The sequence below is a fragment of the Bubalus bubalis genome, chromosome 10 (assembly GCF_019923935.1).
Source record: "Bubalus bubalis isolate 160015118507 breed Murrah chromosome 10, NDDB_SH_1, whole genome shotgun sequence".
NCBI classification, from domain to species: Eukaryota; Metazoa; Chordata; class Mammalia; order Artiodactyla; family Bovidae; genus Bubalus; species Bubalus bubalis.
Window position 1 is genome coordinate 53,897,251 of NC_059166.1, and position 144,179 is coordinate 54,041,429.

The following is a 144,179-nucleotide window of genomic DNA, read 5'->3' on the forward strand; positions in this document are numbered from 1 at the left end:
CTTTAGGGAAAAGCGGCAGCAAAGTCCAGTTTCCGTCCCGCTGCTCCTTTATTTCAACCACAAGATGGCCTCCCGAAAGGACTTATGTAATGCGATTCTTCGAATGGAATACTTTTGATTCCATGATGTTTTTAATAGGAATTACGTTCAGGTATCAAAAGTACCCATTTCTAGACTAGAAACTACAAAGAAAACAAAAATGTTCTGAAGATAAGAAACAGTATTTCTCAACTAAATGTTGGAAAGTGTCTTTCTAGAGAGTAACATTAAACTTTTGTATGACTGAACAGAGTGCACCAAGTATCTAAATTGTTTCATTGGGAATTGTGCAAAAGAAATAGCAACTAACAGTAAAATAAAATGTTAAGAATATACCTAGAAGGATTAAAAAAAAAGATAAAGATCAGACAGGTGAATAGATATCGTTTGCATGAAATTCAGCCTTCTTGTGAAAATACTTGACACCCAGATGTTCCTGAATCAGTTAGAAAAAAGTCCTCAATAAGTAAAGATCTGCTTGGTCCTCAAATCAAAACCACCCACAAAATGCAACTTCATCCTGGGAGAAACATTCACTAAGTACACCTACCAACACCATGAAGTGAGTACATAATATTACTGGAGGCAAAAGGAAAATGTGGTTCCTTTGATCCTTGCCCTAATTTCACACACACACAAAGACTATACAACAGTTTAGTGTAATTATGTTGTTTTGGTTGTGTCCTGTGGGATCTTAGTTCCCTCACCAGGGCTTGAACTCCAGCCCTGGGCCGGGAAAGCACAGAATCCTAATCACTGAAGTGCCCTGAAGCTTCCCTGGTGTGATTTTTTAAGAGAATTTTTAAAAATATTTTATTTTAAAAAATATTTTATTCTAAAAAATATTATTTTTGGCTGTGCTGGGTCTTCCTTGTGGTGAACAGCTATTGCAGTGGCTTCTCTCCTTGAGAGGAGCGCAGGCTTTAGGTCGTGGGCTTCAGTAGTTGCCGCACTGAAGGTTCACTAATCGCAGTGCACAGACTTTGTTGTTCCACAGGCATGTGGAATCTTCTTGGACCAAGGATCCAACCCACGTCCCCTGTGTTGGTAGGCAAATTCTTATCCACTGTACCACAGGGAGGTCCCCTTAGTGTGATTTTTAAAACCACTTTATGAAATAAAAACTAGAAGCACATTTACCACATATTATCAGTGGTTGTCTCTGATTTTGCTCTCTGATCATTTTCCAAGTTTTTTGCTTAGGCCTTGATTTTCAGGTTTATTTCTCTGAGAAACATTCTAATCAGAGAAACATCCTATCTTCCATGTGAAACCTGATTGCCCTAGAGAAACTTTCTTAAGTTCCTACTTTCTGTAATTATATTTGTTTGCTTGTTTTCCGTAACGCTGAAACAATTTTCTGGTAGGTTTTTGTTGTTTCCTTTGAATTCTGTTCTCCAATTGGCCAACATACTGCTTAGCATATAGAAAGTTCTCCATTTGTCCAATGAGAGAATTGTTAAATACCTCATGTTTGTGCCTTCTGCCAGTTTAATGAGGCACCCTCTGCAAACAGTTTGCCAGACCAGGAAATGAGTTTTACATTTCCCTCACCACTTTCATCGAGGATTTCCCTGTCATTTTATGATCTGAAGAAGACATCAGGCATATTGAAAATCTGGGGCATCAGCTTACAGGTTATTTGGTATACATAGGAAACTAATATTGGAGACTAGGAACATGGGATTTTTATGCAATGGTAAAACATTTAATGAAACTATCACACACAATAACCTGGGAGGCAGAAAATATACTTACTGAAATTTGAGCAGGGTGAACTGAACTGAACAGAAGAAGTTGAAAAATAAATGTGTGTTGGGTACTACTGGATGCATTTGGCAAGCTATTATTAAAACGAGTGGAGCTCAGAGAGCAATGCTTAATTTGTAAAGCTGAAATGAGGGAAGAGAGGCAACCAGAATTTGAGCCTTATATGTTTATGATTTTCAACTCCAAGCAGGAGATAAACTTTAGAAAGCCTGTTAAATGACAGAGGATCATTAAAACTCAGCCTTGCAGCAAAGATCATACCTAAGGGTGTAAACATCATAGTTACTTTGGAAATTTTCAATGGGTTAATTAGGGTAATCTAATTTTTTTTTCTCACTTGGGAAAAAAAATACCTAAGGATGAAAATGTGGTTAAGAGGATGGCTCTCCCATCAAAGCTTATAGACAGAAGGTACCTGCCATAATGTCAGGAGAGATGTATGGAGGTAGCAAATCAAAGAAATACACCCAATCCAAGAACTATTTGTCTCAAAAAAAAAAAAAAGTGGTATTGGCATATAAATCTGACCAGGAACAAAGGTTTACTAAGCTTTTAAGAGTTGTAGTGAAAAAAGAAACCAAAAACCTTAGCTAACAGAACTTGTGACTATTCCAAACTTTAAAACTTCAGCTCCCAATTATCTAGGAAAAGACTGGAAAAAAAGCCGTGCAACTTCCAAGGATGTCATACTCCTCAACAGCCATTCAAATGTAGCCAAACAGTGACGTCTGAGTCACAGAGAGAACAATGGAGAAGGGAATTCTTAAGAGAATAGAGGAAAGGGCTGATAATGAACATTTCCCATACCCAGGGTAATGACAACGTCTCCATTCTTCTTCCCCTTTCTGAACGAGGATGTTTATTGTGGTACTAGTTCCACTGGTTTCACCACTGTACAGTAAGTGTGTGGAAAACAGAACATACTCGTTTCCTGGGTCTCCAGCCTGACCAGTGGGAGCAGCGTTCAGACCTGACATAGCACTTCCAAAGAGCCAGGTTTTGGAAAGGTAGATGGTACTCTGGGGCTTATCTCTTGAAAAGACAGTCACTGTGCTCCACATGCAGAAAGAGCTGAGTATTTGGTGACCAGAGGGCAGATTCTGAGAGACTTTAAGTGCACTCACAATCCCATTCTCCTTTTCTTCAGAGCCCTGGAGACTTAACTCTTCTCTTCCCATTCTTCCTTGCGATCAGACAGGGCTATGTGACTACTTCTTTCTGGTCACCGGGGTGTGCGAAACACATCTAAAGTGAAGAATTTAATTGTTGGTGCAAGAGCTTTGGTGTTCTCTTCCCCTGCCACAGTGAAGAGGCCTGGTGTTCAAATGACAGAGCCAGAACGCAGTGAGTGAGGATGATAGTTACCAGTTGGCAAACAGTTGCTTCTGCAGATTGTCCAGACTCTCAGTGGACTTTGGATGAGGAAGAAATAAACTATTTTCCCCCCCTCAGTGCACCTGGATTTATTAAGTTAGAAATAAACTTTTATTGTGATGTCATTGTTACTACAGCATAACCCAGCCTATTCTAATACATACGGGGATGCAGAAGTTTTAGATATTTCTGCTTGAGTACAACTTTAAAAATGTATGAAAATGGCTTCAGGGAATTCCCTGGTGGTGCCATGGTGAGGACTCCACACTTTCACTGCTGAGGATGTGGGTTCAATCCCTGGGGACTAAGATCCCACAAGCCGTGTGGCACAGCCAGTGTTTAATTAATTAAACATCTCATATAAAAAATGGTTTTAAAATGGCTTCACGGGGTCCACGAACCTCAGAAATTACATTCAAAAATCTGGGGCATATATTTTTCTAATAAAATATAAATGTCAAAATTTCCCTTCCTACCCTCTCTATTGCCATCAGCAGGAGTGCAGAAACGGCCCCAGAATTAAAACCTTCCACTTCCTCCAACACTCATAGCTTCTCTTTGGGACTATCAGGACTAATATCATCCATCTTTTATCCCTAGAACATCCTTCATCCCATGGAACTTAATTCCCATATGGCTCTGTGGGTAACGCTGCTTGATTTTTCTCTGTATCATTTAACATTTGAAATATCTTTTCCTTAATTTTCACTCCTTAGAATGTCTATTTCCTCACTTTTTGAAGAGACTTCTATCTCCTGTGGTCAGTACTGTATCCCCAATGCCTACCACACAGCACATATTCAATACTTATGAAGGATGGTCTATAACATTCAATATAATCTCAAAGAGCTTCGTGTCCTAAAAACAGTTAAATGAAAAAAGGTCAACAAAATATTTCCTAATGAATTATTCTGCCTAAATAACTCAAACAGTTTGAGAAACACTTGAAAGGATGAAGACTTACCCTTGTTACATACTGCAGTCAAAATGAAAGAGGCCCCTGAGATATTTTATTTTGAAATAATAAACTTCTGAAATATGAAGGATATTTTAAATATAGCTAAGTAAGCTGATACAGTGTTGATACACAAAATATTCTGTCAATAATGTGCATTGAAAAGACTCCAGAACCAGTCTTGAAACATAAATATGAATTTAATATTTATTTTGCATGTTTATATAGTAACATCAAAATAATGTTCCATAAGTTACATAGCTATTTTCCAAAAACACTGCGGAAAAAGATAAAATAGTAGGAATGATATATAATCATTATTACTCAAAATTAAAAATATAGTTATCTATCTTTTAAATAGATTTGAATTGATGCATTTCTACATGAACCAAAGTATTTTAAATATCTAAAAATAGTCTTTCTTAATGCAATAGATAATAAAGAATCACATTTATTGTACACATCTGGCTTAGCCTTATTTCTTCAGGTAACATGCAGACAAATTATGAGGATGAATTTAATAAAAGTAGGCAAGATACTATTTTATACCTCAAAAATAAGATGAAGTTGATACATTTCACAGCTTAATCCTCAGGAAATTTTATTCAGATGCCATATAAAATCATTGACTAAAGTCACACATGCAAACTAAAAGCTCTTAAATATATCATAGTAAAATAGCTTTGTTGGCATATTTACAGTAAGAAAACAGGTATCACCTACTCTTAGAACTGACGCCCCTCTCCATGGCCATTCAAAACGGTGGCCTTTACATCAGTTTTAAAAACATTACATGACAAAATCTTAAATATAAACATACTTTGGTTATGTCAAAAATATTCACATAATTTATATATAGTCAAAAATTTATCATTTTAAATATGGAATAACAATGGAAAACCGAGGTTATATATACACTGTAAGCCAGTTTCTAAATAAAGCTAAACTCTCGTCTTCTTAAATTCATCTGGCCAAACACTATGGTAGTTGTTTTGAGGATCTGTAAACATTCTCACTGATTTGTACTATTTCCTGAGGTCATCTGGAAGCTACTGTTACTAAATTAGCTTCACAATTTAATACCCCTGCAAATGTGCTTTGAAAATATTCAAAATAAAAGCAAAAATTTAAATGTAGATCCATGTGTAACTTAACATACTTTCTCTATTACAAAAGCTATTTTTAGTCAATTCTTAGATCTCAAAATTAAATTTATTCCATTACTAGCAGACCTGGAAAAACAAAGCATTCATAAACTTCAGGCCATTAAAAAAAAAAAATTTCAGAATTAACTCATTTAACACTGTGGAAATGAAAATAAAAGTATCTCATTACCTCTAGAATAATGTCTAAAATTTACACAGGCCTCATTTTAAAGCATGTTAAAATAGTGCCAGTCCAGTGCCTGACTCCTGGATGATGTTAAATAAAATATATACTTAATGAATAAACATGAGGTTAAGCATAAAAACTACTGTAGTACTTGAATACTGAGTTAATATTCTGAAGCTACAATGTATCACTCAATGAAAAGTCACTCTTAACTGGTATTCAGAATAAAGTTTAACAGATTTCCTAATTAACAAATATAGCCCTAGTTCATGTCCTAGCATGCTATCAATGAAAAAAGGAACTAGGCACTTTCCTTGATGCTTGTCCTCAGGGATTATTCACCATCTCTACTTAACTGTGTAATGGGTAAGCCAAGAGGAAACAGAAAAGAATGCTCATGTCTTCCCCTTCTTTCTTCTTTTCTTTCCTTTCCCTGTTTCTTTCCTTCTCTTTTTCATCTATCCATCTACCTATCAATGAAATAAGAAGCAGGTGACATCCAATGAAATCTGCATGCCTCTTAATGGTATCTTTTCTAGGAGAAAAATGAGGCAACTTAATATTTACATTTGGGCGAGTGACAATTACATCTTGGTAACTGTCATTACCTAGATGGCTGACTTGAATAAAGAGATTTAACTAATAGTTTTCCAAAAAATTTCACTGCTCTGGTGCTGAACTCTTCAATGTTAATGGATTAAAGTTAAGGAGAAAACCTTTAAACACTGTTTACCTTTTACAGGATACAACTGGAGTTTACAGGTTAACTTATATAAAGATATATTTTTCCATCATTTCACTGTTAAAAATCAAGGAAATCACTACTACTGAAATTTTGACAGCTTAAAAATAAGAGTTTATGAAAAAAAAAAATAGAGTTTATGCAATAACTTTTTAAAGCCCTGAATTCCATATATTACTGTCTTTAACACCAATCACAATTCCATTCATCCATATAGCAAAAGGCAGCACTAATAACCTTGATAATATTATATACACTTAAATATTAAGAAGGGTCAGAATCTTGGTTAAATATTTCCACACATTATCTATAGCCTCTTCCTTAACAAGAAGATAATGAACTAGGACCAGGCACTTATCCAGCACCTGCCTGTACTATCATTTGTGAGCACTAATGATGAGGATGCTTGAACCATGCAGTTATGTGTTTTGATTTAATAATGTAACACCAAAGTAGTCATTTTTTAAACATTTAAGCCTAAGGAATAGTAACATTTTCATGGCAAGTTTTGACAGCTTAATAATTTGTTTTCTAGGAGTGGGGGGAAAATACCATCATTTTGATATTAATTATTTTAAAAGAAAATCAGAAATGCCAACTTAACGGCCCATTAAAATAAAAACAAAACCTAGTTGAACTTACTAATGATGCTTACTAAAGACAAAAAGTGATCTCAAAACCCCAAAATCATAATATTTATTGCTCTACAGAACTAGAAAATGCATTATATTTTCCTATTAAGTATAAGAATATAATTCTCTATCATTTACAAATATGATTTGGTAATTTACATTTCAAAAGTATCCTATGGTTCCATATGAATTAACAACTTCTATTTACCAATTCTGCATGTAACAATTATCTATAAATACATTTTGATCTTGGTTAATCACCTGTAAATTATTCTCAACTCCATCATGAATAGGCTGAAAATAGTATGTTGATAAAATATTTTAGTATTTTTCTAGTTCTCAAAACCTCAAAGCAATAAGCTAATCAATGTTATTTGTAAATCCATATTACTGAAGTTACAGTGGTACTTTTTTATATAGTTGAGTCATATAAAAAATGATAAAGTCACTATGCCAATTGTGTAAGTATATGTTACAAAAAGGGCTTCTTTCCCTGATAGCTCAGCTGGTAAAGAATCCCTTGCAATGCAGGAGAACCTGGTTCAATTCCTGGGTCAGGGAGATCCCCTGGAGAAGAGTTAGGCTACCCACTCTGGTATTCTTGGGCTTCCCTGGTGGCTCAGACAGTGAAGAAATCCGCCTACAATGCGAGAGACCTGGGTTCGACCCCTGGGTTGGGAAGATCTCTGAAGAAGGGCATGGCAACCCACTCTAGTATTCTTGCCTGGAGAATACCTATGGACTGAGGGGCCTGGCGGGCTACAGTTCATGGGGTTCACAAAGAGTTGGACTCAACTGAGTGACTAAGCACAGCACAGCACATGTTATAGCAATGTTTCCCACACAGCCAGGTAATATACCACTGGATAACCCTGAGATGATTTTAAGTGGAGTGCTACATGAGTGAACAGTCTTTCTTTAATAGTTATACATTTATTTTAATACTTATTAGAAAAAATATAACTAGCACATAAAATGTGGAATATGATCAAAATAACACTGTGGTTTAAAAAGGCTAAAAAATAAGGTTAAGAATAATAAACAATAGCATGGGAGAAATATACACACACACATGAAAACAGTAAAGTGGTATGTGACTCACATTTGGGAAACACTGTCTAAGGAATGATTTGACTTAGCCAGCATCATTTCTGAATGCCTGCAATAAGTCACATTATAAAGGAGTTAACTATTGTGAATTCTCTTATTTTTTTCCAGGACAAATAAGTTTTTAAAAACATGTGTTTATGTTTATTTTAAGGATATAAGTTTGAAAGCATTTAGTTTTGTTTTACTTTGTTTCGTTTTTGGCTGTATCCCACAAGGTATGCAGAATTTTAAGTTCCTTTACCCAGGGACCCAACCCTGCAGTGGAAGCTGAGTCTTATAACCACTGAACCACTGGGGAAGTCCCTGAAAGCATTTAGTAAATTTACTTTAAAAGGATTCGCAAAAATGGTAACAATGTTCAGGAACATTTGAGGGACATGCTATTCCTACAGAAAACACTACAAAGGCACGTTGCATATTGTGGTTAACACTGCAGCATGTAAATAAAAGTGACCTCTATAATCATTATCACTACTAATTAACAAATAATTATAATATTCTTTCATAAAAAAGAAGGTACGCTTGTGCACTAAGTGCTCTTGATTCTGGAACCACCTGCACATAAGTGTCACTAACATGGACCCACTGGCTTGCTGATTCACTATCAGGTTCTTTCAAACCTAACAAAACAAAAAGAAGTATAATTTTACAATAAGTATGTTCTGACTTTACACTAAAGTTATCATTAACTATATGTATCTAATGTTAGACTTTATTGCATAAGGCTGTTTGGGGTTAAACATCTTCCAAAATGAACTCTTTCAAAGCATTAATATTAAGAGCATTTAAATATCTAGTAGAATACTAGATAGCCTTATTTAAGGAAAAGTGCATTTACACTAAAAGAGAAGGAAAGAAATACATAGACGACTGAAGCAAATTTTTAACTCCAGCTCTATTCTGAGGACCTGGTATATCTTCAAAAACTACTAATACTGCTAAATAAAATGCTATTCCACTGCAATACACGATGACTTAATACCTTGAAAAACTGGGTGCCACTTCACATGATGTGAAGGGTACAGTTTTAAGATATTTAAGATTATCTAGGTAGTCCTTCGGAGAAGGCAATGGCACCCCACTCCAGTACTCTTGCCTGGAAAATTCCATGGACGGAGGAGGCTGGTAAGCTGCAGTCCATGGGGTCGCTAGAGTCTGACACGACTGAACGACTTCACTTTCACTTTTCACTTTCATGCACTGGAGAAGGAAATGGCAACCCACTCCAGTGTTCTTGCCTGGAGAATCCCAGGGACAGGAAGCCTGGTGGGCTGCCATCTATGGGGTCGCACAGATTCAGACACGACTAAAGTGATGCAGCAGCAGCAGCAGGTACTCTTTAAGGTATTTCTCACTTAACAAAGTGAATCCACACGAAGTACCCATTAAAAAACTTACTTCTTCCAGAAAAAGAATAAATTCATTTGTTTCTAAGAATAAAATAAACTTAGGGTGGCATACCAGGTACATTTTTCTTTCCAGTGATGTATTCCAGTAATTTCCTGGAGGGTGTTCTCACTTTCACGTAAGCGGTGTAGTGACCTCCTTTCATTGAGCCGCTATGTTCCACTACGCCATAGAGACCATAGAGAACTTTACCTCCCACACTTACATTCTTTTAGACAAAGAAAAAAAAACTCAAATTAATTAGTAATATTTAGTGAAATCTTATTATATGGAAAATTAAATTAAGTGCACATGCTACTTAAAATAAGAGCAATTAACACTACACTGGGGTACTTGCCCACCTGTACTAGGCTAGCAAAATGCAAAAACTTGACCTTTTCTGTTGCCTGGGCTGTCGGGAAAAAGAGTGCTCACATATGGGAATGCAAAAGGGTAGCTCTATTCAGAAAAATTTCATGTTATTTACCTAAGCTACACGTGCATTACTCTTGGGTTTATCAATCCCTTTTCTAGGACTCTATCTCATAGGTACCATGAGCAATATGTAAAAACACATGCACCAGACAAGTGATTGAAGGATTATTTGTAATACCAAAAAACCGTAGACTCAAAAGTGCACATAAACTGGGGATGGCTTGAATAAGCTATAATGCATCCATAGAATAGAGTATTATGCTGCTTGAAAAATGGAGTGCAGATTATCTCTAAACACTGCTATGAAATACTCTCCAGGATACAATGTTAATACAGTAGAAAAAAAGGATACATCTTATAAGCTATAATTATTAAAGAGGTGAGATATTATATATATATATAAAATAGATATGTACTTATTTGTTTATATTTTTAAAAATTACACGTGTACCCCAATGTTCATCGCAGCACTGTTTGTAATAGCCAGGACATGGAAGCAACCTAGATGTCCATCAGCAGATGAATGGATAAGAAAGCTGTGGTACATATACACCATGGAGTATTACTCAGCCATTAAAAAGAATACATTTGAATCAGTTCTAATGAGGTGGATGAAACTGGAGCCTATTATACAGAGTGAAGTAAGCCAGAAAGAAAAACACCAATACAGTATACTAACGCATATATATAGAATTTAGAAAGATGGTAACAATAACCCTGTATGCGAGATAGCAAAAGAGACACAGATGTATAGAACAGTCTATACTGTTCTATACATCTGAGAGGGAGAGGGTGGGATGATTAGGGAGAATGGCATTGAAATATGTATAATATCATATATGAAATGAATTGCCAGTCCAGGTTCAATGCATGATACTGGATGCTTGGGGCTGGTACACTGGGATGACCCAGAGGGATGGTACGGGGAGGGACGAGGGAGGGGGGGTTCAGGATGGGGAACACGTATATACCTGTGGTGGATTCATGTTGATGTATGGCAAAATCAATACAATATTGTAAAGTAATTAGCCTCCAATTAAAATAAATAAATCTATATTAAAAAAAAGAAAATAAAAACAAAGGGAAAATTATAGATGAATAAATAATAATTTGAAAAAATGGTTATCTCTAAAGGAAGGAAACAGGTAGAACAGACATGGAGAAAACCTACACTTGTTTGAATTTACCTTGATTTATACATTTGACTTTAGAACTACATAAATACTTTATGTAATTATTAAAAAACAACAAAAAAATTTAAATAACAATCCCTAAAAATGAAAATTTAAAATAAGCAAATGAACATCCAGTTGGTGGCATAATCATTCTGTGAGCAACCACAGGGGTCATGTCGAAAGAACCGAGGAGCCAACCGGAAGAGGCTCTCAGTGGCCAACAATGGACCCACTAGACGTATTAGACTATGAATTAAAAGAAGAGTGCAGTAAATTCAAACACATTTAGTGTGTTAAAATCCATGAATTCATAATGATATTTTTACTGATCACAGTTTGAGAATGACAGTAAATTCATTATTCTAAAAACTGGCTTAAAAGGGGGATGGGGAAAGAACTGAGCATTTATCCTGCCTTTTCTAAAAGAACTCTAATGTAAAATAACTAAAGAGATGAAAGGAATTTCTCTTTATATAGAAGTATTCCAGTAGATAAATGAAGAAAGAGTAACAGGATACCACCATTCTGTAACTGTTAATGAACTCATTGAGCAACACTGGTTGCTAACATCACGGAAAAGAAACTGGCATTATGTGCCACCTGATGAAACAACAGAACACTCCCTATGAAACAGCCTTATCAGGGGTTGGGATGGCAGTGGGGGGGTGGGGTGAGGATCTATTCAAGCTTCTCTTGATCCAACTACCTATTTGTAGGAAATCAAGAGGATAAAGGAATAATCATCAAAATCTAAACTCTATAAAACTACCAGAAAGATGATTCAGTTTCTTCAACAAATAACTTGCAAGAAGCAGAGATGGGAGAGGAAAACTATGTATTAAGAGAGATATTTTTCAATCATGACATGTAGTCCTTACTTGGATATTAATTCATTTAAAAAATTTATTAGACAATTGGAAATATGTATGCTAGAGGATAGAAAGTGGAAGTGAAGTCCCTCATTCATGTCTGACTCTTTGCGACCCCATGGACTGTAGCCTGCCAGGCTCCTCTGTCCATGGAATTTTCCAGGCAAGAATACTGGAATGGATTGCCATTTCGTTTTCCAGGGGATCTTCCCAACCCAGGGATTGAACCCAGGTATCCCATACTGCAGGCAGACTCTACCATCTGAGCCACTAGGGAAGCCCAGAAGATATAAAAAGTAATGCTAATTCTTTTAGCATGAAAGTGGTATTGTGGTTATGTTTAAAAGGCGGGGGCGGGGGGGGGGGGTAATTCTTATCTTTTAGAGACACATAGAGGAAAAGATTTATGAATGAAAGGATACCTGATACTTGCTTCAAAATAATGTAAGAAAAAAAATTAATATAGAAGGAAGAGGTAGATGAGTATGTGGATGGGGTGGGACTGGCCCTATATGTAGGGTCTGGGGGCAAGAGGTTCATCTGTACTGTTCTCTTTGGTGTTTGTTGGAAATTCTCCATAATTGGTACTTTAAAAAAATATGTTTCTGTAAGTTTAATACACAGCTTGCTAGACATTTTGTTTGCCACATTATCAAATTCTATGAACATATCAAATTCTATGAAGACTGAATGTAAACATCTGGCAGAAAGTGCTGGTATTCCACAGTAGATGAACTGGATTCACTGAAAAACTGCATTTAAGATATTTTTGTCTTTACTGATCAATGTATTGAAATTATTAAGTTCAGGAAGTTTATGTACCACAAAACCTAGACTGCTAACCAGAAATGGCGAGCAGGACAATATGTGAGTTACCCCAGAACTGTGTGGTGTCCACACGGAAAGCAAAGTCATCAATTTCACCTACAGTTAGTTCTCACATATAAGCACAAACAATTATAGACCAGCTTGCTTTCTATGTCTGATTATTAAAGTATTAGTAATTTTAAGTTTGTACTCAGCTGGCAAGTACGTAGTCTCAGTTACGTACGTGAAATGGCATGAAAGACAATGCACTAGTACACTGGTTTACAAAAGAGGAGATCAGATCAGATCAGTCACTCACAAAAGAGGAGAAAACTCTCCAAATGCTAAAACTACTGCCAATTAAGCACATCATACACAAGGAACAGGAGAGGGCACAAAATCTGCTTATTTCTCTCAGCAACTATCCGACTCTAGCAGCATTTACAAGCAGCTTTGATCATGAACATCATGCCTCACTTATGCTTTATGCATCTTTTCAACTTATTCTGTCTCCCAAAGGACAAAAGTCATTTTCTGTGTTGTTGTTTTTTTTTTCATTTTCTGTGTTAAATGCTGGATGGAAGAAGAAAGGGAGGAAGGGGACATGAGAGACAGAGGGTAGGAGGTAGGGAGAAAGACATGGTCTAATAAACAATACATAGGATATTCTAAAGCATATTATTTGCAAGACAAGTAAATATCTTAATAATATACTATACCTTACAAGTAGCAGAACAGAATGGTGCTAAGTCAAGCATAAGTGGAAAATCTACATGTCTGTTTACTTTGCGAAGACTCAAACCAGCCTCAAAAAAAAAAAAAAAAAATGTAACAAACTTAATTTATAGATCAATGGGTTTGTTAATTTTAATTAAAACCAAAAGAGAAACCAAAAAGTTCGTTTCTTCATAGCTATTAAAACATCAACAATCCAAAACTGATATATGACTAAGTTCTCAATTAGGTTTCATAAACTTATTGCAAAGATCATTCATTTACATGGGTATTTTTACCACAGACAATATGAAAATAATTACTTTCACTGTGCATTACAACACTGAAAAATAAACTCAATGTGATTGAAGCTAAGCTACTGACACATATGCTACCTAAAAATGTACTCAACTGAAGAGTCAGGAGTCTGGTGTTACAGGCCTGACTCAATGACTGGTTAACAGTTAACTTGACTCTAGACAACCTTATCTAGATCAAGGCAGAAAATGGGTATAAATGGGTTAGATTAGGTCATTTTCAGTTCTAAAATTCAGTGATATTCAATCATCAAAAATAAAAAAGCCTGAACACCCAAATCATTTTATCAATAAAAGTAAACATTACATATTATATAAATCAAAATGAATCTTCATGTTAAGAAACTCTACTTCCTTCTCTATTTTTAGTATCCAAAGGCAGGCCTTGAAAAACATATATTTACATTAAGTAATAATAAAAATTTATTGACAGACCATCAAATATATTGGATAGGAAACTCGAAAATAAAAATGGACTCTTTTTAGAATAAGAAGATACTTGAATCTGAGATATTTGGGTAGACAAAATTAATACAGATGCAACCTTTCATGAAAAGCTTTCATGACTTACTTCAATGACTAGTCTTTTTATTTGCATACTAATCACATAACACTTACTACAGATCGTTGCCTACTTCTTATCTTTCTTTAAAGAAAAAAAAAAACAACTTATTTTTTGACCAAAATATTGCCAGTGATTTGCATTTTCAAGTAATCTTTAGGAGTCTTAACCTGATATCAGACATGAAATTATGAAGTCATATCAGGAAAAATTAATCTGTATTCAATTTGTTTGCCTCCTTTTTTTCTTATCAGGTGACATCTACAAAGCAGCTGATACCAGCAATGTCTGAGATCATGTCAGGCTTATGTGTCCTCCCCAAACAGTACTTTGCTGTTGAAAAATTACCCCTTAAGAGAAGAGACTTCTATCAGCACTGTTAAAATCTTTGCCATTTTGGACAGTCTAAAAGAAGAATCTCACTGTCGTTGTATTTTGTATTTGTTTTGCTAGAAAGAATGGAACTTCCTTTCACATTTTCTTTGAATTTTTTACTTCTATGAACTGTCGATTCATGTTCTTTACCATTTTACTATTAGAGTCTTGATCTTTTTATTATTGATCTTTCAGTTCAGTTCAGTTCAGTCGCTCAGTTGTGTCTGACTCCTTGTGACCCCATGAATCACAGCACGCCAGGCCTCCCTGTCCATCAACAACTCCCGGAGTTCACTCAAACTCATGTCCATCAAGTCTTTAAGGGCTCTTTATTTATTTTCAATATTAATCACTTGCTATATTTATGACAAAGAGCTCTATTTTGTTGAGATCGCTCAGGTACTGTGGATGTTTCTAATAGAACTCTAAAATTAGTATGGGGAAATAGGTTTTCAGGGACACAAGAAAGCCAGAAGCAGACACACTGCTTAGCGATTCTGATCCCTTTATTTCACAGTTCCAGGGAATGAGAATGTGGCTTTGCAGACATTACATCTAACCTGAGATCAAGGAGGGGCCTAGACATCTATAAAAATTTCCCTGTAAGGGCATGAACTCCTTCTGTAGGTTATTCCTAAAAGGGATGCAAGTACCAAATATAAAATAACCGTGGTATATCATTCTCAAATCCGGCATGACCCTAGCAAGTTCACACCAAGTCCCTGCAGATATACACCTTCCATTTAGCATTCTGATGTACTGTAATGAGACACAACACATCTGCTTCTGCTTTCCATGGCCATTTCCACAGAGTTTCTGTAATGTTGCTATAGAAAATTAAGAACTTCATCTAATTTCTATGGGTAGGGATGGAAATACAGAGAAAAATCTCTTCCAGTCCATCTGTGGCCCACCTGAAATATTGCAGATATATCATCAAAGCTTTCCATCTCTTGAGATTTCTTTCAAAGGTTTTATATTTAGAAAATTGTTCACACAAGGATCAGGTTAGTAATTTTCCTGAAGTTTTCTTCTAGTCTTTCAATAATGTTTCATAGAATTAAAAAAATCTGTCTGAAAACAGTACTGATATCAACATATTTGGTTTAGAAGGAAGCTCTAAATTTTTATTTCAAACATCTTTCTTAAGTCCTTTAGAGAATAACCTAGCCTCCTTCCCAAATGATTTGAGATTCATCCTATATCATAACAACAGACTTTAAACTGTACTAAATTCACTGACAATTCTGACCATAGTATTTAATTACTAAAGTTTCTTCTGGAGAAACTTTAAAATCATTTTATCAAATGCAAAAAAAAAAAAAAAGAGAGAGAGAGAGATAGGACATTAAAGTATAACCAACTGGAGAAAAACTTTTAAAAATAGGTTCTCTCCCATTAGAGTCCTAGAAAAGTGAGGCCTGCCTTGTAGCCCTTTTCGCAATTAGTCCCAGCCAACCACACTCAGCCCAAGCACTCTTCTCCATTGGGATAAAACCTCAGAAAGCTATGTGTACCTTGTTATTTCCCTGCTTCTAAGGGTTCCTTAAAAATTCTATTTTCCACTGACACGAACCTACACACACACTCTCTCTCTCTCTCACAGACACACACCACTGAGGTTCCTATCATACCAACTAAATGTTCAAATATTGTGAATTAGACAATCTTATTTAGAAAAGTCTTATAAGCTATCATGGCTGAAAGAGCAGTAAATCTCACTAGAAAATTTTTAAATTCAATAAATTACTGTCTAATCCTTGACAGTACAAGACTTGTGTGTGTATGTTTAGTTGCTTAGTTGTGTCCAGCTCTTTGCAACCCATGAACTGTAACCTGCCAGACTCCTCTGTCTATGGAATTTTCTAGGCAAGAATACTGGAGGGGGCTTCCTTTTCCTCCTCCGGGGATCTTCTTGACCCAGGGATCAAACCCGTGTCTCTTGCATCTCCTGCATTAGCAGGTGGATACCTTACCACTGCACCACCTGGGAAGTCTTACAAGACTAAGGGCTCTGCAAAATATATGATGTAAATATGTATAGTGCTACTAAAGAGAATTTTACCTGATGAAATCTTTTAAGATGGAGAATCAGGATAGCTGGAACAGCAGAAATGAGCAATTGCTTCCTGGCATTAGTATAAACCCCCTCTGCTTTCTTTTCTGCATAAGATACAATAAATTTATTTATAAATTACATCTTATACATTATTGCCCATATAGTATAGTAAACATTTAAACAGAAGCATTATACCACATTTTTGAAAATGTTAGAAAAGAAATTAGACTTCTGATTACTGGGAGCCTCAACTCAACCCTAAAACTCCAACAATATGAAAGGGATTTTTTTTTAAGGCACACACTTACAAGGACAAAGAATAGGGGAGGTGACACTTGCAACGCAACTCTGGACGCTGGAAGCTGATAGACCAGAAGTGACTTATGTCAATGCCTTCCAGTCAAACACCACCAGAAACATACCTATAGTTGGAAAAACTGGGTCATTACTCACTGCAGTGAAAGAAGATCACCTATCATGGGAACGATGGGATATTTCCATAAAAGGTTGTTACATATGTAAAATAGATAGCCAGTGGGAATTTGCTCCTTGATGCAGGGAACTCAACCTGGGGTTTTGTGACAATATAGAGGGGTGGGGCAGGGTAGAAGGTGGGAGGGAGGTTTAAGAGGGAAGGGACATATGTATATCTATGTCTGACTCATGTTAATGCATGGCAGAAACCAACACAACATTATAAAGCAATTATCTTCCGATTAAAAATAAATTAATAAAAAAATAAGAGGTTGTTAGAAATGACTTGTGATAGGATTTGAATATGGCCAATTGCATATTTAACTTGGATTAGTATAAGCTGGCATTTCTTCATGTCCCATCTAGACATTAATTTTAATGTATTAATCATATTTTCATTCTGATGCTTTGACATCTGGGGCCTTGCTGACACTGGAAAGGGCCTTTTCCAGAGCCTAACTCCTAGATAGTAAATAAATTAAGTGTGCCTTTCATATGTATTTCCAAAGCCCTTACCCAACCACCTCCTTTACTGGGCTCAGATACTCTAGGTCACTATTCACCTGCCCTACTCACACCAGAGCCAGGAACCAGACCACTAGAGCCAGCCCCTATACCTCAGATTATTCACTTCTAAACCTTTCTGCCCTCCTTCATTCATTCCTTCCCTCGGCAACCACAATAAAGGCACTTGACTGCCCTTTCCCCCCTTGCTCCCTCTGTCTCCTGACCAACCCTGGTGCTTCCCCTTGTGGCCCTGGGCGGCATGTCTTAGTGTGTCCCCTCCTCTTGGGAGCTACACTTAAATAATAAACTACCTTTTCAGTGGCAATCATCTCATCTGTTAGGCTCATTATACCTGAATAATAAAACGTACATTTTAAAACAGTCATTAAGAATCAGAATTTTTTCTTCATTTAATCAAGGCTAGAGGTACACCAAAAATTTCCTACTTGACAAATCAACCTTTTCTACTTTTCTCTTGTCAACAAAACATAGTTAGTATATAGCTAGCTTTATAATATACAATTACTTAAAATCTTCAAATTTATATCTCATGATATGACTTTTGTGAAGGACATTAATCTCTCTGGTGCTGCAATTAAGTTTTACAGAAATTATTTCTGGAAAGACTTCAGATAGCTAGTTCCCTGAAATAAGATTATGTGAATTTGCATTTTCAAGGCAAAGATGGATACTTCCTGTTCTTCAATTTATTTGGACAAAATTCTATTGAAAATTTCCCCTGCCCAGTCAGTGGTTTCAGTGCTAAGGTACAGATATGAATAAGACAACCCCTGACTCCAAGCAGCTAATGTGGTGACAGGTTCTTAGGTTCTTCCATGTGGGATCTATAACCCACTAGTCACTGATTATCAGATAATCCATGAATACTTAAAAAACAAAGTTAAGCTAAATATTTACCTGCAGAAGTGGTTTCCTTTTGGTACTTCTGTTTCTTCTCAGTACAGTTCTCACACAGAAGTTTGTTATTCCCCATTAGCAATTCCATAGATGTAAACTGATAGAGACAAGACTGAACTGAACATTCTTTAGAAGTGGTTATATAGCTCTGAGAAAGGGTCTGAAAAGCATTTTGGGGGCTCTGAGACACCATATGCTTGTCCTCTGAAAAACACAAATTATTTGAAACACTTAGTGGCTGATTTTCTCTGTCAAAATCCCTAGCTCGAATTATAGTGCTGCTCAAATGAAGTTCAGAAATAGCTTCAGCCACTCCCTCATCACCATGGTCGCCCTCCCTAGTGAGTGGTTCACTCTTGGACTGGTAGTGAGGGTGTCCATTTGTGTGCGTGTAGTATCCGCTTCTGGATCTCAACAACAAAGTCTGTTTCGGAGCACTCTCAGGCTCCGAAGCCTCGCTGTCAGCATCAACGCTACTTTCAGAAAGGCTGTCTTCTTTCTCACTGCCATCGGTGGGGCTTTCAGTCAGAGTCAACTCAGTGTTCATGATGCTTGCAAACAATGAAGAGTCTCTATTCACCTCAAGGCTTTCATTTTCCTGGTATACGACAGCAGCTTTATCTTCTCCAGATGATGATTTTCTTGTACATTTTCTGCCATGAATTAGCTGATTCTGTAAGTTGATAGTGTTTTCAGAGAAAAGAATCTTGTGACCTTACTGAAAATAAATGCTAGTAAGTCTTATTTAAACATTTCACAATTATTAAAATAATATTTCTAGTACCTCTGAAATCCATTTACTAAATCTACCCAAACTACAATGAACAGTATGCTAACAAAAAGCTCTAATTTAAAAATAAACGTTTACACAAGGAACCAACTTAATGGTTACCTATTTATGGGTGGGGAACAGGACTTTTGTGGAACAGTGCTATGCTGGAGGCTTTTCAAGTGTAAACCTCTGCACAATTTCTGTAGTTTTGCCCCTTAAAGGACTTTTGAACACAGTAAGTTAAATCTGGTAATACATCAATTTGCCAAGTTAGTATAAATCATATCATGTAAAAAAGTTGTTGTTTTTTTTTTTAACAAGGTGCAAATTCAAATGGATGTCTTTAAATTAATCTGGCTTTATTCATCAATCACCATGGTCACCCTCCCTAGTGAGTCCCTGGTGAAACAGTGGATCAGATAATGGTCATCAATTACTGATAACATCACAGGAAAAGAAATATCAAACATAATATGCACCTCCTGATAGAAATACATACCATCACTTGAAAAAGTTTTCTTGCAAAAAATTAAATAATCAAACTTAAACCTATTTAGGCCTTTAGTTCTAACTGCCTTAGAGAGGAAACAAAGGGAACAGAGGCATCTCTTATGAACATGTAGATGAATTACTGCATGCAAAACGAACTACCACAATATGCAAAATGAATTACTATTGATACAGGAAGGTGAGACTGCTGAAAAAAAAGATTTCATGTCTTCAACAAATAAATTGCAAAGAAAACAAAAGGTGGAATCTGTGGATTAAAAGACATTTAAGACACATGGGAATCTATAGATCTTTTTAAGATCCTAAATTCAAATATGCTTGAAAAAGCAAAAACAAATATTTTATGAGACAATTACAGAAATTAAAATTATGACTAGATGTTTGTCCTATTAAGTTTTAAATATTTTTAGGTACAATAATGATATAATGGTTATGTCTTTAAAAAGCATCTCTTAGAGAAATACATTTAGATATATGTTGGGATTTATTTCAGAATAATCTAGGATGAGGAAGTGGAAAATGTGAGACAGATAAAACATGGCTAGTTGTGAGATGACAACTATGACACTGAGGTACCTGGGGGTTATTATACCTTTTTCTCTATTTTTGTATACTTTAAAAAATTTTTCTTACTAAAATGTTTCAAAAAGCAGGATGTTTCACAAATGCATATAATCTTACCATATCTTTAGATGCAGAATGCTTCCTGATTGCTCTGGGTTGATGAGTATTTTCTACAGTAACAGTGCCACTGTATTGACCATTATCTGTCTCTTGTAAACGTCCATATTTACTTATTCTTCCCAAAAGTACAGGTTTTGAAACCTATATAGATAACATGTACATAATACAAAATTTCTTTAGGAAATAAATTCTAGATATCATCTACTTTTTAATATTTGTAACACTTGAAATATAATTTCCTAAATGTCAATTCTCAAAATATAAAGCATAAGCATTTAAATTCCTTGAGATTAGGAACTATATCGTCCTTCACTCATCCATATATGAACTCCAATATCTAATACACTGCACAAACTCAATTACTGTATATAAAGAGTAATGACTCTCAGATACTTGATAATATACTCAAAAATGCCTACGTTATGAATTTATAAATGTCCTTCACAAAAAGACTTAAGGTTTTTCTCCTTACCCTTTCTTCTATTATAGGAAGTGAAATATCAATAAAAGGATCTTTCACCGTGGAGATCTTAAAAAGAAAACACATTGAAAACTTCAGTTAGAATTCTAATGTAGACAATGTAGTTTTGTAAACTCTTAAAGAAATCAAACTTCCCAGGAAACTTAAAATCTTAAGTTAAAAAGCATTCTTGGAAGAAAGAGTAATTTAATTGAGTATAGCAACACATTTGTTCAGTCGCTGAGTCGTATCCAACTCTTTGTGACCCCATGGCAACACATATGCGGTTAATCAAAATTAGATAATCCAAAGCTTAAGTAAATACAACACAGTTGAATTTTATAATACTGTTAATATGACTAATGTGGAATATTTAAAGTAACTTTTAAAATAAACTGTGTTTAATAAAACTGATTAACTATATAAGCATATTTTTGGTGAAACTGGGGCCATAACATATGACATATGTTATGACATAACATAAATAAAATATGAAAAGTTAAGAAAAAGCCATGAGAAAAGCTGGAGAACTGGAGTGTGTTTTGAAGATTCTTCAGGATAATTCTATTTTAAAAGATACTCTATAGTTTGTGAAAAAAGAAATCAATTTCTATGTTGAATATATTAGAAACCTAAGTGGAGCTGACTATTGAACCATGTCGGGGTTAAGAATGCTTACCCCCATCCCACTGAATAGTCAAAAATTAGAGCATAACTTCACAGTTGGCGCTTTGTATTTGGGATTCTGCGTCTGCAGATTCAACCAAATACAGATTGTGTAGGACTTTAGCAGTATTTACTGAAAAAATTTGTGTATAAGTGAGCCCTTGAAGTTCAAACCCATGCAATTCAAACCCATGCTGTTCAAGGGTCAACCATAATATCATGATGACACATTCTGTGCTTCACAATGATAGGCTTGAAGGAGATACAATATATAATCCTGATTTTATAAGATTAGAGAGGAAAGATACTCTACAATCTGGGATAGGAAGACAGATATAAAGACTCTCTCTTTTATGATTAAAATCTGACAGAAATTTAAACCTATTATATGCCATACAGTCCCAGAAATATTCCTTACCAAGCAACTGAAAAACCTGTAAAAATTTATACAGTCCTTAAGAAACTATTGTGCTTCCCTGGTGGCTCAGAGGTTAAAGCGTCTGCCCGCAATGCAGGAGACCTGGGTTCAATCCCTGGGCTGGAAAGATCCCCTGGAGAAGGAAATGGCAACCCACTCCAGTATTCTTGCCTGGAGAATCCCAGGGATGGAGGAGCCTGGTAGGCTACAGTCCACGAGGTCGCAAAGAGTCGGACACGACTGAGCGACTTCACTTAAGAAGCTGTTACAGTACAGATGGCATTCAAAATGAAATTATCACTAAATTCAAAGATGAGTCAAGTCTGCTTTTTTAAAAAAAATTGAACAAGTCATATAAATATAAATTTTTAAAGAAGATAAGCCTAAATTATGTTACTACATTGAATTATTTCTTTTGGGATTACAATTTAGGGCAATGCATAATGATATTAATGTAGTTACTCTCTTCACAGAAGTTTCTCTTTCATTTTCAATCCAAATGAGTAGCTAGCACATAGGATCATACTAAAATAGGCTAAATGAACTTCACAGGTGTGTCAAGAGGAAAATTTAGATAACATTTACTTAAAAAAATTATACATTATGTTTATTTTCTAGCAGTGAAGGATATATTTTTTAAAGACTTTCAAAAGCTACTACATAGTCATCTGTCACAAATAAAAATGACTGCTAATGATTACATGTGAAAGAAAACAATAAAAACAATATGACTATAATCTAGTCCATGTTGAAGAGAATTACAAAGTACCTACATTTGAACATTCTTCACACATGACCGTGCTAGTTAATTCACCAATAAAGATACGATCTATGAAGTTCATTTTCACACCTTCTCTTCCATATGCTGTAAAAATAATACTTTTAATGAAAAAAACATATCAACCATCAACCTAACAATGTAACAGGCTTTTTTCCTGTTGAATCAAAAGAAATCTGAATAATCTGGGACCATATTTAATAATATATTTTACTCTATGATCTTATAATTTTCTTTACAATTCTATAGAGAAAATGTGACTATCAACTACTGTAGTCTCAAATAAATAACAAACTGATTGCTCTTAAACTTTAAGAAGTAAAATAAGTAGAGTAATCACCACTATTCATACCACACTCAACTGCTCCCATAAAGCCTCTGTGCCTAACCTAGAGGTAGACAGAGCGATGGAAAAAGAGATTATGATTTAGGGCTACAAATGCCAGGACCATAACTATGGAAACAACAGAGCAGTAAAAGACAAGTAAACACTGCAAAGCATAACGAACTAACATGGAAATTAATAACTTAGCTATATATTTAACTCCTGTTACATAAAAATGTTAAAATTATTCTATTTCTATTTCTATATTATATATTACATATTTATATATTTATAAATAAAAGAAAATGATGTCTATGGTTTGATTCAAAATAATATGGAGTTGGGGGAGAACAGATGAAACATGAATCAAGTGTAATTTAAGCATGATTATGGGCACACAGGCACATGGGCTTCACACTATTCTAATGGAAGTTTGAAATTTCTCACAGTAAACCACAGGGGAAAATATATTAAAAAAATTTTTTTTAAACCTATTCACTCCTCTTTCAAATTTCTCTTCCATCCTTTTTGGATCTCTATCCTCAAATTTTATGCAAACAATTGAAATCATTTTAAAACATTATTTGAAGCACTGAATGACAGAGCAGATTTTTATCTGGACATATCAAGAAATACCTATTAATTATGATGGTAACTATTTAGAAGTTATGTTTAACTAAGATGTTTCATTAAGGAAAATTGTACAAGGGATTGAAAATAAGTAAGATTACAAAACTGAAAAGGAGTGAAAGAAAAAACGAACAGTTATTCTAAACATGCACTAGATGGCACTATCTCAAAACAAAACAGAGCATACTTGAGACATTATTTTTTAAAATCTTGAACCTTCAACTGCACATAAAGTTTTGTTATATACAAGCTTAATGTATTTATATTTGTTTATATAGACACGCTTTATATATAATGCTATAAAAAACAGAATTAAAAAAGAGAATAAATAAAATAAGAAATAATATTTTTAAACATTTTCTAAAAACAAGTTACTACCTCAAGGAAGAATATATTTATAGGACACAGTAAATTGTTAATAACATGGGATATAAACCTACATTTAAATATTGATCATTATAAATGATCAGCTTTGATCAGTTAGTTAATCACTGTTTCTGCCTCATATTTTGGCTGATGAAGAGTCAACACTAGGAGTAGACATGTATGCTTGACATAACAGTACCCTCTTAAATAATGATTTCCTTGTAGGAATCTCTGGAACACTGAAGCATTTTGTCTAGCTAAGACTAGACAATATCCATAAATCCACTATCTAATAAGCACACTTCAAATGAAAAATGACACAGTATGATAAAAGTGAACTTCCAAGTGAGGTTGCTACTTTCAACAACCTTTCAAATCTCCCACAGGATACTTCTCTTAAGTGCATCAGTCAAACTGTATATTTGATATTAGTTTTTTTTTTAATTCACATAGATTCTAATATTTTCTTTCTATGACCCATTAGACTGTCTTGCCACCACAGGAATAAGTAAACTCTCATTACTTCAGAGAATTAGTTTACATAATGTTCAGTTCCTCTCCCACTTCCCCGCTAAAAAGAAACTTACAATATTTTCTTCTAGGAAAAACTTTTAACAGTGAAACTGTCAACATACCTTTGACTTTTTTTCTAGTTTCATCATCAGCAGTTTTAGTAGTTGGGTTGTTGAATGCTTTTAGAATGCCAGCTTGTATTCGCTATAAAACAAAACAATAAGAATTTCTTAAGAATGTATACTAGAATGTATCCTTTCAAAGCATTATTCTGTGTTCCTGTGACTAGAATCTGGTTTCAGTGAAAACTGACTCAAACTTCATCCTCTTAAAAGAGGATTTTTCAAACAGCAACATACAATGGATCTCAGTTCCCCAGTCTGTAAATTAAAATGACTGAATTTTTAGAAAGTTAAATGTGTCCTTTACTCCAGTTCTAAAACTCCATGCATGAATAATTTTGTGTTACCAGATTCTCCCCCAAATAAGTCAAGGTTCCTACATACAGGTTCTCTCGTGTTTAAAGTATTTTTCACAGTCAACAAAAAGCAAGCAGCCTAGTCCCATTTTTTTTTTTTACAGGTTTAGAATAAGTTCTCCTTTTTTCTTCTATCCCCCATCTTTCCCCATCTCTTGCTTTCTCCCTCCCTCTCGCCAACTCTGTCCCTAAGATGATTTACTCCTTAACCAGGACAAAAAGTAACAAGTAGATCATATGAAATTTCTAATCTACGAAGAAAGTAGTAATACATAAGAAGCTATTAAACTGGTCACTATGACCTCCATATAGATATATATATACACACACATGTATCAGATCAGATCAGATCAGATCAGTCGCTCAGTCGTGTCCGACTCTTTGCGACCCCATGAATCGCAGCACGCCAGGCCTCCCTGTCCATCACCAATTCCCGGAGTTCACCCAGACTCACGTCTATCGAGTCAGTGATGCCATCCAGCCATCTCATCCTCTGTCGTCCCCTTCTCCTCCTGCCCCCAATCCCTCCCAGCATCAGAGTCTTTTACAATGAGTCAACTCTTCGCATGACATGGCCAAAGTACTAGAGTTTCAGCTTTAGCATCATTCCTTCCAAAGAAACCCCAGGGCTGATCTCCTTCAGAATGGACTGGTTGGATCTCCTTGCAGTCCAAGGGACTCTTAAGAGTCTTCTCCAACACCACAGTTCAAAAGCATCCATTCTTCGGCGCTCAGCCTTCTTCACAGTCCAACTCTCACATCCATACATGACCACAGGAAAAACCATAGCCTTGACTAGACGAACCTTTGTTGGCAAAGTAATGTCTCTGCTTTTGAATATGCTATCTAGGTTGGTCATAACTTTCCTTCCAAGGAGTAAGTGTCTTTTAATTTCATGGCTGCAGTCACCATCTGCAGAGATTTTGGAGCCCAGAAAAAGTCTGACACTGTTTCCACTGTTTCCCCATCTATTTCCCATAAACATATATACATATATATATTTATATATATATACACACACACACACATACACATGACTAAAGTCCAGAATATTGCCCACAACAAGAAGACAACTCCAGAACTTAATTGTTATTTTATTTGAATTTAGTTGTCAAAGAAAATCATGTGTTCATCAGCAGCTCTTAGTAAATGATAAGTTTTATGGTTCTACACCTCTTACATATGGCTTAGAAAAGATCTAACCTCATGAAAAACTCTCAGAATAAAACTACATATATTCCAAAAATAAAGATTTATTTAAGCTAATAAATTACATCTTTTACACTAATTGCAGCCCTCTTAGTGGATAAATTTAATCTTCTCTAATTCACATTTTAACAGTGGGGTAAGGGGAAAGGTAGTAAGCAAAGTCTTAATTACAGGTTTTCATATATGTGAAACCACTGTTTGACTTAGATTTCTTGATATGAAAATGATACATAAATCTTTTGTTAAAAAATTATCATGTCAAAGAGAAATTAAACAGAATTGCAATCTTCTCAGAGAGTAAGAAAACTCTATATGTCAGAATCCAAGATACTTTTCACTCTTCAGAACACTTTTATATATGTAAATCGCTTGAAAAGAATTAAAAATGAATTAAGCAGCTAACTTATACATTTAGAAAAGGACATCAAACTGAACACAAGTATAAGGAAAGAGTTAAGAGGATAAAAGTAGAAATTGAAGAGAATAAATAAACGAATCAAAAGCTGATTTTCTGGGCAGCAGGGATAAATAAACCCACCAACTAATCTAAATCAAGACAAGCGTGAAAAAAAAAAGATAAGCATGAAAAGCATAATATCACATATAACAAAGATGGAGAATCACTACCTAAATGAAAGATATTGCAAATAATCATGAGAGACCACTTTGCTCAACTCTTAGGTAATTATATTTGAAATTTCAGGAAAAAGAAAACCAGATAATTTTCCAAAAAATTAGAAAATTTTCCAGCTTTCAAGGAAGAAAAAAATATCATTAAAGTCACTGAATTACATATTCCCTACACAAACCTCCAGTACCTAATAATTTCACAGAAACAATAAACCTATGTCCCAGGGCACAGAAAAAGGGAAGCTATCAAATTATCTTCATGAAGCATAATATTGGTACCAAAAGCTGACAAGAGTGTACACACAGATATAATATTACCTAAAAAAATTCTAAATAAAATATCAGTGACAGAATAGAGCTAGCTGCACAATTAAAAAAAAAAAAAAAAACACAAAGATTATAGTATGACCAAGAGGCCTTTATTCTAGTAGTACAGGGATAGAGAAATCTAATAACATTAATTAATATAGGCCATCATATACACTGAGAAAAAATAAGATCAAATCCCTCGATACCCCCATTCACTACTACTATTTAACACTGTATTAAAGTTTTACTGATGTATTTGACAAAAAATAAATCTCAGAGATATAAAAGTATAAAAGAGAGAAAATTATTTGCAGATGACATAACTTTTTACTTTGAAAAGCCAGAGGAACTAAATGAGATAAAAAACTACTATAATAATGAGAATTTAATAGGGAGTATATAAAGATAATGAGTCAATCACCTTCACACAAACAGAACTGTTAGAAGATATAGAAGAAAATAAACAATAATCGCAACTGAAAATATAAAATAACTAGGAATAAACTAAACAAATGTGTAACATCTAAATAAGGAACACTATTGAAAGTTACAAAAGAAAATTTGATCAAATGGAAATACACAGCACGTTCTTGGATAAGTCCTATCGTTATGAACATTTCAATTCACCTTCCACCCAATTTATTTATTTAACATAATTCTAGTGAAAATGGCAATAGTATATAGATTTTAGAGTTTTCTTTTTCTCTTTTTAATGTGAGAGGTTGAAGGGAGAGATAGGTTCTACCCAGATATGGAAAAAATAAATAAGAATAGCAATGAAAACCTGGGGGCAGAGAGGAAAGTGTAGTAAGAGATGATTGACTAAATGCATTAAAATCTTCATAACTGAAAGGTTAAATCTAGTACTTAAACATATAAGCAAACACAACCAAGGGCAAGTTGAGAAAAAACCCAAATAATATGAAAAGTTAGTATAATTAGAGTGCTACCAATTTAGTGGGGAAAACATACTATATAGTTTGGGTAACTATAGGATAGTCAAATGGGAAAAATGAAAATATCATGGAACAGGGTAAATTTCAATAGATCAAGCTTTAGATAAAAGTCAATCATAAAAGTACCAGAAGAAAACATGGGGAAATTATTTTATAACCTTGAAGTAAATTAAAAAATTTGCCTTTTCAACTAAGACTCAATATCCAGAAGCCATATAAAAATTAAAAAAATTTTTAAGATTTTTAAATTCAAAAACAAAAAAATGTTTAACATTACATTTTTTTAAATTTTATTTTATTTTTAAACTTTACATAATTGTATTAGTTTTGCCAAATATCAAAATGAATCCGCCACAGGTATACATGTGTTCCCCATCCTGAACCCTCCTCCCTCCTCCCTCCCCATACCATCCCTCTGGGTCGTCCCAGTGCACCAGCCCCAAGCATCCAGTATCGTGCATCGAACCTGGACTGGCAACTCGTTTCATACATGATATTTTACATAACATTACATTTTTGAAAAAAGCTATTGCCACATTATAGGCAAAATCACATCACAAATGATAAACTTGGTAACATATTTCCTCTCTAGTACACAAAAATCTTTTAGAAATCAGCAAAGGATCAAAACCCAGTAGAAAAATGGGCAAAAAAATAAGAACAAATGAAAAGATATTGGGCTTTATTCAAAAAGAGAAAAACATACACTAAAATTACCCTGAGATACCATTTGCTACCTATCAGATTGGCAAAAATTTTTAAGTTTGGTATAACAGTCATTTGGTGAGGTTATGGAAAAACACTCTCCATATATGTTATGTTGCTGACAGAGTGAAAACTGTATGCCTATGGAGGACAATTTGGTAAGTTATCAAAATTCCACATGTGTGTATCATTTGACCCAGAAAGCTCACTTCTGTATTTATATAGATATTCTTACAGACATGTGACATAACACACATACATTATTCATCAGAGCATTGTTCATAAAGGCAAAAACACTGGAAACATATAAGGGACAATCAATAAGCAAATGGTTAGAATTGGTTATAAAGGAACAGGTTTGTTTTTTTTTAAAAAGGAAACTTTTTATCTTCTGATATGGAAAGTTGCTACAATATGTTACCTTAAAAAGACAGGGTCATGTATCAGTATATACCACTTTTTGAAAAATCAAAAGGAAAAACATACATATGTATACACACACACCACCAAACGAGAACATAAAGAAAGATAACAAAGTGGTTTACAGGCAACAGCATGGGCATCATGTAAGAGAGTCAAAGGGAATTCCCAGGAGTTAGGAAGAATTTCACAATGATGCTTACACATCTAATGTGGGAGGCAACCAATCTACACTGGGGCAGTGAGACTTACAAGATGGATATATTGTTGACACCAAGATCCCGTCTGCCATTCTACCATGTTTTTCTCTGAGAACAGAATGTACAGGGAATGAGCTGCTAATGTTATATCTCCCCTCTCTGCTCTGCTACCTTGATCAGGAGAGGAAACAAATTACCACCCCAGAATTGTTCTGCTTGGGCCTATTTCCGAGAGTCATGAAGTGGGCCATGATGAACTCAGAAGCAGAAAACACGGAGCAGTCTCCAACCTTATGGGATGAGAACTAGTACCTGGTCTCTTCTAATCTCTGTCAATTGACCTTGATTTTGACAGGTGTGACTCACAACACATTCATGACCTTGCCTACTGACTTTCCCAGAAAGAGGTCTTTTAAATTGGGGTGCCAAAGCCAGACTATGTTCCAGAGATTCTCTCAACTCATCTTTTGGGAACCATCCAATAAAGGCAGTTAAGTTTGTGCTTGCTACCCAGTTTTATAAAACTAAACAATATATCATTTAAGCATATAGAAGTAGCTCTCAAAACTATGGAATGATTTCTGTAAAAGTCAAAATAGTGGTTACCTGTGCTGAGGAAGAAGTATTTGAAAAAAAGAAACAGGTAGCTTTTATGGTACTAATAATCTATTTTTTAACTCTGGGAGTGGTGGTAGGGAGGAGTGGTAATAGTATTTATAGTATGCTTTAAACTATATCTGTACATGTTCTTTTATATGTATGATATGTTTTATAATTAGTTTTTAATATTACTCCCCAATAATTATGAAATTAAGTTCTATTTATTAACTAGCCTATGATCAGCACATTATATTTCCTAGAACTGCTCACTATTCTCTTTAAGTTTATTTTGAAAGTTAATGCAAGATTCAAAAATTTAAATATATACAAAGTAGGATATAAAAGTAAACATACAACAATTCATACCATGTTACTCACTCCTAAAATATACTTACATGTGAAAGAAATTGAAATATGTGTCCCAGAAGCTATTAAATATTGAAATAATCTCTAATTCAGACTCAATAAACTTGAAAATTGATAAAATTTTGATACTGTCTGAGGTAAAAACTTGACTTTTTTACCTTGATAAGAGAACACTGAACTAAAAGAAGCAAATTAGAACGGTGCAAATTCCATGCAAGAGAAATGACTTAAATGAAAGATGCCAATAAATACCCATGTTCACCTATAAATATCATCTATAGATATAACTGTAAAAAGTCTATCCAGCAACTAAAGACCTCTAATTCAACTTACAAGTCTATAAATTTATTCTACAATTTGAACATTTTACCATTTCAGACATGACTTTTAATGAGCCTTTACCGTACTCGGATATGTAAGCTGCAATATCACTCTTTTTTAAGAATAAAAACAATGAAGCTGTTTAAATTCTTAACTTTTATTAAACTATTAGATATTTGCTTTTTTCATTGTATCCTAGCCACAAATTTACATTCTCTGCTCTAAACTGTTAAACTTAGTTAAAAGGTAGTTCATCAAGTTGAATAAAATAAATGGGTTTAGGTCCATCTACAACCTTCATTGTTAAGAGTTGTGCTTTGAACCATTTAGATTTTTAAAAAAGACTGGTCAGAGAGCTACGAACAACTGCAGCACATTAATCAATGCGCAGTATCAAGGACCAACCAGTTCAAACCTCCTTGTTCAACTCTTTTTAAAAATAAAAATGCAAAACACATAATTTAAGTTAGCAGAGCTATTCTACCTATAAAATCATGTTACCTAATGATGGATTAAAGTGATAAATCTTTGATAATAAAAATGTAATAATACCATTAATTTAGTGATAGCTCAAACTAAAAGGAAAAAAAGTCAAGAAGCATATATTTCTAAGCTGAAAAGACTACCTATAAAAGAAGCCCTTATTGTGAATTTGACTTTATTTCACATATAGAAAAATTTACAATTTTTCCACAAATGATCCCTTTTATGTCTCTACTCAGCAAGAGGGAGTTATATTCATCAACTTCATAGTCATAAGAAAAAGACCTTAGTGAAACAAGATGAAAGGAGGTCAGCCATTTTTTAACCATCACGAGAAGAGTCTGGTGGCAGACATGCCGCTGTAGCCTTCCTTCAATCAAAGAACACATGGTGCTGACAAACCACAGCAGCAGCCCGACTAACAGCTGTGGAGTTCCCAGGCCAGACAATGCCGCTCCTGCCCGGGTACTCACTGTACCCAACCAGCATGACTGTCCTTGCTTACGAGACAGAACATATCCAAGACTTGACATTTTAATTCTGCCACTCCATCTAAAAGCCTCACGTAGAGGAAGAAAGATAAGAGCTTTCAAAAACTAATGTTTCCTGCTGTACTGCCTGAGTTTTCAAGATACTGTGAATCCCAACGCATTACGACAAAAGAATAATTACAACAAAGAATGCCATCAATGAAAGTAAAATCGAAAAAAAAATTACAATGATAGATTTTATTGCTTTATTTGTAATATCAACAGAGAAAAACATTGTAAAAAGGTGACTTTTAATTCCATTTACAATGATACATGACCACCATGTAGTAAACATATTCCTGTAAATCTCAGGGGAAAAGAAAAAAAATCTTTCTAGCAACTGATGGCTTCAATTAATCCTAAAGTAACTACTGTGTCATCTGTAGGCTCAGAAGGTCAAAATGCATTTACTATTCCTAACACAGAGCATCTCTTTCTACTTTGCTACCTTGGATCAATCCCTTCAATAAGAATATCAATTAGTAAATCAGATTCAATAGTTTTTCAAATAGTGAAATAATTATGGTTACATTTTAAATAGCAAGCTTAAAAATGTATATTCATACTAGTCACTGATGATCAAGCATTAACATTAAACTTTTTTTTTTTGGCCACACTGTGCAGCATGTGGGATCTTAGTCCCCCAACTAGGGATCAAACTCGTATCCCTTGCAATGGAACTGCAGGGGAAGTCCCTAAAATTAAAGTTTAATCAGCAGTATTGTATAGAATTAGATCATTAGTTTGGTAGTCTGAAACACTTAAGTTTGTATCTCCATTCTTGGTATCAGTTTCTAGATCTAAGAAAATGTAATGAATTATTAACTCAGGGGGACTGTACTAATGTTCCCAAAACTTACTCTTAACTGATTTCTTCAAAACAAATTACAGATAAAACATAATGCAGAACTACCCTTCAATTTAACAGTTTATTCAAATTATAACATATTCAAAATAAGTGCAAATGCCCCCCAAAACTAGCTAGTTTATTCATTTAAGAAACTGTTTTCTTCCCAATTCAATACGTAAATGAAATTGTCCATTTAAAGCATAAACACAGACAACATATTGAACAAACATTAAATGAGCACCCACTAAGTGCAAGGCACATAGAATACCATTCCTTGAGGAGATCACAATCTGTTCACAGACAACAGACCTGATTTTAAACAGTAGGTGAGTAAAAAGTAAAGTCGCTCAGTTGTGTCTGACTCTTTGCGATCCCATGGACTGTAGCCTACCAGGCTCCTCTGTTCATGGGATTTTCCAGGCAAGGTACTGGAGTGGGTTGCCATTGCCTTCTCCAGGGGATTTTCCGGACCCAGGGATCAAACCCAGGTCTCCAGCATTGCAGACAGATGCTTTACCATCTGAACCACCAGGGAAGCCCCATTAAAATGAAGTGGAAATTCAACTCATTTAATATGATACCCTATAAACAGCCAATTAAGGATAGAAGTATAATAAACACTGTTTGGTAACTGACTCATTCTTTAAGATAATTTATGAGAAATTATTAGAACCATTACTGTCTCTTCACTGAAAACTGGCCATACAGAATAAAGAAACACTACAATCTCATGTACAATTCAAAAAAGCCGAATTAAAAAAGAAAAGATACCACCCTTCATAGTAAAAAAAGAAACACCTACCACAAGCACATCAGCACTTCACTTGCACCTGGCTGTTCTACTGCATATTAACATATAGATTAAGAAATATATTCACCTTGAACAGGAAACAGTGTTTTCACCTGTTATGACAATTAGGCTTGGCAGAGACTGTCCAGAGTGCTATGTCGAGAACGATTCTGAGACTGAATCCTGACTCAGTGGAACGGCGATGAAATGATTAGCAGGGTCTGCTCCAAGTGAGAAAGGAGGAAGTGGGGGATATGTGCTGTATACTGGACATCTTTAATGTCTGGCATTTTTTCCGAAACACTGTATCCTGTTTGCATAGGACCCCACCAAAAAAGGTGTAAATAACTAATTTAATATTAGAGTCAACCAACAGCCACTAAATTAAGGGACAGGGTTATAGTAAATACTGTTTGGGAAATCTATCTAGATCTTCTTTACTCAACAGACCCTGACTCAGGAGGCTGGGACCCCAGTCCTCTAGTCCCTGAATGAATTGTAATCCAACATGGGACAATGAGGTTTCTCTCTTTTGGGAATTTAAAATTAGGATTCAGTTCATCTTTATACATGTGGAACTGCAACATGCAAGCCGTGGAACTGCAACATGCAAGCCATGGCAGTTAGGAGCTACCATTCAGACAGGGAAGCAAAGAAGCTACTCAGTCTGCAGAGACATGCATAAAGAAAATCTACAGAGCCAGAGAGACCAGGGGGAAAAGGAGACTACTTTCTGGATTTCTGAAAAACTTCCTGTCCTGTATCCCCATTTATCTGGAATATTAGATTCCTTTTTCTTTATTTAAGCTAGTTTTAATTAATTTGTTATTTATAGTCAAAGTACATAAACTAATAAAGGATAATAGAACTGTAAAGTGATAAAAAAAATAATCTTGTGGTAGGCAGGGCAAAAAAGAGGAGGATAAACAGAATAGTTTAAAAAAAAGTCAAATTACTTTCAACTGTACGTTAAAATTTTGGTAAAATTCCTTCAATTTTGTACCTTCTTCTTAAAGAGTATATGTGATAAACATTGAGAAATCTGACCTTTGTTTCTTCTGTCCTCACTGCATCCAGCAAATAATGAAGAAGTTCCTGACTGTCCTGTTGTTGAAAACTTTTAAATGCAGGGGCCCTATGATTTAAAAACAAAACAGGAAAGAAAAATAAAGAAATAAAGTAATTATATCAATAATATATTACTATTATTTAAAATCACCTTGAAATAACATATATTCAATATTCATATATTCAAAGGTTCAATTTACTCTTTTTTCTATAAACAGAAGCACAAAATATGGTTACTGTTCCCATGAGGATGAGATCTTCAGGACACTGAAAACAATATAGCTAACATTTATTAAGCAATGACTACACATCAAGTACCGTAAATGTGTCAAGCTTCACAGTACAGTATACTGAACTTTTGAGAATTTTGGGACACCCTTAAGGTACATGACACACCACAGAATATCACAAAACTAGGAACATATATATATATATATACACACACACACACACACATTTTTTTTTCAAATTTCTATGACAGAATAAATGAATGCTTTAAAGTTAAGCCAGGTCCTTTATGAACGTGTTTATTTCCAGGCACATAAGGGTTTTGTTTTTAACCATACTGGCAATATCTTGGGAAATTTACTTAAACTCTGCATGCCTCAAAACTCATCTTAAAAAAATAAGAAAACTAAGCTAGATGATCTATAACAGCACTTTTAGATTTTACAATTCTATAATTTTCTTACTTTATGGTATTACATAATGGGCTTCTGAGTCAGGACAGACATCTATTTAAACCCTGCCTTGTTCTCATGAAACACAGGAAGCTACTCAACTTCTGGCAGTCTCAGTTTTCTTATACATAAAACTGGGAAAACAATCACGTCTTCAGAGCATTATGAGACATAATTTACATAGAGCACACAGCTGCAACTAAACAAACGTTAGTTCCTTCTCTGCATGTGTGCTAAGTAGCTTTCAGTCGTGTCCAACTCTTCGCTGACCCTATGGACTACAGCCCACCAGGCTCTTCTTGTCCATGGGATTCTCCAGGCAAGAATACTGGTGTGGGTTGCCATTCCCTTCTCCAGGGGATCTTCCCAACCTGGGGATCAAACCTGCATCTCTTATGTCTTCTGCATTGGCAGGTGGGATCTTTACCACTACTGCCACCTGGAAAGTCCCTTTCTCTTGGTAGTCCAAGACATAACGGCAATGTCACAGTAAGTGTCAAACTACTCATAGTAAGCTCTAGGAGATCTTCCCTACCCAGGAATCCAACCAGGTCTCCTGCATCACAGGCAGACTCTTAACTGTCAGAGCCACCAGGGAAGCCCAGATAAGCATATTAGTGCTTCGTAACTCATGATCATTCATATTAAGACAGTAGATGTACCCACTTCTGACAAAGCTGATTAAAAAGAACTTTGGGAGAAAGTGGTCCTCTTTCAGTCTCCTTCATGCTGTGAAGAAACAGGAACAAGGCTGAGGTCAATGGTCCAGGGCTTGAAAGTTCCACCACTAATGGGTCCTTTAAAAACAGGATCAATTCTTTGTCAGAAATAAACAATTTTAAAATAAAATGTCATTAAAAAATCTAAGAGAGAGTTATATTGTTTAAATGATGACTAAACCATCTCAAGTGTATTAAAAAGCTTTATTCCCTCATATACAAGATAACTATATAAAAAATGAAATTAAATGCCTTACCTTGAAAAATATAGGTATTCTCATATCTTCTGCCCTTTACTTTATATAACTATTAGCTCAAGAGTGAAAAACCAATCTTTCATTGCTTTTAACTGCCCCTTCATGTACTCTCCTAAAATTATTCATTGACTTGTTATTTGTACATATTCACAAATAATCATAAACATTTATTAGCAAAACCCCATACTCTTCTTTTTTCCAAATATTTTACTAATAAAATAAGGAATGGGAATTATGTCACAAAATACATTACCTTGTACTTATTTTATACCTACTCTTATTAATAATGAAGTACTGAGTGTTTTCTCCCTAATTCGGAGACTAAGACATTTATCACTTCTGTTCAACATATTACTGGTGGTTTGAGCCACAATAAGGTACGGAAAAGAAAGGAAAGGCATACAGATTACAAAGGCCCAAAGGAAACAGTTGGTGAAAGAGCACTGATCTATACTGATAGTCCGACAACTCAGGTCAACTATTATGTCCTAAAAAACTAAGACCTAAGACTGAAAATTTTCCTCTTAGAATGACACAAACCTACAGTGATCAGCTATAATATCTGATTGCCATATACTAATTTCACAGCTTCAAGTGTGAAATACTTAAATCTAACATCAGATCACAGTTAGTCAGAAATCTTCTCAAACACCATCATTATTTTGTAAAGCAGTCTTCACTAGCTCCCAAGGTGGCAACTGGGCTCCACCATTAAAATCTCAAGAGAATGAAAGGGCAGTGAGTTTACAGACTGACTTTTTAACAAAAAATACAACCATAGTGTCTTTCAAAATTGCTTCCTTGGAAGAAAAATCTAAGGTTACTATATTGGGCTAAGAAGTTTTAGAATTCCTCTTTTTTAAGAATTTCAACAGTCAGATTATGAGCTATACCTTCACTCTTTGTTCCTCTAAAACACACATAGACAAGTCAATTTCTGCTGCTGCTGCTAAGTCACTTCAGTTGTGTCCGACTCTGTGCGACCCCATAGACAGCAGCCCACCAGGCTCGCCCATCCCTGGGATTCTCCAGGCAAGAACACTGGAGTGGGGTGCCATTTCCTTCTCCAATGCATGAAAGTGAAAAGTGAAAGGGAAGTCGTTCAGTCGTGTCCGACTCTTCGCGACCCCATGGACTGCAGCCTACCAGGCTCCTCCGTCCATGGGATTTTCCCGGCAAGAGTACTGGAGTGGGGTGCCATCACCTTCTCCAAATCAATTTCTAACTGGAATCTTAATTATTAGTGTAATACCCTCCAAGACCACCAGGAACACACTTGGAGCAGAACAAGATGGGTTCATTACTTGTTGGTTTGAGGGGGAACACACACAACAGGGAACCATGGAGTGTCTCAATCAGAGGTATTCAAAAGAACCAATGGAGGATTTGGGTTTCAGTTGGGTGGTTTAGGGAAGAAATTAAGGAAAATAATTTTAGAAAAGGTCTGCTCTCAGTTGGATGCTGTAATAAAGTGGGGGTATTTCTACGATGAAATATCTCAATAAAAGGAGACTAGAATGAAGATAAAGCTGTAACAAGTGAAAAAAAAAGTCACAGTGACTCCTTTTGGCCAAGAGAAGGTGACTGGGATTTTCTCACTGGAAGAGTAATCTTGGTTTGGACAAAAGTATTAAGCGGACTTGTTTTGTCTCATTTTAACAGTCTTGGAGTAACCCTGCTTGAGGCTGGTATTCTGTGAGGTTCACGTGAACATCATGGCCTAACTGTGGGTATCAGGATAGCTTCCAAATGCCAGAGGCTGCCTTTTTCCCTTTCTCACTAGTTTAAAAACCCAGTATCAAACTAGATTCCAAAAAACCTTTAGATGATCACTATTAAAATTAAATCTACCTTTAAAGGATAAAAATGCTGTATTTAAGTAAATGTTACCAATAACTATAAATTTTATAATACAGATTTTATAATATAGAACAAGAATCCTAGATGTTTCATTCAACAAAAATCAAAACACTTTAGTCTTTTCTAGTATGTCTACTCAAAAGCTGTCTCAGTATTTTTTCTGTTGTTTGACTTATGAGATGTTTGAAGCATAACATATCTTAAAGCTCTGATTTTAGAAGTTTTAAGTCTTATTATTTATTTTCACAAAATGCTTTTGAATTATTTTTTCAACTTCCCTGACTACCATCTCAATGGATAGCTCTGAGAAGTAAGAAAAATAGATTTTGGCAACATTACCAGCTTATCTAAAAAGAGCTATTATCCAGATAATTATACTTCTTACCAGTTCAGAGTCAGAGGAAGGAACAATCTTGAGTTTTGTACCATGTTCTTTGATTTCATTCATCAATTCAGTAAGAATGTAAGACTGTGCCAAGTTCTGAAAGAAAATAAAAGTATTATCTTCTGATTCAGTTATAATATGCCTCAAATTTCACAGAATAAATACTCTTTCCAAGTTTCAAATAGCATCTGATATAGCAAAAATGTCTTTAGGTTTTAAGAAAATTTAACTAAACACATTTTACATTTAATAAATATCACTATTACTGACAGAGCCATGATAAAATACAGAGGTCTTTCAGAATCACTGTGGAAAAAGACGGCATATGTACTATACGACAATGGCTAAAGTGAAAATGAAAGTCGCTCAGTCATATCTGACTTTTTGCAACCCCATGGCCTATACAGTCCATGGAATTCTCCAGGGAGAATACAGGAGTGGGTAGCCTTTCCCTGGGGATCTTCGCAACCCAGGGATCAAACACAGGTCTCCCACATGGCAGGTGGATTCTTTACCAGCTGAGCCACAAGGGAAGCCCAATGGCTAAAGACAGCCTAAAACAATCAAAAACAAAACAGACAAACTTCTAGATGAACATTTAGCAGTCCAAGGTGTACTTGCTATTTGACGTCCAAGGTGTGCCAAAAAACACAATTAAAACAAACTTTTACATGTTACAAAGCTTTCTCATGGCTCTTACCTGCATGACCGCATTAAAGAAGCAAGTATTTCCTAAATTTGTAATTCCCTTTACAGATGTTACACTGCCACCTTTTCTTCCCTTATTTTTTTCACCTGTTTCACATTTTTCTTCACAAAGTTTTATGATTCTAGAAAATGCACCTAAGTTAGAGAAAACACAATGGATATGAGATTTTAAATACATATCATTTGATACAATTTAAATATATTATTTAAAATTAAACAAGATTTTTCCTCTGAATCAGTGTTTCTGAGGGGCAAGAATACAAATGGAAATAAGTAGTTCTTGTTTTGTATCTTACAGCTAAAGTAATTCATTTTAATTCATCTTAATACATACACACCCATTCTTCAAACCTCCCTGTAGAATTCCAGATGAATTTAAAAATAAAGTAGCTTAAAATGAATTTTAAACAAGCAAGTAGAAAAGATCTTGGTTTCTAAATACCATTGTCCATTAAAACAAATGAAGACTCTTTGAAGAAAAGGCTGATTCTAAACCTGGGGCAGCAAAAGAGGCAAAATGAGCTTATACCATTTTTGTTATTCCAGAAAATAAGTACTCCAAAGAAGAAAAAAAGATGAGTATGTCAAAATACACAGGCATCATTTTGAACAGGTTTCCAGTGGTCCAATTTGGAACAATTTGAATATCAAAATAAAGAAGAGTGCTGATAAGAGTACTACTCACTGAACAAAATGAGAATGGGTCTGAATTGATAATAGACTTTTTAAATGAGGATAAAATAAAAAATGTTTCCTGACCAAAGAATGCCAATTAATAAACAGAAGAAATGTGATGGAATTTTAAAAACACCATACAGTAGTAATTTGGAGATGGTATAGTTCTTGCTTTCTATAAATTAGAAACTGTCAAAATAAAATCCATGGATGCTCAAGTCTCATATTAAATGACACAGTATTTGCATGTAACATACACACATCCACCCATATACTTTAAATCATCTCTAGATCATTTATAATACCTAATACAATAAAAATGCTATGTAAATAAATAGTTGCCAGTGAACAGCAAATTCAGGTTTTGCTTTTAGGAAGTATCTGGAATTTTGGAGGGAATATTTCTGATCTGTGGTTGGCTGAATCCCAGGATGCAGAACCTGGGGCTGGGGGGTGGGGAACCCCACAGCATAATATAAAAAGTAAAATATCTAATACTTAAGGGTATGGTAAAGTGCATGTTTTGGGGTTACTGACTTGCATAATTAACACTGATTTGCAAATTATATCAATTCATCATGTTTAATAACTATGAAAATGAAGAAAAATTTCTAACATTTATGAACTGATATTATTGATTATTATCTATTTAACAGATTTCTAAATCATTATAATTTGAAGTTTGACAGGAAACTGCCAAGTTCTCAAATCTTCTGATTTTAAAGGGATGTTCTTTTATATTCCTCTCAACTCTCAGATTTTACAGTATTTACAATTATATTTTTATTTACTTAATACTGACATTGGAGAGGGAAATGGCAACCAACCCCTTCTAGTATCTTGCCTGGAGAAATCCATGGACAGAGGAGCCTGGCACGCTGTGGTCCATTGGGAGTTTCAAAGAGTTGGATACAGCTGAAGTGACTTAGCATGCACGCATGCAATACTGACATGCTGTCCTGCATTGCTAATTAACTTTTAAGTGGCTGTCTGCTTCTCCAACCAGATTCATGGAGATAAGAGAATGTCTCTTATGACTGCTCTATCCTCCACAGGGGTGTGATGTTGAAGAGAACATATATATTTTAAAAGCTCAATATAAATTAAAACCAACGACATTAAACAGCAAATACAGTCAAATTTTAGCTTTATATGCTTCCAATGACTTCTTAAGAGGAAATAAATTAAGACATCTCCTCCACAGCCTTCTGTACAAAAGCATTATGGGAGATATAAAGGCGCTGAGGCGGCCCTTTTCTCAGGGCAGGAGTGGGAAACAAACACCATCAAGAGAAACCTCAGTCTCAGGTACTGGCAGACTGATATCATGCACACCTTGTTGGTCAAAGGAACAACCTGTGACTTTTGCCAAAGCAAAGGCTTCTAGCTATAGGGCTCCACTATCAATCAAGTGGGATGATTAACATATTTTCTTATATAGTTTTTATAAGGATTAAATGAGCTAAACTTACTTTGCAAAGTATCTGGCATGCTAAGCACTATGTAAGTGTGTGAAAAACAGCCCAGAGAGCCCCCCGAAATTGCTATTCACGCCAACACCCACATCTTCATGAGCTATTTGTCATGTCCATTGTTTGTCTGCTCTCGCTTTCTTCTCTTTAATCATTTCCTGTATTTTCTGGGGATTTTCCCCTCAAGTTTATCTCACTTCTAACTGGATTTCCTAAATTGCTAATGTGAGTTTTGCCTTTCACATTGACTTCATGGTTTTTGTGATCCTGCTTTTTTTCCTAATGTGGAAACATCTTAGTGAGAAAAATAGATCTGTGGGTTCTCAGATGTTTCTTTCACTAACCAAATCTATTACAAAGAAAAGATTTTTCCTTCAACTCAACTTTTACCCTGTGACACAACATTTTATCATAAACTCTATTACCTGTTTTCCCCCCTTTATTCCTGTTTCCCCCTTTATTCCTATGTTAAACACTATTGGTTGTTACTGGATATTTGTTATCCAGATAACGAAGAGTTGTTTTTAAATCCCAACCCTAGAATTCTGAATTAACACAGAAAAGAACTAGAAAAATAGATCTCTCCTCCTGTCCTCCAGATATTAAACATAAATGATAAGAATTATAGCCCATACTAGAGTCTGGGGACAAAGCTTGGTACAATCAATGGAGAGGGTCACTGAAGTACAGAGGCCAGGCATAGAGAAAAGGAAAAGGGGGAAAAGGCCAGACAGTATTCAAACTTGCAAGGAAATGCAAAAGCAAATGAAAAAAGCCAGCCAGTGCTGAAGAAGCACTGCACAAACAAGAGGAAGCCCCATGCTGATCCTGGTTTGCAAACGGGAGCAGTCCACCTCTTAATTACATCTGATATTCCAACTGAAGTCCAGAATTGGCAGATTTCAGGCTATCATTGTAGCTATTGCCACTGGATGGCTTCACAGTGATTTTTAAGAGATTTAGGACAAAAGAATAATTAAATCCAAGCAGTGTCCCTTTTTTGGGGGCAAGGTTGTTGCTGTGATTTTACAAAACTCATTCTCCAACTGGTTAAGTGATTTGCCCAGAATAAAAATGATAATCTTTTGATTATAAATCCATTGTCATTTTGCCAGGTAATTTCTCTTCAGTGATTTATGCACAATGAGAAGAATTACAAAAAAATAGCAGGCAAGATTCGTACAGATTTGACTGTTCTCAACCCCTAACAAATATGACTTCTCACAAGTATTCCCTTTAGTTAACGTTCTTAATAAATGTTGCCATGTTTTAGCTTACTATGAAAACAGAGTGGCTGGGGGAAATAAACTATTAACTCCATATAAATATATACTATATATCTATAAATTATATTTATTATTCACTTGGGAAAATACTTCCAGAAGTAAATTATATTTTAATCTTATAAGGCCAAATAGTATTTGTTAAACCATAAAGTGCAAATGATTTATGTATCTGTATATCACATTTACCCATCAGTTTTCAAAACATCTGGGATAGCATCTTAAAGTAAACAATGTTCATAAGACCATCTGGTCAAAACTGCAGGCAAAAAAAAGCATAAGCATATGGAAAACCAGATTTTACCCTTCCCTTCAGCAGTAAGGGATGACAAATGTCAGACCTAGATATATCCACGCTTCACTGTGCGATGCTTTTCAGCACCACCTGGCTCTCCATGCAGAGCCACCAAATATGGACAGCATTGCCAGGAAGAACATATCCACGGGGCAATGGCAATAAAAATAGTTTATTTCATGGTTAAATAGCTACTTCGCACAAGTGGCAAGAGTCTGTTTTGTTGACTTTTACATGTAACTCTGTGAGAACACGTTCAAAATTAATTATGTTATTAGGCTTGAATATTAAATAGATCCAATAATAGGACTAGAAAATGGACTGACATTTTCTAAGAACTATTTATATGTATCTTATTTAAAGTGCATGTTTTTCATTTTACTAAGCAGCATGGTTACAATGAAACAGTTATATATGAAACAATTTGTATAAATATATGTAAACTATAAATGTAAAAGGTAACAGTTCAAATAAAATTGCTTTATTAAATGTCCACTGTGTACCAGATACTGTATGTACCACTATCTGTAATTATTTATAATTGCCTATGATTTATGACTGGAGTATAAGGAACTGACACACAGTGAATAGCATAGAGAAATTTAGCCTGAAATTCATGATTACATCATGGTAAAACTTTTAGAAACTAAGTATTCATGTACATTTGCTTACTGAAACTGTCAGCTGCGAGTTTAAGTTTCTAGTTGAAAACAAGGGTGTTTGAATCAGTCTCACAGTTATCTGACCTACACACAGGTATGCATTTTAATAAAATGCAATTTATTACTTCCAACGTAGAATAATTACTGATCATTTTGCTTTTAGAGACAACAAAGCTTTCTCAATCTGGCAGCGATTTTAGATCATATTCACTTTAAGAACTCTTCCTTTATGAACACAGAATGAATGCAACTAAGGGCTGAACTTCAAGAGGTTTTGAAGGATGGTATAATTAAAAGGACAAAGCTGCTACAACAATAACAAAAAAATAAACTAGACAAAGTCTTCACTTTCTGGCTGAAGCACCAGCAGAGCCAAAATAAAGAGAAAAGAAAAATGTTTTCAAAATTTGGCTAAGACTATCTAAAAAGTAATCTTAAGCACCTCAAATTTTGCTACAATAAAAATGAGTCCAACACAAAGATTCCCTACCATTTAAACCAACTCTAGATATTAAATCAGAGAAGGCAACGGCACCCCACTCCAATACTCTTGCCTGGAAAACCCCATGGTCGGAGGAGACTGGTAGGCTGCAGTCCATGGGGTCGCTAAGAGTCTAACACGACTGAGCGACTTCACTTTCACTTTTCACTTTCATGCCTTGGAGAAGGAAATGGCAACCCACTCCAGTGTTCTTGCCTGGAGAATCCCAGGGACGGGGGAGCCTGGTGGGCTGCCGTCTCTGGGGTCGCACAGAGTTGGACACAACTGAAGCGACTTAGCAGCAGCAGATATTAAATTATAAACTTTAAAAAATCCTTAATGTACCAGAAAATTGTGAGTTAATATGTTTATAACCTTAGAATAAAAAGACTTTCAAAGCATGATCTCAAAGGCTAAAAAACCGTTACAAAAAAGACTGGTGGACTTAGTAACAATGACTCTAAAAATTTCATTGCTGCTCCCTCCAAACCCCCAAAAACAAAACCAAAAAAATCGCTAAAAACTATAAAGAAAGTTAGACACAGAAAAATGAGTATTCTTGCCAACTATATCCTTTGCATAGTCTTTCTAGAGGACAGCTTAACAACAGTAATCAAAATTCAAGATGTGCTTATAAATTGGCCAGAAATTCCAAAAAATTTAACCTACAGAAATAGAGAAGCAAATACACAGAGATGCAGTTTTGCTCATCACAGGAACAAAGATGCAGTTTTGCTCATCATGGGAGAAGGCAATGGCAACCCACTCCAGTACTCTTGCCTGGAAAATCCCATGGGCAGAGGAGCCTAGTAGGCTGCAGTCCATGGGGTCGCTAAGAGTCTAACACGACTGAGCGACTTCACTTTCACTTTTCACTTTCATGCATTGGAGAAGGAAACGGCAACCCACTCCAGTGTTCTTGCCTGGAGAATTCCAGGGACGGGGGAGCCTGGTGGGCTGCCGTCTATGGGGTCGCACAGAGTCGGACACGACTGAAGTGACAGCAGGAGAAAACTGAAAACAACCAACAGTGGATTTGTTGCCAAATAATATCAAATGTTGCTCTTTTCGCAAAGGCATAAATATTTGTGAACTGTCTTGGTTAAACCAGAGCTGGAACACTAGTGCATCCTGAGTGTCCCATAGGCATGAGGAAAGCAAACTTATTTTGCAGTTTGCTTATTTAAAGAAAGAATCTGAAAGCATTATCTCCTCTGTTAACTTTCCTCATTGTAAAGATCATGATCAAACGAAGGCACACAGCTAATTGTACAGAGTAGATTCAAACCTGGGCAATCTGGGTTCAGAATCCACACATCCATTATGATCTGCTATCTGTCTGTCTAAGAATGGATGATAAGGTTTCTAAGTGTAACAACTTAAGACACTGATGAAATGCTAGTGGTGATAGAAAAGACTACTGCTTTCAAGCAAAAGTTGTATATAATCAATTGCTGGATGTCTTTGGTGTATGAATTTATAGCTTTATTAAAGTTTATAGCAGCCCTTCTCAAAGGGTTCATCAAAAAATATTAAGCCCTAATACTATACGTACCCACTGTATGCAATTTAACATCTTCCTCTATACCCAGAAGGGTACAAGTTAGCACCATTTTGGGGAGAACTGAGTAAATTCATTCAAGTGGTTTTCTGTGTTCTGTAATTCGGAAGAGGAACTCCAGATTTAAATCCCTACAGGTAATAAGTTGTTTTTTTAAATGTTCAACATGTTTTTTGTCCCTAACCCCGTTCATATATGGGAATAACTATTTTTAGTACTTATTTTTTGAAAACGCAAATTTTAGGCATACAACTGTCACTTTATAGCAGAACTGTATTATTTATTTTAAAAAGTATTACATTATATATTGTTATTGTAAAAGGGTACAATATTATTTATACTCAGATATATTATTTCAGATTCCAAATGTATATACTTTCTTATTTCAAAAACAGGTACAACAAACTTAATAAAACCAAAGAACCAACATGTCTTTTTACATCAGGAGCACAAGCTTGATGAATTGAACAGAATATAATATTTCATGCTCTCTTTAAGTTCTTTGAAAATGGCATCCCATCAGTATTACTCAAATTTACTGGTTTAGAAAAGAATGTGGGATTCTCTACCATCTGCCTAGTTCACATATATGCAATGACACAATTTCGACAGGAATTCCTGTGTTTGTAGAATACTTCTGTGATATTTACAAGACTATCAAAATGAGCAATAAGCCCTCTGCGAAAATTGGCCCACATATTTCTGGTTTTCTGGGTGGGTCTCACACGAAAGTTTTCTTGCTCTTTTTCCAATCTTGTGTTATATATGACCTTTTCATTATAAGGAGATTTTATTTGTTGTTTTTAGTTTTCTGATATGTGTTTGAGGTGGAGATTGTGGAGAGTTTTTTTTTTAAAGCAAATCCTAGCATCAGATGTGAGATCTACACAGCTGTAAGCATTCTTCTGGGAACCAGCACTAGGGTTCCCTCAACTGCTTAATGCAATTACCTAAACCAGTCATGTAGTATTAATGTAATTTGCCCATTTCTACAGCTGAAAAGATTAATCTTCAAAGAATAAAAAGGAAAAACTTGCTATCCCACTATTCCTCTACCTTGGAATCAAATAACGATGACTTCACCTGGTTGTTCTCCACATTCCTCTACCTCCTGGTTAACCACTGTCCTTAGAAGTCTGGATTGAGTCATAAAATAAAATGACACTGCCATATGAGTGGGCAGGTATACATACAAGGGCATTCCTATCTATCTCCATTGCACAGTAAATGGTCTTTCTAAACTACGTAACTGATCATCCACTTCTCTGCTTAGAACCTATAAGTGGCTCAATACTGCCTGCAAGATAAACTCTAAACTTACAAGGCCCTTCAATTGGTACTTCCACTTACCTCCAGATTCTCACCTCTCACCATGGCCATCATCACAAAACTCAATCTTGCAGCTATACAATCCCTGAACAGATCCTTCATCAATAAGCTATCTCTCCTTCCCTTTCTGCTTAGCTAATATTTAGCTGTCCTTCAGCTCCCTGCTTAGCTAATATTTAGCTGTCCTTTAGCTCCCAGCTTAGAAATCTCTTACTCTAAATAAAAATTTCCTGGATCCTCTAGGTTAGATACCACTCCAAACTGTTCTCATAGTCCACTGTACTTGCTCCATCACAGCACTATTTAAGCAGCAATTATAATTATGACTTGTCAATATCCCTCACTGACTAAAAGATCAATAATGGCAGGAACTGAGAAACAGATCTGTCTCATGCACTACTCTATCTCCAACATCTAGCAGTTTCTGGCGCAAGGTAGAAACTCAGCTATATTAAAAGACTGAATGAACAAATAATTTGATAATATTCAGGGGTGTTTTGGTGAAAATGCAAGAATTCAGTTCAACAGTATTTACTGCCTAGTTCTATGAGAATCAGAAAGAACGTAAGCCAGGGTACATTCCTCAAGACACGTACAATTGTATAAATCAGACACAGATACACACAAAAGCTGAACACAACAAAACCGAGTGTTAAGATTATAATGTAGGCTACAGAGAGAGATAAAACAAAGGACTGGGAAAGTGTCACTGAAGTAGGATCTGAGCCAAGCCTTCAGGTAAGAAAGATGGAAGACAGAAACTACAAGGATAGAAATGTGTTAGTTCAGCAGTTCTCAAAGGGGATCTGAAGATGACCTCCATCTCTTGAGCGTCCTTAAGCTCAACAGCATTTTCATAATAAGCCCAAGATGTTATTTGGTTTTTTAACTTTCATTCATTCTCAGTTATACAAAGCAGTTTTCCAGCAGCTACATGCCATGTGATATCAGAACAGACTGGATGCATAAGTAGCTATGAGAATCCAGCTGTTTCTATTAAGCCAGACATTCAAGAGAGTTGTAAAAATGTAAAACAATGCCACTGATTAGGTTTGTGTTGTTCTGGAAAGAGTTCTCTGTCCTAAAAATATGATATTTGTGTTAACATGTCATGGAATTACTACTATTACTAAATTACTACTATTTTTAAAATTAAAAAACATTCTAATTTTTTTAGTTTTAATTTCTAATATGAGAAATATTGATAGAGTCTAAAGAGCTACTGGGAACAAAAGTTGAGATTCACTGAGCAGAGAGGCTGAACTAGATGCATCAGATGTGAAATGAGACCAGGCATCATGTAACTTAAAAACATGTTTAACGTACAGGTACAGGCTTTCCTCTCAGTAGTTATTTTTACTTAACATATAAAAAGGCTCCTTTTAAGTCACTCTTATCCTTTCACTTGAACACAGTGAATACAGTTTAATAGTCTTTTTGAGTTCCCATATACAGACGTTTTTATATTTCCACAATCTTCATGATTATCATTTAAAATAGCTATATAATCATATCCAGCATTCTTACAAACCCCAATAGCAACTTCCATATTTGATCTGTAAAGCATTTTATAATAATATTACTATCCCAAAAAACTTACTTCTAGAATACCATGGGATCTTATTTTAAATCAAACTTGCCCAAGAGCTACTGAAACTTGGAACACAGAGATAATAACATTTTGACCTAGACCTTCTGGAAACCCTGAATTCAGAATTATGTCTCTCCCTGACTTTAAAGGTTCTACACACTCTCAAACTCCTTCAAGAACCTGTTTCCCCATTCCAAGTGCTACCCTGGTTCCATAGACAGTTAAAGCTTACATTAGCACTTCCTTCTCACCACCTGAAATGATGTCTTCTACCTGTCCAAAGTTTATCCTTTAAGGACCAACTTGGAAGCCAGCTCATCCACTCATGTGTGATTCCTACTGAGTTCAATTGAATACTGTATTCCTCTTTGAATTTCTGAAGGATTTTATGTGAATATCACTCAAAATATAAATTCTATTCGAATTACATCACTATATTTTTAATTTCACACCTTAAACCTTAAGAAAGGTCTTGTCAACCTCTATTCTCATGGGAAAGATGGATGAAGTGCTGAGGAAAATGAGGCTCAGACAAGACTTCCCTGGTGGTCCAGTGGTTAAGACTCTACACTCTCAAAGCAGGGGGCCTGGGTTTGATCCTCGGTCAGGGAACTAGACTTCACATGCTGCAACTAAAGATCGCACATGTCACAACTAAGACCTGGCGCAGACAAATAAATAAATAAATTTAATATTTAAAAAAAAGAAAAGAAATAAAAGAACCTGAGACTCAGATAAACAATAATCTGTTCCAGGTCACAGAGCTAGTGATTGAAAAGAGTCAGATTTGAATGCCAAATCCCCCCATGATTTTTCTCCCATTCTACACTCCCTACCTTACAATATCCTTTGTGATAATAAATACACAAGAAATCTGTAAAATTCAATGGAATCAGACTGTCTTTATTCTTAACCTCAAGGAAGCTCTAACGTAAAAAATCCAGAGGAAATAACTTCTACAACTGTATTTTTGGCACCCATGCCATCCTGTCCCTACATTTCTTCTTTTGGCCAACAAAAGTAATGTGCAGCCTTCAGGAGACAGCCATCAAGACCAACATCTGCTCTCTAAGTATTAAATATCTACAACCACCATATTTTCCAATGAGTGAGTGATAAAATTAATCGTTTCTTCTGCTGTCCAAGAACCTGAGTTTACCTCCTCTAGCTCCTCCTCCAGTGTTTTCACCATTACTGTCTCAGAGCAATAGCTAATAAAAATCATTCTCAAAAAAAAAAAAAAAATCATTCTCTACTGGGCTACAGAAAACACAGCTGAAAACTATACTTTTATATAATTTTTCAGTTTCTGATGCCACCTACTAAGCAGTTCAATTCCTGCTCCAAAGGCATTTCAAAATTATCATGGCCATTTATCCCCATTTGCCTTGTTAACCAAAATTCTGAGATCTGTACTTGATGCCTCCTACTCTTCCTCACTCATTACACCTAGTCCACCACTCTCCACCAGAACCCCTCCTCATCTTTTACCTGCTCTACCCCAATAACCTCCTTAAGGATCTCCCCACCTCCTCTCTTCACACACAACAGTCCATTCTCCATTTGGCAGAGTAATCTTTATTTTTAAAAAAGATGGAATGACTACTACATTTGTACTTAAAGCACTTCAACAGTTTCCCTGACTTTTCCAATAAAATAAAAATTCTTTACCATGGAATTCCCTACGGTATCCTTCATGACCTGACAACCGTATCTTACCTTCATCACATTCTGCTCTCTGCCAGCAAACCACACTCCCGCCATGTAAGCCTTTCTTGATCACTATGACCATGAGACCACCTATCACGGCAATCTGTTCCTTTCCTTTGTAGCACTTATCAGAAGTTACATGTGTGTTATGTTTGTCTCTCTCCCTATGCTCTAAACTCCATGAGGACAAGTTAAAACTGCTTTTGTTTTACCACTTCATATCAAATAAAGTATTAAGTGGTAGGCACTTAACATTTTTGATTGAATAAACTGCTTCTCTATGTATTCTTAATATATATTAACATGTATTACATATTACTTATATGTAAGATAAGAAAATACAACATATAATACATCACTTCCATAATAAAGAATTTGGCTGCTCTTTGTTCCAAGTTCCTGAGAAGACCTCTCTAAATCCTTGGATTTCCAGAGTGACTGGAGAATCTATTCTACTTATGGTGGGCCCCTCACATCACTCTTGAGAGTTTATGTTAGAAAAGTATCTTTTTTATTCATGTGGGACTCTAGAAAGTGTACACTAATGAGATGACTTGGGATGGGGGCCAGCCATACTAGAAAGAGCAAACGTGTGATTAGAGGGTTGGGATACTGGAGGCTCAGTTAAATCATGTGGCCAGTGATTCAATCAACCACACCTATACAATGAAACCCTACTAAAAACTCCAGACACCAAAGCTCCAGTGAGCTTCCCTGGTTAACAATACCCTGGGTGTACTGACACATCACTGCACTGGGAAGGTGATGCATCCTGACCCCACAGGAAGAAGATACAAAAGCTTCATGTCTGGTACCTTTCCACATCTCAGCCTATATCTTTTCTTTTGGTGGGTCCTGATTTGTGTCTTTTTTTGTTGTTGCTGCTATATTGAAACTATAATTTTAAGTATAGCACTTTCCTATGTTCTGGGTCATTCCAATAAATTATTGAACTAAGAAGATAGTGGGCACCTTGATAGCCAGTTGGTCAGAAATGCAGGGGGCCTGAGAACTCCTAGCCTGAGAATGGTGTCTGATGTGAGGGCAATCTTTTGGGAACTGAGCCCTTAATCTGCCAGGTTAGCCTAATTCCAGGTAGTGAATGTCAGGATGGCATTATAATGATAACAAATAACAGACGTCATTTCATAAATATGTGTCGAGGTTTATGTAAGTATTTTTATATACATTACTTTCTAATCTTTAGAGAACATGTCTAAGCGTTACAACATTCCCACTTGATAGAATTATCATATAAATAAGAAGTTAACAGTCACATAGACAATTAAATTATTTAGGTGGAACCGAAATTCAAATTCAGCACCATCTGACTCCAAAGCCCACAATCCAGTCCTCTCCATCTTCTCATTATTAGTTATGTAAGATAACATCACAAAATTGCTACCTAAGAATTCACAGCACTCATACTGAGAGGTTACACTAAAATTCAAAGTACTCTTTATAAATGTATCATTTCTTTATAAGAATTATAAAATATTATACTTTAATACAAATTTCTTTAGCAACTGCTGTGAACTTACTTGTTTGTGTTTTAGAAACATGTTTCTGGAGAAAATCAACTATCTGAGCCAAAACCTTCTTATTACAATGTGTTGATAATTTTTCATCACACTCATAACACCTAAAAAGAAATAAATTTAAGCAAATATTATGAAAACATGTTCAGTAGTTTTGCACATCAAGAAATAAAGTTAGTATTTATCCACTTTTGTCTTTAAATTAAGGGGTAAGGGAAATACATAGGGTGAGGCAAGAGCAATGAGATACATCTACAGACATAACCAGGGACAGTTCATACAGAGCCTTAGTATTCAAATTAAAGAGTCTGGGTCACTTATCCTAAGTGTAATGAAGTGCCATGAGAGGTTTTTAAGCAAGGGTTGCCATGATCCAATTTACATTTTAAAAACATCACTCTGTGTAATGTCAGATTGGATGGCATCAGGAATAGCCGGAGATCAGGGTAGATGCAGTGGCTCGAGAGAGAAATGAACAGATTTATATACTTTCAGGTACAGGCAGGAACGAACTGGACATGAAAGAGGAAAGGGAGAAGCTGATGTGGGTATGTCAAGTGACTCTAGAACAGGAGCAATTCTGCCCCATCCACACCCCTGGGGACATTTGGCAAAGCTGTGAGACAGTTTTGATTATCACAACTGGCAAAGCTACTCTTGGCACCCAGTGGTTAGAGGCCAGGGCTAACTCTGTCCTCTCATGAGACAGGCCCCTTCACAATGAAGAATTATCAACACAAATGACAACAGTACTGAAATTGAGAGATCCTTAAGTTTTCACAAACCGTATATGCTTAGGCTATCCCCTGTAGGGAATCACCAAACCAGTTGACTATTGAAGAACTGATACTTTCCTCCTCTGGAATTCTAATTTAGCAAAAATCAACTAGCAAGAATTTTTCTTTAATGTACAGAGAAAATGTTAAAGAAAACTAGAGATATGACTAAATTTCTTTCTTACTTAAATTTTATATTCATGGATAATGTTAATTTTCTTATTTTACAGATTGTGTTCAGGCTTAAAAACACAAGCTGATATAATAGCTTTAGATATATTACCTTATAAAACTCAGATATTTTTTATAATAGACACAAGTACTAACCAAATCTAACTTACCATATGATCCATGTGCTCAGATTAATTATAATACAGTGAAGCTCTGCTCTCCAACTCTTGAAATGCTTCAATGAATGCTGGCCTTCTGAGTTTTTACCACATCCCTAAAGATAAATAGAACACTATTTGTATGACTTCCATACAAGTTCATTTCAAATTAATCAAAACCTAAATTATCCTTAAATGGCAACCCACTCCAGTATTCTCACCTGGGAACTCCCACAGACAAAGGAGCGTGGCAGGCTACAGTCCGTGGGGTCACAAACAGTTGGACAGGACTGAGCATGCAGCAGCACGCAGCACACCCTTGATATGTCAGATACGAAAGTGAAAGTGGAGAGCAAAAAAGTTGGCTTAAAGCTCAACATTCAGAAAATGAAGATCATGGCATTTGGTCCCATCATTTCATGGGAAATAGATGGGGAAACAGTGGAAACAGTGTCAGACTTTTATTTTTCTGGGCTCCAAAATCACTACAGATGGTGACTGCAGCCATGAAATTAAAAGACGCTTACTCCTTGGAAGGAAAGTTCTGACCAACCTAGATAGCATATTCAAAAGCAGAGACATTACTTTGCCAACAAAGGTTCGTCTAGTCAAGGCTATGGTTTTTCCTGTGGTCATGTATGGATGTGAGTTGGACTGTGAAGAAGGCTGAGTGCCGAAGAATTGATGCTTTTGAACTGTGGTGTTGGAGAAGACTCTTGAGAGTCCCTTGGACTGCAAGGAGATCCAACCAGTCCATTCTGAAGGAGATCAGCCCTGGGGTTTCTTTGGAAGGAATGATGCTAAAGCTGAAACTCCAGTACTTTGGCCACCTCATGCGAAGAGTTGACTCATGGGAAAAGACTCTGATGCTGGGAGGGACTGGGGGCAGGAGGAGAAGGGGACGACAGAGGATGAGATGGCTGGATGGCTCACTGACTCGATGGACGTGAGTCTGGGTGAACTCCGGGAATTGGTGATGGACAGGGAGGCCTGGCGTGCTGCGATTCATGGGGTCGCAAAGAGTCGGACACGACTGAGTGACTGAACTGAATGTAAATTGGTCTTTGTAAATGAGAATGTTAACTGATACAGAACTAATGAACCCCACAGGAATTAAAAGATTAAAAAAAAAACAAATGGCTGAAATTTGGCGGGGGGGAGTTTTGTTTTAAACTTTTTAAAAAAGTTTCAGAAAGCAATTTAGATTCTCATTAAACTCAACTTCTTGCAGAGAGGCTAATTTAATTTACTTCTTGTCATACAGTAAAAACAGGCATGAGCCAAGTTCATTTCCATACCATTTCTCTGATGCACAGTGGAACACTGAGCATCTTCACAGGCCAGCAGTGCCCCTCCCCTGTACACATACTTCTAATACCCTACACACCTCACCCAACTCCACTGAAAACTACTGAGACTCAGACCAATCACAGTAACTCCCCTCACCAGGTAAGTACAGAAATGAGATTCAATTTCTGTCAATGTGCCATGAGGGGCAGTCTAATGTATGTTTCTGAAAAAGTTTTACATATGGGAAGGGATGTACTTTTTGCCCTCCTTCTGACCTTTGGGGATTGCTGTATGATACATAATGCATGAAACATCTTTGACCATCCTGAAACCATGGAATAGGATAGCACAGCAGAAAAATGGAAGACATCTCAGTTTTTAATGTTTTTTCCACTGAAGTAACTAACTCAGGAGTGACCCTACTTCTGGCTTTCTATATGAGATAAATAAAGATAACTCTTACTGAAAAATATACATATATACTTTTAATTTTATTTAAAAATTCCCTTGTTAATAGTATCAGTTGCGTCTAAGCTCTTACGAGAAGTTACTCTGCAAAAAAAAAGAAAAATCACTTCTCGTAGAAAAGAAAATGAATCCCAAAAGATTTCTTAAAAAGGCTTGGATCCATTTCCTAAGTAAATACAAATAGGTAAAGGAGGGTCCACATATGAGAACTACTGCAAGTAGGTTGGATTCCCTTTCAAAATACTTATAAACCATGCACTATAACTTTCTGAACACAATGTACATTTTACTTTACCTTAAACATTTCTAAGCTTGGCCTTGGAGAGTTCTATCTAAACACAGAATAAATTTATCTTAAATTCTAAGCACTACCAACAGTCCAACTCAGAGCGAGCAATTAAGGAAAATATTTAAGACAAACTGTCACAAAAAAGAGACTTCTCACCTGAAAACCACACTTGAGGCACAACCAGATATCAGGAGGAAGTACTGGCTGTCCATCACAGAATCTTCTTTCTTTTAAACATTCCAAGCAAACTGACCACAGGTTCTCAGCTATTGCTTTTTTTACATGGTGCACACTGACAGCATGACTTATATGTTGGCAAGTGAAACCTACTGAAAGAGGCAAAACAAAATTTGAACATCAGCAAGCAAAAGTCAACAATATTAAAATACTATTAACTAAAAAGCACAAAGATTCAAAAGACAAAATAACTTAAAAGAATACAAATGATTCCATTTATAAAACATCTATGAAATAACATAATTATAGAGTTGGAGAACATGTACATTAGCAGTTGCCAGGGGCTTTCGATGGAGAGCAGTGGTGTGGCTATACATAGGCAGCACTCGGAATGGCCAGAGTGTAGTCAAGTATCTTGACACTGCTGGGTATAGAAAGCTATACATGTTATTAAGCTATACACACACATACATACACATGTATGTACAACTGGTGAAACCTGAATTAGCTCTAAGAACTGTACCCATTTCAGTTTCCCGGTTTTGATGCTGTGCAATAGAAATACAAGATATTAAATCAGAAGAGATTGGATGAAGGGTGAATGGGGCCTCCTTGCATATGTTTTGTACCTTCCTGTGAATCTAAAATTAGTTCAAAAATTAAAGTTTAATAAATAAATTTAGAAGATTATTTACTGAGCAGCTACTATGCCTCAAGCATTTTGAACATATTTTCTGTCCACTAAGATACACAAGTAAAAATTTTTCCCATGGGCTAGCCCTGCTGTGATACTATTTTCACCACTGCTGAAAGAAAGAAAAGAGAGGAACAAACAACGGCATAGTTTGCAGGAACAAGAATTCTTCTCAGTGAATATTCCCGAATAACAAATATGTTTTGCATGGCCATTAATTATCCTTTATAACAGATTCCAACTATGTGCACTGTGTGGAGACAAAAGGCCAAAATGAGCAAATATGTTCTTAATTCTTCAAATAACCATATTTGTCTCCCAAGGGCTCAGTACACTTCCATTTCTCCTAAATAACCGAACTCTTCAATTTCTCCACCTCAAATGTCCCAAATACCAAACCTACAGCTATCTGCCAAAATCAAACAACGAAGGCAGAGACTGAATACTTTGAAGAGGGAAACAGGAGTATGTACATTTCAATTATCTCTACTTTCCTTTCTGAACATAAAGCATTCCTTTTTATCTACTGGTTAATGAGACTAAATATTACTTCCATTTCATTCTGAAGACAAAGAATGTGACAAATTAAAATACATAATTTCAACAAAAGTAAAATGTAAATCTGATAAAAGATTAAAACTTCTAATTTTACACCAAGAGCAAGTTGTAAGAATTGGCATAAAAGAAGTAATTCTGAAGTCCTTTGGTTGAACAGCAAAGATGCATGCCATTGAAAAAAGGTCTGTTTAGAGAAAGACTGATAAAAATGACCATACAAGAACTAGAAATGGTTTACCAAAAGTCATCACTTTGTTTTTGAGTTTTTATATTTTAAAATTCTAAGGGAAAAATCATTCTACACTCCTTTTGAATCATCTCTAGCATAAGATGTAGCCAAGGTACAACTTAACCATCTCTGACTCTACAATGTAGACATACAAAACAAACTGTTAATGAATCCAGAGATAAGTGAATGCAAGATAAAAAGGTTCCAGGTTCTTCAATTAAACTTACTAGCTTTTAAATATCTCAACTGTATATACTTTTTATAAGTATAAACAAATTTAAAAGTCTGAGGTTTTCCTGTAAGTGTTTAAACAGTTTTTACTATCTTCTGTGAGGAGGGGAAATGTGAAAAATATCCTTCTACATTAATAAGTAAATTTCCTCAGTTTCCTGCAATTTGTTTAATCATATAATTGTCAAATTTTCATTTGACAAACAGGTCCTCTAGAGATTCCTGAATAAAAATATAAAAATGTATTAAAAGCAAATAGTTGTTTCACATTCATAAATCAAAAGCAATAATAAAAATCTTCACATTTTAAAAATATTAATAAAAATTTTACAAGGAGGGCTTCCAGTGTGTGAATGGTGACATAAAATCAACACTTCCCCTTTCTCCTCCCCAAAACTATCCAAGGGCAAAAAGAACAGAAAGCAAAAATACAAAGCTCATTCTCAGAGCAACCAGGAGATAGCTGAAGCCCGAAGTCACAAATTAAATGGGAAGACTTCCACCTCAAAGCAGTGGAGATCAAACAGGAGTGCGCACAGAAGGAAGTGGAGAGAACACCGCAGCAGTGGATTCAGAGAACCACGCATGCTTTGCGCTTACAGAACAAAACCTACATCTCTGTGCTGCAACAACAGTGGCAGGAGCTCCCCTTTATCCAATTTTGTTTTCAGAAGAAATGAAAGAAGGGAATTTCTCATTCACTAAGTGAAAATAAAAAAGCAAGCCATAACGGCAGAGAACAGCCTTATTCCTATGGCAGTTGGAAAGAAGAAAGAATTTGGATTCTGAAAAAGCCCAGGACTGAATAATCCTGGTAGTTGGAAAGAAGTAAAGGCTAACTGGGCTCAAACTCAACAGTTAGGTCTCAACAGTGCTCTGGCCCTCCTTCTTACACAAATATTCTAAACCGAACTGGCCCAAGAAAAGCAACTCTACATGAAAGAACAGGTAATCAAAGAAAATCAAAACCCCAAATTCTGTGCTAAGATAGTAAGAAAAAGGAAGGAAGGAAAGGCAAAAATGGCAGCACAATCACTGCCATGAGAGGAAAACACAAAAAAAGAAGTGAACACTTGAGGCTCAAGTGGCAACACAAAGGGAAGTGACCAGAGAGTTCAGGAAAAATAAATAAAATGAAGGTAAAACCAAAAAGAAGATGAAAGAGACACTGCTGAACACACTAAAAAAATAAAAATGAACAGCGGACAAAAAGAAAAGGAAAACAGGAGTTTTAGAGGCTTTAAGAAAAAATGGTAACTAGGGTAGATAGGCAAAAGAGAGTTGTAAGAATAATCAAACCCCTGAAGAACACTGTATTAACAGAACAAATATTTAAAGACATAATTCAGACTTCCCTCAATTCAGCAATCTGTCCTGAAACACTGTCCAAGTTAAAAACACTCAAAATGGAAATAACAGATTAAAAACATCTTTTTTAAATGGAGAACTGAACTGGTAAAGCCAGTAAGGAAAATCCTCAGAGGCTAAAACCCAAGGCATGAGGCTAAAGAGAAAGACAAACCAGGAAGCCCCTCAAGGTTATCAACCAACCTCACTGGCTTGAGGGCTCGGTTCTAATAGTCATGAGAAACAACAAGAGAAGATGCCAGTTCTAAGTTACTTTATAAAATAAACAAAATCTCAGCAAAAATGCCAACAGGGTATTTTGGAAATAGACAAGCTGATTTTGAAGTAATGCAGAAAATGGCTAAAATAAAGAGCAAAGGATTTCTTCATTAAAAGCACATATGATTCGTCCTCTGCAACACTGTTCAGGATGCGAGACATCATAATTTACCAGCAACGTCATCTGACGAGTCTTCATCATGAGGTATAGGAGGCCTTTTACTTCTCTTAGCTTTCTCAGGTGAAGCTTTGGATGGCTCTTTCACCCGCATCTGTTATTTACTGAAAAGATTGGGGGTTGGGGGGAAATACACATTAATCCTCAAAATTAAAAACTGTATGTATTTTACTTAATGCATATTAAAATGACTTCAAGTTTAATGAGCCTCGTAAATTAACAGAGGAGAAAGAGGGGAACATCAGCTGAAACTAAAGAAATTTTTATTACATCAACACACAAAGGCCACATTACATCTGACTTTAACCAACAGTTCCCTACATGTATGATGTCCAGGTGAATTAAAAAAAATAAACTTTATGCCACCTCTGACTCCTGTGCTCGCCTCGCCCTTTCTCTTTTTTCACCAGCTAGGAAACAGTGGGAGCTGGAAAAGCCACAACAAGCCAGGGACGGATGCCAAGTGCCAAGCACAGTACAGCCACTCTTCCTGCACTGTACGACCCAGTGGACCACAGAGAGAGAAATACATTTCCAACTTTTTAAGCTCTTGCTTTTTTTGTGTGTTTTTTTCCCCATTTTTTAGTTATGAAAAATTTAAAACTGTCACACAAGTTGAAACAGCAGTATAACGAACACCATAGACTATCTAGAGTCCACATCTGGAACATTCTGCCACATCTGTTTTATCTAAATATCAATGTGTATATAGACATATCTATACATGTATGTTGGAGAAGGCAATGGCACCCCACTCCAGTACTGTTGCCCGGAAAATCCCATGGATGGAGGAGCCTGGTAGGCTGCAGTCCATGGGGTCGCTAAGAGTCAGACACAACTGAGAGACTTCACTTTCACTTTCCACTTTCATGCATTGGAGAAGGAAATGGCAACCCACTCCAGTGTTCTTTCCTGGAGAATCCCATGGACGGAGAAGCCACAGAGTCGGACACGACTGAAGCGACTTAGCAGCAGCAGCAGCAACACATGTATGTGAGTACATCTGTTTTTGCTGAACTATTTAGAAGTTGCAGACAACATATATTCCTTAAGGAGATTCTCCTATACAGTCACATCATTATCATTTCTAAGAAAATTAATAGTAATTCCCTAATATCATATCTTATCATATTCTAATTTCTTCAGCTAACCCAAAACGTCTGCTTTTTTGAATAAGGATTCAATTGGTTACGTCAGTATATTAAATCGACAGCTGTTCTTCCCGCAAGAAATGGAGAATAGTGTTTCACCTCCCTAACACCCTGGCTTTTTTAAGAGATCAGAACAGTGCATATGAGTCACATTGGAGAGCCTCTCAAAGTGTGGATTTTGATTCAAGTCTATCTAGCACAGGACCTGAGAGTCTGCCTGTCTAAAGAGCTCCCAGCAGGAAGCCACTGCTGGGGTCCACAGACCACAGTTTCAACAGCAAAGCTGCATAATGTCTCACACAGAATTTAATTTTTTGTTCATGCTGTTATTTACCTCTAAATATATTTTTAAGAAATCTCTTATATTTCATAAAAATTCAAAGTTAATTCTAAAAGTTTTAGATAGAAGTTAATGAGGAAATGGGGACCCACTCCAGTGTTCTTGCCTAGAGAATCCCAGGGACGGGGGAGCCTGGTGGGCTGCCGTCTATGGGGTCGCACAGAGTCAGACACGACTGAAGCGACTTAGCAGCAGCAATGCATTTTTTAAAAACCACTATATCCCTGGTAGCTCAGCTGGTAAAGAATCTGTCTGCAATGCAAGAGACCCTAGTTCGATTCTTGGGTCAGGAAGTTCCCCTGGAGAAGGGAGAGGCTACCCACTCCAGTATTCATGGGCTTCCCTGATGGCTCAGACAGTAAAGAATCCACCTGCAATGTTAGAGACCTGGGTTCAATCCCTGGATTGGGAAGATCCCCTGCAGGAGGGCACAGCAACCCACTCCAGTATTCTTGCCTGGAGAATCCCCAAGGACAGAGGGAGTCTGGAGGGCTACAGTCCATGGGGATCGCAAAAGAGTTGGACAAAACTGAGCAACTAAGCACACACACATCCTAAATCCTACCTAATATCATGGTGCTACCTGGCTAAGCTATACTGTAATTTTTGTGGTTGTGCATATGCTTTGATTGATCAAGGTAGAACAATCACTCAATTCAATAATAAATTCTGAATCCTGATTTAGTTGTACCAAGTTCCACATAAGGAAGCTTTTGAGTTTACCATTTTAAAAGCCATTTCCTTAGGCCCGTCATCACTATTGAACCACACTGCAATAAATTAATGCCTTCAAGGTTACAGAGATGCAGAAGGCCTCCAAGTTTCTGACCACTTCAATTCTTCCTGCCTTCACCCTCTAGACTACTTCATTAACTTATGGCTACATTTCAACCTCACAAAATCACTAATTCAAGTATTACATTCTCTGACCACAACTTCAAATTCTGCCAGCTTGCTTGATCAGCCACTCCTATTCTCTTTTAATGCCCATGTTGAGAAGAGGCTACATCTCAACAAGCCCTTCCATGATCACTGTAGCAGGGAAGGGAGGAAGAGAAGCAGAAAATCTAATGCTGGTTCTTCAAGCTTTACTTGCAAATGGTGCAAGTCTGCTTATGTTTTACAGGCAAGTCATATAGCCACATTTAATTTCAAATAGACATGGTGGGGAAAGGGAGGGGTGAGGGTAAGGGGAGGTGTACAAAGAGTACAACCTTATCATGTACCTAGCAAGAACAGATTACGTATACACAGTCTAATGGCTACTATGTCACCCCCCTAACAATCTCAATCCTAGATGAGCCAATTAATCACATTCTCCATGACAGTATCCAAAGAGGCTGGAGAAAAAGTCTTGCAAGAAAGGCGACTGGGTCCACTAAATTAACAACCACAACTGCAAACAGATCAAGACATCCCATTATCTACTACAACTTCTGGTCAACTTATTACACAGCAATCTGAAATTGTTTTCACTCTCCCAATCTCCAACTCCTCCTCTCCCTACTCTTTCAAATATCATCTGGTCTTCTACTTTACTGACAGAAAGGACACAAAAGAGATTGCAAATCAGATATTTCCACCCTTAAACTTACACACTTACCATTGTAACTATTGTTACAACTACTGTAACTTGATGTGCTGAAAAAGAGATGGGCATAACTAAGAGAATCCAAGAAATATGGTTCATAAGAAATTGATCATATTTTTACACCCCCCCCCCCCCCCCCCCCCGGCACAGCTAAACTTGAAACTTCCACGGTGGCTCAGATGGTAAAGAATCTGCCTGCAATTTAAGAGACCTAGGTTCAATCTCTGAGTGGGGAAGATCTCCTGGAGAAGGAAATGGCAACCCACTCCAGTATTTCTGCCTGGAGAATCCCATGGACAGAGGAGTCTGGCAGACTACTGTCCTTGGGATTGCAGAGTCGGACATGACTGAGCAACTCACATGCGCACACACAGGTAAACTCCTGATAAAGACGAGCATTAATACATAGCTAATCCTGGCAGAGGAACCAAAAGAACCAGATACTTAGAATCTATAAAAGACTTATGCCTTTTCTCAAAAACACAGACTCAAATGTGGCAATGTAGTCAATTTCCAGTGATTTTTCTGACACATGCAATATGTCTAAACATAGAGTCATTTTGGACAGTAACCTACTATTAAGCAGTCACTCATCTGTATAGCTTTCTTTTTCAATTCCCCATTCACATAAAAAGAGACAAAATTAAAGTCCAATTATTACAAAAAAATTCCAATTATTAGAGCTTCACATATTGCATATCATTAATAATGTGTCTGGGGAGTTCTGAGATCACTCTCACATGTGGAGACTTACTGCAAGGACTCACAAGACCTAGCATAGCGGTGTACTCATGGCTAACGTTTATTGCAGCAATGTAGTGTGAACACACAGACTAGCATAATGAAAAACACACAGGTGAAGTCTAGAGCAATCCAAATGCAGGCTTCCTTACCATTCTCTCCCTCCCAAGAGTGGTCAAACACCCTACATCCTTCCCCCAATAAGTAATGTTTGTGCAACGTTTCTGCTCACAGAAGCCCATTACACACTCACAGGTGCAGGATTTTTATGGGGCTAGTAACTTCTGGATAAACCATGTCCTACAGAATAAACCATATTGTTCCCAGCCAAGCCAAACAAGGACTAACCTTGCAAGCAGACCTTTTTAAGGACAGCAGTCTCAGGCCTGCTATGTTAAGTCTTTTCAGCACAAATAAATTATGGCCATTTTTCTCAGGTGGTTTCCTAATAAAACTTTCCAACTTCCAACTTCTGCATTACCCTAATATCTGTCCATAATGTAGGATGTGCAACTAAACTGTTTATAAGTGGTTTTTTTTTTTTTTTTTTTTTAAGGCCATGCATGTAGAAGCCCATATTCTCAAGAAAGAAAAAAAAAATTATTTTCCTACTCTTGGGCCATTACTTTCTGCAAGGGTGCGATGGGAAGGAAGAAAGGGACGAAAATTCTTTCAGAGGTTTAAAAGGATACCAGGCTCAAAAAGATGACCAGCACTCACTTTTCGTGCATCACACTCGGTTCTAAGGACTTCAATGATATTAACCCACTTCATTCTCCCAACCACCAATCACTTTATGAGGTAGGTTGCTATTATTTCCCCCATTTTACACTTGAAGAAAGACAGCCAGGAGTTAGGTGATTTGCACAGGCCAAAGGCCAGTAAGTGGTGGATGGCGATCTGGACCCAGGCAGTCCATCTCCAGGGTTCCTAATACTACACGATGCTTCCAGAAGACCTTGATAAGACACGCTTTCCTTGGTCTCTAACAAAAACATCCCAAATTCCCGAAAAGAAAATGCGCCGCGAGGCTGAACGCGGAAGGGCGGCCGGAAGGTTGCTGGGTCGCCGCCCCCCTAGGTCAAGGTGAGGCGGCCCCGTCCCGCCTCCCCGGCTCCTCCCGCTGCCGCCCCGACACCCTGCCGGTTCCGCCACTCTCTCATGGCCCTCGGTGACCGCCTGGAGCCCCCAAGGACCGAGAAAGGCGGGGAGAGGGTTCTCTCCCAAGCCCGTCAAGCCACAAGGGGCCAGGGTTACATAAACGAAGTTAGAGAAAATGAGGCGACCCAGCACCGGACCCGCAACTCACCCTGACAGGCCGGGCGGCCGCGTCCACAACCCCATGAGACTGCGCCTGCGCAGCTGCCCCTCCCGCCGGCAGGGGCGGGGCCTCGTGTGCCTGCCCCAACGTCCGGACGAGTTGGGACCGCCCCTCGCGTGGCGGCTTACCCGGAGTTGGGCGTGGACACCGGGCTCTGCTGGCTGCAGTTGCACCTGCTTCCCGTACTTATACAGGAGTAGGTAGACCCCAGCTAATCTTAGGGTAACCTAAATAGACTCCTAATTGGATCCCGATAGAGCTTGGAGTTTGCCCACCTCCCGAGTTCTCGGAGTCGGGTTTAAGTCCCACTTGTGGCTGGACACCCTGCCCAGACTGCCTCCGACTTCCGTGCTGTTAAGTCACATCTGACATCATACGTTTTCTTGCTTTTTTTCATTATTGTTGCTTTACCTGCCGTTCTCTCTTCTTTATTTGAAAATTTCCTGACCTATACTTAAACCTCTTTGAAGCTCGATTATTCAAAGTGTTTTGCACTTTGCATATGTTTAGTAAAAGTAGTTGGTTGAAAAATATTTTGTTTGAATGATATAGCAAACATCCACCCTAGTTATGGATAAATGCTACGAGAAAAGATTCGAAATCTTTAGCAGTTCTTGAGACAAGGGACAGATGTGGGCTTATGGAGAGAGTCTTGGATTACGAGTCAAAAGTTACTAGAAATAAACCCCCCAAAACTGATTTTCTCTTTTAAAAACTTTGGTTCATTTCTTAAGAAATAGTTTAAATTATTTACAATTATTTACACATAAAGAACTTGGCAAAGGAAGTTATTAGACATTGGCATTCTGTGTATGGAAACCATTCATTCAACAAATACAACTGAATACAAATATGTGAGTCATTGTGCTAGGTATTGGGGTACATAATCATGTATTTGGGTAGGGAATCATGTATTCCCCTAGGGAAAAAGAAAATACTCCACAAATAAGCCCAGGTTGTGTTGTAATTTTAAAGTAAAAAATGTCTGCTTCATAAATGATTTAACATTGGATTGGAAACAGAACATGGAGGAAAAAAGGACATGAAAACGAGCAAATCTAAATAATTTGAATACTAAATTGCATTATAGGGGCTTCCCTGGTGGCTCAGTGGTAAAGAATCTGCCTGCCAATAAAAGAGAGATTGTTTCTATCCCTGATCAGAGAAGATCCAATGTGCCACAGAGCAACTAAGCACCTTGAACTAACCACAACTAACCATAACTATTGAACCTGTGCTTTTGAACCAGGAGCAGCTTGAACCAAAACCCCATGTGCCCTAGAGCCCCTGCTTGGCAGCAAGACAAGACACCTCAATGAGAAACCCACTAACCCCAACTAAAGAGTAGCCCTGGCTCGCTGCAACTGGAGAAAAGCCCACAGCAACAAAGACTCAGCACAGCCAAAATGAAAAATAAATAAATAAAGGACACTATAATCAAAGGGGTTTTTTAAATATATCATGTACTGGAATCCAATTTACCAGGAAAAAAAGGAGGAGACTGAATCAGAATATGAAATTTTAAGTTCTCTCTCATAAAAAGAAACAGGAATTATGCAAATCATGATACAATACTTAAATTTTTCTTGAAAATGATGAATTTTCAAAGTTATCTTGATTTCCAGCAGATGTACCCAAATCTCCAGAGACTGCAATTTCCATTTCAAAATTTACATGAGTTAAGGCAAATTGTCTAACACTGTTTTTGTTTCTGATGTTCTTCAAATTATTTATCTTTTCAGTTAAAGTGAAATTTATTATTCAATGGATGCTTCAAAGGAAGGAAATTATTTTTAAATAATACCTAGTAAGTATATTTTTATTGCTATTGTCAAGACATTATGAAAAAAAAAAAGACATTATGACAAAACATCAAACAGAAATATAAGTGTGCTTAAGGTCAGCTGTGTATACATTTCAAATAATGTTAAATATCTTAATATTACCATCATTGTTGTCTGGAAATGTATGGAGTACTTTGCTAAGCTATAGGCTATACATATATTAAGCTTTTATCATGTGTTTTAAGAGGTACATTCTTTATTATAAAAGTAATACATGAGAGTTTGGTATAACGTTCCTTTTCTGCCTTTCCACATTCCCATTCTCTTCCTCAGAGGTAACATTTCCTCTCCTCTATTTGCTGTTTCTTGTGTATAGTTTCAGGAATTGTCTTTGCACATGATATGCATTTGTACTACATTTTTATATGATTACCATTTGTTAAAAGAGATCATGGTCAGGTTAGATTACGGTCTACCTTCTATTCTACAACTTGATTTTTCTTTTTCACTTGATTATATATTTTGAACTTATCACCATACTAACCTTATTCTTTTTACTGGTTGTTTAAAATTCCAGTGAATGGATATATTATTTTTTTCCCAATCAGCCCCCTCTTGGTGTACATTTATCTGTGAGTACTTGTGCAGGTATTTTCAATAAGTGATTGGCAGTGAAAATGCTGTGTCAAAAGAAGTTTTGACAGAAACTCTTGAAAAAAATGTTGCATGAAAGGCAATAAATTTCCTAATTCTTCAATGAATTATCTAAAACGTGGGGGCTTGATGTGGATTTAGAAAGAAATGGAAAAAGTGCTAAGTCTCTTAAGAATCCCCTTCTTTCCAATTGTCTTTCACCTGCATTGTGGCAAAAAATAGAATGAGTTGTTTGAGAATGAATGATTGATATCAACTCAGCACTAGTAGACCTCTCCCAGAAAAGTTACGTGATTTCTCTCCCTTGCATCCCACTTTAAGCCTTACTTCCTTCCCTCAAACTAACTCTGAACGAAGAACTTGGGACATTTATTCAAGGAGCAATGATCAGTACTTCTGTTTGACAAGATCTTTTTGCTCTAAGCCTCTTAAATAAACTAAGTTTGGCCCTGTGCTGGTTACAGAAGGACAAATTCATCTCTTCAGGAAAAAAAAAAAGAAACCTACAGAAAAATATTTCTCAAATAAGTAGCCATGAACACTTGAAAAAGAATTGTTTAGTAATATATGCTCTTGCAAAAGTATAAATTAGATTAAATGTGACTCATTGAAGTACATCGTTTTCATATCTGTGTCCATTCTACTTGTGGTTTATGATGGGGATGCTACAGAGAGTACTTGAATCTACAGTATTTAATGACATCTTAGTTCAAAGTCAGTCCACAAAGTAGATTACACAGAGACTACGGTTAAACTCCAAATGACTTGGGAAAAACATAATTGTAAGTGATGTCATCGGTATAGAAATCTGAAGTGGTTTTATTATTAAAATATTAAAACAATAATTTAAAAGTATACCCTTCATGAAATTATTCATTGTATTCATACTTTAATAATGCCAGTTGGAAGCTTATTTTTAAAATTTTCACTGTGAATCAATTTGCAGTTAATATGGCTTTCATTATCCTTGGGAAACAAAATTGAGAATAAAAATAAGGTAATAAACCAAGTTGAAAACAAATTTAAAACAAGGTAATAGGTAAAAAAAGGTAAATTATCCAACAGGCTTAATATGCTTTCCCCACAACCACATACAATGTGTTCTAATTCCAAGAACCTATTATTATGTTAGCTTACACGGCAAAAAGATTTTGCACATATGATTAAGATTATCCCAATGGCCTCACTGTAATCAAAGTTCCTTGTGAAAAAGAGGCAAAAAGGTTAGGAGAAGTGGATGTGACAACAAAAGCAGAGATCAGAGTCAGAGAGAGATGTGAAGATGACAAACTGCTGGCTTTGAAGATGGAGAAAGGGAAAAACAGCCAAGGAATTCAGGCAACCTTCAGTAGATGTAAAAGTTAAGTACAGAAATTCTCCCCTTCAGAAGGACCTTCAGACTTGCTGACACCTTCAGACCTTCAGAAGGACCTTCAGAAGGACCACAGACTTGCTGACACCTTAATTTTCACCAAGTGACTTCTGACCTATAAAACTGTACATAATAAAATTGTGTTTAGTTAATAAATTTGATAATTGTTACATTAGCAATTGCAAACTAACACACTTAGTTCAGTTCAGTCGCTCAGTCTTGTCCTACTCTTTGCGATCCCAAGGACTGCAGCACACCAGGCTTCCCTGGCCATCACCAACTCCCAGAGTTTGCATAAACCCATGTCCATCAAGTCGGTGATGCCATCCAACCATCCAACACATTCATGTTATCATCAAATATAGGTCAACTATCATCATGAGTGAGGAAAAGATGAGATTATCTTAACACTGACATCAGTTGGAGTCAGCTATGGGAGTTAAGAGTGATTCTTAGCAAAGTGTCCATGTATTAAAATTTGCTTTAATCCAATACATAAGAATCCTTGTTTTGAAGTAAACCGGAGGAATTTCTTACTTTATACCTTTAAATATTGCCTTCTATTTTCTGTTCACTTTTAAACTTTGCCTCTCCTTTAAAAAATAATTAAAATTAAAAAAAAAAAAAAAAGCCCATACCTCAGTTTCTTCCCAACCCTCAGTTTCTTTCCCATTAATCTTTTAAATTTTAAAACAGGGCACGTTTCTGTTCGCGATTACTCCTAGTGGCACTACCGGGTTCGGCCAGCGCCTAGCTGGTGGGCGCTCGAGAGCCCGGCACCGCTCGCCGCGCGGCCGGAAGTGAAGGAGCAGGAGAACGAAGTGGTTAGCAGCGATGGTGCTGCAGCGCCTGCTGCCCTGGAGTTCTTGCCGGACGATCTTCGGGTCTGCGGAGGCTGCGCTCTGGGGTGAGCTCAGTGGTCCCCGAGGAAAGGGAGGACGCCTAATCACGAGCCCCTGGGAAAGGATGGCGTTCGTGACCGTGTTTGCTTCTTTAAGGCTTCCAGTTAAAAGTCAGACCCAGTACACTTGAGCCCTGGGAATGTAACACCCACTTACAGTCCTTGTTTCTTCAGATTCCGGGCTACTGGGGTCTGGGGTTGCTCTCGGCAGACGCAGAGAGGTAAACATGACTTCAGGGGGCTCTCGTGGGAACAGTTAGAAAGGTATGGTGCTTGACTGAGCAATGAAGGTCAATTCGCGACTCAGAGAAATGAGCCGAGTGGCCAGTTCCTGCCCTGGACAGTGGCAATGAGAAGCCGTCTTGCGAGTTTTACTTGCGACCCACTAGAGAGCAGCACTCACGGGTTGATCAAACCCAGATACCTCGTTCGGCCTGTAATAGTACCACAACTGGCCGAACAGAAGCCAGAGAAGCCAAGGTGGTTAGTGGAGGAGGTGGTCTAGAACTCGGAGCAGACCTCCTGTCCCTTATCTCTGCTTAATATACTGCCTCTCCTTTAGCAACAACTTTTGTGGATAAAGATACAGGGGCTCCAGTGTAACACTTCCCCGCCCCAGTTATTCCCTTGTAACTCTTGGTACAGCCTGTGTAGTTGAAGATGTGTCATTCATACAAATTCTGTTATTTGGTTTTACCTTTAGTCTGCAATCATTTATTGAGCTCCTAATCTGACAGACATCCTGCTGGGATAGTTTACTTCACCAGTTGGGGGTGAAGGTGAAAGTAGCTCAGTCGTGTCTGACTCTGTGACCCCATGGGTCCATGGAATTCTCCAGGCCAGAATACTGGAGTAGGTACCTTTCCCTTGTCTAGGGGATCTTCCCAACCCAGGGATTAAACCAGGTCTCTAGCATTGCAGGAAAATTCTTTACCATCTGAGCCACCAGGGAAGCCCATTTGGGGTAAGACAGACACAAATAAACCATCACCATACACAACCCAGTCGAGTGAGACTGCATTGGAAAGGATGGAGTTGGAGGTGTTAGAGAAAAGGTGCCTGTTTCATTAAAAAAAAAAAAAAAAAAAAAAAAAAAACTTGTAATACATGATTATATTCATTAAACAATAAAGCAAAAATTATATTAAAACAAATAAAGCACACCCCTTTATATACACTCCCCAGATAGGAGTATACCTAAATAAATGTATGTGCTTCCCAGGTGGCTCAGTAGAAAAAAAAATCTGCCTGCCAAGCAAGAGACGAGGGTTAAATCCCTGGGTCTGGAAGATCCCCCAGAGTAGGAAATGTTAATCTGGGTATTCTTGCCTGGGAAATCCCACGGACTGAGTAGCCTGGTGGGCTACAGTCAATGGGGTCACAAGAGTCGCATATGACTTAGCAACTAAACAACAAACAAATCTATGTGTATGCACACTCAGTTATGCCCAACTTTTTGTGACACCATGGACTGCAACTCACTAGTCTCCTCTGTCCATGGAATTTTCTACACAAGGATACTGGAGTGGGGGGCCATTTCCTTCTCCAGGGATCTTCCCAACCCAGGGATCATGTGTCTCTTGCATGTCCTGCATTGGCAGGCAGGTTCTTTACCAGCTGAGCCACTGGGGAATATTTAATATATAGTGTGACCTTCTGCACTTACTCTTCTGTAATTTTTTTTCTCACTTAGGTATTCAAAAGCTTAGGTATTCATGGCAATACATAAAACTCTTTTAACCACTGCATATATCCCATAACTATGAATTACCCTAAAGCTAGTCCCTTATTGATGGATATTTTAGTTTCCAATTTCTTTGCTATTATTAAAAGTTCTTCAAAAATTATCATTGTACACGCTTCTTTTTGTGTATGTACACCCTTCTTTGTGTATTTTACGGGAATGGATACCTAGAAGTGGAAGTGTTTGATCAAAGGGGAAGTGGTAAGTGACATTTAACAGGGTTGTAAAGGAGGCTCAGAGTGCCTGGTAGAGACGAGAGAGAAAGGTGTTCCCTTCAGAAGGAACAATGTGCATAAGTCATGAAGGAAAGGTGAAAAGAGATTATTGAGTACTGTACAGATTATTTAAACCTCATAGCAACTCTAAAAGTTAAATATTATTTGATTTTACTCTCCCAGAGAGTTTAAGTAATCTGCCCAGGGTCACAGAGCTAAATGGGCAGGCCAGGATTTGAACCTTGATTTATCTGACTCTAAAACCCCTGTTCTTTCCACTATGAAAATGAGACTTTATATAAGAAGTCAAAAGATTGATATGGTGAGCTGACTTGAACATGAGGAAAACTCCTTTGACTTACTCCTTCCAGATATTAATAGCGGTGTCATTTTGAAGGTAGCTAATTTATTTTATTCTTTCCAGGTTTGAAGTCAATAAAAAGCTGCCTCAATTTTTGTACTATTTGTGAAGATGTCACTTATAAGGAACTTAAAAACCTCCTGAAGTCCAAAAAAATTATGTTAATTGATGTTAGAGAGCCATGGGAAATTCTTGAGTCTGGAAAAATCCCTGGGTCTGTCAATATACCATGTAAGTGATGTGTTTTAACCTGATTTGTTAGGAAAACATATATCCACTAATTGACTGTATCTAAAATTTAAATGAAATTCTTAACATTTTCTTTCAGTGGATGATGTAGGTGAAGCTCTACAGATGAACCCAAAAGACTTCAAAGAGAAGTACAAAGAAGTAAAGCCATCCAAATCTGACAGTCTAGTGTTTTCTTGTTTAGCTGGAGTGAGAAGCAAGGTGGCTATGGTCACAGCAGTATCTCTGGGCTTTAACAAGTAAGTAGCTTAAGGATAAAAATGGGTTTAGGATATGTATTGCAGTGTTCCATAGGCATATTTTTATTGGTCTACTGAAGAATTTTATACTTACTATACTAACAGAAGTATAGAGTACAGAATATTATCGACTGGCTGTACTTTTCATTCTACGATCCTTTAAATATGCTTCAAGTGTAAATATTATGGTGAAAAGTCAATGCACTGCTAAATCTCTAGTCATCTTATCTCTAAAGTTCCTGTGAACCTTGTGCTATAAAGCAGGAAAAACGGTTACAGCACTAATTATTTGATGTATGTTTTTAGTGCTCAACACTATGCTGGAGGATGGAAGGAATGGGCAACCTATGAACTTTCAGAGAAGAAACAAGGAGATTGATTTTTGGAATACAAGCTGACCCTTTCCTTGTGTACATGCAGCCCAGAATAGTGGAATAGGCAAAAGAATAAAAATGTAGCCCTGGAACCACTGGTTAATGGGAAAGGGAGTTTGTATATGTCAATTATTTTTTTGTTGAATCTTTTTCTCACTTATAAATTGGGAATACCACCTCCCCCAGCCTATTTCCAAAGCCTAATGATGATTAAGGTAATGTATGTGACTCACCATGGGAACATAAAGGTTTCTAAAATAAAGGGATTCTAAAATTAATTTTTAAATATTTTAGTATTATTCAATCAGTTCAGTTCAGTCACTCAGCCATGTCCGACTCTTTGTGACCCCATGAATCACAGCACGCCAGGCCTCCCTGTCCATCACCAACTCCTGGAGTTCACTTAGACTCACGTCCATCGAGTCAGTGATGCCATCCAGCCATCTCATCCTCTGTCGTCCCCTTCTCCTCCTGCCCCCAATCCCTCCCAGCATCAAAGTCTTTTACAATGAGTCAACTCTTCGCATGAGGTGGCCAAAGTACTGGAGTTTCAGCTTTAGCATCATTCCTTCCAAAGAAACCCCAGGGCTGATCTCCTTCAGAATGGACTGGTTAGATCTCCTTGTCGTCCAAGGGACTCAAGAGTCTTCTCCAACACCACAGTTCAAAAGCATCAATTCTTCAGCGCTCAGCTTTCTTCACAGTCCAACTCTCACATCCATACATGACCACAGGAAAAACCATAGCCTTGACGAGACGGACCTTTGTTGGCAAAGTAATGTCTCTGCTTTTGAATATGCTATCTAGGTTGGTCATAACTTTCCTTCCAAGGAGTAAGCGTCTTTTAATTTCATGGCTGCAGTCACCATCTGCCATAATTTTGGAGCCCAAAAAAATAGTCTGACACTGGTTCCCCATCTATTTGCCATGAAGTGATGGGACCAGATGCCATGCTCTTCGTTTTCTGAATGTTGAGCTTTAAGTATATTCCAAAATACCCAGTTACTTGTATTACTTAATCATAATGTGTGATCAGGTGTTCAGCATAGCTTCTATACTCTTCATCAAAGAGGCTATGAGCTATACCAGTAGATTACCAAACAGACTTAACCTTAAAATACCAAAAATCTGGGATGAAAAGTAGGTGAAATATGAACAATGAAAATAAATTAACAATATGCAAAGACTTATGGCACTATGACCAACATGGTAGTGATACAATTTGGAATCTTAAAAAGGTAATATGATCTATAGGGATAGTAATCAGAACAGTGGTTGCCTCCATTGATAAGAGATTAACTAGAAAAACAAGGAGGAAAATTTCTAGGGTGATGGAAGCACTCTCTATCTTGATTGAGGTGCTGGGACACAGGTATAATCATTTACCAAAACTCACTGAAGCAACCATTTTTAAACTATACACTATCTGTAAATACATCTTAATTAAAAATAATGAAAATATTATTAGAAGAAAGTTTAAATGCAAATGATCCCCACTAGCATAAGTATATTCCTTTAGAATGTTAAGTCCTATACTTGTTCATATACTGATGAGTGGTAAAACAACTTTGTGCTTTCTTCCATCTGTCTCTTCAGACCCATCTGTTTTTAGTCTCATTTATATAGTCACTCAGAACATGTAAGGCCTGGAAAGTAAACTGTAAGGACCTGGTTTTTGTCCTAAATAATTTATTAAGCTATTGGAGAATCTGGGGTAGAGATGTGATGTTATCACCTTGAACTTCTATTTCTGACACATCAATCTAGTTTCTAACAGAGCCAACTCCCTACAAGAACTAGAAAAGATGGAAAATACATGTAATACACACACACACACATACACTTTTCAATGTTGGCTCATCCTCCTTAGCTTTCCTTCTCCCCAGATCGTGACTCTTCAAATCCTTGCTGCCTTTAAGCAAATTATATAAACAAATATTACTAGGGCATATATATTAACAAAGTGAGGATATTAAGAGCCACAAGCTCACAGAGAAGAAAAACTATACAGAGTGAACTGCAGTTGAAGTACTTGACCCAACAAGGAATAGGTAAATACGTCAGGGTAAAGAGTCTGCATAAACATACCAGGCTTTTAGTTAAAACCCCTACTCCCAGAAGGCAAAAAATATTCAAATAGAAAGGAAATACTACAGAACACAAAATTATCTGTGTATACTTTATACTGAATATAAGTTTAACAACAATTATGCAGTTTACCTGGGAGGAAGATGGGAGTAGAAGTCCCAGGGTAGAATGAGTATGGGGGCAGGGTGGTGGTGGGGTAGATGGGAGTTGGAATGGAGAATAGGAGGTATGCAGGAAAGTTAAATCTTCAATAGTAGGAAGTTGCAATGATATTTACAACTGAAAGAAATTAAAAGAAACTGGAGGGTAAGCAGAGCAGGCAGTAAAGTGAAGTGTTTAAGAGCCTGGGCCTTGGAGTCCACTGCCCAAATTTTAATAAAAATCTAATCCAAGCTCACTGGGAGAAATATCAATAACCTCAGATATGCAGATGGTACCACCCTTATGGCAGAAAGCGAAGAGGAACTAAAAAGCCTCTTGATGAAAGTGAAAGAGGAGTGTGAAAAAGTTGGCTTAAAACTCAACATTCAGAAAACTAGGATCATGGCATCTGGTCCCATTACTTCATGGCAAATAGATGGGAAAACAATAAAAACAGTGACACACTTTATTTTGGGGGCTCCAAAATCACTGCAGATGGTGACTGCAGCCATGAAATTAAAAGATGCTTGCTCCTTGGAAGAAAAGTTATGACCAATCTAGACAGCATATTAATAAGTAAAGACATTACTTTGACAACAAAGGTTCGTCTAGTCAAAGCTATGGTTTTTCCAGTGGTCATGTATGGATGTGAGAGTTGGACTACAAAGAAAGCTGAGTGCCGAAGAACTGATGCTTTTGAACTGTGGTGTTGGAGAAGACTCTTGAGAGTCCCTTGGACTGCAAGGAGATCCAACCAGTCCTGAATATTCATTGGAAGGACTGATGATGAAGCTGAAACTCCAGTATTTGGCCACCTGATTTGAAGAACTGACTCACTGGAAAAGGCCCTGATGCTAGGAAAGACTGAAGGCGAGAGAAGGGGACGACAGAGGATGAGATGGCTGGATGGCATCACCGATTCAATTTTTGGGGATATGAGTTTGAGTAAACTGTGGGAGTGGCGATGGACAGGGAGGCCTGGCATGCTGCAGTCCATGGGGTCGCAAAGAGTTGGACACGAGTGAGGACCTGAACTGAACTAAATCCAACCTCTTGACTTGTGATTAGGTAAATTACTTAACTTTCTGTTCCTGAGGACAAGAACATCTCTGAAAAGACTGCCTGAGAAGTAAATGACTTCATAAGGTAGAGAGCTTAGAATGTACTTGTTACATAGTAAGTAAGTGCTCAGTAAATGCGATAAGCATGTTACTTGAAAATGTGGAAGTAACACAACAGCAAAGAAATGACTAAAAGTTGCTCTGAGAGCAGGAATAAAAAGCAGAGAAAATGGAACTGGATCTGACATTTTCCTTATGTCTTATAGCAACACTGTCCAAAAGAATTATGATGCAAGCCATTATGTGATTTTTAATTTGCTTACATTTAAAAAGAGATAAAAGAGGTGAAATTAATTTTAATATTTGTATTTACTCCTAGGTATCTAAAAAATCATTTAAAACATATAATCATTATAAACAAATTTGATATCTTACATTCTTTTGTACCAAGTATTAAAATTCAACATATATATAGCACATTTCAATTCAGACTAGCCACATTTTGAGTGTTCAGTAGCCACACATGGCTAGCGGCTGTCTTACTAAATAATGCAGCCTATGGTAATACTTAGTTTTTAAAAACAATACACATCCCTCAATGGCTACTAAATAAAGGAAGAGACAACCAGCCATTATATGCCTCCTGAAGGAAAATATCCATACTTTATACAATAGTTTATAAAGGAAAAAGAAAAATTGAGCCTGAACCTGATCAAGCTTTTGCATTCCATTACCAATATATAGAAATACAGAGAAAAGAACATGTTAAGTAGCACCTCAAAGATACAATCAGCAAAGTACATATGGTGGGAAATTCTTAGTGAACAAGCAAACCAAAATGGGGAACTTCTGAAATGAAATAAAGGAGGAATCCAAGAATTTTAAAAGATTTATCAATGAATTACACATGTAGTCTATATTTAGATCCTAAGTAGAATTATTTAATAATTTTTATGATATTAAGGAAACAACTAAAAATATAAACGCTAGATATTTATTACAAAACTATTTTGACAAATTCTCTTCTAGGTATTTTAGGATTACATACTAAGATAATTATGGACAAAATATTTTGGATTTGCTTAAAAATAATATGCATATTGGAGGAAGTGGTGGGAGTTTAAAATGAAATTGGCCATGAGTTGACAGGTATTAAGGAGGCTCATTATAACATTTTATCTACTCTTGTATATGTTCATTTTCTACTTAAGAGGTTGAAAATAAAAGTACCAGGCATATGTATTTTCAAACTAAAAACTTTTTAGAAATATAGGTAGGCTTAAAAAAAAAATTAGGGTTAAGTCAATGATAGTGATATATATAATCATTCTGCCCTTCCAACCCAAGCCCAGTCTTAATTCCTTCAGACCTGAGGAGAGCTTTTTTTTCTTATTTCATAATCCTAGGAGACCAATGTTTATCAATGGTACTGACTTTATTATCTTTTTCCAGCTTATGTGATACTCTCCACAAGGAAGCAGAACTCTAGAAGTCTGTTTATAAACTATATGAAATTACTACTTGATAAACCATAGAAGGCTTTAATACTTATCCAAAGGAAGAAAGACTCCAAAAACAACAGAAAGAAGAGTCAAAAAAGATAAATTCAAGACACTAGCCAATATAGCTGGAGAATGTATTTTTATTCTTGTAGTTTTATACTAGGAAGTCAACATTTAATAATCCATTATTCACAATTGAATTATAAAAATTTTTAATCCTTAAATTGTACATCAATATCCTATGACTCCAAATTTTATCACTCTCCTTCAAGTCTGAAGAAAACGATCATGTAATTTAGTAACTTCTACAGACAGCAAAGTCCCACTGATATAACATTTAGTCTGAAGTCCTACACTCAGATGAGAATTAAGAACAGCCAGTATCTAACTGGCCTGAAACCTGACTGTGTTCCTGGCTCAGGATTCCTGTAGTAAATCTGTAAGTCCACACTAAGACACAAAAATAAACTAGGGTGTGTACATCATATAAAAACTTCACAGTAAAAATAACAAAAATGTTACCAAATTTCAACCATATTACAGTTTTCATCCAATTAGCTTTCAAAATGCCTGATTAACTGAATTAAATGCAAGTTTTTTAAATGTTTGCCCAGCATTTCAAAATGGTTATGGAGTATAACTTTTAAAATGTCAAAGTATGCTGTACATATTGCACTTTTCTGTTAGGCTGGGCTAGTATCCTCCATGGCAAGATACCAAAACTACTGAATAAAATACACTTTAAAATCATAGGTAATTGATTCATTTCCCTGAAATCATCATCATCACCAACACCTTCCACGATTTTGTAAGATTTGATTCCTTAAATACAATTTTAAAGTTTAACTTAAGGAGGGAAAAAAAAAAAAGACCCTCATATATTTGACTTACTTCCTTTTTTTGGTCATTCAGTGACCAAAGAGAATTTTAAACAAATTATGTTTCATGTTTTCTGGCTTAATAAAAAGTTAAAATTTCTATTATCCAAATTAAGAAAAATTATACTAATCAGAAGCTATTAATTTTCAAAAGTCTGTATGTCTGTCTGTAGGTCCTCTCAGAACCTTTCCAAACTTTCATAAACAATAGATTTTAATCAATTATGTATTAGAATCAAATTAGGTAAGGAAAACATTTTGCAAAAATAAAATCACTTCCCAATATGCTTGACAGAAACAAGCTATTCATTTTCATTTGTGTTCCACTGAAGACATTACTGAAATCTGTCCAATGGTTTATTTCCAACTGGTCCACTATGAAATTCTTCGGAATGTTTTAAGATTGGCTGTAGCTAGAGTTCTGACTTCCATTTGGACCCTGCTCTCCTTCACTGTTCAAGTGGGGAAGAAAGAGATTTTACACCAATTAAAAGACTCATTTTCAAAACCCTAGTAAGGCTACTAATTTTTAAAGTTATTCTTTGCTATAGGCTCTACAAAACAAAGACATTTCCAATCATAAGATACAGATGTGGAAAAATTAAAATCCAGAAGACTACATTTGGTTTTATGTTTTTATTCTTATGTAACTTGGTGCCCTCACACATATAGCAAGCATTCTGGAAGTTAGTGTCCATACACACTCAAAAATTTAAATTAGGGTATTCTGTTGTCATTACAGGTATCACTCAACATAGAGATTCTTCTAGACAAATTTCCTATGAAATTAAATTATACATGGAAAATCTTCCTACTAATAATGAAAATCAAGAAGTGTTCTTCCAAAAAATCATTGTCCAAAGGCATAATAAAACCGTACGTGAATACAGCAAACCTTTAAAAGTCAGAAAGAAATATGGTAATTTCCTGGAAAGCACTGAATATTTAAACACTGAAACTGAAAATACCAGTAACTGTGGCAATAGGATAACTGCCTTATCTTGTCCATCAGCATCTTGCAGCTTCAGGCCCTGCAACTAGTGAAGAATCACTCAGGGAATTTCTGCAAAAAATGCATCCAAAGGCAGCTGTTTGAATGGCTGCTTTAAACAGCTCCTTGTAAAAGTATTAATTTTTCCAAATGGTAACCTTAACATACCAGATCTACAAATCAATCTTAACATTATATAACTTATTAATTTTTCTTGATAAATGATTAAGATGGGTAGTTTCCCTTCTGACCTTTTCCCCCTAAACGAAATGATCCGATGTACACTGACAGCTGAGAACCACTGAACTTAAATGAACAGATCCAGTTAAAAAACAATAAAACACATAAAAAACCCCACCACAACAAAAAAACCCTTTTAGCACAAGTAACTCATACTTAGCAAAATTATGTTATTATGTGCAATGGATCTCTGAGTCACTCGAAAGTCAAATTTATTTATCTTTACAGTATCAGATCAATCATCTAAGTTTTTGAAAAATGATACTGAACTTTATCACCAGGGTAACAGCCACTACTGGGGGAAAAAAGATGGCACAGAGTGAAACTGACATGGAACTACTACAAAATTCTTTATCCCTGAATTTTAGATGGACTTGCCTATCTCTGTTCTGTTTAAACTTATGTAAGTATATAAGCCATATGTTGAGGGATACCTGTAATAGACCCACCATTATATCAAGAAAAGTTACTTAACAGATGATCAGATTAATGTATTTTTTAAAATGAGACGTCTTCAAAATATTAAGTCACAAAAAACACGTATCATGAAGTTTTAGAAGACATTTTATAAAAACAAAATAGCATACTCTATTAAAAATATGATAATGCCTATGCAATATATAATTAAATAAAAGCAATAATTAAACTCTACAAAGTACCTGTTTGGAGGAGGTTTTGGTTTTGGCATCTTACTAAGAATAGTTGCCATCTCTTTTCTCTCATCAAAATTTTTCCATTGCTCATACAACTTTAAAATAACCCTGATTATTTCCAAAATCTAGAAGAAAATATTTGAAAAGTTCTCAGTGGCAATATCAAGCAACATTTGGTATATAAAGAACATACATCACATCCTAGACATCATTTAGGAAACAGTGAAAAGACAGTCTCTATCCTTCAGATTAGGTTAGTCAATCCCAGTAAATGTGAAAGCACATGTATGCTAGGTCTTATCCTTATCCATCTCTGCAGTTGGTTTCCTTCTATCTACTGATATCTTAAACCAAAACAAAACAGTGAGGTACTAGGAACAAAAGTCTAAACCATTAAAGAGAATACCACTATAGAGCATGTGTGTTCTCCGTCATATCCAACTCTTTGCCACCCAATGGACTGTAACCTGCCAGGCTCCTATGTCCATGGGATTCTCCAAGCAAGAATACTGGAGTGGGTTGCCATTTCCTCCTCCAGGGGATCTTCCTGACCCAGGGATCGAACCAGTGTCTCCTGCATTGGCAGGCAGATTTCTTACTACTGAGCCACCTGGGAAGCCCTACCGTTACAAAGTACACTCCTCTAAAATCATTGTTTCAAAAAATTTAATGACAGGTAGTGCACAAAAGATTTTGATTCTCTACTAACTACTCTATACATGAATTAAGGTACTCAAAACCAGCAGCTACAAATCTATCAAGTCCAGTTTCCAAATTAGATTCCCCCCCCCCAAGTAAATCTATCCTTGGACTGATTCTAGAACATTTCAGCAAAAAAAGGTAGAAAAAAGGGCAACAATCCAATGTCAGGAGATAGGTTGTGTTACTGGAGTTTAGAGTAGGATTACAGTCGTCACTAGGTAGCTTTTAAAATAATTTTGGCAATTAGAGACTGCTTTGCAATCTCTAAGTTTACCATTCTATGTAATCCTAAACTGAACAGAAATATAACCTAAATGGTCAAAATCAATTCTTCTTGCCAACATATTTCTTAACATTTTTTTTTTTAACCAAGAAGTACTCAATGCCTGGCTGACATCATGAAATTTTAGGCACATGGTAAATAAATACGACATTAACTTCAAAATGTTCAAGTTTATATTCAGTTAAGGGAATTCTAAAGATTACCTTCTCCATATCCACAGAAAGCTCAGCAAACCACTGTCTGGCGTCTTTCTGCTGTACAACACAGGCTACATGCAGGCAAGCTGGAGAGAAAATGAGACACAAATTACATGTTTAATTGCACATGGAATGTATGGAGTCAGAAAGATATTCATTCACTTATGTGTATTTTATTATATTCTTTTTAAAAATTATACAGATTCATATAATTTATGAATTATATGACCATCCCACCAATTTAATCTTATAGGGAGGAAAAATTACTGGGTGATATACATATAGTTTTTGTTTTTAAGGTTTTGACATCTGCTCCTCATGGTGAGCATGAGGTGAGCTAGTCATGGTGCAGTTGCCTTGAGAGTTAGGGCATGTCAGAGAGGAAAAAGTCCACTGAGAAAATTAGCACAGGGGAAGAATCCCTGAACAGTAGTACAAAGTAGTGGTCAAAATGCACCCAAAAGTCAGAGTGATAAAAAAACAAACCAGAAAAACCAGCCAATCAATGCAATGATAAATTTAAACACTACTCTGTTTTGGTATTTTCAATTAAAAGCAGTGTTGCTTCTGCTTTTTCAAGTCATTAGCATATGATCAAGTTAGGTGAAAACGGGGCATTCTATACAGAATTCAGCATTGTAATCCAACAGAGCTGAAGAAAAAAAAACGTAATGAACTATAACAATGTATTTATATATATTACTTACAATACAAACTAACAAAGATAATGAAAGAGCCCAAGGATGACAATCTACATCTTAACTTTGCCTACTATAATTTTTCCCAAGCAGCCTGCCTACCCTGATCCCACATAGGCTTATTAAATATTATATTCCCTGGTCAGGTTAACCATATGACTTTGTTAAGAGTGACATTCTAGGCAAAGAGTAACTCAAATGTGAAACAACATACTGGTTGCCCCAAGTTAAACAAAGTTACAAAGTAGGGCTTGTCCAAGATGAACTGAAAGGCCAAAGGTCAGAATTATAAAAATAAGTAATAAAAATACAGTGGAAAATGCCATTTCAGGGCATACACAGAGTATACTAGGGACAGAGACATCCTAAACAAAGACTCAGGTGATTCAGGGAGTACAAAGTTGGGGAGCATGTCACTAAAGAGATGATATCTAAGCTAAGTTTTTACAAAAGGGAGGAGTGGAGCAGAGAGTGACAGGTATATAAATGCTAAAACAAAGCTATGGATTTTATCCAAAAGTTGGGATTAAACTACCAACATCCGCTGGATCATGGAAAAAGCAAGAGAGTTCCAGAAAAACATCTACTTCTGCTCTATTGACTATGCCAGAGCCTTTGACTGTGTGGATCACAACAAACTGTGGAAAATTCTGGAAGAGATGGGAATACCAGACCACCTGACCTGCCTCTTGAGAAACCTATATGCAGGTCAGGAAGCAACAGTTAGAACTGGACAAGGGAACAACAGACTGGTTCCGAATAGGGAAAGGAGTACATCAAGGCTGTATATTGTTACCCTGCTTACTGAACTTATATGCAGAGTACATCATGAGAAACACTGGGCTGGATGAAGCATAAGCTGGAATCAAGATTGTCAGGAGAAATATCAATAACCTCAGATATGCAGATGATACCACCCTTATGGCAGAAAGTGAAGAACTAAAGAACCTCTTGATGAAAAGTGAAAGAGGAGAGTGAAAAAGTTGACTTAAAACTTAACATTCAGAAAACTAACATCATGGCATCTGGTCCCATCACTTCATGGGAAATAGATGGGCGAACAGTAGAAACAATGACAGACTTTATATTTTGGGGCTCCAAAATCACTGCAGATGGTGACTGCAGCCATGAAATTAAAAGATGCTTGCTTTTTGGAAGAAAAGTTATGACCAACCTAGACAGCATATTAATAAGCAGAGACATTACTTTGACAACAAAGGTCCGTCTAGTCAAAGCTATGGTTTTTCCAGTAGTCATGTATGGATGAGAGTTGGGTCTACAAAGAAAGCTGAGCACTGAAGAACTGATGCTTTTGAACTGTGGTGTTGGAGAAGACTTGAGAGTCCCTTGGACTGCAAGGAGATCCAACCAGTCCATCCTAAAGGAGATCAATCCTGAATATTCATTGGAAGGACTGATGATGAAGCTGAAACTCCAATACTTTGGCCACCTGATGCAAAGAACTGACTCATTGGAAAAGACCCTGATGCTGGGAAAGATTGAAGGTGGGAGGAGAAGGGGATGACAGAGGATGAGATGGTTGGATGGCATCACCAACTCAATGGACATGAGTTTGAGTAAACTCTGGGAGTTGGCGATCGACAGGCAGGCCTGCTGTGCTACAGTCCATGGGGTCGCAAAGAGTTGGACACAACTGAGCGACTGAACTGAACTGAACTGGGAGGAGCACTTAAAGATTTAATTGGGGCACAAATTCTGCATTTTAAAAAGTTCTTTCCAGCTCAGATTCTAAATTTCAGCACTACTGACATTATGAACTAGACAATTCTTTAAGACTGCCCTATGCAGTGCAGGATGCTTAGCAGCATCCCTGGCTTCTACTCACTAGAAGCCAGGAGCATCCCACCCCAGCTGTCATGATCAAAACCATCTCCAGACACTGCCACACATCCTGTGGGGAGAAACATTATCCCTGGTTGAGAACCTCTAGCCCTGCTCAAGTGTGGAGGACAGACTGGCTCTCTGAGAACAGGGATGCTGGAAGCCAATTAGTCAGGAAGGAGATAGCTGTAATAATACGGATAAAAATGAGAAGATAGCTATGAGATTACTAAAGGCAGACACAACAGGTGTTGGTTACCAGCTAGAAGTAGGTATCAAGGGAGATAAAAGAGCCTAACTACTGGGTTTCCAACTAACTAGTCCTATTCATCAACATAACAAAGACATTTAAAAGTTTATTTTGGAGCAAACTGTTGAGTTTCATCCTAATTAAGAGTCTGAGGGCCAGTGAGATGCCAAAGGAAGCTATCCAAAAGGCACAGATTGATATAAAGACCAGTTCAGGAGCAAATCTTGGTTGAATAAAGAAATTTAAATGTTTCAACACACAGAGACAGCAGAATCGATGAGCCTGCCAGGGGAAGAACAAAAACAGCATGGATGACAGAGATGTGGCACACAGCCTTCCTACCCATGCAGATCTCAGCATTCCTCCCCCACTGAACCCAGATGCCACTTCAAAATCCTTCCAAACACAGGACTCCAGCGAGCCTCCAGTACTATAAAAGTATAACCTATTTGCCATCCCTCATGTAAGAAGGCTGAGAAACATAAACATTAAAGGGGTAACTGAATACAGAGAAACCAATGAAAACAGTCTGAACTGGTAAAAGAATACGGAGGAAATCAAGAAGACAAGAGTTATAGAAATGAAGACAGAAAGGAAACAGAAACTAACAAGTGCCTAATATATAGCAGGCATTATTTAAAAGAAAGCTTAATTCCTGTAACAAATTTATACAGTTTTAGTACCGCCCACATTTTATAATTAAGGAAACAAACTCAAAAAGGGTTAGGTAATTTTCCCACAAATGTAAATTAAAGGAAGTTTAAACCTAAAACCATCTGTTCTATTAGTAATTCATGACAGTACTGCCTTTCACAGATAAAACTGACAGAATAGTGGCTAACTTTCCCTCCAGCAAGGCACAAAGGACCACAAAAGCCTCCTTTACTTGACCTCTGAGGACTTAACTGGGCTCAGGAAATGAAAGACTTAATTTTATATAAATATCAACTAATGTTAAAAGCCTTAATTCCAAACTTCTCTGCCAAAAAACTCAGATACTGGTTAAAATTATTTTAAGCGATTAAAAAAAAAAACTTACCAAAAAAGGGGGGTGGGGGGGAAATAATCCTGATTTGTGACAGTTGCGGTTCATATTACTGAAAGTTCACATGCAAGGAATAGTCTATTACTTCAAGGAACATAAAAACATAAAGCACAATAGGGTGAAATTTCTTTTAGGATGAGCTAAATAGGTTTATAATAATTTAGCTAATAAAGGTACACCACGTTTACATACCTAAAGCTATCATGAAAGGAGGATACAGTAGGCAAAGATCCGTTCTGTAGGTATCATTCACTATCCTCCTATAGAAATGTAAATCATGGTATTACTGAAAGCAGAACTACTTCATATGATTGTACATTTCCCTCCAGAGAGGGCCAGATTTTCCCTATCTGTATATATTTATATCTTTTATATTACTTTAACAGACATAAAGGTGAAAACATCAAAGGAAAAAGATGGATACATGAATGTGACAATAAGCCAATTTATTGAATAAAATTACAGCTAAATATATTTAAATTTTTAAAACTTCATAATAAATTTTAATATAAGAAAGTTTTTTCTAAAATTAGAAAATCAGTTAGGAAACTAGAAATTATACAAAATATTAATATGTATGCTGAATACCACCCAAAATATTCTGATTAAAGATAACATTTTTAAATTTATTTTACTGAAATATAGTTGAAATCAGTGTTCATTTCTGTTTACAGCACAGTGATTTAGTTATACATTCCATTATTGTTTAAAGATAAAATCTTAATTTTCATGTAAACTGTTTTTCCTAAGAATCAAATTTTAATGGAAATATCCATCAAATAGATCTTTATCATTTTAGCATTTATTCCCATATAGTTATTAAAATTCAATAAGCAGATATTTCACTGAACATAAAATATCTTGGGGCACTGTTTACTTTAAAAATGCTAAACTTCATATTTAATTGTCAACCTTCCTAGCTAATAACATGTTACACTATGAATAACTTCTGTTCTAATTACCATGCAAGGGGAAGCAACATGTCTTCTTGGCCCATGTCCTGCACATACTGGAGCAAAGGTCTATAAGGATGATACACTATCAAGCAACAATCCTAGAAACAGTTTAAAAAATGTGTATGTATAAAAACAGATTTATTATAGCACAAAAACCTTATCATTACCCAACTGATTTTTAATTGTATATTTCAAAATGTATTTTTTTCTATTTTTAATAGTGTATTTCAAAATGTATTTTTTTCTAACTCATGCTTGCTTCCCTCTTATTCTCTTAAGCAAGCAGCATGTCAGCCCTAAACTCTACTGTAACAGTGAAGGCAGTGCTCTCTCTGGAATATACCTTGGTAAATCGGTTGGCAGTCAGTCAGCATCCATTCCCTTAGAGACTCAAAGTGTCACATCTGCAACACACTGAAACCTCTTATTAGCCTATAAATCCGTAATTCCCAACTGGTGGAGCAGAATTCTGCCAAAGACATAATCTATCTTTAAATAATCCCACACATATACACAAATTGTGCAAATAATTTACAGTGGTTTACTATCCTGACTGGTTTGACTGTAATCCTATAATAGTTACTATAGAACAGAAAACACTTTCCATCCTAAGTAAGATATACAATTTTACAGGCTTTCAAGATACCTGTATGTATCATCAGCATACAGGTGATGATGCCACTAGGAACTATGGTTTACCATCACATATTACTCGGATGGTTTTAAAATGCACCTCCCTACAATTATTTCTTTAAATTTATGACTTCACTAAATTTGAAAGTAAGTTTTACTCTATTAATCATAAGGAAGAAATATACTTACCATTAATTCTAAAAGATAGAATTCACATTCTAATACCTGTTTTGAAAAGATTATAAATGTCAACATGAAAGCAAATTAAATTGAGTCTACTTAGTTTAACGTAAGAATATATAGCTATTTATCAAAAGTTCTAAAATGTGTTTAAATCAAGAAAACAACAGCTTATGTCAAAATGAACGTATGCTATAAAAAAATTACTTTTTACACAATGCATGCAACTGTGATTATGAGACATTTTAATTCTTGTAAGGAAAAGCCAGTCTCATATAAGCATTCTTATTACTTGTTTTTATTTAAAATATCCTGTATAAACTTCAGATTTTACAATACACTTTCCACTCAACAAATGCAAAAATGCAATTATCTCCACTTAAATATCATTCTTGTTACAAATCAATAATAGAAGAGAGTACTAAAATGAAACAAAAATACAATTTAAAGAGGAAAAAAAAAAAAAACCCTTGGAAGGTGGAAAAAGAATATGTCTATTAAAATGGCAATAGAAATTCATCTTTTCCAGAGAGCCCCTGACATCAGTATTATTAAAAAAGCTCCTAATGTGATTTAATGGGCAACCAGGGTTAATAACCACAGCTATAAATTATTTTTTTTATGGTAGAAGCAGGTTACCTTTAATTTAGAAATAAAGTCCACATTCTTGTACAATTTTAAATTGCCATTTCTAGGAGACTATTCAGTTTATTTTAATATAAAATGGAGATATAGTTTATATACACAGCTTTGACAAGTAGTTTTATTTTATATAATATACTTACATGGTTCATCTTATAAGGAAATTCCTTTGGAAAGGCATATGAAAATCTAGTTTTCACTGAGAAAACAAACAAAAAAACTTAAACTGAGAAAATGGGGAGATCATTAACACAAACTTTTTTAATACAGTGTAAAATATTCATGGTAAAGCTAAATCATTTTTAGTAAGAACTCTTGAGGATGCTTAGAGATGCAGATTTTTCTTCCTTTCTCAGGCAATGGGAAAGACTAAGTGGAAGAAAGCTCTAGGACCCCATCCAAATTACAATTAGAGAGTTTCAATGATATATTTAATATATTAAGACAGGATTCTGCTGCTTAAAAAATACAGGAAATGGGAAAAAAATCAATGGCTTTTATCATTTCTAAAATCTTTTCAGCTCTAGAATGGTATTGCTCTATTCTTTAGTAATTTAGCTTAAAAGGAACACGGGTTATATATGTGTTTACAAGTATCTATATATTTGTAAATATATACAGTTGACCTTGGGCTTCCCTGGTGGTTCAGACGGTAAAGAATCTGCCTGCAATGTGGGAGACATGGGTTTAATCCCTGAATTGGGAAGATTCCTTGGAGGAGGGCCCTGGAGAATCCGCATGGACAGAGGAACCTGGTGGGCTACAGTCCATGGGGTCACAAAGAGCTGGACACAACTGAGCAACTAAGCAAAGCACAGCTGATCCTTGAACAACACAGATATGAACTGTGTCTACACATACATGGATTTTTCCAATAAGTAAGAACGATATGAGCCAAAGTTCTATATGCAGATTTCTCAACTTAGCAGAGTTGGTGTCCCGATCCCCTGTGTTATTCAAGGTAAACTATATATATAATTATTAGAAGGATAATACAACCAAAAAATGTTAACAGTGGTTATCTCTGAGATTTAAGGATTTTTACTGATCTGAACATTCTAAACATTTTATAATATGTATTTTTTTTATCAAATGATACATTTTAATAAAATCATGAATATACATGCAAAGGTCTCTAGGATTTTCTTCAAAACTACACACACACATACACACACAGTTACTACTTAGTCACCAAAAAAGTACAAATGAAAACACTGTTAATCAATCCTCTTATCTCCTCAAAAAAGGTAGGAATTGAGTATTCTAACAGCTCATTTAGATAGGTAACATCTGTCAAGATGTGAAATCTTAAGCCATTTAAACTTGACATTAGGAACTGTCTGCTTAACCTTTCCTTTCCTCTCCCTTTAGTTATTAATAACTTAAAAATGATCACCTATTAAGGTTTCTAAGATTTATAAATCCCCCTCTGCTTTGTTTTTAAATAAATTTTTTGGCCAGGCTGCATGCCATGTGGAGTCTTACTTCCCTGACCAGGGACTAAACCTGGGCCCCAGCAGTGAAAGCTCCAAGTCCTAACCACTGATCCTCCAGGAAACTCCTGGTGGCTTCTGAATTATGATAAAATATACATTACATATAATTTATCATCTTTAACTCTTTTTAAGTATATAGTTCAGTAGTATTAATTACATTTGCAATAGTGTATGGGCTTCCCCAGTGGCGCTAGTGGTAAAGAAACTCTCTCCCAGGACCAGAGACATAAGAGACAAGGGTTTGATCCCTGGGTTGGGAAGATCCCCTGGAGGACATGGCAACCCACTCCAGTATTCTTGCCTAGAGAATCCCACGGACAGAGGAGCCTGGCAGGCTACAGTCAACAGAGTCACAAAGAGTTGGACATGACTGAAGTGACTGAGCACGCATGCAGGTACACTTCATCTCCAAAATTCTTTCTCCTGCAAAACTGAAAATGTCCCCTTTCTCTCCCTCCCTCCAGTCCCTGGCAGCCACTATTCTACTTTCCATCTCTATTAATTTGATTATTATAATTACCTCATGTAACTCAGCAGTGGCCACAGGACTGGAAAAGGTCAGTTTTCACTCCAATCCCAAAAAGGCCAATGCCAAAGAATGTTCAAACTACCGCACAACTGCACTCATCTCACACGCTAGTAAAGTAATGCTCAAAATTCTCCAAGCCAGGCTTCAGCAATATGTGAACTGTGAACTTCCTGACATTCAAGCTGGTTTTAGAAAAGGCAGAGGAACCAGAGATCAAATTGCCAACATCCGCTGGATCATAGAAAAAGCAAGAGAGTTCCAGAAAAACATCTATTTCTGCTTTATTGACTATGCCAAAGCCTTTGACTGTGTGGATCACAATAAACTGTGGAAAATTCTGAAAGAGATGGGAATACCAGACCACCTGACCTGCCTCTTGAGAAATTTGTATGCAGGTCAGGAAGCAACAGTTAGAACTGGACATGGAACAACACACTGGTTCCAAATAGGAAAAGGAGTACATCAAGGCTGTATACTGTCACCCTGCTTATTTAACTTATATGCAGAGTACATCATGAGAAACGCTGGACTGGAAGAAACACAAGCTGGAATCAAGATTGTCAGGAGAAATATCAATAACCTCAGATATGCAGATAACACCACCCTTATGGCAGAAAGTGAAGAGGAACTCAAAAGTCTCTTGATGAAAGTGAAAGTGGAGAGTGAAAAAGTTGGCTTAAAGCTCAACATTCAGAAAACGAAGATAATGGCATCCGGTCCCATCGCTTCATGGGAAATAGATGGGGAAACAGTGTCACACTTTATTTTTTTGGGCTCCAAAATCACTGCAGATGGTGACTGCAGCCATGAAATTAAAAGACACTTACTCCTTGGAAAGCAAGTTATGACCAACCTAGATAGCATATTCAAAAGAAAAGACATTACTTTGCCAACAAAGGTTCATCTAGTCAAGGCTATGGTTTTTCCTGTGGTCATGTATGGATGTGAGAGTTGGACTGTGAAGAAGGCTGAGCGCTGAAGAATTGATGCTTTTGTTCTGTGGTGTTGGAGAAGACTCTTCAGAGTCCCTTGGACTGCAAGGAGATCCAACCAGTCCATTCTGAAGGAGATCAGCCCTGGGATTTCTTTGGAAGGAATGATGCTAAAGCTGAAACTCCAGTACTTTGGTCACCTCACGTGAAGAGTTGACTCATTGCAAAAGACCCTGATGCTGGGAGGGATTGGGGGTAGGAGGAGAAGGGGACGACAGAGGATGAGATGGCTGGATGGCATCACTGACTCGATGGACGTGAGTCTGGGTGAACTCCGGGAGTTGGTGATGGACAGGGAGGCCTGGCGTGCTGCGATTCATGGGGTCGCAAAGAGTTGGACACGACTGAGCGACTGAACTGAACTGAACTGAAGTGGAATCACACAGATTTACATTTTTGTGACTGGCTTATTTCACCTATCATAGTATCCTCAAGGTTCATCCATGCCGTTATCACATAAAAAACTTCAAAATTTGTCCATCGACTTACACTCAAACTCTCCTCCAATTCATCTTACATAATTCTGCCCAAATCACTTCCCAACACACAATTCTGGAATCATCCTCATGTTGAAAAAAAGCTATGAAAGGTACCACCACTGACAAAAGAACAAGCTACAGATTCCTAACTAAAGGCCATCTATTATCTGGCCTTAGTCAGGTAGTGCTATTTTCCCACTATTTCTTTACTCACCATTCGCCGAATGTAACTCATTAGCTTTTCCATGTATTTATTAACTGAACTGTTCAATGTTCCTAGAGTGTCTTTCCCCTGCATTTCCTTGGGTACAAATTCTTTATCAAATTCTATTTAAGTCTTTTTGGATTCATCTAACAAATCATCTTTTCCCGTGTAAAACATTCACTGCATCCTCTATTACTCTTTTATGCCACTTACTTTCTTCTGTATTAGTATTTTTATATTGATGTCTTATTTTCTTGTCCTTTAATTCTTTGTACTTATTTTTCTATCCACCACTGCATCCAGTATAGTGTTTTCCAGGGATAATTGATGCTGCTACTGATGAACATGATGATAGTCACAAGTTTACTGAGTACTATGGGGTGAATAATGTCCCTCCCCTCCAAAGTACATTTTGAAGCCCTAACCCTCAATCTGACTAGATTTTGAGACAGGGCATTTAAAGAGGCAATTAAGGTTAAATGAGATCATAAGCATGGGGCCTTAATTCTGTAAGAGCGGTATCCTTACAAAGGAAGAAATACTAGGGATGTACACGCACAGAGAAAGGGGCAGTGAGGACACTGCAATAACGTAGGCATCTGCTAGCCAGGAAGAGGCCTTAACAGAAACTAACTTGTTGACACCCTCATCTTGGATTTCCAGCTTCCAAAATCCTGAGAAAATAAATAAATGTTTAAACCATGCAGGCTCTGGCATTTTGTTATGGCTGCCCTAGCAAACTACTAATAACACACTGAGCAAAGCATGGTTCTAAGAGCTTTATTAATATTAACTTATTTGATCCTCTCAACAACCCTATGACATAGATGTTAATATACTCATATAACAGAGAGGTTATATTTTGCTTAATTTGCATGTCAAAAGCACTGGAGCTGAAATCTGAAACCTAAGCTGTCTGGGCCATATAATACACTATTAAAAAAAAGCTTGGAAATAGGTATTTTACATTTTTAAAAATATACACGTTCTAAAAAATCTGGATAACAGAGACTAACTAAAGTAAGAAGAAAATAAGAAACCTATAATCTACTCAGAGATGAGCACTGCTAATATTCTGGTAGATTTCCTTGTAGTCATTTTTCAATTTTGTAATAATACTGATTTTCCAGATGACAATTTAATACTCCATCACTGGGATACATTTGGTATATTAAATTCTATGGCAACACTGATTATTACTCTTCTATCCTCAAAATAAAACATGACATGATAAAGATTCAATTTTATTAATACACTCTTTTCAGAAAGGGGAATGACCCCATAATATGAAACCTTGGCTCAAAAACTTAAAACACCTTCTGTCTCTTCTGTGTAAGATCACAGGAGGAAAAAAAAAAAAATTATCTTTTGTTAGGCGATATCTTTTGGCTTAACCTAGGAAGATGGAGCATAAGATAATATTGTTATTACCTTGTGTACAGTACTTTACAGTGTTATTTCCTTTAATTCCATCACTCACAGGTAGATAAAACCCATCTTTTTAGATAAAAAACTAAGTCCAAAAGGTAAAACAACTTGCTCAAAGTTACATAGCTGCTGCTTAGACCCAAACTGGTGCTTAGAATCAGCTCTAGGACTAAAGAGTCAGCATATTTTCCTGCACCACATTTTTCCATATGGAGGAAAAATACATAATCTCCATCAAAGACGTAATTACAATTGCTAAAGAAATAGTTTATTTCACCCACAAGAGTAACACAATAGCTAGTCATTATGGAGCAATAAAGTATAATAAAATTGAAAAAAATTTTCTTTACCCTAATGATAAAATTAAGAGCCATAGAACTGATGTTTTTTGATCAATAGTAACTATCCATTTTTAGCAGTCAAAGTAATAACCTCACCTCAAGAGATTTAACAGACCAAACTAATCTCTCATAGCTCTCATAAACTATAAAATTAAGAGCCATAGAACTGATGTTTTTTGATCAATAGTAACTATCCATTTTTAGCAGTCAAAGTAATAACCTCACCTCAAGAGATTTAACAGACCAAACTAATCTCTCATAGCTCTCATAAACTGCAAAACATCTATGTCCTATGGAGCCTTCTTCAGAATTACAATTTTAAAGCAGAATATAATTTTTGCACTTACATACAGAAGTAGCAGCAGCAATCAATCTTGTATTTGAAACTACTCCAAATTCCTAGACAAAGAAAAGTAAATGAGACTAAATAAGTACACATAACCCAATGAACCTAAGTATATCTGAAGTCTATTAAAACAGAGTATTTCCTATGTTTCTCCGATGTTTGCAAAAGAATGATGTACTTAAATATCTAAATTTATGACCTTTCCTTAAAATTACTTTAAACACAAATGCTTAAATAATTTTATAATTTATTATTATTGGAAGGTACCAAAGTAGATAGCTCAGTTGGTAAATCACCTGCCTGCAATGCAGGAGACCCGGGTTTGATTCCTGGGTCGGGAAGATCCCCTGGAGAAGGAAATGGCAACCCACTCCAGGATTCTTGCCTGGAGAATCCCATGGACGGAGGAACCTGACAGGCTACAGTCCACGGGGTCGCAAGAGGCAGACAGGACTTAGCGAATAAACCACCACACCACCAAAGTAGAAACCAAGCTCTAAAGTGACAGTGCCAGTTTTCTGTACTCAAATTCATTTCCATGGTATGGCATTAAGGCTTTGGACATCAGTTCCTATTTCTTCTTTGAACTTAACATACCACTGCTGTAAAAATAACAAATTTATGAGGTGATCTACCTTACATAGTCTTAATTAATTTGTAGCTAACCTTATAAAGTTAAAAGGTTGTATTCTTTTTTTTTCTGGCTGCACAGTACAGCCTGCGGGATCTTAGTTCCCTGACCAGGGACCCAACCCAGGCCCTTGGCAGTGACAGTATGGAGTCCAAACCACTGGACCACCAGGGATTTTCTGAAAGTTTCATTTTTAAACTGAAAAATCAAGAATTGGTTCCTTAGTCAAAAAAAGAAACTAACTACTAGAGCCTATCCAAAAACCTTCAACCTACATCCTTATCTAATTGTGTGAACCCATGTATCCCTGTAGTATATATTTCATATAAACTTCAAGCCATAATAAATGAAACTGAAATTTAAATGGCTCAGACATTTTCTTAAATGACATTTCAATATAGTTCTCACACAACTGGATAAACACAGAAAGATTTGGTCAAAGTTAAAAGATTTTTTTTAGATGCTATAACCAAATATGAAAGAATACATCATCTTCCAGGATAATTCTACCCAAAATTCTTCAAGCAAATACTTTCACTTAGTAAATTATAAGAGTTCTATTCAGTAAATCATGTAACAAAAGATACCTAACAAAGAAGACAAATTAAAACTCCAAGTTAATCTACAAAAAGTTTATAAAGATTTTTGTCTTGGTTTCCCATACTGGTTGTCCTTCAGATACATACAATTACATGGTAATATTTGGAAAAGCCACCCCATAACACAGGCCTTTTATAAACACCTTCTTTTCCATTAAAGAACTTAAAAACAGAGTTGGTTCTACCTCCTTAAATTACCACTTACAATTAAATTCCATTCAGTATTCAGAAATACAATTACTATTCTAAACACAGCATCTAAAAATAGAAACATAATATAAAGGATTCATATTACTAAAGATTACAATAGATTATTATAAAGACCAGTTAATTATATCTGCTTTGTTGTCTGGATTTTAGCTGAGCTCTCTCAAAACTACTGTAAAGGTTAAGTAAGGTGAACAGAGATTTGGTCTTAGCTGAAAGTTCCCATCTTTCTCTTTCCATCACCCAAACCATTCTTTGCTGGAAAGCATATAATAGCTATAACCACCCCAGTGCTTGCTTTCCCACAGCCCACTGGGCAGCCAATCAGGAGGCAAGAAGGGAAGCCAGCAGAACACAGGAAGCATGCAGAGGAAAAGGGAGAACATTCTCAGCTTACAGTGGACAAGCCGTAGCATCTATGCAATACTCCTTAGTGCCAAACAACAAATGTCTTAGAGGCCGAAGATATTTCTTTGATCCTGTACAAATTTCAATATTTTATATAAATCGCCATCTGTTATTATTTTTACACAGGTAATGTGAAAACTGGAACAGATGAACCAATATTCGTTGACTGTACTTTGATGAAGAACAGAAAAGGAATTCATACCTCTACTTTGGATGCCAAAAACACACATGTAGGAGCCATTAATACAGGATCTATACTTTTCAGAGAATACCTAAAATATGATTAAATGAAGTTAAATGTCATGCATACAGAAAACATATACGAAAACATTTCATATAGAAAATATTTATATGGGAAAAAAGAATAACTCTGGCAAACACATGATTCACTTATATAAAGTCATCAACATTAGATAAGGGTTTAAAAGATGCATAAAATATTTCCAAAATAACACATCCCTACCTTGCATAGAATCTCTTGAAATAGACCGTAGCAGTGGCAATAACTTGTTGTCTTAATTTAAGATGTTCACCTAATGCTTGGATAACTAAAAAAGAAATAAAGTTAAATGTATTTCTGATATAATTAACATTTAACAATAATTTCTATGTGGTTAAATGATGACTATATTCATTTTAACAAAGAGAAAAACCTATACATGCTATACAGCTCTACTTGGATCACAGTGGTCTAGTACTAGGGCTGCAAATTTGTTTAAAAATATATAGCTACACATAAACAATAACAAAAAAACAGAAATTGTCTCACAGTAAAAACTATTCTTGAATCAAGGAGACTGAATGATTATTTCCCTTCTACCTGCTAAGTGTTTTCAATGCTTTTCTTATTATTAGACACCTATCAGCATTATAACAACTACTTAATAAAGCTGATAAAAAACCCAAAATGAATCCTCAAAACAACAGAGAGGTAGTATTGCAATAAAAGTGGACAGAGAGTAATAAAGATTCTGTGACAAAGCTATCATGTGGCAGAACAAGGATTTTCTAACTGTAAATCCTAAAGCACACTTGTAAGATAGGAATGACCAATACAGGATGCCAATCCAAATAATCATTTATCCTCAAAGTACTTTGCTTTAGCTAATCTTAAATTAAGTTTAATGATACATTATAAAAGCTTTCGGAAATTAATACTTTTGGACTGTCTTGAGGGTCTCTAACATGTAAAATTCACAAAAGACTTTAAATCACTTTTAAAATGATATATAAACTGTAAAAAAAGAACATACATGCAAATAAAAATGTAAAATAGGGACTAAAACAGTACATCACAAATTACTACAGAAAAACATGTAATTCAGAGGTAACCAACCGCACCATTTCAACCAATTAAAAGAAAAGTTTACCATTTGTAAAAAATATCTGTAATTTCCAATACTCTTCTTCCGAGAGAAACTTTAAATCTTTTTGGCGTTCCTTCAACAGATCTTGTTTATCCAAAATCCATTGTAAGCTAAAAAAGGCAAAGATTCAGACATTCTATAGAAAATTCACTAACAAAGTTATATAAAATATTCTAAGATTGAACAGGCTGCTAATATTGTGAGAAGTACAGAATACAAGTAACCTTTAAAAACAGTTTTTCACATTTCTTGGAAAATTGACACTGAGAATGATCTCACTAATAAATGTAAATATGCCCTAAAAAAATCTGCTGTTTTATCCCTTCCTTCTCAGTCTATTGATCTGTCTCTCCCCACCCCCACATCGCCACTATTCTGGTGTTTCACTGATCCTAAGACTGAGATCAAGATGCATCTTCAGTGATGCCTAGCATTTTAACAGGCAGTAATATTTACACTTTCTTAGTGACAAAGAAATTATTTGATACCAATTGATGGTGCCTAAGATTTGAAGTATATCTTTTCTCAGTTGTTCATGAGTAACTAGAGTATCCTACTTCACAAATTCCATTCATGTTAAAAGCTGCTTCAGAATTTATTTTACCAATAGTCTCCTCCTCCTGCCTAGTCTATTTTTAAATAGACAAGGCAATTGACATGATCCCACAAAATACTCTACAACATGCTTTTGTCACTCAGTGTGTCTTGAAAGTTTTGTCAGTGAATTTGTTATTCAGCATCCCTTTAAACTGATGCATGTCATTAGGATGGATCATTATTTTGTTAATCCTTATTGATAGGCATGTAAGTTATTTTTTTCACTATCACAAGTAATGCTTTAATGAACATCTGTAATTCACCCTTGTATATTTGATTAATATATGGAATAACTTCTTAAAAGTAGAACTAATGGGTCAGTTTTGCTGGTAATTTTGATATGCGTTGTCAGCTTGCCTCCCACAGCAGTTTCCATTCACACGAGTGACATGAGTGTGTCATAAGATACTTGACCCAACAGGTTACTACCTTTTACTTATTTTTTTTTTGAAGTTTTAAAATCTTTTAATAGTTCATTACACAGTATTTAAAAAAAAAAATACTTAGGCCTTTTAACTTTGTTGATCTACAGAGAGAATTAACAGTAATTTCAAGGGAAGAAATGTGCTTAAGATATTGCTAGGTAAGTTACCTATTCAAAACAAAGCTGTTCCTACTATAATCAAGCAAATTTTATACACAACTAGTTTGGGATATGACCTTTCTTGAGCTTATCCACCAGAGTGGAAATAATGTCTGTACCAAACCAAATGTTTGTTACTATAACTTCTGCATCACAATTAAAATCCAAACAGTTTTTTAAAAACAGTCAACTCAATCAAAACCCACTACTTCAGAATCAATAACTTCTTTGAAGCCACAGTAACACTTAAATATGGTTAAGACTCAAATGCAGAAATTTGGTTGGTTGGAAAGCTAATTAAACTTCCAACTTTCTCAAACAGAATTACAAAAAAGCAAAATTGTGTTTTTCACAGAGATACAGTCCACTGGAATCCCCAGCACTGGACGGCTGTTAAGAGTATTAGAGTCCTGAGATAATAAGGAGTCCCGGCATCCTTTAGACAGTCTTCTGTTGTCCTTTCTTCCCACTACCTATCTTTTAAATAATTTACAACTTTAAGGCAAATTAGCATTTCACTATTTTATTTAAATTTACTTCTAAGGTAAAACCTTTATTGTTTTAATAAAGTTCTCTGGTACACTGTAATTCTAAAACTGAGCGACTGAACTGAACTGAATTCTTACATGACCATTTTTCTAATAGTATGGTCATCTTTTTTATGATTCAGATAGTCTTATGATCTACTGGAGAAGGCAATGGCACCCCACTCCAGTACTCTTGCCTGGAAAATCCCATGGATGGAGGAGCCCGGTAGGCTGCAGTCCATGGGGTCGCTAAGAGTCAGACATGACTGAGCGACTTCACTTTCAGTTTTCACTTTCATGCATTGGAGAAGGCAATGGCAACCCACTCCAGTGTTCTTGCCTGGAGAATCCCAGGGACGGAGGAGCCTGATGGGCTGCTGTCTATGGGGTCGCACAGAGTCGGACACGACTGAAGTGACTTAGCAGCAGCAGCAGCAGTCTTATTATCTAAAATTTGTATATTATGGATTAAAAAATCATTTCTTTGTCAAATATGCTCTAAACATTCCCCAAGTTTAGTATGATTTCTCAGTATTTAACGATTTGTGATACAGAAATTTGAATCATGTATTTATTCAAATTTATTTACATTTTACTTTGATTTTATGTTTGTCACACATGGGAAGGCCTTCCCTGACACAAAATGACTTACAAAAAAAATTCCAGTTCAGTTCAGTCGCTCAGTCATGTCCGACTCTTTGCGACCCCGTGAACTGCAGAACGCCAGGCCTCTCTGTCCATCACCAACTCCCAGAGTTTACCCAAACTCATGTCCATTGAGTCTGTGATGCCATCCAACCATCTCATCTTCTGTCGTCCCCTTTTCCTCCCACCCTCAATCTTTCCCATGATCTGGGTCTTTTCAAATGAGTCACCTCTTCTCATCAGGTGGCCAAAGTATTGGAGTTTCAGCTTCAACATCATTTCCACATATTTTCTAATACCCCTAAGGCTTTTTTCTTTCAGTTTTTGTGATCCATCTGGAAACTGATATAGGGTATAAAGTAAGGATCCCACTAAATGTTTTGTTAAATGGTTATTCAAATGTCATCAGAATTTCACGGTGTATAATTCTATCATTATATTTGGATCTTCTTTATAATTTCTTATTTTTAATTTGTTTTTCTTGTTCTTATGCATTGTGCTTAGTCATTCAGTCATTTCTGACTTTGCAATCCATGGATTTTAGCCTGCTAGGCTCCTCTGTCCATGGGATTTTTCAGGCAAGAATACTGGAGTGGGATGCCATTTCCTCCTCCATAGGATCTTCCCAACTCAGGGATTGAATCCGCATCTCCTGTCTCCTGCATTGCTGGTGGATTCTTTACCCTCTGAGCCACAGGGGAAGCCATGTTATTTTAAAACATATATGCTTAGTTGCCCAGTCATGTCTGACTCTTTGCGACCCCATGGACTGTGTAGCCCACCAGGTTCCTCTGTCCATGGGGCTCTCCAGGCAAGAATACTGGAATGGGTTGTCAGTCCCTTCTCCAAATTTAAAACATACAAAATCAAGTAATTAAAATCTGGTATGGAAAAAACCTCTTGCTACTATTCTTCAGAAGATTTCTGGCAGTTCTATTATAATTATATATTATTCTAAAACACAAACTTTAGAATCATTATATCACATCCCCAAAAAGGAAATTCATACAAAATTTTGTTTGGGATTGCATTATATTTAAAGGTCAATTAGGGAGAAATTATACCCTTACAATGATAGCATTCAAACTTCATTTATTAAAATCTTTATGTTCTACTTCTATAGGTCTTACACATTTAAATTTATTCTTGAATAGTTTATATTTTGTTACACTGTAAATTATTTTTTTCCATCAACATTAAAAGAAAGTTTTCAATTTTTAAATTTTTGTTAACTGGTCATTTTATCAAACCTTTATTATTTCTAATAATGTTTCAAGTAATTAAATTTTCTGGTTAATTTTATCTCCTTGTATTTATAATTTTGTCATGTTTCATTATCCTACTAATTGGGCCTCCCCAGTGGCTCAGGAGTAAAGAATCCACCTGCAATGCAGAACACGCAGGAGACCCGGGTTCCATCCCTGAGTGGCGAAGATCCCCTGGAGAAGGGCATGGCAACGCACTCCAGTATTCTTGAAGAATGAATGAATTGTCCATGGATAATCTCATGGACAGAGAAGCTTGGCAGGCCACAGTCCATGGGGTCGCAAAGAGTCACGAATGAAGTCACTACGCACAAGCACGAGCATCCTACTAATTACATTAGTAGCATATTCAGACCAACCTTAAAGAGGCATCTTAATTTTCCCAATGTTTCACCATTATATATCTCCTAATGTTTCACCATTAATGCTCTGATATGTATTCATAACATTACCATTCCATTTCTGTTTTAATAAGAGCTTTAGTCAAGAATGAATGTTGGAAAAAAAAAAAGAATGAATTTTATTAGGTGTCTTTTTAATGCCTTCACTATTTACTAACAGATTTCCTAATATTGACTAATTTCTACAATAAGATTTCCTAATATTGACTAATTTCTACAATAAAACCAGTGTCATTTTTTATACTTTTAATGTAATGTGGGACTCTGTTTGATAGTAATTTACATTTACATCAATATTTGAAAGTGACCATTGTTGGTGCTACATTTGCTAGATTTTTATCTGTGTTACCATGGCCTCAAGAGAACTGGAAAACTTTTCATGTGAATTGGAACTTTAATGGCAGATCCTCTTGAAAGTGGGTAAAAATTTACCTATGAAATAATGTGGGCCTGGAGCAATTTTTAAAGAAGTAGCTCTCTGATAGCTTTGTTCTGGCTTTAAAATTTACTTTGAAAAATGGAGATAACCCAAAGGTACATCTGTGATTACTTACTTTTCTCATACCTCATTTTGTATTTCTGCATCACCGACTAGATGGACATGAGTTTGAGCAAGTTCCAGGAGTTGGTGATGGACAGGGAATCCTAGCAGCGCTACAGTCCATGGGGTCACAAAAAGTCAGACACGACTGAGGGACTGAACTGATCATTCCTTTTCCCCTAAATTCAGTGGCATAGTTTAGTCTACTGTTTTGGTTTTCCCTTCCAAAGAGGCAGCTCTTATAATTTGACTGTTTTTTCCTTTTCAATATCAGTGTTACCTTTATTATGCCTGTTTTTTCTTAGGTTTATTTCACTGTTTCCTTTTTAATATTCCGAAGTAAAATATATAATTTTTATTCTTTTTCAGTTATTCAAGATGTTAACTTTCTTATAAATTTGGCTTTGGCCACATTCCATAGACACGAATATATTAATCTCGTTATACCATTTCCTAGATAATATGTAACTGTATTTTAAATGTTCTCTTTGATACAGTGAAGTATCCAGAGTTGGTTTTGTAGTTTTATTTTTTGTTACCTGTTCAATATTTCAGTCAACCAGCAAATGTCTAGTGTCCTAGTTTTACTGCACCATGGTCAAAGAATGTATCATGTTCTACTTAACTTCCTGAAAAATACTACCAGTGTCTCTGTTTCAAAATCATCAATTTCTTCTCCACAGTCATTTCAAATATTTAAAAAGATAAATTCCACGAACAACTATTTTAAAGTTTTTCTTCACAGCATGGAAGACAAACCAGTTAACACCACATATTCTCAAATTTAAAATTACACGATTGTAAGATTCACCATTATTTCCTGTGTTACTAAGGAAAAAAAAAAAACTTCCATGCTGATAACAGCAATGTTATCCATTTTTAAACTGCTGCTAGCAGCAGTTAATGTTAAAGGGCAATTTAAAGCCATGAAAACTCATATCAATCTTCCTCTTTCACCAAAATCACCTAAAACAGTGGCTTTCATAATCTTTTTGTTTTTCCTGAATTGATTGTCTTGTCTTTCATATTTGTTACCTTTTGCAGATCAGGGACTCCATGATTCCCAAGGGATCTGAGTAAGATAAAGTGGCCCCTTCCTTCAGGACTGTTTGAATAGGGAGGCAAGGATAGTTTTCAAAACAGCACATTTAACATTATAATAATTTTATATTTGAAAAGTGAAAAAGTAAATTGATTTTATAAAACAGATCCTGCCCCCCTTTTAATAAGCCAACAGTAAATGAAAGCATAATGAGAAGACTTATCAAAGGGTCGAACTTCTTTTTTATTTTTTTAAGTTAAAAAAGGGCTGTAACTTCTGATAAACAAGAACTGGCTATCTCAATTTTTTCAGCTTCTTTCAAAGTTTACCAGAATACTACTGCTTCACTACCGAAATTTTCCATATTTTAATTTTGCCCAAGCAAATATTTCAGTCGGTGAACACAGTGCAAATTAAATATGATCGGAAGTAAAGCTTCTATAGCCTTTCATCTCCACAGAACCACTTATAGCAAGAAAACCTGCTTTTCTGAAAATAGGTTTTAAAGCCCATTGTTTCTTTTTTCTTGTGCAAACGGCTAAAATACCAATTGAATAATACAGGAATCCATCCTCACACTCAAAATTTAGTTACTTATGCTCTCTTGGCATGAAAAATTATTTACACTAAGATACCATCAGGTTCTGTTCGTCTTTCAACTATACACTGTACAGCCTACCCAAAGTTCAATTAGTCCCATCACTATCGTCCTATCTGCTTACACAAATGTATTTAGGGAGAAATGTTTTCAGTATTACTCTTGTTATTCCACGGTACAGACGTCAACAAAAACTTATTCATGAAAACACGTTAAAGATATTGGTAAAGTCTCTAGAAAATATACTTTTAAAACAAAACAAGAGACACAGACTAACGAAATGGACAAATGTTGAGAGCACTTGATCTATACCTTACAAACATAAATACCATATAGGCTTAAAGACAGTGGCAGAATGCGGTTCATGAGCAGAAACAAGCCTGACTCCCTCCTTTCCTCGGAGTAATATTAATACGCTCGACACAGAAGAAGAATGACAAAAGACTACTGATGCCAACCTACTTTACAAATATCAGGCGAGAGCGAACCACAACTGTCCTGAGAAACCAGCCTCACAGTTCTGAACTGTGTCACATTTCCCATACCTGTGCCCATCCCATATCCCAACCCTCTCCAGCCCCGCCTATCCCCTGCCCCCAACCTCGGCCTAGCTAAACCAAAAATCAGAAGCTAAAACTCTCGAACCTTCTTTCCCCAGAGACGCAATCCCTCTTTACCCACCCCCGCCAAGAAATTTTCTACCACTCCGAAACCCGGCCAAGGGGGCGCGGTGACGGGAGTCGCCGAAGAAAAAGCACATCCCGCCTCCGGCCGCCGCCTCCCGGGAGCCTCCGCAGCGCTCCGGACAAGGGCCGAGATCCAGGCCAAAAGGAGTCGCAGGGCCCGTACACCCAGCACCTCCAAGAGCCAGGACCGGAGAAAAAGGAAAATCACTTACTAGTGGGAGCTCTGCCAAAAGTTCCCTGCCATGGAACACAGCTTGCCCTGATAAAAAAGGACCAGCCGGCGGAGCGGCGCGAGGAGCGACCATAGACCCAACCCTCCCGGTCACCGCGCTCCTTGATCTGATGGACTCAGCTCCGCTCCGCGGCGGCGACGGTGAGAGGAAGAAGATAGCACCCTTTTCTCCTTGACGCCGGCCGGCAACACTCTGCAGTATAAACCAGTTCCTTCGGACAAAAGTTCCGGCCCGCCTCGCCGTAGCGGAGGAAGGAAGCGGGGAGGAGATAGCCCTTGCGCACACTGAGAAAGAAGACGGGAACTGACTCTCACGAAGTCTCGCGGCAGTTGGGACAGTATCGCGAGAGTTTTTCGTCATTTCCGGCCTAGAGCCCGCGCGGCTCGGGCGTCTGTGGTAATTCCGATTGACGGAGAAGGGTTGGGATGGCGAAACCGTCCCTTGTTCGGGTTAACGTTACTCCATCTTACAGGCTTCCGAAGCAGCACAGTGGCTTTGTATTAAAGTATACGACGTCCTGACTTCTGTTCTTTCTCCTGTGTTTGGAAAGAGAAATAAAGTTAATTTTGGCCTCAAAGGGCTTCCCTTGTGGCTCAGCTGGTAACGGAGCCAGCCGCAATGCGGAAGACCTGGGTTCGATCCCTGTGTTTGGAAGATCCCCTGGAGAAGGGAAAGGCTACCCACTCCAGTATTCTGGCCAGGAGAATTCTATGGACTGTATAGTCCACGGGATCGCAAGGAGTCGGACACGACTGAGCGACTTGAACAGTTTCACTTGGCCTCAAAACCTACCAAACCAAATAGGTTCTTAATGGAGTTCTTTTGCAATGAAGTGACTGCGAAACAATGCAAAAAGAGGTACGACTAGAGGCTAGGAGACTCAGGTCCCTTCCTTCTGTGAACTTTTAGGCAGTTTACCAGAATATCACATAGAAATACTTCTGTGTGCAACCTGGTTTCTGCTTCCTACCCAGAACTCCAGCGTCTAAATGTCCAGCATCCCTCAGTTTTCTCAGTGGCCATGCAAGTAAGGGGCATACAGTTTAGGCTTCATTAGTTCAAGCATAAATCATCTTTGAGGGACCCCATAAATGTAGGTTGAATTGAATTGGCTTGAACCAAAAACTAGTTTCCACTCTTTCCCCATCTATTTGCCATGAAGTGATGGGACCAGATCTTAGTTTTCTGAATGTTGAGCTTTAAGCCAACTTTTTCACTCTCCTCTTTCACTTTCATCAAGAGGCTTGTTAGTCCCTCTTCACTTTCTGCCATAAGGGTGGTATCATCTGCATGTCTGAGGTTATTGATATTTCTCCCAGCAATCTTGATTCCAGCTTGTGCTTCTTCCAGCCCAGCGTTTCTCATGATGTACTCTGCATAGAAGTTAAGTAAGCAAGCCTTGACATACTCCTTTTCCTATTTGGAACCAGTCTGTTGTTCCATGTCCAGTTCTAACTGTTGCTTCCTGACCTGCATATAGGTTTCTCAAGAGACAGGTAGGTCAGGTGATCTGGTATTCCCATCTCTTTCAGAATTTTCCACAGTGTGTGGTGATCCACACAGTCAAAGGCTTTGGCATAGTCAATAAAGCAGAAATAGATGTTTTTCTGGAACTCGCTTGCTTTTTCCATGATCCAGCAGATGTTGGCAATTTGATCTCTGGTTCCTCTGCCTTTTCTAAAACCAGCTTGAACATCTGGAAGTTCACGGTTCATGTACTGCTGAAGCCTGGCTTGGAGAATTTTGAGCATTACTAGCATGGGAGATGAGTGCAATTGTGCAGTAGTTTGAGCATTCTTTGGCATTGCATTTCTTTGGGATTGGAATGAAAACTGACCTTTTCCAGTCCTGTGACCACTGCTGAGTTTTCCAAATTTGCTGGCATATTGAGTGCAGTACTTTCACAGCATCATCTTTCAGGATCTAAAAGAGCTCAACTGGAATTCCATCACCTCCGCTAGCTTTGTTTGTAGTGATGCTTTCTAAGGCCCACTTGACTTCACATTCCAGAATGTCTGGGTCTAGGTGAGTGATCACACCATCGTGATTATCTGAGTCGTGAAGATCTTTTTTTACAGTTCTTCTGTGTACTCTTGCCACCTCTTCTTAATATCTTCTGCTTCTGTTAGGTCCATACCATTTCTGTCCTTTATCGAGCCCATCTTTGCATGAAATGTTCCTTTGGTATCTCTAATTTTCTTGGAGAGATCTCTAGTCTTTCCCATTCTGTTGTTTTCCTCTATTTCTTTGCATTGATTGCTAAGGCTTTCTTATCTCTCCTTGCTATTCTTTAGAACTCTGCATTCAGATGCATATATCTTTCCTTTTCTCCTTTGCTTTTCGCTTCTCTTCTTTTCACAGCTATTTGTAAGGCCTCCCCAGACAGCCATTTTGCTTTTTTGCATTTCTTTTCCATGGGGATGGTCTTGATCCCTGTCTCCTGTACAATGTCACGAACCTCTGTCCATAGTTCATCAGGCACTCTGTCTATCAGATGTAGTCCCTTAGATCTATTTCTCACTTCCACTGTATAATCATAAGGGATTTGATTTTGGTCAAAATCAAATGGTGCAGATGGTGATTGCAGCCATGAAATTAAAAGACGCTTACTCCTTGAAAGGAAAGTTATGACCAACCTAGGTAGTATATTGAAAAGCAAAGATATTACTTTGCCAACAAAGGTCTGTCTAGTCAAGGCTATGGTTTTTCCAGTGGTCATGTATGGATGTGAGAGTTGGACTGTGAAGAAAGCTGAGCGCCAAAGAATTGATGCTTTTGAACTGTGGTATTGGAGAAGACTTTTTTTTTTGGGGGGGGGGGGGGAGAAGACTCTTGAGAGTCCCTTGGACTGCAGGGAGATCCAACCAATCCATCCTAAAGGAGATCAGTCCTGGGTGTTCATTGGAAGGACTGATGCTGAAGCTGAAACTCCAATACTTTGGCCACCTCATGCGAAGAGTTGACTCGTTGGAAAAGACCCTGATGCTGGGAGGGATTGGGGGCAGGAGGAGAAGGGGATGACAGAGGATGAGACGGCTGGATGGCATCACTGACTCAATGGACATGAGTTTGAGTGAACTCCAGGAGTTGGTGATGGACAGGGAGGCCTGGTGTGCTGTGATTCATGGGGTCACAAGGAGTTGGACACGATTGAGCGACTGAAATGAACTGAATTGAAAAACTAGTTTAGGATATCTCTGGTGGAATGCAGCAACTTACAAAAGCTGTTAAAAAGTCTAAATACCTCAGCTTATCTGGATGCAAAAGGTAATGAGCCATGTAGTTTGCTGGCATTTTTTTTTCCTCTGATACTTAAACTTCCTTTATAAGTTTAGGAATATTCTTTCTCAGTCCTTACTATGCATATAATTTGAACTCACTGATATTAAGTCAGTCTGAAGAATCCCAGTGAAGGAAAGTAACACAGCTCAAAACTCCCCTCCGGGTCCTCCCCACCATTCTATGCAAAACAAAGAACTCTCACACCAAAAGAAAAAAAATTTACTGTAAGGTTGATTACGCCCACCTCCCAGCTGGTCCCAGCCTCTGGCTGATCTCCAGAATTCCTTGCCCCAGCCATTTAAGAGATAACTGAACAACCTTGGAGAAGAACAGGCCCCCTTAAGACAGTAGATTTCCACATATATGCCTGTATATTGGAGAAGGAAATGGCAACCCACTCCAGTGTTCTTGCCTGGAAAATCCCATGGACAGAGGAGCCTGGTAAGCTGCAGTCCATGGGGTCACGAAGAGTTGGACACGACTGAGCGACTTCACTTTCACTTTTCACTTTCATGCACTGGAGAAAGAAATGGCAACCCACTCCAGTGTTCTTGCCTGGAGAATCCCTGGGATGGAGGAGCCTGGTGGGCTGCTGTCTGTGGGGTTGCACAGAGTCGGACACGACTGAAGTGACTTAGCAGCAGCAGCAGCCTGTATACACTTACTCTTTTCTTGGGTTAGTACAGTAGCTCACTAATCTGACTGCTGCCCCTTCTCGCCTTATTAAAGGTGATCTGTTCCTGTAAAGTGCTGGTCTCCTTTTTCCGAACCTCCCCTTCTCTAACTCCCTTACCCTACACCCAGGACCAAGAAACAGAACATTCCCAAGAAGATCCTCCAGAACAAAAAAATGTCTAAATAATAAACATCCTAAGTCTAGGCAGTGTGAACCAATTACAGAAGCCTGTCTGAACTGTGATTTTAACTAAAAGTTTACACCAAGTTACTGTATTATTTTGCTTAAGAAAGAAGGTATTTAAGGAAGGGAAATTTCTGAAATATATAAATGGAGGTCAGAAAGATCAAATTTGGCAAGATGTGTGTTTGAGTTTACTATTGCTATAACAAATGACCATAAACTTGGTGATGTGAAACAGCACACATTTACTATATTTTACAGTTCTGATGGTCAGAAGTCCTGAATTCATGGGTCTCTCACTGGGGCTAAAGTCACAGAGTCACCAGGACTGTGTTCCTGCCTAAAAGCTCTAGAGGAGAATTTTTTCTTGTCTTTTCCAACTTCTAAAGGTGCCCACATCCCTTGGCTCACAGCCCCCTTTCATTTTCAAAGCCAGCAATGGCCAATTGACTCACATAGCATCATTCTGACAGTGACTCTTCTGCCTCCCTTTTCTGCATTTAAAATACTCTGTGATTACTACGTTGGGTGCAGCTGAATAAGCTGGATTCTTTATTTTAAATTCAACCTATTAGCAACCTCAACTCCATCTTCAGACTCAATTTTCCCTTGCCCTGAAACTCAAGATTTGATCGCTGCCCCACCCACTCACTTCCTATTGTGTGCCTGGTTCATAACATGGGGTGGAGGACCCTAGACCTAACTTATTCACAGGTGTTGAGGATTAGGATGTGGACATCTTTGGATGGGGTGCACTATTCTGACTTCTGTAATGCCTTCCAATTATTCAATGGCTCTGGCTCATGGACTTAAGTATCTAGGCTCTTCAACAGGTATGGTCTTAGAATGGAAGTGATGCCTCAGAGTGATATAGCTTAATAGCCCTGGCTCCTACTGATTTTTAACTGTGTACTTACTAAGTAATCCTCCAGTAATAATTTGGCTTTTCACATGGATTTGCCTATAGAAACATAATGCTCTGAGTAGTGAACAAAAGTATTTGGTCAATTTGGCAATTATTATTATCCTCATAGATTAACAAATTTATACTGGCTTTTTAACATATGAATTTCTGTGTGTTTGGTTAATGTGTGTCCACACCTAAGAGATGGTCTAGACTTGGTAGACTGGCAGCTCAGGTTTCTGAATCTGTGAGAATAAAAGCCAGATTGTAAGACTCTGAAGAAATCCATCTGTCTCAGAAGTCTTCCCAAATGATTGAAATCTGACTTTAATATATTTTTCAAACTCATACTCAGAATGGATCTCACAGTCTGGCTGTGGACTGAAAGGCTCTCCTAATTGCTCCCATCACATCCTTTACTCCTGGAACACTGGCTAATTTCCTTCAATGAATGAATCTTTTCATTCATTCTTTTTTTCAAATTTGTGTGTTTTAATTAGACTCTTTTGATTGCTAATGTTCCTTTCAGAAATGTACAGTTCACAATACAAAGACACATGAATTGACAATAGAACTGTAACTAGAAAACTATGCAAGATTGAGGCATACTTCTTTTTTTAATTATCTTTTTGAACTAGGTTTCATTTTAGACTTGCTTAAAAAGTTGAAATATAAGTGATTTACAATTTATGTTAATTTCTGCTGTACAGCAGAGTGATTTAGTTATACATATACATACCTTCTTTTTTAAAAAATACTTTTACATTATGGTTTATTATAGGATATTGAATATATTTCCCTCTGCTATACAGTAGGACCATGTTGTTTATCCACTCTATATGTAATAGCTTACATCTGCTAACCCCAATCTCCCACTAAATCCTCCTCCCCGGCTCCATCCCCCTTGGCAACAGAATCTGTTTCTGTTTCATAGATAGGTTCATTTGTGTTATATTTTAGATTCCACATGTAAGTGACATCATATAGTATTTGTCTTTCTCTAACTTACATCACTTAACATGACAGTCTCTAGTTGCAACCATGTTGCTGCAGATATTTTATTCTTTTTATGGCTGAGTAGTACTCCATTGTAAATATGGACCACATCTTCTTCATCCATTTATCTGTTGATAGACATTTAGGTTGTTTCCGCGTCTTGGCTGTTGTGAATAGTGCTGCTATGAACATAGGAGTGCCTGTATCTTTTTAAATTATATCTTTTAAAATTTTTTTAATTGTATCTTTTTAAATTTTGTCTGGATATATGCCAAGGAGTGGCATTGCTGGGTCATATGGTAATTCTATTTTCAGTTTTCTGAGGAACCTCTGTACTGTTTTCCATCATGGCTTCACCAACTTACATTCCCACCAACAGTGTAGGAGGGTTCCCTTTTCTTCACACCCTCTCCAGCATATTTTATTTGTAGACATTTTAATGATGGCCATTCTGACTGGTGTGAGGTGGTACTTCACTGCAGTAGTTTCTCTAATAATTAGCAAACTTGAGCATCTTTTCATGGAGGCATACTTCTTTCTGTACGTTTTCTTGTTTCCGGCTAGCCTGTGTAGTTCCCCCCATTCTGTGTCTACTTCATAGTCTCTGCTCACTGTAACTAATTTTTGTGCTCTTCAGCTTTTCTTTACATAGTGAACTTTGAACTTAGCTTCCACTCTATTTCATTCACCATTGCTATTCTGGTTTATTCATATATGTACAGGTCACTCACAAAAAAATATTTTTCAGGGATTCCACACCATACAGCTAGGGGCAGTCCTGATTAGAATTACCATGACTGGCTAAGAGGATGATCCTTAACCTTGACTGTTTTAGAGTTTACTTGTGGCGGGGATGGGGATCAGGAGGGTTCCTAAAACATTGTATTTCTCAAGCTTTACTTCCAGACCAAAATCTTCTGTAGAACTAATGTATATATACATGTATTTATATGGCTGTATATGTATTTAAGTTTGAACAAGGAAAAACTGGAAGAATATGCACACAAAGTTGTAATGGAATTAGTGAGATAGAACAAGGCTGCTGCTAAGATATGGATTCTTGGGCAAAAATTTTTGTGGGCTCTCTTTCTGTATTAACATTCTGACTAAAAATGTACTCCACTGGAGACTGTAAAGTTAAAAACAAAAAGAACTGTAGAAACATTGTACTCTGGTTTGTACATTCATTTTTCATAAGAATATTGGCTAACAATTCTGAATATGCTTTGCATGTATGCTGAGGTTGAACAAATAAGTAAATGGATAGTAGCTAATGGGAGCCAGATTTCTTACTATCAAATAAAGAAGTTACAGATAATCAACAGAGAAAGGATAGACTGAACTCTATGGTAATGAATTAGAGTTAGAGATCAGAGAATTAACTCTGTTTAACTCTGTTTAGCTCATTATATCGGAGAAGGCAATGGCACCCCACTCCAGCACTCTTAACTGGAAAATCCCATGGACGGAGGAGCCTGGTGGGCTGCCGTCTATGGGGTCGCACAGAGTCGGACACGACTGAAGCGACTTAGCAGCAGCAGCAGATGTTTTTGCTTGTCACAACTATGAGGTGGGTGCTAAGGGCATCTATTAGGTGGAGGCCAGGGATGCTGTTAAATATCCTGCGATGCTGTACGTGCAAAAACACTGAATTATCTATCCCAAAGTGCCAATAGTGCCAAGCCTGAGAAACTTCTGTCTGTGATATATGTGGTGAGACGGGTGTGTTATGATTATGAGGACAAGGCAGTCAGGCTGAGAATGACAAAACTAAAAGACAGGGGAAAAAAACTGGTTCATTGTGGAATTAACCCACCCTCAAAAAACTGCCTCCAGACTTCCTGTTATGTGAAAATAATGTCCCTTTATTGTTTAAATAACTTTCAGTTGCCATTTCTAATACCCACAGACAAGATCATCCTAACTGACAAGGAGAGAGAAGAAGGATTAGGACAAAATATGGTAAGCACGCTCTATAAGCACAGGGTGTCCCAGGGCAAGAGGAAATGGCCAATCTGGTACTGACTCTCTGTAGTGTTATTTACTCTGGGAAGCTCTCCAAAATAAGTTCTGTTGTTGAAATTCTCAGCTAGACACTTCCATCACATTAAACCACACTGATTTTATTTGTTTTTCTCAGAAAATTGAATAAAAACTATCTGTGAGTTGAAATCAGGAAGCATAAATTATACTTTTTATATATTCTTTGAGGAAACAGCCTCAAAACTTTTCAAAGACTTTAAAATGCTGAAAAGGGGGGAAATAGCATGATCTCTTTAAATTTGCAACTTAGAAAAATGGTTGGAACTGAACTTGTTGTTACTCAGTCGCTAGGTCGTGTCTGACTTTTTATGACATCATGGACTACAGCATGCCAGGCTTCCCTGTCCTTCACTATCTCCTTTAGTTTGCTCAAACTTATGTCCACTGAGTTGCTGATGCCATCCAATCATCTCATCCTTTGGAACTGAACTTGAAAAATGATTTTTATGTTAATTATAAACCAATGGATAAATGGGGATAGGAAAAAATGGAGAAAGAAAAACATTACTGTATTTTACTTTTTCTTTTTCATCTCTAATGTGATACAAGGGAGGAAATCATGGAATACAGAGCATAGTGAAAAACTTTAAATGATCTTATGGGAGCTATTTATTTAATAAGAGATGATTAAGGCAACACTGGGGGCAAGAGATTCAGGGATCCATGGCCAGTAAGAGAAATGCCTTGTATAATCTGATTTAAAAGTTTTCCTTGTGATAAATCATAGTGGGAAAGAATATAAAATATATTTATATAAATGAATAAAAATATAAACAAATATTTTAAAAGAATGTATATAGGTGTATGTATATAGGGCTTCCTTGGTGGATCAGACAGGAAAGAATCTACCTGCAATGCAGGAGACCCAAGTTCGATACCTGGGTCAGAAAGATCCCCTGGAGAAGGGAAGGCTATGAACTCCAGTATTCTTGTCTGGAGAATGCCATGGACAGAGAAACCTAGTGGGCTACAGTCCATGGGGTCGCAAAAAGTCAGACACAACTGAGCGACTAAGACACACATATATATACATGTGTTGTTTTTGTTCAGTAGAAATTAACACAATATTGTAAAATACTTGAATTTGGTGAGTTCATACTCTAATGCTCTCTCATTACACATTGTACATTTAATAATGATTAGAAACATTTTTAATATGAGCAGTCTTCTAAATGCACAATTTTTAATACAGAAATCCTTATTTAGTGCTTGCTTCAGCAGCACATATACTAAAATTGGAATGATATAGAGATTAGCATGGTCCCTGTGCAAGGATAACATGAAAATTTGTGAATATTCACATTTAAAAAAAAATCCCATTCAACTGCTGGGTAATCAATTCTTGATCTTCTATCTCGTGAAATCAAATTCAGCTACCCAAAACTATAGTTAATAATACTTACATGTATATATTTTACCTAATCCTATTGACATGCCTATTAAGTGGTATTACTAGGCTCTTTTTATGGATAAGTAAATAGGCTGAAAAGTTAAACAACCAGCTCAGGTCTATAAATGTAGTATGGTGGAGCCAGAAGGCAACACCAGTCTGCGTGTCTGGAGTGGGTATGACTTCTGTATTATATCAATAGTGCCAAGAAGGGACAAACCAAGTACTTGTCAACACTGAACATATTCAGTTCAGTTCAATTCAGTCTCTCAGTCGTGTCCAACTCTTTGTGACCCCATGAATCGCAGCATGCCAGGCCTCCCTGTCCATCACCAACTCCCAGAGTTCACTCAGACTCACGTCCATCGAGTCAGTGATGCCATCCAGCCATCTCATCCTCTGTCGTCCCCTTCTCCTCCTGCCCCCAATCCCTCCCAGCATCAGAGTCTTTTCCAATGAGTCAACTCTTCACATGAGGTGACCAAAGTACTGGAGTTTCAGCTTTAGCATCATTCCTTCCAAAGAAATCCCAGGGCTGATCTCCTTCAGAATGGACTGGTTGGATCTCCTTGCAGTCCAAGGGACTCTCAAGAGTCTTCTCCAACACCACAGTTCAAAAGCATCCATTCTTCGGCGCTCAGCCTTCTTCACAGTCCAACACTCACATCCATACATGACCACTGGAAAAACCATAGCCTTGACGAGACGGACCTTTGTTGGCAAAGTAATGTCTCTGCTTTTGAATATGCTATCTAGGTTGGTCATAACTTTCCTTCCAAGGAGTAAGTGTGTCTTTTAATTTCATGGCTGCAGTCAACATCTACAGTGATTTTGGAGCCCAGAAAAATAAAGTCTGACACTGGTTCCCCATCTATTTCCCATGAAGTGATGGGACCGGATGCCATGATATTCGTTTTCTGAATGTTGAGCTTTAAGCCAACTTTTTCACTCTCCACTTTCACTTTCATCAAGAGGCTTTTTAGTTCCTCTTCACTTTCTGCCATAAGGGTGGTGTTATCTGCATATCTGAGGTTATTGATATTTCTCCCGGCAATCTAAGGACCAGCAAATATCACACTCCCACAGGCCCTCACATAGTACTGAACACTTTACTAATGATTCCTCAATAAATACTTATGATTTTTAAATGTCCTTGTTGAAACAGAACTATACTGTTCATGAATAGTGGGCAGAGCACTGAATAGAACAACAGACCCAGATACTAACAAGGGCTCTTCTATTCACTAGTTACTATGTGGCCTTGGACAAATTACTTGTCTGAGGCTCAGCTTCAAAGTCAGAATAATGGTTCTTGGTGGTCAGTTGTCATGGTTGGTGAGTAGTAGCTGAGCCAAGATGCTACGGAATCTTTTGTCTCTACATCAGATTACTAAGAGGACCATAAGTACTGCTTTACGCAGGCAGTTTGAAAATAAGGTTCCAGCAAAACAAAAGCTGTTTCAGGAGGATAATGGAATTCCAGTGCACCTGAAGGGTAGGATAGCTGATGCCCTCCTGTATAGAGCCACCATGGTTCTTACAGTTGGTGGAACAGCATATGCCATATATCAGCTGGCTGTAGTTTCATTTCCCAAAAAGCAGGATTGACTTCAGTTTATCTTCCCAGCAATCAGTTGGTTCAATTCCATTTAGCTCTCTGTGGACCAGTAAATCTGATACACAACTGAGTTCTTTGGGGATCAGTATTTATTGACTTGAACTAACTGCCATCAATAAAGCAGTCTTTACCATGAAAAATACAAGTAAAGTCAGAATAACAATACCAGCTGGGCCTGCTTTCCAATGTCAGACAATATATGGAGGTGATCTTTGGAAAACGTGATTTGTTGAACAAATGAAAGGCTTTACAGTCTCAAATTCTAAGCTCAAGAAGTCCATTTAACCTCTGCTATACTGACTGAATTGATTATGGTGTAAACCTAGCTCAACAGCCCACCATAAGTCTGGCTGATAATTTCATCCTTTCATTGGATTCTACTTCTCTGAACCTATTCTTTGGCATTTATCATTTGATTCCATCTCTCCTTCACCCAAACCAATCAGTTTCCAAAGTAATTTTCTGGCACCTAAGAGAAGAAAGTATGCTGCCCAGATCACAGGGGCAAACTCTTCAAAAGACCACAGGAAACTTCTGCCCCTTCTTCTTACCCCAGTTGCATTAATCATATTTAAAATTTTTCTGTATGACATTTTGACATCTTACATAATCTTTGTGGCTGGGGAGAGACTGTTCCATCAGGGCTAGCTAATTCTTAGGGAGTGCAAAGGATCCAACAAGACGTATGCCCTTGATATATAAACTGATGAATCCAGAGCCATCATACCTTTGCTATCTGGCCCATATTCCTCTGCCTTAATCACCACAGGGTTAGGTGCCAGGCAATAGGGACCACCCCATCATAGGAACAGAATAAAGGGACAAAGTACAGCAATTTAATAAGTAATCCCACTAGGGAAACATAAGTAAAGAAAAAAGTATGGGATGGGACTTCCCTGGTGGTCCAGTGGCTAAGACTCTGAATTCCCAAAGCAGAAAGCCTAGGTTTGATCCCTGTCAGGGAAGTGGATCTTACATGCCATCACTAAGAGTTTGCATGGTGCAACTAAAGATTCCACATACTGCAACTGAAGATCTATAATACGTGCTGGAACTAAGACCCAGCACAGCCAAATAGGTAAATAAGTAAATATTATTTTTGAAAAAGAAAAAAAATGTATGATAGACCCCTGTAAGTTAAGGATCACTCAAGAAAGCATGTTTGCTTAACAAAACCATGCCAGGGCCATAAGTTATGGCCCAAAGCAATAAAACAATGGTGGAATGAGACCCATATCCTGCCCAGCAAGGGCAGTAAGTTAATGATTCCTAGGACATGCTCCTCGGCATACACTAAAAACAAAAATACAAGGAAAAGGTGACATTATATGGAAACCTGAGATGATTTACCATATTTTAGTATATGTCACCACTTTTTTGCTTATTTTGATTGTGCCATGACAATCCCCATTTTGACCATGTAGGGACAAGAACACTTCCCCACCTGATGTGGAGGGGGAACTAATGATAGAGCGTGATATCTACTTAAGAATGAGCAAGCTGGTCTTCTCCACCTCCTCACTTTTCCTTTGACTGTAAAACTGTAGCCCACTAAGCTCTTGGGCAGCACTCCCTCACCTGCCTGCTTGTAAATCTCATATGCTTCCCTACACTACTAAACTTTTTCCTTACCTGTCACTGCCTCTTGCTGAATTCTTTCTGTGCCAAAACAGAAAAGCCTATGCTTGGCTGTGTCCTGAAATGCTTTCTCCCATTTCAGCTATAGCCTAAAACTCAAGGACACTCTTCAAACTAGCCATTCCTAAATTGTTCACGCTGCCCGGCCTTACCTTTCCCATAGGAACCCTAATAAAAAGTCTGGCCTAAACATATTGCACACTCCTGCCTTTTCTTCATGATCAAAATCTGGTGTTTGTTCTGTGGCTGTGTGATGAGCTGTCCCTTTTGTTTCTAGGGGAATTGTGAGAAACGTTAAACTTTTCTTGCAGTGGCACTGACCTCTCTGTGTTGTCACTCAGTCTCCTTTATAAATAAGACTTACGCACAGAACACAGACCAGCAGGTCTTTTCAAAGCTAAAGCAGCTTAAGAGGGAGGAGAGTACTGAGTATTATCAAATAATGACTTGCCTTTCAGGGCAAGGTTATCAGGATGTACTTATTTTATGATTCTAATTCCTTTACTTGGCAGATCTTGATTTATGTTTAAAAAAACAAACAAACAGTGGATAGTTCACATGTGTGTGTTGCTCAGTTGCATCCGACTCTGCGACCCCATGGACTGTAGCCCGCCAGACTCCTCTGTCCATGGAATTCTCCAAGCAAGAATACTGGAGTGGGTAGCCATTCCTTTCTCCAGGAGATCTTCCAGACCCAGGGATTGAACCCTGGTTTCCTGCACTGCAGGCAGATTTTTTACTGTCTGAGCCACCAGGGAAGCCCCTAGTTCACATGACTTAAATTCAAAATATTTCTTTGTGAGAAGGGAAAATGAGACTTGGTGTAAATTAACCCCACCATTCTTTTTGTTTGTTTCTAATCATTGGACTGCTTGAATACTCATCTCCCTTTTTATTCACCTTATTTATTCTTTGTCTTCTTTGAGTTTTCTTCCTTGAGACTAAAATGATAGATTTTGTTTAAAACTTAAAGACAGAGCTCTGTCTTCAGTATGGAAAATACACTGAAATTCTTAGTCCATTTGGGCTGCTGTAACAAAATACCATAAACTGGGTGGCCTAAAAACAAAACATTTATTTCTTGCAGTTCTAGAATCTGAGAAGTCCATGATCAAGACTACAGACAGAATTATGTCTGTTGAGAACCCTTTTCTTGGGTCATAGGCAGTTTTTCTCTGTGTCTTCACATGGCAGAAGGGGAAGGTGGTCTCTAGAGTGTCTTTTATAAGAGCACCAGCTCCATTCAGGAGAGCTCCACCCTTATGACCTACCACTTTCTTAAGGCTCCACCCATCACACTGGACATTAGGTTTCAATATACAAGTTCTGGAGGAGGCAAAGATAAAGACCTTAGCACTAAATACAAGAAAGTAGGTTAATTTGCCCACAGAATACATTAAAGAAGATCTCTTCAATCATCCCTAGAGACCCTAAGAGGGAGGGGATGGTTCTAGTTTTATCTCCTTTTTGAGGTGATCAATGGAAAGGTTGTTCAGAGGCAGAATCTTTGCTGCAGCTGCTCTTGATACTTGATCCTTTTTTCATTAATTCGACCAACTGGAAATAACCTTGCTGAGGCCAGATGCCTTGTCTGTGTTGCTCACTTCTGTATCCTTACTTGGCACATCGACACATAGTGAGCGCTCAACAAATACTTGTTAAATGAATGAACCATTATTTTACTGAACTTCTGTGTGCCGGGTACCGCTCCAGGAGCTGAGAAAAGGGAGATAAGGACCGCACTGCGGTTCCTGTGGAGGCCCACACTAGAGAACAAAAACAGACGCGCTAAGCGTTCTGCCTAATAGAGGGAAGGAACGCCGGGCTGAGACCTGCGCCAGGCGGCGCTGGGTGGCGTGCGCGTCTGCCGGGTCTGGCCTGGCTCTCCTCTGGGTCTCGCGGCGCGGACCAATCTGCAGCAACAGACCCGGGAGCTGTTTGAATGCCAGATGATTCCTCCCGACGGACTAGCCCCCGGGCGTTCCTATCTCGTTCCCAGACGCTTCCCGGTGCTCCGGGGTTGGACAGCACACACCTGTCTTCCCAGCGTCGGCCCAGCTGCGGCTCAGGCCTGCGGGACTCCAGGGAGCGATACGCCCCCACCCGCCGGCTGCGGGCCAGAACAGCAGCGGGGTCGAAACAATCTCCAAATTCTTCACTGAGACTTCACCTGCCCCAGCGGGGGGAAGTGTGTGGGGCGCAGCCTGTAGGGCAGCTCCTGCATCTTCCCCCAACGAGAACCGTGTGTGTGTGTTGGGGGAGGAGGATGGGGGGAGTGGTTGCAAGAGGTGCTTTCACTTCGGTTCGGGCAGGGTCAAATTGCGGCTGTGTTGTTTCCTCTCCCAGCCAGGTTTAGCTGGAGCCAGGGAAACTCTCAGTGCTCAGGGACTTGAAATTCCTCCTGTCTTAAACCCTGAAACAGCTGCAAGAGCTCTGGAGATGGGAGCGCGGCTGCCGCGTTGGAGCTGGCAGGGCGACAGTAACGGCAGTAGAAGCAGCGGAAAGCTGGGCAGTGTGCGAGTCTCCCTCTCCTCTCAGCTTTTTGCCAACGTGCCCATCCTCGGACCCTCGGGAATCTACTAATCAATTTTTATTTAAGCAAAGAGCTCTGAAGCTCGATTACCTCTCCCCGACAACCCCAAACACTGTCAGCTGCCACTGTAGTGTAGTGAATTTGGGGGTGGGGGTGGGAGGCAGGATTACTAGAAGAAGAGTTCAACTTATACGGGGAATATTATTGCATCTGTATCCTCTTGTTCCGTGTCTTCCTTGAGGATAATGCTAGACTTCATCTCACAATTTCAACATTTTCACCTACAAACATTTCCAAAAGTAAAGTCTTCCTTCATGGTAAGCATGCTTTCTTGTGCTTTCCAATACACAGACCCATGCTGGCTACTCACTACCGGCACAGGAAACCACTCATTACCTTTCACAATCACTGTTTGACCGATTTTCTGTATTTCCTTAGGATATGAAATAAACTACGGGTGTATTCAGCTGTAGTTGTAATTCTTTGACTAAATGGAAATAATTTTCAAGCTTTTTTTTTTTTTTTTAAGTGAACAATAACCATGATAGAAATGGCCTTTGGAGTCTTCCTGGTCTTTCCACAGGCAGCACCAAGCCTTTGACTTTGGTCCATTTTTTCCCTAAGTTTCAAAACCTAGATCTGACTCCAGACATGCAGGTGGAATTGTACAACCTTTTTCTGTGTGAGATCATGCCTTTGTAATGGTCACTAAGCTCTCCAGACTTTTTGAAAACCATCTATGAACAGTTACCTTGCAGTGTTCCTGAAAACGTGGGGAAAGATCACATTTGAAGGGCCTGCGTGGGTTTAGCATGATGCGTGTCAAGCATCAGTAGAGCTGCCGCACAGTAAGTGCTCATTACCTGTCATGGACAGTGATGCAAGACTTAACCTAGGATGCTCAGGCCAAAAGGCTGATTACTCTAACTTTGGCTGACAAATGTGAGCTCCTCCTTCTCTTTTATTATCATGTATGTCTTTAAAAGTAAAAAGCATTTAAAGAAATTATTATAAAAGGCTTCCTGCCTTGGGAGTCCCATGCCAGCCCAGTACAGTCATGGCTGCCCCGGCCTCGCTCCGATTTTGGTACCCACGTACCCTCCCCCGCCCCAGCCCCCAACCTCTTTGAGCTTTCCTTGAGCTGCACGGTCTTGGGGCCCCAAGGCCCGACTAACTTTGCCCTGCATTCTGCAGGTTAGCGGCGCTGGAGGCTTGGGAGAAGGTGGGGCCCGGGCGCGGAGCAGGACGTGGGGCGTGAGCATCTGGTGAAGTTCACGCAGGGAGAGAATCGGGCCAGCAAGACCAGCCGCCCTGCTCCGCCGGCCCTCTGCCCGCAGCTCCAGGAACCCGGCACTTTGTAGTCACGCGTCCTGCTTTCCAGGAGCTCGTAGTTCCCAGGCCACCGCGACGCAAGCTCACCACTAAGAAGGTGTGAGGGCGGCATGAGACATGCACGGGAAGAGAGAGGTATAGGTCCCACGAGGTCTAGGGGGAACTTTTTCTCTCCGTCTGCACAGGAAAACAGCCTGGCTCGCCAGTGGGTCCAATCCCAGGAGGAGAGCCAAAGGAATCCAGTGCCCCAACGCTTCCAAGCACCCGAGGAGACCCGGGCCCTCCTTCTCCCCGGGGCGCCTGCCGTAGGGCAGAGGCCAGACCTCGCGCTCTTCTGCGCCTGAGTCCGGCTGTCCCGTGGAGCTCTTCGGGTCACCAGCACTTGGGACGTCCTTCCTCGGCGGCATGGGGCAGGCCTCGGCCGAACCCTCAAAGATCCCCAACCTTGCTCTCTCTGCCTGGGCTTCCTTCCTCCGTTTTCTGCGACGCCGGAGGTCAGTTTTTCCAGGGGGCTGAAGGACCACATGGGGAGATGGATGGTGTCTCACATTTCATTCCTTTCTCACTTCTGCTTGTCACATGTGTGGAGCTTTCTGCACCTGAACGTCACTTTGATGGAATAGAGTAGAATCTCATGCTCCGAGCAATCAATCATTTCTTGTTGGAGATGACCCATTTAGTCACCGGAAATCCGGCTAAATGCATTGCTCCAGACAGAAAAATCTTTTTAAGATTCCAGCATTCACCGCAACGTTTGTTATCCCCAGAATGTAGAATTGACTGAATGTATTAATATTTTCTAAGAGTTGCAATTTTGTCACAAGTTTGTAACCAGTTTTTAAAAGACCAACCAATGCTTAAAGTTAAATTAGTTGCAAGCACAGGAGGGGAAATATTAGTTAGAAAAATTAGTTAAAACAGCAAATATAAACTGGTCCCCCTTTATAAATCTTCTCCCAGCAATTTTCTTTCTTCTATTTCAAATATCTTGCCCAAATTGCAAGAAGAAGCAGCAAAGCAAAATACCCACATCTCACATTTAGATTACAGATATTGTCAACTTATTCAAACACCCCACATTTCTTTATCCTTTGATAAAGGAGTCTAACTGCCTATGCTTAAAAAGCTGGGCAGAAACTTTCCTTAGGGTGGGACTTTTCAATAGTTGAAACATGGGTTCTTTAAAATTTATATATTTAAGCTAAACCTTCCTTGATCTCACATGGAACAATTCTACCAAGCAAAACAGAAAGTACTGCCTAACTCAAAATGTGTTTTGAAAGAATAAGTTTACCATGCTGAGAATGAAAAGTCTTTCCTCTTCTAAGTAACACCATGTTCTGCAAATACCTTCTTTTAAAATGAATATTTCAGTTAGACAGATCCAAATATCTTTAGTCTTAAGTTTATTTGGTAATAAACTTATTAATAAATTGATAACATTCTTAATTTTAATTTTCTCCCATGTTTATTATCTTGGGTGCTGAGAATAGGTTAGTGCTTTGAATAAATCACAACCATCCTTAGTTCACAGATTTTTTTTCAGCTGGGAAGAGGGTGTAACTTTCTCCTTGAGATCAAACAATATTTACTCTTCTTTTTCATATGTTATCTCCTTGGCCTTCCATTCTAATAACAAAGAAGCCTTGAAAATTCATTCTTCATTATATAGACAGTATGAAAGAGGTAAGAATGGTTTCAGAGGTCAAATTCAGTATACACATACTGAATTTACTTTCTTTGTAAATTTGTGGAGTTTAGTAAATTCTCCATCCTCATCATCTTCATTATGTAAAACATTCAGAATTAGAATTTTGAGGGTAATACTATCCAGCCATTAAACAAGAATAATTCAAAAAACAGTTTTGGATATCTGGGTAATTTAGTCTTGACTGAGTAGCTATGGTTCCTTAAAATGGAATAAAATTCAAGAAAATGTAGCTTGTATCTTCAGTATTCTTATTACTAAATAAACATTTGCTCACTTTTTATAACTCTTTAGATATTTCAGTTGTTTTCAAGTTAAGCCTTTTTTTTTTCTCTTAAACATGCCAAGATCTTGAGGTGTTTCTACAGAAGGATATTATTGGATATAATAACCTTCCCTGAATTTATGCCTGCTCTTTCATGACTTTAAAGTGACTTTGCATGGGGTTCCCCCATTTTTGGTATAATTTATATGTTATAATGAGAAAGGAAGTATCTCTTTTGGACCATAAAATATTGAGACCAAAGAAGATTAGATGTACCTAGAATAGAGGAACATCATGAGAAATGCTGGGCTGGAAGAAGCACAAGCTGGAATCAAGATTACCAGGAGAAATATCAATAACCTCAGATATGCAGATGACACCACCCTTAGCGCAGAAAGTGAAGAAGAATTAAAGAGCCTCTTGATGAAAGTGAAAGAGGAGGGTGAAAAAGTTGGCTTAAAGATGTTGGCTCAACATTCAGAAAACTAAGATCATGGCCTCTGGTCCCATCACTTCATGGCAAATAGATGGGGAAACAGTAGAAACAGTGGCTGGTTTTATTTTTCTGGGCTCCAAAATCACTGCAGATGGTGACTGCAGCCATGAAATTAAAAGACGCTTGCCCCTTGGAAGGAAAGTTATGACCAACCTAGACAGCATATAGTAGAGACATTACTTTGTCAACAAAGGTCCATCTAGTCAAGGCTATGGTTTTTTCCAGTGGTCATGTATGGATGTGAGAGTTGGACTATAAAGAAAGCTGAGTGCCAAAGAATTGATGCTTTTGAACTGTGGTATTGGAGAAGACTCTTGAGAGTCCCTTGGACTGCAAGGAGATCCAACCAGTTCATCCTAAAGGAGATCAGTCCTGGGTGTTCATTGGAAAGACTGATGTTGAACCTGAAACTCCACTACTTTGGCCACCTGATGTGAAGAGCTGACTCATTTGAAAAGACCGTGATGCTGGGAAAGATTGAGGGCAGGAGGAGAAGGGGATGACAGAGGATGAGATGGTTGAATGGCATCACCGACTCAATGGACATGGGTTTGGGTGGACTCTGGCAGTTGGTGATGGACAGGGAGGCCTAGCGTGCTGCTGTTCATGGGGTTGCAAAGAGTCAGACACAACTGAGTGACTGAGCTGAACTGAACTGAGAGTAGAGAAATGAAGAAGGGAACATAAGTAAGAACCTGTATCTCTCAGATGGCTACCTGTTCCAGTAAGTATAAATTCAAGATATCTTGTGGGATTTTATTTAATTCAGTAACCGAGAACCTAGAAGAGACCTATTTGTTTCATTACACACACACACACACACACACACACACACACACACACATGCACAGATTTTACTTTATAAAGGTATATGAAGATTGGGACCTGGAAGCCCTAGATGTCTCTTTGGTTCTGAGATCCTCGGCTTCATGAACCACAATACAAATGGTTTTTAGCAGTTGCCTAATAACTAAGTAATGGCAGTGTTTTCGTAAAGCTGTGTTAAAGGTTGGGAATTCAGCAAGATTTGGGAGAAAAATTAATGATTACTCAGAGGAAATGATGAATTCAAACTAGACCATAAACTGTCTTGGTTTCAGACCCAGAATCAAAACTCTTTATATTGGGACTTCCCAGGTGGTCCATTGGCTAAGATTCTGAGCTCCCCAGGCAGGGGGCCTGAGTTTGATCCCTGGTTAGAAAACTAGATCCCACATGCCACAGCTAAGAGCCGTCAAACCACAATGAAGATTGAAGATCCTGAGTGCCCCTACTATGACCCAGTGCAGCCAAAGAAATAAATATTTTTAAAAACTCTCTTTATATGAATGCATCTAAAACCCCATTTAGATCCTGGTTACCCAAATTTCTGGGCCCCCAAGGCTGCTTGCAGGAGAGCTGGTGGGCCAAGCAGGTCCTGCAGGCCTCCCTGCCTGCAGCAGAGGGACTACAGGTGATAGGGTCAACCCCTCTGACTTCCAAGAAGAGGCCTGAGAGGACCAAGATGAAAGGGGGACATTGCTTCTGTCACCTTTTCCCTTTTAACCTACACTAGAAATGGCAACCCACTCCAGTATTCTTGCCTGGAAAATCCCATGGACAGTGGAGCCTAATTAGCTATAGTCCATTGGGACACAAAGAATCAGACAAGACTGAGCAACTGAGCACAAGCATAAAAAGAAGCCTGGTGAGGTGGAATAGCATTAGGGATTGAATTGTTGAGCCTATCTCCCAATACACTACAAGTTTTCAGGGATATATTATCAACCATTCTGATTTAACTCAATTAACTCAGCAGTTGTCCCCTCCTTTTTCTTGCACCATTAATATTTCCTCATTTGCAAATTATTAGCATCATATCTGCTGCTACTGCTGCTAAGTCACTTCAGTCATGTTCGACTCTGTGTGACCCCATAGATGGCAGCCCACCAGGCTCCCCTGTCCCTGGGATTCTCCAGGCAAGAACACTGGAGTGGGTTGCCATTTCCTTCTCCAATGCATGAAAGTGAAAAGTGAAAGTGAAGTCACTCAGTCGTGTCCGACCCTTAGCGACCCCATGGACTGCAGCCCACCAGGCTTCTCCGTCCATGGGATTTTCCAGGCAAGAGTACTGGAGTGGGGTGCCATTGCCTTTTCCGACTCTAGTATCTTCCAACCATTAAAAAGTCTTTGATCCCATATTCTCTTCCAGTTACTATCATATTTCTCTGATTCCCTTTATAGCAAGAATCATTCTAAAAGTAGCTTATAGTTGCTGTCCCTACTTCCTCTTCTCCCATCCTTTTTTGAACCCCACCCCATCAGACTTTCACCCTCATCAGTCCAATGGAAACTTTTCCTGGAAAAGTCAGCATTGACCACCATGTTGCCACATCTAGTGGTCAACTTCTAAATCCTTAGCTTACCTGATCTCTCAGCAGCATTTGACAGAAATCATAATTCCATTTTCTAGAAACTTAACTTGACTTCCAGGACACTTCTCTTTTAGTTCTCCTATTTCACAGGTTGCTCCTTCAGTCTTCTCTGCTGTTTCCTCCTCACCTCTTTGACTTCTGAAGTTGAAGTGCCCCATTGCTCAGTCTCTTTGGATTTTCATCTCTGTCTATATTCATTCCTTTAACAAGCTCATCCATTATCATGGCTATATATATAGTCATGACAGAGTATAGATACATGTTTACATACATATACTGATGACTTCCCAATTTACATCTCCAGCTTGACTGCTTCTCTAAATTGTAAATTTATATATTTCAACTTTCTTCTGAATTTCTCCATTTGGATGCTAATAGGCATCTCAAATTTAATACAAACTTGTGTTTCCCCTAGTTGCTGCTTCTTCAGTCTTTGTCATCTTAGTAAATAACAAATCCATCCTAACCATTTGATTATGCCCCAAACCTAGGAGATACTTTTGATTTCTTTTTCTTTCACATCCCAATCTAATCTTGGTGGCTCTGCCTTGGAAACATCTCCCAAAGTTTGCCTTTCCTTATCACCACTACCATCCTGGTCCAAACCACCATCATCTCTCCCCAGATATTGTTAGTCTCATAAATGGTCTCTACTTTACCTTTTCCCCTTTACTTTGTTGTCCATATTGTAGCCAGTGTGATTCTTCTAAAGTAAAATTCCAATTGTGTCACACCCCTGTTCAAAATTCTATAATGATTACCCATATCATCAGAAGGAAAAAAAACACAGTCCTTAACATGATTCAAAAGGCCCTGGATGAATAGTCCCCATTATTTTCTCTCTAATCTCATCTCCTACCACTCTTCTCCTCACACACTGTGTTCCAGTCACACTGCCCTCCTCACTGTACCTACAGATTACTAGGCACACCTCTACCTCAGGGCCTTTGCACATCCCCCAGATATCTCACATGGCCTTCTCTGTTACTTCCTTTGAGTCTCAAAAATCATCTCATCCGACAGACCTTTCCTAGCCATTTCATATAAACTAGCATCTTCCTCGGAGAAGGCAATGGCACTCCACTCCAGTATCTTGCCTGGAAAATCCCATGGACGGAGGAGCCTGGTGGGCTGCAGTCCATGCGGTCGCTAAGAGTCGGACACAAGTGAGCGACTTCACTTTCACTTTTCACTTTCATGCATTGGAGAAGGAAATGGCAACCCACTCCAGTGTTTTTGCCTGGAGAATCCCAGGGATGGGGAAGCCTGGTGGGCTGCTGTCTATGGGGTTGCACAGAGTCGGACACGACTGAAGCAACGCAGCAGCAGCATCTTCCTCCATCAATCTTTTTACCATTTGCTTTGCTTTATTTTCTTTCATAGCACTTATAATTTCAGATATGATTTATTTATCTAAAGACAGAACTGCTGTGAAAGTGTTAGTTGTTCAGTTGTGTCCAACTCTTTGTCACACCATAGACTGTAGCCTGCCAGGCTCTTCTGTCCATGACATTCTCCAGGCAAGAATACTGGAGTGGGTTACCATTCCCTTTTCCATGTAATCTTCTTGACCCAGGGATTGAACCCAGGTCTTCTGCACTGCCAGCAGATTTTTTACCATCTGAGCCACTGTAAGATTGGTTAATTCAATGCCTCAGAATGGCTCAATGACAAGTGTCTAGTCTCATTAGCATGTTGATTTCTGTCCTCTGGTTTGTTCCTTGTGATTGATTGTTACTATTCTAGTAACAATCTAGAATATGTGAGAATCTCATCCTTGCATATTCAAAGACAGAATTAATGGGGGGCTTCCCTAGTGGCTCAGATGGTGAAGAGTCTGCCTGCAGTGCAGACCTGGGTTCAGTCCCTGGGTCAGGAAGATCCCCTGGAGAAGGAAATTGCAACCCACTCCAGTATTCTTGCCTGGGAAATCCCATAGACAGAGGAGCCTGGTGGCCTACAGTCCATGGGGTGACAAAAGTCAGACACGACTGAGCGACTAACATTCTCACTCTTACTTTCCTTTTGTACACCCTTTCCGAGATCAATATAAACCTTTCCTGTATATCTCTAGAAAACTTACCCTCATGTAATTTTGGCCAGAATTGTTTCACATGCACATTTCTAAACCAATCCCAGTAAGAGAAAACAAACTCTCATATTTGTTTTAAGCTAATCTTGACTCACATAAAGATTTGGTATAAACAAATTCCAGTTCCTGGGATTTGGAGGGATTAGCATTCTCCAAAGAACTTGACCACTTGGTCTCACAAGGCAATAGAAATAAAAGCAAAAAGAAACAAATTGGGCCTAATCAAACTGACAAGTGTTTGCATAGAAAGGAAACTAAACAAAAAGAAAGGACAACACAGGGACTGGGAGAAAATATTTGCAAACAATGCAACTGACAAGTGCTTAATCGCCAAAATCTTCAAACAGCACATACAACTCAATAAACAAAAAACAAACAACCCAATGAAAAAGGTCAGAAGACCTAAATAGATATTTCTCCAGAGAAGACACACAGATGGTCAATAGGCACATGAAAATATGCTCAACATCACTAATTATTAGAGAAATGCAGTTCAAAACTACAATGAGGTACCACCTCACACCAGTCAGAGTGGCCATCATTAAAAAGTCTACAAACAATAAATGCTGGAGAGGGTGCAGATAAAAGGGAACCCTCCTCCACTGTTGGTGGGAATCAACATTGGTGCAGCCACTATGAAAAACAGTACGGAGGTTTCTTAAAAAACTAAAAGTTGCCATTGTTTTCCAATTGCTAAGTTGTGTCCGACTCTTTGCATCCCCATGAACTTCAGCACGCCAGGCTTCCCTGTCCTTCATTATCTCCCAGAGTTTGCTCAAATTCATGTCCAGTGATGCTTTCTAACCATCTCATCCTCTGCCACCCACTTCTCCTCTTGCCTTCAGTCTTTCCCAGCATCAGGGTCTTTTCCAGTGAGGCAGCTCTTGGCATCAGGTGGCCAAAGTATTGGAGCCTCAACTTCAGCATCAGTCCTTCCAATGAATATTCAGGGTTGATTTCCTTTAGGATTGACTGGTTTGATATTCTTGCTGTCCAAGAGATTCTCAAGAGTTTTCTCCAGCACCACAATTGGAAAGCATCAATTTGTCAATCAGCCCTCTTATGGTCTAACACACATCCCTGCATGACTACTGCAAAAACCATAGCTTTGACTAAATGAACTGTTATCAGCAAAGTGATATCTTTGCTTTTTAATGTGGCTTCCATACCCAGGGTCATTTCATAGATCAAAAAGCCTATTGTAGTGCCAGCCATCGTGTCTGCACTCAGGAATGGAGAAAGGCAAAGGGAACTGAGTTGTCTTCTTAATCTCAGACAGCACTCTGCTTGTATCACATTAACCAGATCTAGCTACAAAAACGCAGAAGGCAATGGCACCCCACTCCAGTACTCTTGCCTGGAAAATCCCATGGGCAGAGGAGCCTGGTAGGCTGCCGTCCATGGGGTCTCGAAGAGTCGGACACGACTGAGCGACTTCACTTTCACTTTTCACTTTCACGCATTGGAGAAGGAAACGGCAACCCACTCCAGTGTTCTTGCCTGGAGAATCCCAGGGATGGGGGACCCTGGTGGGCTGCCATCTATGGGGTCACACAGAGTCGGGCACAACTGAAGTGACTTAGCGGCAGCAGCAGCTATAAAAAAGCTGGGACACACAGCCTTGCTGCCACAGCAATGTAACCAACTGAAATGTGATGTAATTAGAGTTCTGTTAGAAGATGGAGAAAATTGATACTTGGGAGGCAAATAGGAAACTTTACTACAATAAATAAGGTAATGTAGTGAAATTGCATATTATTATTACAATTTTTGGCTACCAGAATCTATTAAGACCTTTATAACTTTGATGGGAATATCCTACTTTGTGGCTCCATTCTTTTTTCAGGTCTTAATTCTTTGGCTTGTGTTAATAGACAGTTGTCTTTATGTTCATATGATGTTTTCCCTATATTTCTGTCTGTGACCAAATTTCATTTTCTTATAAGGATACTAGTCATATTGGGTTAGAGCCCACCCTAATGGCCTCATTTTAACTTGATTATTTATGTGAATTCCTTATCTCCAGATAAGGTACTAGGGGTTAGAACTTCAATGTATGGACTTTGACGGGCACAATTTAACACATAACAATACATAAGAACCCTCCCTGATGAATGTATGTCTTAAGTCAGGGGCATCAAGTCAGGGGCACAGTACCCCAAACTCAGCAGTAATACAGAAGACTGTGCTCCTCCCTGCTGCCTCCTCTTCTATTGGTCTCCAAAACAGAACTGCAGGATTTGAAATGTCAAGGATGGATGTAGACTAACTTTACTGATTTCTTTTAAAGGAAGCTATTTGTACAAATGCAATAAATGTAGGCCATTTATAACTGACTTAAGTGCAGAGCATGTTTGGTGGTTTCTGTTTACAATTGAGAAGAGGAGAGCAAGCTTTATTTAATGCCACCGGATTAGCATTTCTGATTGTGAGAGCTTTGGACACTGTGCCTGTGGGCTCCTTAGGCCTGGTGGGGTACCACTGTAGCTGTGAAGATTCCAGATGGCCGTTTAGATCACAGACTCTGTAACTCAACACATTCCCTCTGACGTGTCCCTTGTGCTGTGCTGTGCTTAGTTGCTTAGTCGTGTCTGACTCTTTGCGATCCCATGGACTGTAGCTAGCCCACCAGGCTCCTCTGTCTATGGGGATTCTCCAGGCAAGAATACGGGAGTGGGTTGTCATGCTTTCCTCCATGGGATCTTGCCAACCCAGGGACTGAATCCAGCTCTCCCAGATTGCAGGTGGATTCTTTACTGTCTGAGCCACCAGGGAAGCCCCATCCCTTGTTATATCCCACTGAAATCCATGAAAAAAAAAAAAAATAGGGTCTTTGTTCTGTGACCTTTTAAGAAGAAACAACCCTCGTATAGCTTCTTGAAAGGTCACAGAAGAATCTGTTTTTTTTTTTTTCATGCATTTCAGTGGGATATAAGCAACATATTCATACCTATTGCTTGCTTCAGATCTCTTCTGCCCTACTATTTTTAAAAAGTTAAATCTTATTTTATTACTCACTTATTTGCTTATTTTTTGGCTGAGCCAGGTGACATGTGGGATCTTAGTTCTCTAACCAGGGATCAAACCTGCAGTGGAAGTGCGGAGTCTTAACCACTGGACCACCAGGGAAGTCCTAGTCTTATTTTAAAATAACATTTTATTTGGTAAATTTTCAGCACATAGAAAAGTAGAGAGAATAGTGTATTCAACTCCATGCTTCTATCACTCAAATCCAACAACTATCAATTTATGGCCAACTTTGTTTCACCATACTCAGTGGTTCTCCACTGGAGGTAATTTTTACCCTTAGACATTGTCAGACATTTTGGCAATGTCTGGTGTCATAATTAGGGGAGGGGTTCTATTGGTCGTCTAGCGGGTAGAGGTCAGGGATGATGCTAAATGGCCTACAATGCACAGGATGGCTCCCATGACAAAGAATTATCACGTAGAAGGTCAATAGCTCTGAGGTTGAAAAACCCCGATCTATACCTGTACCCGCTGCCTCCCACCTTAGAATTACTTGAAGCAAACCCTAGACGTCATATTAAATCTTTAAATATTTCAGCGTGTATTTCTGAAAGATAAGGATTAAAAATTATACTACAATTACAATTATACTATTAATAATTACAATTATTCCACTTGTAGTTAACATTATTTAATTATCATTAAATATCTAATCAGTTCTAGAATTATCAGGGTGGACTCTTCAATGCCTTTTATGGCCTAGTCTCAAAAATCACACATTTGCAACTTCGTGACAAACCAATCACTAAGTCTGACTCACACTCAAGGCTCCACCTTTAGAGGGGAGGATTGTCAAAGAATCTGTGCACATATTTTAAAACCACGACATCCTTTAAGCCTCTTTAAATCTTTTGCTTCCCCCTCTCTTTCCTACTCCCCCCTGCAACCTATTTGTGACACAGGTTGTTTGTCCAGTAGAGGGTTCCACAATCTGTCTGTTTCTCTGACTGTATCCTCAAGGGTTTGTTTATCAAGTTCATCTGTCCTCTCTATTTCCTATTATCAGAGGAATCAGATTCAGGTTCAGTTTTGTTTGCTTGCTTGTTTTGACAAGTCTATTTCATGGGCAGTGTTGTGTATTTCCATTCAGAGGCTTGCTCTTTGTGATGCTAGTCATCACTGAAGATCACTGACTTCATCTATTATTCTATGAAGGTTTGCCATAATATTTGAATTCTTGAACTCTTCCTTCATTTGTTAGCTAGAATGTGTCTATAAAATGAGGCTTCCCCTCATGAATTATTTGTTGCCCTGAGACACACATGACTATATCTTATGTGACTGCCTTAGCAAGTGGTCCTTGGTGTCAAAAATCCTGCTCCATTTAACTTATCATGTACAATTTCCAGCCTAGTAGTACAATACCTTATCATAGGATTCAGTGAATGGTAAGCATAGGTATAAAAAATATTAATAACTCACATTCTTGAGTATATCCTCTGTTCTGAGTTCTAATGCTAAACACTTTTCATCAACATCTTATAATCCTCTCAACAATCCTATGAAGAAGGTCTGCTTATTATGCATATTTTACAGATGAAGAAACTGAAGAATAGAAAGGTTACCTTTGCTAAAGGTCACATGGGTAGTAAGTATCAGAGGTAGGATTTGAATCCAGGCAGTCTACCTCTAGAGCCCACTCTCTCAACCACTAGGACATCTCACAGAAAGGAGCATGTGAAGATATGTGAAGTCAGTTAAAAGTTCTGAATATAATGTGGTCAGGTGAAAATAGCCTGGGCTTGGTTCTCAGAAGGTGTGAGAGGAATTCTATTATTTGTTGTGTGACTTTAAGCAAGCTTATTAACCCCTCCGAACTTTTCTCATTGGTAAAAGATAAATAATAAAATCTACCTCATAGTGGTGTTATGATGGTTAAACTTAATAGCTTGTTTTTTTGTTGAGTATTTTAAAAGTTATAAAAATGTATCTGTGCTCAATAATAAAAAGACAAGACAGTTAACAATGTGGAAAAGATTTGAATAAACATTTCTCCAAAGAAGATAAACAAATTGCAGGAAGGGCATGAAAAGATGCTTGGGCATTAGCCATTTAGTCATTAGATAAATGTAGATAAGATTACAATGAGATTCTACTTCACCCCTGCCTAGATGGATATAGTAAAAAAAGAAGAAAAAAAGGCAGATAATAAGAAATGTTGGAGGATATGAAGAAACTTAAACACTCGTAAACCACTGGTAGGATGTAAAATGGTGCAGCACTTTGGAAAGCAGTTTAACTGTTGTTCAAACAGTTTAATACAGACCCAGCAATTTCACTCATGGGTACGCATCCAAAATAAGTGAAAATATATATGCACACAGAAAGTTGTGTACAAATGTTCACAGTGGCATTATACATAATAGCAAGGTAGAAACAAACTAAAGGTCTATTAGCTGATAAATGGATAAACAAAATATGATATCTATGCAATAAAAGATTATCCATACACAATAATGAATGAGATACTGACATATGCTACAGCATGGATGAACCTTGATAAATTATGCTAAGTGAAAGAATTCAGTTGCGAAAGACCATGTATTGTATGGTTCAATCTATATATAATGTGAAGTGTAAGCAAAGTTTTAGAGATAGAAAATGCACTGATGCTTGCCTATAACTAGGGAGTTTGGGAACATATGGGGAGTGATAGCAAATGGGTATAGGCTTTCTTTTGGGGAAAGGAGATAAAAATATTCTAAAATCAGACTGTTGGTGATGGATGCAAAATCCTGTGAATATACTAAAAATAAGTAAATAAAAAAATAAGTAAATAAATAAAACCTATCAACATTGAATTGTACAGTTTAAATGGGTGAATTGTATGGTAAGTAAATTATACCTCAATAAAACTGTTTAACAAAGAAAATGTTTTGTATATATGTATAAAAACGTACTTTTGTAACTGCACCTACTTTTTTATGTTGTGATCATATATCTATTTGGAAAGCTTTTCTGAATGTCAAGTCCCTACTATAAAATTCAAACATGCTTTCAGGAAGCTAAAACATATCATCATTTGGTCATGGACATAATAGCACAAGCATGAATAACATGAGTGATGAAATTGACTTTTCAACTGGACAAACACATACCTAGGTCACAGGATGCTACTCCTACTAGTGAATCTACTAATTGTTATTCAGAGATGCTGGTTATGAACCTGAACTTGATTCTTAGTTGTGACATTCAGCTGGGTGTTTTTTTTTTTAATTGTTATATTTCTATTGCTATCATAATGGCCATTTAATGAACTTCCATCGCTCACAGGTTGTCCTAGGAATTACACAGTGCCTGCTATGCAGCTTCCCTCCTCCCTCCGCCCCCGCCCCGCCCCATATGCACCACTGGATCATGGGTTAAAGGAAAATTCTGTGCTTCCTGAGATTTACATGTTTTTTTCTTCAGGAGGTGGGCTTGATTGGGAAGAAAGGAAGGCTTTAGGCCCGTGGAGGAATTGAAGAGAGAAAAAAATGTTTGACTCATGGCTCACCAATGGGGATTGTTCATCTGTCACATGGTCATCTTCTCTGACCTGAAATCCTCCTTGTAATTGGAGAACTCACCTTCCCATCAGGCAAGGAGGGGGAAGTGTCTCTAGATATACTGAGTTTGGGAACCAATTTTGAGTAGAAATTTACTACAAAAAACACTGGTTATATTATTCCTTCTCCAGATCCACACATCAACTGCCTTTTCTCTTCCTCTTTTTTTCTCTTGCTGCATGTAGATTTTAAAACAGAATTAAATCTCAAAACACATTCCAATTAAAGGGAGTGGGGAAATACATTCTTATGGTACCAAAATGACACCAAAAGTGAGACGTCTCCATCTGGCCCCAAGCTTAGAAACAAACAAGGAAATCCAGATAATTCTTTAGTTTTCATATGTCATTTCTGGCTTCCCTGCTCCTCAGGGGCTAAAAGAGGCTGTCACTGCTCTTTGCTTACACAACTGTCCCAGCCTCAAAGCAGACTGATTTCCAGCCTTTTAAATGGCCTTGTCTCCTTCAGCTCAGAAACCCAGCGGCCTCTTTGGAGATTTACAAGAGAACATACATCTGACTGTATGTTCATACACATATGATTGTATAGAGACACATCATTATGCTTGTGATTTAACTATTGTGTGTGTATTTTACACACACACAAACATCAGAAAATAATTTTATTGACTTATTTGGGTGTGAAGTTCTCTTTAACATACACAAGAAGATACTTTTGTTTCTTTTGACTTTTTCTCCCCAATTCAAATACCAAATTGTTCTTATTATTGCCCCAAGACAAGACAGGGTATGTTCTTTGGCGGTGGGGATGGGAGGCAGAGATTAAGAGAAAGAAAGCCGAGCTCTTCAAGGGGGGTGGGGAGGGGGAGAAAAACCGTCTGGGAATCTCAAGAACATCTTTATTTCGCCTTTTAACTCTCCGCCTTTCTGATTAAAGAGTTCAGACCCGCTCCCCCGCCCGCGTTCAATTATCCCCAACATCTTTTCTCAGAAGCTGTCACCACCACTTGCTGAACCACAGCCCCATCCTGAGCCATTAGCCAGTCTCTTTTCCGTTTCGCTTTTCTTTCCTCAGTTTCTCCCTGCAAGCTTTATAAATCTCCCTTGGAGGAGGAGTGTCCAAGCGGGTGGAAGTCTGAACACAATGCAACCTGAGAATTTCTGTCACTCTCTGCATATGCTCCTAAGTGCTTTAATCCCAATTAGGGGCGGCTGACACACGGTCCTATTCATTCCCATCAGCTCTTGAATACATTTGCCTAGAAATGAACTTCACAAATAGAGGCGCTCCTAAATGTGCCCAACAGCAAGGAAAATCGAATTGAGTGCGGGCTTATTCGGCAGCGGCCGGCAGAGGAGCGTTGAATGTGGAGGTGCCCCGAGACATTGCAATTCAGCAACACGCTCGCTGACTTTTCTTTGCACCATGTCAACCGAAAGAACCAAGAAATAAGTTGGGGGAACTCCGGTTAAAAGGCAACTTGAGAGGGACTCTGAATACTTTTATTGAGCCGCTTCCAATGAAGGACTTAAAACACAACAAAAAAGGCACCACAAAACCCACCAGCGGCGTCCGGGCTGCGTCCTCGGCGCGCGTTTGGAGTCTCCGGCTGCTGCGCACCCACCGGCCTCTCAATTAGGGGAAAATGGCCCCGTCGCTGGCGTGTCATCTGGTGGCGTTCCCAGAGCCCGTCTCCGCCGCGCTATTCAGACCCGGCCTTAATGTCCCACCCGCGCCTCGGGGGCAGCGCAGCTGGTCCGCACTGACCCGCCCGGCCGGCCGGTGAGGACACCCTCGGGGGGCATGCCCCCGGTCACCTCTGGCCCCAGCTCGGCGGAGTCCCCAGGCCTCTGCCTCCCCCGCGGTCTCGCCAGAGGTCCTGGACCTCGCTCCCCTCCCTCCATCCCGGGGTTTCTGGACTCTGCGCACCGAAAGGGTGGTGGCGTTGGTGACTCCCCAACACCCGGGCCCTCAAGGTCAAGGCCCGCGGTGAGCGGGGAGTAGCCAACTGGGCCCCACTAGGATCTGAGGCACCAGGGCTTTGAGCCGCGGAGACCCCAGCTCAGCGCGAAGTCTTGCTGGGGCTCTTTCCCTAGAAGCGGAGCGCAGCCGGGTTACACGTGCGCGGCGCGGGCAGCGTATCCAGCCCGGCGCTCCGACGCCACCAGGCGCGGCCGGGGCTGCCCCCTAGCGCTGCCCGGCAGAGCACCGCGGCGCGGTGGGGCTCGGCTCGGGGTGGGCTGGTCCCGTGGCGGGAGGGCCGCCGCTCTCCGGCGCCCACGCCTGATTGGGGGCAACCTGTTACCGGCACGCAGGTGTTGGCTGCGCAGTTCCGCGGTGGGCAGCGAGCGGGGCCGCCCACAAACCTGCCTGGTCCCGCACCTCGGCGTAGAAGGGATTTCGCTTTAACGGGGCCTCTGGACGCCCATTTTCAGTCCATAAAAAAGCCGAGTGGAATGTTTTGATTGAGTCTCAACATTGTCTTTGAATAAGGCTGAGACCATGTAATTAATGTGTCTTTTTAATAAGGGACAATACGGCCGTTCAAGCTATTTAATTTCATTTAATTTTCCATCCCATTTGCTGCACAGCCCGCTTTTACTTTTAACACCCAGCCTTTCACGGCCCATCTTGCTCCACTGGGCACATTAGATTGGTTTCACCCTTGCTTTTTAGGGGAGGAAAAATAAAAGAAAATGTGTTCCTTTCCTCCTTTGTGGACAATTTATTTCACTTGGGGAACTTCAACTCTGAGCCACAGGACAGAATAAAACTGGGCGAGCTGGTTTGAATGCCTCTGGCGCAGTCCCTTTCTTCTCGCGGGGCTGGGAACCAGCCACAATTGGCTATATTAATAAATAACTTTCCTCACAGTCGGCCTTTACATGGTTCTATTGATAAAATTGTTCGCGTGTCGTTCACGCTTTTTCACTCATTAAGGAGGGCCGGGGAGGAGCCCCGAACCCAGGCCCCGCGGTCGCCCCTTCCCGCTCACAGTACTGGTAATTTAAACTGGGTGTCATCCCGGAGTCGCCAGGCCAGAGGTTAGAGGGACATGTTCATGGCTTAAATTTATTGCCCTCCACTCTTCGGAGCCGCTTCCTCTTCTCCTCCCCTCCCCTGACTTTTGCCATTCATGGGCCGCTGGATCAAAGGCTCCCTCCTCTCTGTAGCGGCCAGCCTTCGCGGCCCGAAGAGCGGGCAATTGGAGGGTTAAGAATAAAAAATCCGCGGCAGTTCCCTTAGAAAGGAGCCCTGGGCACCGTGTGGCTGCAGGGATAGAGGAACCGCAGTGTAGGGTCTCTCGGATCCGCCAACTGGCTCTTTTCCGTCCCAGCTGCAGCGTCTACACTGGCCTTGGGGGTGCCACCTAGCGGCCATCCGTGTGTCACCACCTCTCCCGACTTGTGATACACTTAAGACCCTTGACTTGGCTTGGATTCCCTTGTTAGACAAGCCGCGAATTTTGGAACGCCCTAAATTCATTCACTCTACAGATCACTGCTGTTGACCTTCACATAAACCCTAGTGAATTGCAGAATGGAAACCAAGAGGCTGCATCATTATTCCCATTTTACGGATTACGAGACTGAGGCTCTGAAGCAACTTCCCGAAGTTTCCTCGAACCTTGAGTGACGGAGCACAGACTGCTCGAGCCTGAGTCTCTTGACCTTGTCCAGTACTGCGAACGCAGATCTCCAACGAAGGGTCCCGCAGGTAGGGCCTGGTGGGACGAACTGCTAAGTTACAGGTGTCGCCACCTTGCGTCCTGCCGCTGCTGTTAATCACAATTATCCCCACCAGTGCCCTAAGAAACACATGTTCGGCCAGCAGGGCCAGGTGGGGATTTCGGCGTGGCGACAGCAGGGAGTCCTCCTGCATCTGCGCAGTGGTTGGGCCTCCAACAGCAGGCCGGAGTACAGAGTCACTCAGGTTCCTCCTTGGAATACCGACTCCTGGGCATTGCGTTTGGGGAGCAGTGCTCAGGATGATTAGCACCCCGTAGGTGCCGGCAGAACTGTCACAAATATCTAATGAACTCAATCACTCGGCTATCGTTCGACAATAATACGGTAATTGTCCCCACACAAATCGGAGGCTTCTCTAAAAGAAAAGGAGGAGCATTCTGGTTGAACTGCGAAGTAATGCAGGAGAGGCGGGTTCGATCCCTGGGTGAGGAAGATCCCCTAGAGAAGTGAATGGCTATCCACTCCAGTATTCTTGCCTGGAGAATTCCATGGACAGAGGAGCCTGGGTCGGGGGTGGGTTGGGGGCTATGGTCCATGGGATTGCAAAGAGTCAGACACGACCAAGCGACTGAGCCCGCATGCACTGTTATCAACGCCCGCCTCGCGCCTCTTTCTGTGACCTTTGCTAGAGTGCCTTTAAAAGAAATGTATGGCTTGTTGGTTCTGCGGAAATTCGCCCCAAGAAATTCGTCCTCGTTTTAAACTTAAAAGCGTTCAGGGCTTGAGTCTTCGTTTGGCCTGCAGGGGAGAAATGATTAAAAACCCAGCCAGCAGAACCCTTCTTCAATCCTCGGGTGTAGTCAGGGCACACGATCCCCACGTCTAGTCCCACGGCCTCTTCCCATTCTCCAGAGAAAGTGCAAGCCTGGGGGCCACCGGGGAGCAAAGGTGCAACTCTCGTTGTCTCCCAAAACTAGTTCGGACTCTTCAAACTGGACAGAAGGAACGATAAAGTGGTTCTAAATAGACGACTGGCCTGAACCCAATCCCCTGAAATGGTAATATGGCCGTTATTTAAAAAGTGTAGGTATTTTCTGGTGTTTTCCCATCAAGTACCTGCCTAATTTCTGTATGGCACACGCCAGAAATCAATAGAAGTTAACAAGTCCTCCAAACAGTCCCCATCTCTTTGTTTAATCTCCTTTACAATAAAGCCAAAGGGGAGAGAATTAAAAATCTTTGAAGTAGACCAAGGCTCAAAGGAATCAGCCAAGTAGACTTAAAGTAGTCACTTATTTCCCAAAACTGGTTTGTCGGCGAACAATAAAAGGAAGTAAAATTTATGGAGAAATTATACAGTGGATTTGTCACTTAAAATATCGTAACTGTCTCGAGGACAATACCCCATGCTGAGGATTAATGGTCCCGCCGGACCTTTGATTCACCAGCGCCTTTTCTTCGCCCTTGACAAATTGGATTTTTAGGAATGGGAAGGTCGCCTGGACCATTGTGCGCCAGCCATTCAGAGGCCTCGATTATGCAGGGGGCTGAGGGAACCACTCCATGTGACCCTCTCGGGTGGGACTCTGCAGCTGCTCCGCAGCGCAACTCTCTCACCAAACTCCGCGCCCTTCCGCTCGCGGTGCCAAAAGGCGCACGCCCAGATTGAAAAGGCGCAGTGCATGCCCGGCCGCGTCACTCTGCGGGTGCAGGACGCACGTCGGGGCGCGGCTCGCCGGCTCGTGCGCGGCTCCGGCTCTGTCACTCGCGCCCTGCCGAGGACCCCGCGCACCCGAGCGCCTGCCTGGCGGCGGCGGCAGCAATGCACGGAGCCGCCCGCGCTCCGGCCACCAGCGTGAGTGCCGACTGCTGCATCCCAGCCGGCCTGCGCCTCGGGCCGGTGCCCGGAACCTTCAAGCTGGGCAAGTACCTGTCAGATCGCAGGGAACCCGGGCCCAAGAAAAAGGTATTAGCCAGTCCGACCTCCGCTCTCTGCCACTCGTTCGTCTCCCTTTCTTTCCAGCCTAGGAAAGGGGTGGATAGGGTTAGGGGAGGAAACGGGTGACTGAGCCGTTACCTGCCAATTCTGCCAGGTGGAAGGGGACTCCGATCATTTCCCACAAGTCGCGTTAACCAAGAGCTGGACTTGGGCCAGGCTAGGGGAGAAGATATGGCTGAGAGGGGACAGCCCCTGGGTGGGGTGCAGTAGGGTCTTTACGTGCTGGGACCACTAGGAACTCCCGATTTCCCCGGAGCGCTAGGGTCTCTGTCGCAGAGGCGCAACCCCCCCCAACCCTCCTCCCCGCCCTATCCAGCCTCTCTTGGCAAACGTGCCTTTTCTCTTTTATACAACACACAGGCGTTGAGGACTTGTTCTTTTTTTAATCTTCTGTCCTTCAATAAGCTAATTTGAGGCTTAAATTTAGCTTCAGATAATTTAATCTCATCGTCTCCGAAAATTTTATCCTTGGAGACTCTTAGTTCCTAGAACCTCCCCAGGTGTTCCCTTCTGCGGATGTCTGCTTGTGGATTTGGGGCGAGTGGAGAGAGGATGCGCCAGGCAGCGGCTCTGACGCCGGTTCCGAGGACCAGGAACGTCCACCCAGGGGTCACCTGGGCCCGGCGATTATAGCCGGGCTCGGAGGGGCTAGGATCGCAGATGGGAGGCTTCAGGGTCAACCTGCCAGCTCCGACGTCCCAAACAGCGTCGCGACCCCTGACCTGAGAGGAGTACTAACAGGCTCCCGCCCGCCCGGCCGCCCTGAGGCGTCCCAGCGGGACGGTCGGCCAACTGCGACCGGGAATGAAGACAGAAGTCCGGTGACTTGGGGAGGGGGAACTGGGAAGAGGACCCGGGACTACAGCTTTCTTGTAAGGCGCTGCTCGGGGGCTCGCCGGCCGGACCAGTACCTGGTTCTTCTCGCAATCTTCCTCTTCCCGGCGGAGTAAAGCCTAGCTCGTCGCCAACCACGCCTTCTGCTTTAAACGCGCTTTAATTGCTTTTAAATGACCAGTCAGCCCGCGGCCGCTTTGTTCAGATACTTTCGCCGCGGGGCTTGCAGGCATCTCCGCACTTGGGTGCGGTGCCGAGGGAATGAGGAGACACGAAAGGAGGCCCGGGATGCCCTGTGTCCTGGGATTGATTGTGAAACGTCTCTTGCCTGGCATCAGGACTGCTCTCAATACCGCGAGAGGGAGAGCTAGGGTCGGGGTGAGAAACTTCTGGGTACGAGGTGCGCCCAGGGTATATGTGACTCGCTCGGGCGGGATGCTTTCACTCGCGCTGTCAAGGTGGAACAAGACGGGGAACTGTTATACTAGCCAGCCTCTCCTCTTCTTCCCTCCCCCAAGCAAGGGTCCTAAGGACTTAACCCTCCTCCCAGCAGCACACGGCGGTCTGGCCAAAGCGAACGCAACCATTCCTACGTCGGGTGGTGGGGGGCTCCCCTTTCCCTCCAGTTGTGGGTCCGGCCGTGGCACCGGGGAGAACGACCACTGCTTGTGTTGCAGGTGCGCATGGTGAGAGGGGAGCTGGTGGACGAGTCGGGGGGCTCCCCCCTGGAGTGGATAGGGTTAATCCGGGCAGCCAGGAACCCCCAGGAACAGACTCTGGAAGCTATTGCAGACTTACCCGGAGGACAGGTACTGTGGGCTTCCCCCCACCACCGCCAATTCTATCTACCAAACTGTCACTGATGTTAAGAGCAAAGCACTTTAGCTAGAGGTCTCGTTTAAACATCCCAACAACCCTATAAGGTAGATACTATTATTTTCCCCATTTGAAGAATGTGGGACATAAGGTTCAGAGGGGTCTAATAGCTTTTCCAGCGTCACACAGCGTCGGGGCTGGGAATGGAATCTTTCCTCTCAGTTGTTTTTTGACCAGTTACCCAGGAAATGACTGCAAGCTGTCCTGTTCCTTGCGTCCCAGATCTTCTATCGGGCACTGAGAGACGTCCAGCCAGGGGAGGAGCTGACCGTGTGGTATTCCAACTCCTTGGCGCAGTGGTTCGACATACCCATCATTGCTACTCCAACGCACGACGAGAAAGGTACCGCAGCTAAGAGCCTCCAGGGCCAGCGCGGGTGGGCGAGAGTCCAGTCCTCCTCCTCCTCTGGTCTTTGGGGGTGGGGGGGCAACCCTAGACCTGAAAGGCCTTTTTCTTACTCTGTGTAAAACTGAATTCATACTCCCAGTCGGAATGGGCAGAGGCGACGTCACCACTACTGCTTTTAAATCAACAGTAAATGCTAATAGACCATAGTAATCTCGCTCTTGATGTCAAGGAAAAAATACTCATGAATTTCATGCGGGTCGCCCTTTCCGATAGCATACCCAAAGAGACAATTATTTACTTACTTAAGAATCCATAAAGATGCCTTAACATATTATAAGGATAACTACATCATGAGCTCCAAAAAATGTAGCTCAAACCTGGAATGCTTTTAGAAGGTGAGGGGGATCTCTTCGTCGGGTTTGGAGGAGAGTAATGGATTTCTACAGCGTTTTTTAGAAGCATTACGGTACTTACAGCCGGTCAGTTGGCAGGTACTGAGGCCCTTCCGTTTAAATGGTATTTATTCATTTCCCTCTCCCTACTTAAATCGAAACTGGGATGTATCCCAGTTTCTTCTCAGATTTATTTGATCCCTTCCAAAGCCCACAGCGGATTCATGCAAATTAAAGTGCAGCAAGTAACTAAAGAAAGAAACATTTTCAAACCTCCTCTAGGACGCTGAGAAACACTTTCTGTGGAAAAAAGCTGGAAGGTGCTAAAATAGTTAAGATTTCCAGACTCCCTTTTATTGCACAATGCTTCTGTGATTTTCTTTTTTCTTCACCAGTTGTTTTAGTTTGTAATTTATTCTAAAAGACATAGTTATATTTAAAGTCAACATCACAGATGCTGTGAAATATTTTGACACATTCTCCTGAATCACCTGCTTAATCTCATTCCTTTAGAAATAAAGAACTTAATACAAGTGTGGGATTTAAGAAACACTTCATGAATAAGACAGAATGAAATTAATTCAAAATGATGAATCACTTCACTTCAGAGTATCCTTGTCCTCTGTAAATTAATTCTATTGATTTTGTGGGTAGACCTGTATGTACAGTATTCATAAAAGTTTTCCTAGATTTTTCCTTCTATCACATAACATTCTCTTGTCAACTTCTTCCAGTAAAAGAGAAACATGACAAAAGCCCCATAGTGGAGAACTCTCAAATCTGTCACTATAGAACAATTCCAAGGACTACTGGCCTTTGGGGGCCAGGAATTTTTGCAAAGGACACCCTTTCTTAGACACTCTTAAATAGTACAAAAGCAATTTGTTTGAGTGGTGGCCCTCATGTTTTCATTTCAGTCAATAGAGCCTATAAACATCATATGGTCACAAATGTCAGAACAGACACCATTTCCCTTTTGGGGAATCTGTAGGTTATTTTGAACCCTGATTTCTCCAGCTTTCAGATGCTTGAAATCTTGATAACCTTGGAGATGCATCTGAGAGAGGAGGCAAAATCACTTACAAGGTGTGTTGATATGTTTGGCACAGGTTGGATTTCAGAATCAAGAGAACATGTCAGCTCATTAGGATAAACTAAAAACACATAATGAAACACAAAACATACATTGGCTTAAACCCTGAAAAGAGGAAGAAATAAGTAGAGACGGCTGCAATTCTTCCAATATTGGCTAACCCTAGTGGGTTTCAATTCCATAGTAAGATTAAGGAAAATACTCTTTGTTTTAGGAACAGAGCTGAGTCACTTTGGGGTAGCCTCGGAAAATGCCCTCTTTAAAAAGGGGTGATGAGAGGGAGGTTCTGAACTTAGCAGAAAGGAGGTTACTTAAGATATTAAATCAACACACCCACCAAGAGAACTGAGAAAGTCTTCCTTCTCTATGAAGATTTATTTTACATGGCTGTTCAGTACAACAGACATGATTTTTATCATTGAAATCATTGGAATGATTTTTATCTGTTTTCCATAAACAATGAGGATAGGTCACATAGGCAAATCGTCTTCCTTTCTCCGTTTTCTTTCTGTTCTACCTTAACTTCAGCTAGAATAATCTGCTCCTTGAACTTCCACCTTAGTTATCTGGAAAGAAGGATGACTTGCTTTATCCAGATTCAGGAGTGAAATACATGAAGAGAGGCATATCTGAAAATTTCTCCCATTGTTGTTTCTGTAGTAATGTTTCAGAAGTTTAAGCTGCTGGTGTGCAAGGAGGAAAAATTTAACTTTCCCATTACATTTAATGAAACTGATGTTTACTTTGTATACTTTCTTGTGGCTCAACTAACTTCTTTCTTATGGACATCCTTCCCTTCAATCAACCAATTATTATCAAATAATAATTGGTTATTAATAAACCAATAATCAATAAACCAAGTATTATCAATCAACCACAACATTTAAGAAGAAACCCCACTGCAAGCTTGCTTTCTCGGAAGCGATATAACATGACGTTTTAAAGTGAAAATTAACTTCTACCATGTGATCAAAATCTGTTTAATACACATGTCTTTTGACTGTGTTCCCAGACCCTAGCAAAATTAAACAACTAATGTTAATAGTATTAAACACACAAGGAGGTTTGATGCCAAAACCCATGTGTGTAGTCCCTGACAGAGAACTGTGTACTTATCGAAAGCTGAGTATCTATATTATTCTCTCTCTCTCTCTCTCTCACACACACACACACACACACACGCACATACATTGATATTTTCCAAGAATTTTACTAAGCTTGGATTTGTGCAGCTATCTAAGAGTTAATTAATAACCAGGTGGAACAAATGACAAGACAATGCATATAATCCTTCTGTTTTTAGAATATGAAGACCTAAGACTTTTTCTTTTCTCCCATCAAATTAAATGGGGTTAAAGAGGAAATAAAGATGCAAATAATTTTGAAGAATAGCAAATCATAGTCCCGATGTGGTCCTTCAGTTGGTCACGCTCCAGGAAAATCTCAAGCAAAGTGTTTAAGACTGGGAGGGGTTGGGGAGGGTGGGTAGTGGACATAAAAGACATTGTTCTGTGAAAAGGAATGATTACATATGGCCCATACATACAGGATATTGTCTCGCCTGGTAATGAGGCGCTCACGACCATTAGATTGGCCTTTGTTCAGTTTATCCAAACTCCTTGACATACGCCACCTATTCTGCAAACACCAACAGATGGGCGCAGGCACAGCACAGCCCCACACTTGATTTAAAGCAACAGCTGCTCTCGGCTCTTCCCCGGCTCTTTCAAGCCAGCCTCCCTGAGCACTGCCCTTCCAATGAAGATATGCTCGGATGGCCCGGAGAAAGTCTTCGTTGGAAAGGCCCAGGTCACACCTCTCGGTCTCTGAGTAGTCCCAGAGAATGGAGATGGTGACAAAGTTGGCCTTTGGGGGCTTCTCGGAGTCCTTGCTACAATGGGGCTACCGAACTCACTTATTCGCCGGTACCCAAGAATACTTATGCTTCACCCCATACCGCTGGTCAAAACCTGGGCTCTGCCTTGGGCGCGCTGGCGCTTTCTTTCTCTCGCTTGTTTGCTTCTCACCGGGTC

At 38.4% G+C, this 144,179-nt stretch overlaps 5 protein-coding genes and 1 non-coding gene across 17 annotated transcripts in view; 4 read left to right on the forward strand and 2 right to left on the reverse strand.

The window, feature by feature from the left end:
- Window positions 1-7,629: 7,629 nt before the first annotated feature.
- USP45 (ubiquitin specific peptidase 45) lies at window positions 7,630-63,893 on the reverse strand. 10 transcript variants are annotated; one of them, XM_025294630.3, is made up of 18 exons: window positions 63,773-63,893; window positions 58,635-58,744; window positions 55,104-55,273; window positions 52,913-53,016; window positions 51,799-51,899; window positions 39,191-39,333; window positions 38,491-38,586; window positions 35,936-36,066; window positions 34,569-34,656; window positions 24,797-24,878; window positions 22,836-22,927; window positions 20,991-21,047; window positions 20,516-20,659; window positions 18,553-19,225; window positions 16,660-16,757; window positions 13,346-13,432; window positions 9,416-9,569; window positions 7,630-8,574 (listed from the first exon to the last, which is right to left on the reverse strand). In XM_025294630.3, the coding sequence occupies exons 2-18, from the start codon at window positions 58,732-58,734 to the stop codon at window positions 8,444-8,446; spliced, it is 2,451 nt and encodes an 816-aa protein (XP_025150415.1). In that variant the 5' UTR covers window positions 58,735-58,744; window positions 63,773-63,893; the 3' UTR covers window positions 7,630-8,443. The 10 variants fall into 10 exon arrangements, 9 of the variants coding, with proteins under 9 accessions (XP_025150415.1, XP_006052508.1, XP_044780271.1 ...); XM_006052446.4 differs by having other exon boundaries at window positions 55,104-55,276; XR_006542386.2 differs by lacking the exon at window positions 7,630-8,574 and adding an exon at window positions 17,946-17,986 and having other exon boundaries at window positions 9,515-9,569; window positions 55,104-55,276.
- Window positions 63,894-68,345: 4,452 nt separating this feature from the next.
- Window positions 68,346-95,994, forward strand: TSTD3 (thiosulfate sulfurtransferase like domain containing 3). 2 transcript variants are annotated; one of them, XM_044924339.2, is made up of 4 exons: window positions 68,346-68,501; window positions 70,879-71,046; window positions 71,144-71,303; window positions 94,447-95,994. In XM_044924339.2, exons 1-4 carry the CDS (start codon window positions 68,429-68,431, stop codon window positions 94,448-94,450), a joined length of 405 nt encoding a protein of 134 aa, XP_044780274.2. In that variant the 5' UTR covers window positions 68,346-68,428; the 3' UTR covers window positions 94,451-95,994. The 2 variants fall into 2 exon arrangements, with proteins under 2 accessions (XP_044780274.2, XP_006052507.2); XM_006052445.4 differs by lacking the exon at window positions 94,447-95,994 and adding an exon at window positions 71,610-71,955.
- On the reverse strand, window positions 76,592-103,101 carry CCNC (cyclin C). 2 transcript variants are annotated; one of them, XM_025294636.3, is made up of 12 exons: window positions 102,785-103,090; window positions 95,691-95,797; window positions 94,784-94,868; window positions 94,523-94,592; window positions 92,477-92,528; window positions 86,803-86,858; window positions 86,027-86,062; window positions 85,211-85,302; window positions 84,441-84,508; window positions 80,420-80,499; window positions 79,238-79,356; window positions 76,592-77,799 (listed from the first exon to the last, which is right to left on the reverse strand). In XM_025294636.3, the coding sequence occupies exons 1-12, from the start codon at window positions 102,814-102,816 to the stop codon at window positions 77,745-77,747; spliced, it is 852 nt and encodes a 283-aa protein (XP_025150421.1). In that variant the 5' UTR covers window positions 102,817-103,090; the 3' UTR covers window positions 76,592-77,744. The 2 variants fall into 2 exon arrangements, with proteins under 2 accessions (XP_025150421.1, XP_006052506.1); XM_006052444.4 differs by lacking the exon at window positions 76,592-77,799 and adding an exon at window positions 77,969-78,410 and having other exon boundaries at window positions 102,785-103,101.
- Window positions 103,102-112,094: 8,993 nt separating this feature from the next.
- Window positions 112,095-112,198, forward strand: LOC112587688. The gene has a single exon (XR_003112187.3). It is a non-coding gene; the product is annotated as a U6 spliceosomal RNA (small nuclear RNA).
- A 1,437-nt stretch (window positions 112,199-113,635) lies between these two features.
- On the forward strand, window positions 113,636-113,887 carry LOC123327865 (cytochrome c oxidase subunit 7A2, mitochondrial-like). The gene has a single exon (XM_044924582.2). It carries the CDS (start codon window positions 113,636-113,638, stop codon window positions 113,885-113,887), a length of 252 nt encoding a protein of 83 aa, XP_044780517.1.
- Window positions 113,888-138,400: 24,513 nt separating this feature from the next.
- The window catches only part of PRDM13 (PR/SET domain 13), a 7,650-nt gene continuing 1,871 nt past the window's right edge, over window positions 138,401-144,179 (forward strand). The window contains exons 1-3 of the mRNA XM_044924340.2: window positions 138,401-138,608; window positions 140,114-140,245; window positions 140,535-140,655. Of these exons, the coding sequence (XP_044780275.2) occupies window positions 138,426-138,608; window positions 140,114-140,245; window positions 140,535-140,655 (436 nt within the window). The 5' untranslated portion in view covers window positions 138,401-138,425. The remainder of the gene's footprint in view (window positions 138,609-140,113; window positions 140,246-140,534; window positions 140,656-144,179) is intronic.

Coding starts and splice junctions, on each gene's coding strand:
- LOC123327865 (XM_044924582.2), top strand. CDS start 113,636: ATGCTACGGAATCTTTTGTCTCTACATCAGATTACTAAGAGGACCATA.
- CCNC (XM_025294636.3), bottom strand. CDS start 102,816: ATGGCAGGGAACTTTTGGCAGAGCTCCCACTA. Junction 95,798..102,784: donor TTTTGGCAGAGCTCCCACTA/GTAAGTGATTTT, acceptor TGCCTTTTTTAG/CTTACAATGGATTTTGGATA. Junction 94,593..94,783: donor TTCAAGAGATTCTATGCAAG/GTAGGGATGTGT, acceptor ATCATATTTTAG/GTATTCTCTGAAAAGTATAG.
- TSTD3 (XM_006052445.4), top strand. CDS start 68,429: ATGGTGCTGCAGCGCCTGCTGCCCTGGAGTTCTTGCCGGACGATCTTC. Junction 71,047..71,143: donor TGGGTCTGTCAATATACCAT/GTAAGTGATGTG, acceptor ATTTTCTTTCAG/TGGATGATGTAGGTGAAGCT. Junction 71,304..71,609: donor GTATCTCTGGGCTTTAACAA/GTAAGTAGCTTA, acceptor GTATGTTTTTAG/TGCTCAACACTATGCTGGAG.
- USP45 (XM_006052446.4), bottom strand. CDS start 58,734: ATGCGGGTGAAAGAGCCATCCAAAGCTTCACCTGAGAAAGCTAAGAGA. Junction 53,017..55,103: donor GCCTCAAGTGTGGTTTTCAG/GTGAGAAGTCTC, acceptor ATTTATCTTTAG/GGATGTGGTAAAAACTCAGA. Junction 36,067..38,490: donor CTTCCTCTGACTCTGAACTG/GTAAGAAGTATA, acceptor CTGTTTTTAAAG/GACCCATTAGTGGTGGAACT.